The 144,179-nt window shown below is 47.3% G+C and overlaps 2 protein-coding genes across 6 annotated transcripts; one reads left to right on the top strand and one right to left on the bottom strand.

Moving 5' to 3' along the window:
* Positions 1-58,793: 58,793 nt before the first annotated feature.
* On the bottom strand, positions 58,794-75,510 carry DCTPP1 (dCTP pyrophosphatase 1). Of its 4 annotated transcripts, none has more exons than XM_085618465.1 (4): positions 75,367-75,510; positions 74,207-74,385; positions 72,835-72,945; positions 58,794-60,715 (listed from the first exon to the last, which is right to left on the bottom strand). In XM_085618465.1, the coding sequence occupies exons 2-4, from the start codon at positions 74,341-74,343 to the stop codon at positions 60,487-60,489; spliced, it is 477 nt and encodes a 158-aa protein (XP_085474591.1). In that variant the 5' UTR covers positions 74,344-74,385; positions 75,367-75,510; the 3' UTR covers positions 58,794-60,486. The 4 variants fall into 4 exon arrangements, with proteins under 4 accessions (XP_085474591.1, XP_085474592.1, XP_085474590.1 ...); XM_085618466.1 differs by having other exon boundaries at positions 75,364-75,477; XM_085618464.1 differs by having other exon boundaries at positions 75,300-75,457.
* Positions 75,511-75,690: 180 nt separating this feature from the next.
* On the top strand, positions 75,691-105,419 carry QPRT (quinolinate phosphoribosyltransferase). Of its 2 annotated transcripts, XR_014966716.1 has the most exons (6): positions 75,691-75,926; positions 76,167-76,239; positions 99,921-100,477; positions 102,522-102,653; positions 102,893-103,698; positions 103,793-105,419. XR_014966716.1 is itself a non-coding variant. In XM_085618468.1 (5 exons), the coding sequence occupies exons 3-5, from the start codon at positions 99,926-99,928 to the stop codon at positions 103,214-103,216; spliced, it is 1,008 nt and encodes a 335-aa protein (XP_085474594.1). In that variant the 5' UTR covers positions 75,787-75,926; positions 76,167-76,239; positions 99,921-99,925; the 3' UTR covers positions 103,217-105,419. The 2 variants fall into 2 exon arrangements, 1 of the variants encoding a protein (XP_085474594.1); XM_085618468.1 differs by having other exon boundaries at positions 75,787-75,926; positions 102,893-105,419.
* The last annotated feature ends 38,760 nt before the right edge of the window (positions 105,420-144,179 follow it).

Below are 144,179 nucleotides of genomic sequence, written 5' to 3' on the forward strand. Positions count from 1 at the left end.
ACTAGTAACTTTTCACACATATGCAGCCGGCTCTCTTTGGGGGAGTATAAGGAAAAATTATAAAATGTAATAATTATTTTAAAAATGCTAAAATTATTTTAATGTAAAATAAAAAAGTAAATTAACCTAATATATTTTTATAAAATACCTTTTAAAGTTTGTGTTTAAATATTGAAAGAAGGGGGGAGCGGAGCTTGCCGGCAGCAATGGCGGACGCGTGAGCGCAGCGCTCTCCACCGTAGCCCTCTAATAATCCTGTTGCAGATCCTGCCCTGCGGAGCTACAAGATGTGTTAGGCGGGGGAGAGCTCCCTGCAGCGGACGGAGCGGTGTGCGGACCCCGGGGGCTTGCTGTTAAATCTGTGCGGTGCGAGGAAGGCGTGGGGCGGAGCTCAGGGCGGACTGGGCCGTCATCCCCGGACTGCCCTGGGAAGATATCCACATTGCGTGGCGCGACGTGCAGCCTGGCTATCGGCTGTTGGCTCGCCCTGCCGCGACTGCACAAAGCCTTTGTGTGGTTTGGAGCGCCCCCCCCCTGGAGAGCAGTGCGGTCCCGGATGCCCCTACGGAGCAAGGTGGGGGCCCCGGCGAGGAGAACTGGGCGATAGGTGGAGTTGGCCGGCCCGCCGCTGTGGACGACGCCCTGAGCCCGAGACGCTTCGTGGGCCCTGGTCGGTGGTAGCCTACTCATGCAGGGGGTCCACCTGAGGTGGGTGTTTCCGCATTGGACCTTTCCTAGGGTGCCTGAACAGGAGTAGCGGCCCCCTACAGCCTCGGACCCACAGCGGAGTAGTGTCTGACGTGCCCCCCCCCCTCCCTACCACGGCCTGCGGTGTGATCCTTGATAACTGGCGGAGACGGCGCTGTGTCCGGGCCGGTGGTGACGTTTGGTGTGGTGGCCCTGGACAGGCGCGGAGCCGCGGCCTGCTGACGTCCCCCGGTGGTGGAGCCCCCTTCCCTGACACCCGGGGGCAGTCATTCGGAGGCGCGGAGCCCGCGCTGGAACCCGCCGGACGCGCGGTTGGGCCCTTGGGACCGGCCCCGGGGTGAATGCTGAGGCTGAGGCGGGGGTCGGTCCTGCCACGGGCTGGTGCTGCTCTTGCTTCTCGGAGCTGCGCGGCATATTGCACATTCTCCTACGAAGTCGGGGCCGGGGGACGCGGCAGACGCGCAGAGACCGTGGGCCGGTGGAGGTGTTGGCCAACCGCGTCGCCATGGGCAAGGGCGACAAAACCCAGCCTAAGTTATCCTTTGACCCACGGAAGCCGAAGGGGTCTGCGGTTGCGGGGCCGCGGAGAACTCAATGTGTGCGGACATTAAAGAAATGCTGGCGGCGATGGAAAAGGGCCTGTAGGGCAGTTTGACTGCCATAGACGCCAAGCTGGATGCTCTCACATACCGCATGGACCGCATGTCGGAGCGGGTGGACAAGAACTCGGAGCGCCTGGACATGGCGGAGAGGCGGGTTACGCATGTGGAGGAGGCGCAGACGGAGTGGGATGCAGACCGTAAACACCTCAGCAGACTGCATCCAGGACAAGTCGGAGGATTTGGAGGCCCGCTCGAGGAGATCCAACATTCGTATAACTGGGGTGGCGGAGTCGACTCACACTGGTCGGATGGAACCTTTTGTGGAAAAGCTCTTGCATTCCCTGCTTGGGGCGGAAGTGTTCTCTCCCATGTTCGTTGTAGAGCGTGCCCACCGAACGCTAGGGCCTCGACCAAGGCCGGGAGCGCCACCGAGGCCGATAATAGCTAAGCTACTTAATTACAGGGACAGGGATGCAGCCCTGCGGGTGGCTAGAGAAAAAGGGAAGCTGCAATTCGAGGGAATGGACATCTCCCTCTACCCTGACTTCACGGCGAAAGTGCAGGAGGAACGGAAGCACTTTGCCCCGTACAAACAACAACTTCGTGACCTCGGACTGGACTATGCAATGTTGTACCCGGCGAGGCTTAGGATCAACAGACAGGGCCGCTCGCATTTCTTCACGGACCCGAAGGAGCTGCAGAAATCCCTGAAGGAATGGTCTAGGGAACAGCGGAACAGTCCTCGGGGACAAAACGACACTTTGGCTGAGCCCTCAGGCATGGAGGGGCAGGATTAGTCCGCTGCCGGTGGGTCGGCTTGGCGTGTGGCCCGGCAGTCTGGGTCTGTGGTCTGGGTGGGGGGGGTCTGCGGCTTCGGCAGGTGGCCGGAACGCCTAGTATTACACGGATAACTGCGGACGATGGTGCTGTACACAAGGTCTTCGCTACTGAATGTTGGTGAGATCTTTCTGATTCTTTGAGCATGAACAGTTTGGTGGGCCTCCTCGCATGGAACTCCTGGGGGCGGCTTTGTAGTCTTTCACCTGCAGATAACTTGATTGCTTCTAGTCCGCCGGGGCCTGAGGGCCCAACATGGGTCTGCTATTGCCATTCGCGTTGCTGCCTTGTGCCCGGGACTAGGAGAAGTGGGGGGGGGTTGGTAGCTCCGGCCTCTCGGGGTCACCGGGAGGGTTCCCCCGGGTGTAGGACTCGGCCCCGTAGGGGGATACTGGGGGACGTCCCAGGCCCTAACGGGCGTGTCAAGTGAGCAGCTCCCGCAGTATGACTATTTGGGGGCAAGGGAACGGGGGTGCTGCGTAACTAAGGGTTGTAAACAGGGAGTGTTTGTACCCAGCCAGGTAACCTCTGCCCCAGCGCTGTTTGCTCACATGGTCCCTGTGGGGGCCGGTTTGGGGAAAGTTCCAGATGTTTGTTGTTGGGCGAAGCGGGGGGAGGGGTCGTGGTCCTTTCTGGCCAGGTTGGGGGTGGTCGGCTGTGGGTGGGGGGTAGCGAACATTTGGGGATGTTTTTGGGCGGGGGGTTGGGGGTACGCATGGTACGCTGAATGGTATGTCTTCAGTTTTGTCTCTGCAAGTCTTGACTATGTTGCCAGGTGTCTTCTATGGGGTGGCACCTCGCGGGGGGTACATCTTTGCTGTTTTCATGGTGCGACATGGCGGCGATGGTAGCCTCTGGTGATACGAATGCTGACGGCGGCGGCCTGTCTCTGAGAGCGTTGACCTGGAATTTTAGAGGGCTGAATGATTTTCGCAAGCTGAGGAAGGTGCTAAATTATCTCCGCAGGCACCGCATAGATCTGGCGCTTCTGCAAGAAACGCATCTCCCTCTCATGAGTAAAATGCTGTCTGCGAGGGGATTGGCGGGCACTAGCGCTGCGGCGGGCTTTACTACGCATTCCAGAGGGGTGGTCACATGGGTGAATCCGCGAGCGCGTCTGACTCTGACGGTACTGGAAGTGGACCCCGAGGGGCGCTATTTAATTGTCAGATGCGTCGGGAACAGTTATGACTTAGTGGTCGTTAACGTGTATGGACCCAATTATGATAACCCAGAGTTCTACGTCACTCTAGCCGCGCATTGCAGACGATACCCCCACGCCAGTATGGTGTGGGGGGCGCTTTCAATTTCACATTTGACCCGACCGTGGATCGTTCCTCGGGGCCGCGGCGGGGTCCGGCGGCTGCTGCATTGCACATGCAAGCGGAACTGACCAGGCTTAATATGGTGGATGTCTGGCGGCATAGACACCCCGGGACAGGGGGATTTACACACTACTCTGCGTTCCATGACGTGCATACCAGAATTGACTACTGGCTGGCATCGCAGTCGCTGCTAGCGGCGATCAAGGGGTGCGTGGTCTTACCGCGTACGCTGTCTGACCACTCCCCGCTTCTCTTGATACTCGACACACCGGCTAAACGCATCCCGCCGTTCACGCGGCGGTTCCCGCCCTACTCCCTGTTAGACGAGGTATTCAGGGGCGATTTGGCGGAGGACATTGACACCTTCTTCGAAAAAAACTTGGGTTCTGTCCAGAGCTTTCAGACGCTGTGGGATTCGTTCAGAGCGTACGTTCGAGGCATGGCTATGGCCAAGCACTCGGGCGTTCTCAAGTCCATACGGCAGAGACTGAAGACTTTGGAGTCGCAACAAGAGCAGTTAGAAGTGCAACATCAGGTGGCTGCAGACTCTGACACCGCAGCTCGGATTCAAGCGTTGGTCTCTGAATACAATGTGGAGGCGGATAGGGAAGTGCAGCACATGGCCAAGTATGCTACGGCCCGTACGTATGGGGAGAGTGAACGTCTGGGTTCCTTGCTGGCGAGGGTACTTCGGAATTCCAGGAGGCCCCTGGTCGTGGGCGAGCTTGTCACCTCTACAGGCACAGTGGTTACTGGAGACGAAGAGATACTAGAAGAATTCAGGGAGTACTATGCTGGTCTTTACGCATCTAAGTCCTCTCAGATGGAAGAGGAAATTGAGGACTACCTCAGCTATATCAAGTTGCCCTTTTTGCCCAACTCGCAGAGGGAATTCCTGATGTTGCCTGTGCAGGGGGATGAGATACTTGAGGCCTTGGAGGGGATGAGGTCGGGTAGCGCCACAGGGGCTGACGGACTGACGGTGGCCTTTTATAAGGCCTTTAAGGACAACCTCCTCCCGCATCTAATTGCGCTCTTCGACGACATTTGTCAGGAGGGGAGCATGCCTGCTTCTATGAGAGAGGCCCTGATTGTCACTATATTGAAACCCGGGAAACCTCCTACTGCGGATCCTATAGACCCCTCTCCCTGATCAACGTTGACGCCAAGCTGTACGCCAAGGTTTTGGCTACGCGTCTTGCGCTGCTGGCCCCGGAGCTCGTAGCTCAGGAACAGGCGGGATTCATACCGGCCAGAAACCTAACCTATAATATCCGTACAGTCTTGGGCACCATGCAGCATGTGCGCCCGGAGTGCAAGGCCTTGGCCTTTTTTCTAGACATGGAAAAGGCGTTCGACTCTGTGGAGTGGCCCTTCATGGTGCGGGTACTGAGGAAGTTTGGTCTGGGTGAACCCTTCTTGCAGATGCTTGGGGCACTGTATTACCGACCTACTGCCAGACTAAGGATAGGAGACCGGGTTACAGAGGCCTTCGAAGTCAGCAGGGGTACCAGACAGGGCTGTCCCCTTTCACCTCTCCTATATGCGTTGGTGGCGGAGCCCCTGGCGTGCTCGATACGGGAATACCATAGTCACGAAGGCATTAATTTCCCCACCTATAAGATCGGTATATCAACATACGCGGATGACACCCTCCTGTACGTCCGGGACCCGGAGGCGAACCTTTTGTTGGTGCTGCGGGAGGTGGTCAGGTACGGTGCCCTGTCCGGCCTTAAGGTGAACTGGAGTAAGTCGTTGGCGTTCCCACTGACCCCGGTTACGCTACCATTCCCGATGGAATATCCCCTACAATGGACGACGGATTTGGTTCGGTACTTGGGGATACGGATTCACAAGGACCCGGAGATCCTCCTTCGGGAAAACTACGGAGTAGCATATGCCAAGCTGGTAGAGGACGTGGAATAGGCTCCCCCTGTCACTGCTGGGCAGGATAGCCATCATGAAAATGGTGGTCTTGCCGAGATTTCTATTCCTCTTCAGTAACCTTCCTATAGTGCTGTCCAAGGTCTTTTTCAAGCAGCTGACCCAGACCCTAATCAGGCTGGCTTGGGGTGGTAAACAGCCTAGAATTCGGTGGGAGGTGTTGACGCTGCCATACGAAATGGGGGGGTTGGGGGCTCCGGATCTGGAACGATATTACCGGGTAGCACAGGCGGCTCACCTGCACTCGTGGATCCACGCGGACCCTGCAGTTCCCCATGTACTGCTGGAGCGACTGTTTGCAGACCCGCTTCCCTTGCCAGCGACGGTCTTCTAGCCGGTTGATCGCCGCGTGGGCAGTTTGGACTCGCTCAAAGCTACGAATCATGCCTGGCAGGCGTTAATGAAAGCCCAAGACTGTGCACTACTGTATTCCCCGCTGATGCTGGTGGAGTGGGCGGTTTGGTTCCCCCCTCTGCGCGAGAAAGGGGTGCTGCAGGCGTTAGGTCATCTAGGCATCGTCAGGATGGCAGATCTGTTTCAGGATGGGGTGGTAAAAACATGGGAACAGACCGGCGGGGCTCAGTCTACTCCCACGCTCCTACAGCGTTTTCAATTCCATAGGGTCCGAAGCGCTCTGTCGGGCCTGTTGGGACCGGGCTTGGTGGAACCCCCGGAAGTCCCGGAGCTCACCTATGTTATTAAAACGGTGACGCCGTCCAAATTGGTTTCGGCCCTTACCAAGATGGGGGACCAGCCGCGGTGCGTCCATTGGGGCGTAGGGGCGTAGCCCCACCAGCCGCGGCGGCCGTAAAATAAATGTACGTGCTATTCAAATAAATGTACGTGCTTAGTACATGCTTAGCACGATATTTATCCGGCGCCGCCGGGCGGCACCCGACTGAATCGGGAGTGCGCAGGGGGGGGGCGGTAGTTGGTTTCCCGCATGTATGCTTCGGGCAGCAACTTGCCCGAGCATGCGCATTAAAGTCAGCCCCATTAGCTATTAGGGGGGGGGTGCAGGTTATGCTGGCGGCAGCCCCTGGCAGCAAAAGGGCGACAGGGCGAGCAGTTAGTGTGCCCTCCAAGCCAATCCTGGCGCTGCATGCAGCGCTAGGATTGGCCGGTCACCGCGCAGCACAGCAGGGGCAATCCATATTGGATGCCGAGCGTGGGTGGTTCAGCCGCCCTGCACAATGGCCAATCACTGTCTCTGACTTAGCGCGGCGCTGTTGGGATCCGGTTCAGCCTGGTTACAGGTAACGGTTCACTCCTCGCCTGAGTCGCCTCGTGGGATGATTGAAGTCCTTCGATTCTGCCGGCAAGCGAAGCCTGAGGTAAGTAAGTCACTGCATACTCCATTACTGCATGCATGCCTCGTAGAGCCGCTATAGGCTCGACCTACAGGGCTTCAGTTCAAACAGCAAAGATACAGGAAAATCACTCCAGTCACAGGCGCGTGTGAACAATCGAGCAAGGGGCCCTGTCGATGTTTGTGTACTGTCGAGACAGGGCTCTGTCGGTGTTTGTGTTCTGTCGAGGCAGCCGCATAGAGTGAAGAAGCAGCCGTGGTGGGCGGCAAAGACAGAGCGGAACAGACAGAGCAAGGGGCCCTGTCGATGTTTGTGTACTGTCGAGACCGGGCTCTGTCGGTGTTTGTGTACTGTCGAGACCGAGCTCTGTCGGTGTTTGTGTACCGTCAAGACAGCCGCATAGAGTGAAGAAGTAGCCGTGGTGGGCGGCAAAGACAGAGCAGAACAGACAGAGCAAGGGGCCCTGTCGATGTTTGTGTACTGTCGAGACCGGGCTCTGTCGGTGTTTGTGTACTGTCGAGACCGGGCTCTGTCGGTGTTTGTGTACCGTCGAGACAGCCGCATAGAGTGAAGAAGTAGCCGTGGTGGGCGGCAAAGACAGAGCAGAACAGACAGAGCAAGGGGCCCTGTCGATGTTTGTGTACTGTCGAGACCGGGCTCTGTCGGTGTTTGTGTACTGTCGAGACAGGGCTCTCGAGACAGCCGCACAGAGTGAAGAAGCAGCCAAGGTGGGCGGCAAAGACAGAGCAGAATAGATAGAGCGAGGGGGCTCTGTCGGTGTTTGTGTACTCTCGAGACAGCGGCATGCAGTGAAAAAGCAAACAGTAGGGTCACGTTATACTATTAGCATTGCCATTATTGTCATTAAGACAGCTATGTGGCTTTGAACGGCACACACATCACTCTCTGCTAAAAGCGCCTAGCATAGCAGAAGCTAAGCAGACAGAAAGTCTAAGAAACCCCCCAAGGAGGGAACAAAAAAAACAAGCCCGGCGGGAAGAAGCTGCCTTCGCTCTCAGCCGCCAGACCAGATTTGTGGTAACGTACCAAGCCCCCCCCCCGCGCTTTTTATGTTGTGGTTTGCTTCTAATGTGCAGGGTAGATGATGTTTATACTTTGCTTGGAGTCCATCCACAAGAGAGATGCAATGGCTTTTTTCAATTTCTGCAAGCAGATATGGCGCCCTGGCAGGCTACCAAGGGCCAGATACCACCCATTCTCTATTGATTAAGGTACCTCAGCATGCATAAGGCAGAATTATTTTTTTTACTTAGAATTGGATTCGATACTACTTCCCCAGTCTATTCTAGTTTCAACAGAAGCGGTGATTGGGAACAAATACATTTAACTGGGAAGCCCTTGATCACAGACTCGAAGTCGTGCTCTCAGTTCAGATGCTACGTTTGGACTTCGGCCCCCAAAGGGTCCTGTTAACCTACAGTGACCTTGAGTGAAAGCACACCACCTGGACATAGCTGCTCGGTCTGGGCTCCGAACCAAATGAATTGAAAATGTTTTGTCGTTCCTTTAAAAGAAAATTCGTTTTCCCCCTTTTTTTCCAATGCACAATTTTATAGAGAGAAATTTCCCAGCTGCGCCTTGTCAGCCAAAGGGCCTGCCAGCGTTGCAGACAGACCTTTGTGTTTTTTTTACCCGATGCTTGCAGCGAGTGCTGTGTCTGCTCGCGGTGTTGATAATGCATTAGTAACTCGGTTCAGCCCTGCACAGCGCTCTTCCTGCCCCCAGGGGACAGATCAGTTTCCAGCCTTAAGTTCTCCAAGGACTGCGATAACGTGCTGGGACATCCCAGGCTCCCCGCTGCCGTTGTCGTAATATATATCACTTTGATTCTGTTTCATTTTGCAACTGGCGGCTAAATGACCATCAAGCAGAACACGCCACACTTAGGTTAGAGTCCCAGGTAAAACAAAATGCTTTATATTTTTAGCTTCTGCTTCAGCATGGGTCTTTGAGCTTCAATGACTTGCAAGTTGGGTTGCATGCGTGTGTGGCGCGGGCTTAGCGTCTGGTTTGGTTTCTTCTGCACTGTTTGTGAAGTGAAAAATGACTGCTCTGTGTTGAATTGCGGGGTTGAACTGAGCTCTTGAACACTTGCCACGAGTTAGAAGCTTCGGTCATGTGGAAAAACCCGGACCTGCCTCAAAAACAAAAACTTATCGCACAAAGCTATGATGGTGCGTCCGTAATGAGTGGAAGCCTTAGTGGAGTACAAAAAAGAATTCGAGATGTGTACCCTAATGCCCATTTTGTGCACTGTTACGCCCACCAACTCAATCTTATTATGCAACAGGCGGTATCAAAGATCAGAGAGACACGAGTTTTCTTACAGGATATCGGAGGCATAGCAGCATTCTTCACACGTTCCCCCAAAAGAACAGAAGCCCTTCATGAGATTGTGGACAAAAGCGTACCAAGGGGATCCTCAACTCGTTGGAACTTTCACATTCGTACAGTCAACTTAATCTTTGAACAGAGGGAGGGCCTTGAGAAATGTTTTGTCGCCATAGCATCCAGAGCAGACTTTGATCACACAAGTCAGAGTGAAGCCCATGGCTTTATTAGAACACTACAAGACAAAGAGTTTCAGTTCTTACTGTTTTTATTTCATGACATATTGATTCCTGTTGATGTGTTATACGATCAGTTGCAAAGAAAAGACCTAGATACTGTCTCTGTGAAAGCCAATACATCTGCATTTGTACAACAGATTATGAAAGTGAGAGATGGGGTTGAAGATTTAGAGAGCAAACTGCCGAAGCATTCTATTTTTGCAAACCGCAGACAAAACATCACCTCTCTGGTTCGAATTGGAAAGGAGATATGTGACATTGTAATTGTGCAGGCGAAAGAACGTTTTTCATTCACAAAACATTTGGTGAGTGCAACTTTATTGCAAAGTAAAGAGTTTGCACAATATGATGAATCCTTCCCTGAGCGTGCTCTGAATCAGGCTGTGGAAGCATATCCTATGCTCAAAAAAGAGCAGCTGAGAACTGAGTTAACTGTACTCTACGGAATGCCTGTGTACCGGAAGGCCACAAGCGCCTTGACTTTGCTGAGTTTAATTCATAAACTGCATATGGAAAACTCACTTACAGAGACAGTGACTTTACTAAAAATTGTGATTACGACTCCAATGACAACAGTAGAAGCTGAACAATGTTTTTCAGCCTTAAAGCGCATAAAGACATTCCTCAGGAACACCATGCTAGAGGAAAGACTAAATGCTTTGGCGATGCTATCTGTAGAGAGCAAGCTAGTCCAAAAGATACCGGACTTCAACATGAAAGTAATTGACAAGTTTGCTACACTGAAAGACAGACGTGCGGATTTCATTTACAAAAAGTGAATGCTGCTACTTGTTTGTTGAATACAAGTACTTGCATGGACCTATGTGAAGTGTGTGTACAAAGCTCAGCTCAACCAGAATCACGGTAACAGCGCATTGCGCTGCCTCTTTTATATTCAGTATATTGTAAGACTGTTTTTCTTCCCCCGCCTTTCCTTGTTTTGTTTCCCTGTTTTCCCCTTGCTTGCCATTCGTTACTCTAGAGTCTAATATTCAGTATGTTGTAAGACTGTTTTTCTTCCCCCGCCTTTCCTTGTTTTGTTTCCCTGTTTTCCCCTTGCGTGCCATTCGTTACTCTAGAGTCTAATAGAGTCGGAAGGCCGTAGGGGGAAGACTGTGGACTTTTCTTCAAGTTCCTGACGCTCCTGCGGAACGAGCCTGGCAACCATTACACTGCTGTGCAACTTCTTCTACTCTTAGAGCTGAGATTTCCATGAGTCTTATAGTCTGAATTCAGCACCTGAGCATAATAGGACAGAATGTATGAAGCTCTGTGGTAATACTGAATAAGCAGCTACCTATGTTATGCCATCTATTAATGTAATAACTGCACTTTCACAATTGCTTTATTAACCTTGCTGCTTTCTCAAATTTGCTTGAAAATGCACGATTTTTCTTCTTTTTTTTCAACATTTTCTTGGGGGTTCGGGCACGCTCGCTACGGTGCTGTATGCTAATTCGTTTGCACCCCACCACTTTAAAATCTCACCCACCGCCTCTGTGGGGGAACAGCGCACGGAGCACGGAGAGCCAGTGCACCAAGGCGAGGCAAGACTGGCAGACTGATCTGCATATGGACATTTCTGATGAGATGTGGAAATACTGCTGCGCCAGCACCGGAAAGGTGTCGCTGAATGGTCGGCATAGGCTAGTGCACTTCAAGTACTTGCAACGGGTCTACTACACCCCGGAGAGATTGCATAGGTACGGGCTCCGCCAAACAGCGGAGTGTGAGCGTTGCCATTTTCTCGTGGCGGACTTCATACATATGGCCTGGTACTGTCCGGGAATCGCTAAGTTCTGGGCGGAGGTATTCCAGGAACTGAGCCGGATTTTGGAAACAGAGATACTACCGGACCCAGCGTTGGCGTTGCTGGGGTACTCCAGGCCGCTCCCACCTGCATTGCGGCGCCTGACGGATATAGCGCTAATACTGGCTAGGAGAGTAGTGGCGATATGCTGGATGAAGGGGCCACTCCCCACCAGGAAGCGGTGGGCCAGCGAAATGCTGTACTGCAGCACACAGGAGGAGACGTACAGCGAATTGTTACCGCCGAAAAGTCGTCCCAAGAACTTCTGGGGGCTGTACAGTACGTATTTGACTTCCAGGGGCACCGAGACGGCTGGCCAGGGGGAGACACAAAGCAAGGGACCCACTGAGCGTGAATTGGATGAGAGTGGCACGGGACATGGTCAGGACTCCGGGGGCGTGTGATCGTGAAGGTTTTTGGAGTGATTGTTGGGATGGCTACTTATACTAAGTGAGTGTGGACGGGTATGTGGCAGACTGGCTCAGGACACTAAAGCGGGGGGATTCGGGGGGAGACGGTCTACTGTAGGGTCGGATGTGGACTGCTTGCGGGAGGGTGCTGCGGATGGTTGTGCGTTATCGGGCTGTGGCTCAATGTGCATAGGGATGGGAGACGTGGGGAGATAGCCAGCGTACGGTGGGTGGGGTGGGCAGTTGGGGTTAGGGTTTAGTTTAGAATTTCCTGGGTTCAGCCTGGAGTGCAGGCATCGGAGGCTATTTTTAAGCCTCAAATACATAATCATAGCCGGAGTCAGAGACTGGGGACTGGTGCAATTATTATTGATGCTCTGTGCAGGATTGTGTTTCTGAATACGCTGTATTATTGAAACGCCGCCGGTCCTCCCGGATGTCGGCTGAATGGCTGTGTATGAGTCCACCTGACTGCCCAATCGTCAGGTAGAGCCCTTTCACGGCTAGGTTGATTGTAGATGATTGGTCCTGTACTACTTCTTACAAGGCAATAAAGGTTTTTGAAAATGTAAAAAAAAAAAAAAAATTGAAAGAAGGAGGATGACCGATATACCGCACAGGGCTTGCTGTATGTTTAACAACTACTACACTCAGCTATTATACAGAAGAGAGTTGTTAGCGGATAGTCCTGCCTCTTGAAATTCATTGCTCTAATTGCTAATCAGCAAAATCGCAAATCAAACCATACAGGTCAGTCTATTGCATACTAGAACACCACCATTCCTCAAAATGGAAAGAGGTTTTAGTGGGTATGTCAGTATTACACATAGCACAAGAACACACCCAGTACAGAGGTCTTAGTGGACAAGGCGCTCTGTCACAAAGCACTAGTAGAATCATTCTTGATCCTAGAGAAACGTGTGAGCAGAGAGGCAGGTCTGTTGCAAAAGTATACTACACTGAGCTACCACCCTACAGAAACTTCTTAGTAAAGAAATGATTTTTCAATAAACTACTAGTACAATCATTCATCACAAAGGCAACCGGTCTGAGGAAACTAGTAGTATGTCACAAAACAGAACTATACTGAGTCACCACTACAGAGTGAAGTCTTAATGAACAGATGAGACTGTCGCAACGTGTCTACCATACACATAGATCACCAGGGGACACATGTCAGTGTACAGACCAGTCCACTGATAAATACTACATCCACTTTATAGCAGAAATATCCTTAGTATACATGTCATGAATACTAAAACTCATTACTACTACACAAAATATTAATTTAATTATGCAGTACATCAGTATGTATTATTCAGTGTGAAAAGGTTTCACAAAACACACTTACTGGATGTTTTGATCAGTGATGTCACTGACAATGTCATAAAGGATGTAATATATGAGGTCATAAGCAGTGCGATGGGAGAGTGTAAGTTATAGCTCGCTCAAGTAACTATAACTGCTGAATTTCTATGGTTTCGTGCATGTGAAATCTATACCTAACTATAACATCCATGTAACCTCTGTTTGTTTCAGTATATTGCAAAGGTTTTTTTAAATTGCATTTCCTAACTATAATGTAATATTTAAGTGCTCTGGGGTTCCCGCACGTGGACGGGACTAGTCAATGCTTATAATTTTGATGGGGATTCTCTTGGACGAGAACTAGGATTACAGATAAGCAATTTATCTTTCCTGCAATATCCTTTCATCACAGAACTGTACGCATGCAGCTGTAGGCACTAACAATGGCTGGTACAGAATGTACCAGGATTTGTCAATAAAGCTCAACTGCATTACCATCGGGCTGTGAATGTCATTTCCACCGTGCATACAGGCTAACATTTCCCTGTTTGCTGTACATTAGGTATAGTTCACCTTACTTTCGTTAAGTGATTATAATGGTCAACTAATGACACATCCAATTTTGCAGAGATTAATAGAAAATGCACTTACACATCAACAATTGAGGGTTTAGGGATGGCGTGGGAGGAAAATCTCCGAAGGCAACATTCTTCACCTGGGCTATCAGGATTACGACTACTAATGTTTATCTTGTTTACAAGATTAGCGAAATTGGGTTAGATCGACATTATCCACTAACCTTTACATATCCCCCGTTTTAAGAGTTTGACCTAATCAGATCCTGCTGCTCATATAGAAGTTGGTTGTCCAGCGCCTTTGGTATTACCCCATTCTCATTCACCCATCTAACCTGCCGATATTCCAAATTCTGGAATGTATATGGTATTTCTATAGTGCAAACCTTGCTTAAGGTGGTGAAGAGCTTTGTAGGGTCAAATACGAGCATAAGAACTTATTTAGAGAAGCCCTACATTTGATAATGTGTACATTTCCACAGTCAGTAGGGCTATCAACCATCCACCGTCTTGTTGCATATTACATTCTTTGAGCCTTTCCAGCACAATAAAAGGTTGTACTTAGAGTAGTGATGAAGAATAGGACTTGGGGTAGTGATGATTAGTAACAAGTGAAATTGAAGGACGGCCATCTTTCAAAGTGATACATGATAGAGGGTAAATAATCATGTATCCCAGTATCTCAGATTTTTTTTACCTCTTCTGCTCCTTTCTCTGTTTTGCCTTTTCTACTTGGTTTTCTGCCCTTCGTTTAGCCTTTTTAGCTCACTTTTCTGCCCTCAAAAGAGAGGGGAGCCACACGGCCTCCCTCCCTCCCTGGGCCGATTTCAGTCACGGGGAACCCATCTCCAACAATAATTCAAGGAGGGGTGCAATTATTGGAAATGGGAGGGAAGCCAACCGCTCCCCTCTCCTGGGCCTTTTTAACCTCATCCCCCAGTCTCCTGTACCTGGGTACTCTGGATCCCACCCAGTGAGCAATGTTAGGGAGAGCGGGGGAGCCTCAATGCCCCCCGAGGTCCCTGGCATTGCTCCAGCACACAGCTTCCTGTGTGCTGGAGCAATACGGTCATCGGCTTCCATGCCCACTTGTGAGTGGGCAGTGAAACAGATGAAAACTCTGTGTTCGCCTGCTGGGAGCACAGTTAGTGTCTACTCTTGTTTGGCGAGAGCGATCTGCTCCCGCCAAGCGAAAGCAAACTGCTATGTTCAAGGCGTGGGCACCCTGGAACATAGGAAGCCGGCCTTCGGGGGGAGGGGGTTGGTCCCCAGGGCCATTAATGGCTCCAGGAGGGGGGCCGCATGGCCCCTCTTCAGACTGCACAGGCCAGCCCAGGGGAGGTGGAGGTCCCTGGGGTCGTATATGGCTCAGGAGGGGGGCCGTGCAGCCACCCTCCCAGTGTTTAAAGTTATTTGCCCCCAGGGACCAGGTGGGACCCTTCGGGGGAGAGTCTAAATGCCCCCTTTTACTTTTTATTTAGCCCAGGGGACGTGGAGGGTTCCCGCACCCCCCCCCCCCCTTTTTACGGGGGTTTTTTTTTTTTTAAACCATGCGCAGAAGTCAACACTTCGTGGCAAATCTTTTTTTTTAAATACCTTTTTTGCCCTGAAGATGTCACAGGGGGACCACAAGACCACAGCTAGGGGGTCATGGTATTCCGACCCTAACCCCTTTTCTTTTTTTTCTAACGTTCTGTTCTGGGACTCGACTGAAGCAGAGTCCCAAGGCGGCTGCCAGCACTTCCTGGTTGAAGTGCTTGCAGCCAATCAGATATCAGCATGCGCATTGTCGGAGGATCCGTGTCCTTATATATACAAATTTGGATTTCTTTTAATAACTCTAAAACTACTAAATGGATTTACACCAAATAACAATAAGCATTTGCAATGCAATAGGTCTCGCATTATAAAAGTGTGAGCAGTTGGCATTGCTAATAATAATGCAACACTAGCTATTGGCATTGTAAATGATAATGGCATTTATATATGTGTTTGTTTTATAAAATAGATTAAAAAAGGCATTGTCATGAACAATGCCAATAGCTTAAACTTTTGCAAATGCGAGACCTATTGCATTGCAAATGCTTGTTTCAGTACTGCAGGCTTTTTAAAAGTTTTAGTCACTACTCAAAATGAAATACATTTTATCAGTGTTGCCAGTGCTCCGTAATGTTTAATGCCATAAATGAAACAGTGTTCTAAGCAGATTGCTAAATAGCAACTCCAGCCCCGATCACAGTGTCTCACTTCATGCTGGACAGTGGGCACCCTGTTTTCATGCAGCGCCAAGACGGGGTGAACTAATGCACAGACTGAGGTCTGTCAGCCTCCGAGGCTCAAAGCATTCCGTGCAACAGTCGGCTGTGTCAAGGTATAGCCATGTGTACAGTACACACTCTGCAACAGCAAGTGGTTTCAAAGTTGGGGGTGATTTCCCAAACTTTCCCGAGGTGTTCATCGTGTTTTGTGACAGCGTATTTATGCTGACAGCCCAAAAAACTGTTTGTGATTGTGTGTGTGTGTGTGTGTTGTGTGTTTGTGGTTGTTTGTTTGTGGTTGTTTGTGTGTGGTTGTGTGTATGGTTGTGTGTGTGTGGTTGTGTGTGTGTTTGGGGTTGTTTGTGTGGTTGTGTGTGTGTGTGGTTGTGTGTGTGGTTGTGTGCGTGTGTGTCTGTGGTTATTTGTGTGGTTGTGTGTGTGGTTGAGTGTGTGGTTGTGGTTGTGTGAGGTTGTATGTTGTGGTTGTGTGTGTAGTTGTGGTTGTGTGTGTGGTTGTGTGTTTGGGTTATTGTGTGTGATTGTGGTTGTGTGTGCTTGTGGTTGTGTGGGTGTGGTTGTGTGTGTGTGTAGTTGTGGTGTGTGTGGTTGTGTGTTTGTGTTATTGTGTGTGGTCGTGTATGGGTGGGTGTGGTTGTGTGTGTGTGGTTGTATGTGTGTGAGTGTGTGTGTGGGGGTGTGTGGTTGTGTGTGATTGTGGTTGTGTGTGTGATTGTGTGTGTGATTGTGTGTGTGGCTGTGGGGGTGTGTGTGTGGCTGTGGGTGTGTGTGTGGCTGTGGGTGTGTGTGAGTGGCTGTGGGTGTGTGTGTGTGTCTGTGGGTATATGTGTGTGGTTGTGTTATGTGTGTGGTCGTGTTATGTGTGTGGTCATGTGTGTGGTTGGTTTGTGTGTGGTTGTGTGTGTGTGGTTGTGTGTGTGTGGTTGTGTGTGATTGTGTGTGTGGTTGTGGGTTGTAGAGGTTGTGTGTGGTTGTGTGTGCTTGTGGTTGTGTGTGGTTTTGTGTGTGTGGCTGTGGGTGTGTGGTTGTGTGTGGTTGTGTGTGTGTGTGTGGTTGTGTGTGTGTGTGTGGTTGTGTGTGAGTGATTATGTGTGTGTGGTTGTGTGTGTGTGGTTGTGGGTGTGAGTGTGGTTGTGTGTGTGAGTGTGGTTGTGAGTGTGGTTGTGTGTGTGGGTGCGGTTGTGTGTGTGTGTGGCTGTGGGTGTGTGGTTTTGTGTGTGTGGCTGTGTGTGTGTGTGTGTGGTTGTGTGTGTGTGTGTGTGGGGGTGGTTGTGTGTGGTTGTGTGTGTGTCTGTGTGGGGTTGCATATACACTTATAGCCTCACAATTGAACAAACAATGCCATATATTTGCACAAGATAATCATTTTTTTTTTTAAATATCTTTATTGACATTTTTTTTTTCCATTTTTCAATAAACAGCATATTCAATAACCGGCAAATGAATAAGTACATGGTATGGTACAACAGCATGGTTAGCCAGTATGGCAGACCGTACAGGGCTTACATCAAATATTGCCAGAAGTAAGTTCAACAGGTATACCCAACGATTGACCAAGTGTCCATTTCCAAATATGCCCGCAATTTACCATGCAATGGTGATGTGAAGGAATTGATGACAGATCACCTCTTATGACATAGTCCACCATGCTCAGCATGGCCACATGGGATGCCAACGCCGACGCAGTACCCACCACCTCGCACATCAAGGGAGTTTAAACATCAATGATTAGCATAGTGAACTGAACCCCAGTGGTGGGTAACATTGGTGGATGCTGGTAGTGAGTTGTACTAACTCGCCGTGAAACTATATGCACATACCATATAGGGTGTCAATAAAGAAGCCAAAACACAAACGAAATAAAATAAAATAGAAACAGCAACCACAACAGAAAGAAAAAGAAATAATGAATAATACAACTGCAACGCAAAATTAGCCTTCATATCCTCAGCCCCCGGGTAACCCGGTAAGATATCGCTGACTCCCAAGAAACCGCCTCTTCCCCTCCCCAACAAGAACCATAGGGTAAGATGAACCCAAAATGCACCAGACAGTACCCTCAGTCACACGGCATGTTCTACAGGCCAACAAAGGAAGAACAGGGAATGATCGCCAAGGACAACCGCCTTGCATTACGCACAATTGTTATCTATGTGGCAAGCCGCTAGTGCACAAAGCTTAAGGGTTCGCATTGGTGGAGGACGTGTGCGGGGGCTGACCATCAGTGCTGCAGTGTTGTGTGAAGCTATGCAGCAACGTATCCCAAGGCTGGGCTGCTGGGAATTTGCGGAGACCAGCAGTCTCCTCTCTGTGTAATGCCACACTCTCTGCTCGTGCCCAATTAAGAAATGACTTCTCCCAGCTAATTGCGACAGGGGCTTCTCCTCTTTTCCAGTTCTTAGTGATCAGGCGCTTCGCGGTAATATAGCCTAGGTCCCGAAAGCGGGAGGATATCCTATTCTGCCTATTTCGCTTATATAAGCCTAATATGCACATCTCCCAAGTATGCTGACACAGCACGCCGGTGCACCGCTCTAGGAGAGCCGTGACCCTCCGCCAATACAATTCCAGTGCTGTGCAGGACCAGAGCATATGTAACAGATCCGCACCTCGGAGCTTACATCGCGGACAGGCAGCTGTATTATCTCCAAAGTATTTGGCTATGTTGTCTGGGGAGAGGTAGGCGCGGTGCAGAACAAACGTCTGAATCAATTTGAAGCGAGAGTTTCGTGGTATGTTGACAGGCCCCGCTAAAACCACATCCCATTCTCCATCTGACCATGGGCGCCCCCTGTCGGCCTCCCACTTCGCGCGGAGCCTCGCCAGGGTAGTGTGTATTAAAAGTGCGGATGCCAGCCAATGAACAATATGAGATCCCGCCCCCATCACATGCAGGTATTGAATAAGGTGATGCATTGGGAGTTCTGTAGCGATGTCCCCCCACGAGGACGTCAATGTATGGAGGAATGAACCATATAATAGAAACTGCCCGGGAGCCAGACCAGTGTCTGTGGAGAGCACCTCAAACTGGAGGAGCTCACCATCGGTATATAGATCGCCCAGTGTGTCAATATCTACCTCATGCCATGCACGCAGCTCCGGTTCCGTAGTGCCCCTGCTGCCTCTGGGCGTACCTAACAGCGGCAGCGCCGGGGCGTATGGTTTAGTGGATCTTGTTAAATAAAGGCATCGCCGGTAGCAGTGAAGAGCAAGAGATAGTGACCATGGTGTGGGTCTACGACCTCGAGCAAGTGGGTGAAACAAGTGCAGTACTTGCGAGCGTGTCCATGGCGGCAAAGTAGTAGCCGTGTCCTCCAGGTTCTTTCCCGCTAGCCATCTAGTTACCCACTGGAGCTGAGCTTGCACAACATAATCATGTTATAGGGTTTCCAATTGAAAAGACTTGGAGCATTGGGCAGACAGTTTTAAGAATGGTTAAAATAAATGTCTTCTGAAACAGTAAACTGACCATTAGGAATTGTGGACGAAGACTGTTAGTAAACAGTAAATGCATTGATGTTATTGGTGGAACATCCATACAGATGCTTCCGCTTTCCAAGATTTCCCAAAGGATGAGAAATTCTCCAATGAACTATATAATACCCTGACCTGTGGCCCACCGCCTCATAACTATGGCGGGGCAGTAACTTCTGCTCTGTTCTATGTAACAGTAAAACAAACAGGCAAAGGTTTCATAAAAATGTATAACAATGTCAAACTGGGAAGAGAGACCAAACACAGAAAGAAAATCAAAGTCAATGTTTTTGTTCAGTTCTTAATCATAACTTCAAAGAAATTGAGGCAATGTCCATGCTTTTTCTTGCCTCATGCCCGTTCCATTCAGAACTAACTTGAGGATAACACGAACAGCGATGGATGCAGTTCAGATGCAGAAATATTTCTATGTTTGGGCCTAATCTCCAAGTCACTTTTCAAGCATGTAAAGTACGTATTCGTGTGCCCTTGAGAACTGGGCCCCAAACATTTAAAACTGGAGTAAAATGGGAGCATTCAAATAAAACTAGTGCAAACAGGAAGGAGTGTGCCACTTTGCTATTTTACTAATAGGACATTGGGTGTTTGGGCTCATTCACAAAGACATGCAAGAGTACATAAAAGACTACTCCTGGACTACTACTTCAAGTACTCAAATGCTTTTGTGACTCAGCACCACTGTCTTTTATTACTCAGTGCCTAGAAAGAGGAATGGATTGGCAAAAAGACTGAAAAATGCAGATGGTGTTAAAATCACATGGCTAATATTGGAAGATGGTGGGCACATCACTTTTCCAACATACTCCATGAGTTGGTTTCCTTCAAACGAACAGTTGCATAGCAACGAAAAAGAAAGCCTATGACTGGAAAACAATAGTGTCTGCTGTACCTGAAACCATCTCACACAAGCCACTCAAACTGGGTACGAAGGGCCAAAAGACGGCTGAGGTAGCAGCATTCAGCAGCCTCCGCTAGTTCCAATGGTGACACCAGATTCAACTAAACACCGGAAGTGAATACAAGTCAGGGGGAGGTGCTGTCACTGCTGCACTACGGTTTTATTGGACAGTATCATAACGTGTTCATCTCACACCATGCTGAAACTTCTTTCTGATCTAAAACACCGGGAGCGGCATCGCAGCAATTAACCATCTTTGGCGTTGCACGTAACATATTTACAAATGTCTATTAAGTCACTCGGGAGACCCCACGAACACTGCTAGCTGCTTCTCGAGCGCCTCTCCACCAACAACCTGAAAGTTGCCTGGCCATGTTTACAACCTAGGCACGTGCTTCCCGCCGCCACAGCTGAGCAACTCTCATTCAAAGCAACAGAAAAAGAAGGGAAGTTCAGCGGATCCGAGTTTATTATTTAACTTCAGCTCCCATTTACGGGCTTTTAATGCTTCGAAACAACAATAGTGTCCCGTCATACACAAACCTCTTCTTCCCCCTTATCAGGAGCTGCCAACCCGGCGCTCCAGTGCTATCAGGAACGCACGAATTCTATGTCAGTCCACGGAGGCTCCGATTATGCTTCTCTATTCTTTACTGACATACACAGCAGCCAATAAACAACTTTAAACTGGCATGAACCCGGAAGGACTACCCCCTTCCTGTATATGTACCAATCACAACACAGTCCACGACATAAGAATGTCCGACAATATCTGAACTTCCTCTTTCTTTGCTGCTGCAGCAGCAGATAAGTGCTTTTCCATTACCTTTTATCGTTGTGGTAAAAAATTGTGGGGAAGTTGTTGTATCGATGGTATTACCGCTGATTTTTAAATGTATTCAGGGTTGTTTTACTGTTGTTGTAGTTTATGGCGCGGCCATTGTGAGGATTTCGGAGGTGTTTTTTTTTTTTCTTGGCTCCGGTCCCTCAGGGGATGTCGTGTAGTGACAGCGCGCGCTTAGTTTGATTGCTACGAGCGCTAGGGGGCGGTGGAGAAGGAGGAGGCAGACACGACACGCTCGTGCTCAGAGAGCAGTCGCGTCGTTGCCCCGGACGCTGTGTGTGTGCGCGAAGAGCCGTTTTTCTCTCATTACGAGTTAACGGCCCTTCGCGCATAACGTGCAGAGACTGCATACATCTCTGGCCTCATTAATCTAACGCTGACCGGAGCGTTTTACCGGCATAGAGCTTTGCTCTAGGGGAGCTTATAAGGGGTTACTCCTTCCACCTTGAACAGTGTTTTTTCAGAACTTTTAGCTTGGGTTTCGTTTTTCTGTGCAGTTTTTAGTGATAAGTTCTGACAGACCCCTGGGCTGCTTCCCCCCTTGAATCTCCTCCAGACCTCTCTGCTTGAAGCAATGGCGTACTACGCCGAAGAGGATAATCAGTGGGTAGAGTGTGACGAATATGAGGAATATGAGGAGCCTGAACAATTGGAGGAGAATTTGGTTGAAGCCCTGGATATCCACGTCCAGGGTTCAGTTAACAAAGCCTTGATAACAGCTCTGAAGCCTTTTACTAAACCTCTCCACAAGTATGGCAAGAGGAAGATGAAAACTCATCATAGTGGCGCGGAGACTTCGCAGTCTTCTGCCCAAGTTTTGGCGCGCATGGCCAGAAACGTCATGAAAGACCATGGCTCCATGGCTTCCTATACCACTGATGAATCTTTTCCGTCTACTGTAAACACCTCTGACTCGGAGGTGGAGTCGGTGAGGCCCAAGAAGAAAACAAAAAAGGCGAAACATACTGCTTATAAGGCAGATGACAGCCAGGCTCCCAAAAATCTATTATTTGATCCTCAGAGTCTTATACACCCTCGGTCCTCGGAGTGGGTACCTTTTCCGGAGGTGGCCCATTATGTGGGGGTAAACCTACGACAGGGTTTTGAGAAAGAGGTGCGCGCCACCTTAAGGTCGGAATGCCTGAGACCCTCGCTGACTGGCAAAGTGGCTGACACGCCAGAGTTGGATCCGAACATGGCTACGTTTATGCGAAAATTCGCGAAGGACCCTAAAAAGGGTTTGGATAGAGCCTGGCGGGGGTGCCAGGATAAATTGTTGGATGTTTCGGGCCCCCTTACCAAAATATTGGATGCGGCGGTCAACGCCAAGAACCAAAACGTTCCGTTGAACACATCGGATGTTATGGAGTGGGCTCAGCGGGCCCTGTGTTTTTTGGGCAATGCCAATGTGGCGCTTTCAACGGAAAGGAGGCGATCCATCTTAATGCGCATCGACTCTCAACTGGCGGAGATGGCCACGACTGAACCGGGTTCCCTGGCCAATGGCATGCTGTTTGGCGACAAATTTGGCAAAGAAATGGGCAAATAAGTGGCCACGTTTTCGGCACTAGATAAGGCGCAGGCTAACATCAAGAAGGTCTTCCACACTGGTGTTTTTGATAGGGCCGGACGCTCCAGGGGTCGAGGGTTCGGCCGAGGTTATAACCAGACCTCCCGAGGTGCTGAGCAAAGAGGCAGAGGTGATCAGAAACCGCAGTTTTACCCCTCCCGCAATCGGGAAGGACGAGGTCGAGGCCACAGAGGAGTCTACAGAGGGCAACAAAATTCTGGAGATAGCTCCTATTCAGGTAAAGATTTTGAATTCCACAGAGTGCATGGTGGGAGGTCGTATTGCGTTGTTCCTTCACAGGTGGCAAGAGATTACGGTCGATCCCTGGGTTTTACAAACAGTGCAGGGCTTCCACATAGAGTTCTACGCCACTCCGAAACAGAGTCAGATGCCCGGCTCCCTACATTTTTCCCTACTAGAACAGAGTTTCATCGACAGGGAAGTGGAAGCGTTACTCCAAAAAGACGCGATTGTGAGGTCTACTCCCCACTCTCGGGGTTTTGTAAGCACTATTTTCTTGGTTCCGAAGAAGGACAAAGGGTTTCGCTTGGTGTTGAATCTCAGGGAATTCAACGCATGGGTGGTGTATCGCCACTTCAAAATGGAGGGCATCCATTTACTGCGGGACATCCTTCTAGAACACGATTGGCTAGTTCGCTTAGACCTGAAGGACGCCTATCTGGCTGTTCCTATATTCCCGCCCCACAGACGGTTTCTCCAGTTTCTCTGGCGCGGCCAGTGGTTCGAGTTTTCCGCGATGCCCTTTGGTCTGTCTTCCGCCCCTTGGTGTTTCACCAAACTCATGAGACCGGTGGTGCAATGGTTGAGAGAACGGGGGGTGCGTCTGATAATTTATCTAGACGACATTCTAATTATGGCACAGTCGAAAGAACTCTTGGTAAGGCACCTGTCTTGGATGCTCTGACTGTTGCAGGAACTAGGTTTCCTACTGAATCTAGAGAAGTCGGTTCTGATCCCATCGCAATCGATGGATTTCTTGGGATTTCAAATCAACTCTCTCACGAGTCAGTTACTGCTTCCTCTGAAGAAGAGAGTGGAAATCAGGAAGGAATTGAGGAGAGCGCTTGCCTCTCCGACAATATCATTACGGACGCTAGCTCGCCTGGTAGGCCTTTTGGCTGCATCCATTCAGGCGATCTTTCCGGGACCATTGCATTACAGGGCCCTTCAGAGATTGAAAATGTTGCATTTACGCAAGGGTCTCCCGTATGCGCAGCAGATATCCCTTTCAGCAGAGGCTCGTACGGAGATCAATTGGTGGTTAGACCATATGGATGCCTGGAATGGCAGGGCCATTTTCTCCACCAGCCCGGATATAGTGATAGAATCAGATGCGAGTCGATGGGGCTGGGGAGCGCGTTGCGGGACCCTGGAGACGGGGGGTCGGTGGTCTCAGGAGGAACTGAAATTGGACATAAATTGCTTAGAACTTCTTGCGGGAGCATTTGCGATTCGTACTCTGGCCCCTCAGAAGGTTTCTTGTTGCATTCTCCTCCGCATGGACAATGTGTCCGCTGTGCGATACATAAATCGGCTCGGAGGGACCAGATCTCGCCTCTTGGCGGAGATAGCCAAGGACTTCTGGCACTATTGCCTGGTCCATCGTCTGGTGGTGACGGCGGAGTATATTCCCGGGTCATCCAACGTGATTGCCGATTGGAATTCACGACATTTGCGGGACAGCAGCGATTGGAGGCTGCATCCCAGCAGATTCAAGGCGTTGAACCTCAAGTGGGGCCCTTGTGTGTTGGACCTGTTTGCGTCCAGACTCAACAGTCAGCTTCCACGGTTCTACAGTTGGCGGCCGGACCCTCTAGCGGTCGGCTCGGACGCCTTTCTTCACTCGTGGACGACGGGCATTCTATATGCATTTCCACCATTTGCCATGATCCCAAGGGTGTTGGCGCAGCTTCGCAAACAGAAAGCAGAACTTGTTCTGGTTACTCCTTGTTGGAAAGCACAAGCAAGGTTCCCAACCGCCATGACCTTGGCTTGTGCGCCTCCGGTTCGACTTCGATCATTTCCGGACATTCTCACGGACCCGCAGGGGCTTCGACACCCGTTAGTGTTGCAGGACCAGTTGGTTCTCATGGCCTGGAGACTTTCAGGCGTCGCTGGCAGATGCCGGGAGTTTCGCAAGACACTCTCTTTTTCTTATCTCAGGCTTGGGCACCCTCCACACACAAACGATACAAATCTGCTTGGAAGCGATGGGTTGGTTGGTGTGGTGAGCGACAGAGTGATCCCGTGGGATCCGACATTCATCTGATTGTGAATTTTTTGTCGGAACTAGCCAAATCCGGCTTGGCATACCTGACGGTGAATAACTTTAGATCGGCAATTTCGGCGGGCCATCCGCATGTGGAAGGCAGACCGGTGGGGGAACACCCTTTGGTTTGCAAGGTGGTGCGAGGTATTCGTTTAGTGAATCCTCCTCAAACTAAGTACACCGTACTTTGGGACGTTTCGGTGGTACTGCGTTTTTTGAGGAACTGGCCGAATAATGAAGCGTTGGCTAGGAAACAATTATCAGCAAAATTGACAGTCTTGCTGTGTCTAATCTCATGTAGACGAGTGTCGGATGTGCGGGCCTTGGATTTTGCAGGTAGAGTATTTACTCCTTCGGGAGTTTCCTTTACGATTTCAAGACGTACTAAAACGCATTCTCTGTGTATTACATACCCTGCTTTTCCTCATCACAGCACATTTTGTGTTGTCAAGTGTTTAAAGGTTTATGAGGATTGTACTAGGGAATTTAGATCTGATGTGTCAGGACAATTATTGATTGCTCTTCAGAGACCTTTTCGCCCAGTCACATCTGCAACCCTGGCAAGGTGGGTCACTTGGTTACTGGGTCTTGCTGGGGTGGATATTTCCATATTTGGAGCTCATTCTGTCAGAGGAGCTATGGCCTCAAAGTCTTTTGGGGCGGGTTCTTGGTTGCAAGATATAATGACTGTGGCGGACTGGTCGGCTGATTCCACATTCAAAACGTTTTACCATAAACCTATTGTGGATGTAGCTTCGGTGGTGGTGAATCAACTTTAAACTAGCATAATCGGAGCCTCCATGGACTGACAGAATGAAAAATTGTCTAGCAAGCGCGACAAAGAATTTTCAATTCTATTAAGGACATGGAGGCAAGGATTATCCCACCCAAGCTTTAATATGAACAACAATATTGTGTTACTGCTAAGATCTTGTACCCACCCTGTAATGCTGAAGGTTTAATACAGTGTCATTGTTTTGAATGGAAATTACGATATCAGTTTCCATTTAAGGTGAACAGAACAAACAGACCTGAGTCTGAGGTTTCGGTATCGACAGAGTGCGGTTCGTTGACATGACGGAGGAGGTCACTTCGGACAAGGCTCCACAGCATGCGAAGTTTTCCAGTTTGGTTGAAGGGTTGAAGACAAAGGCAAAGAAAGAGGAAGTTCAGATATTGTCGGACATTCTTATGTCGTGGACTGTGTTGTGATTGGTACATATACAGGAAGGGGGTAGTACTTACGGGTTCATGCCAGTTTAAAGTTGTTTATTGGCTGCTGTGTATGTCAGTAAAGAATAGAGAAGCATAATCCTCGCCTCCGTGTCCTTAATAGAATTGAAAATTCTTTGTCGGGCTTGCTAGACAATTTTTCACTCACTCCCCCAACAAGCGGCACGGAAAGAGTTTGCTTTCACTTCCGAGTGAAAAAAAGAAAAAGCCCGCGAGTGGCATTGCGAGCCATGGCCTATTGGTGTCTATTACGCGCACCAAGCGAGTAATAGACACCAATAGGCCATGGGTGGAGCAATGCGCCCGCCTGTGGCCTATTGCGTGCAGTCTTTCATTAAAAGACGCACGCAAAGGCCAATAGCTGCCCACAAAAGGAAAAGCACACGCACGAGGGTGTGTGATTCCCAGGGCAGCTTCCAAACCCCGTTTTTCACCTACAAAAGGGCTTGCGCCGTGCAACGCAGGGCACGAGCCCAAAAAATCACTCTTTCTGGACCAAAAGATAGCTTTCTGCCGAATGTGGTATAATTTCATTTAGCAGTGCGAGCTGTAGTAATGTTCAAAATGCCTATGGGAAACACACTTTTTTGACACCCCCCACCTTTTATTCCCTCAGCCCCCACTTGGCGGATTGCCTCAAAACTTTCCATACACAACTAGGATTTATGGCACACTTTTTGTGGAAAATGTTGTGAAGATTCATTAACCAGCACCAAAGATATAGGCAAGTCAAAACTCTATTTTCCTATGGAAACATGGTCCTAACTATAATTACCTGCTGGCGACCGCGAGCAGAATGGAGATATATATATAAAAATATATATAAAGGCACATATTTATACGCTTACATTTACATAACATTATCTACATAACATTATCTATGGCAGAACCTCCACCCTGAGGGCCCCCAAGCCCCGGTTTATTTAGTGACTTTAAGGGTTCACTCCGACATGGGTTGTGTTTATTCCTTGAGGCGAGTAGTCACCCCCTGCCCCAAACCCATAACAATCCAATTTCTTACAATGGGTCAGCCCACTTCAACCATTGGTCTAATAAACTGTTATGCATATTTCGTTTCCACCCACCATTGCAGACAATATGGGGCAATGTGTCAGTACAATTTAGCTATTGGCTTTCTTGCACTGGTGTAGTGGAATTCTGCGTTGTCGATTGGTGTGTTGTGGAACTGCGTGGCACTTAATTGTGAGGCATTGTGTTGAATTATGTGGAGTTGAATACATATTCTCTCCAAGGCCCAGGTGAGTGTGGGGCACAGTCTGCATAGGTTGGCTATATTGTCTAGTGATCTCAGTGGGGAGGGGGAGGAGCCGGGTTAGATTTCTGCAGGCCGCAGATCTACTACACTGCTGAGAGAATCATCTTCATGGGAGATGAAATTAGGTTTCTTTTTTCTGTCCTATGAAATTGCCTACAACAGTGTGAATGCCATCCATCATCTATTAATGCCTCCTCTGCCAGTACACCAGTCTTGCGAGGGCTATTGCTTCGGACAGTCGGATTTATCTCCACTTTGAAGTTTCAACACAGGCTCTGCTGGGAGAGGGGAATGATGATTAAATGCAGACGACTCGGCGACACTAAGGTGTTTCTGCAGCATGTTTATTTTAAACGTTCATTAGCATGAGGAGCAAAAAAAGTTATTCGATCCCTCCTGCTTGCCTATGGCAGCAGCTTGTCTGCAGTGATGTCCTTTAAATTACAAGCATCTGCAGCCAGTAAGAGCAAGAAACTAACTTTGTCTTCAGTCTCCTGTCCAGAAACGGGAGTAGGGCGGGGGGGGGTGTAAATAAAGAAACAAAGGCGGCAGGTGAGGAGGGGGCTAAAAAAAGACATTACAGCACGATCTGTGGAGGGAAGGAAGCAACTGGGATGGGGCAGGTGGGAGGAGACGTTGGGAATGAAATCAAGAGATCTCGTGTGGAGTGCTCAAAGACAAAGAAAAAAGTAGCTCATAAAATAGGAGCAGGGGATGGACACAAGTACTTGGGTGCCTACTCTGTGGGGGGCCAAACACAAAAAGAGGCAGGACGCATGCATGCCATGGACAAAAGGGAACTAAGGATATGAGAGCAACATTGGAGCGAACAAATGGTAAGCATATGGGGTGGCTAAAGCCCACCGATTGTAAACGTGTTGAAGAGACTGCATCTACTGTCTAGCCGAGACCTAAAAAAAAAAAAATAGCAATGGGGGGTGACAAAAAGAGAGGGGAGAAGCAGGAGGGGATGCACAAAGCAACTCAGGGAGCAACTTGGGGGAGGGAGGGGGGACAACAGAGGGTACGGGAAAGAACGGAGGATAGGGGAAGCAAACAAAGGAAATTGGAGAAGCAAATGGACGAGAGAGCACAAAGTGGGGAAGTGAAGCACGTTATGATGGAACTTTACGTGTCTGTATTCCTTTTTAGGTCTCGCCTGAGCCAGCGCTTTAGCGCTGCTCTGGCGAGACTTATAGTAAGCGAGTTTTGGAAGTGCAAATAGTGGCTTTTCAGGCCTCCAAATACAGTGCATGTGCGCCGTCCGGGCGCGCGCACCATTTGGAGGCCTGAAAGCACTCGTTTGCTTTCACTTTTGCGGCCGCACGGCCGCTTTGATGTGATCGCAATTGCGATCACTTTCCCACAGTGCATGTGCGCCAGGCGCGCGCACCATTTGGCAGCCTGCGTGTACATTTCGCGGGCGCTTTGATGTTCTCAGTGAGCCTCGCGGCCACTGCGAACATCAAAGCACCCGCAAAATGTACACGCCATTTGCCACCCCCTCCCTTATCCCACTTCCTGCTTGTTGTTTTTATACACCACTGTGCCCGCCCCCACTCCCCCCTCCCACTCCCTCTTCGTCAGCTTCAGTGCGCGCTTGTTTTAAAAAGGATGGTTATTTAAAAAGACATTTTATATCGTCTGATGATTTCGTTATGTGTATCCAGTGTTAATCACATGCATCCATGTTGTATTCTGTCGCTGGTTCTACAGTTCACAACTGTGTTTGTTTTGTAGTCTTGGTTGATTTAAAGTCAACCGCTTGAATTAACCAAAGCAACTAATGTGCACAGAGGAATCACCTGGCTGAAATATGTGACACCAAGTAACACTGGCCAAACCGTAGCCCTTCGAGGGAAACTTTTTTTGTTTTTCCTTTCCGTGAACACACACTGAAGCAGTGAGTGCTTCGTGTGGCACATCCATTAGGAGTCTGTATTTGTTTCTGTCAAACGTGGCAAGGCAGTCACAGTGAGTGAAACAGCGTGCGAAATAAACGCACACGGTTCCGCATCGTGGTTGTTTTATGGTGTAAAATGCTGCACCAGATACATGGAAACCAGACTTTGCACTAAAGCAGAGTAAATTAAAGAAAAGAAAAAACTAAATGTGTAATTCGAAAAATGTTGCATGAACTATTTCGGCAAGATTTTTCAGCTGTTGCTATTTTTCGTGCCACTTACCCTCTGCTTTTTGTGATTGACGAAAACCACATAAACTATCTCAGCTTCAGCAGTAGTACCCGCCACCCCGATTTTCTTTCCCAATTTTCAGTGTTGGCCTGTTGTCATTCGACCTTGTGTGTTATATTTCCTGAGTATATTTATACTTATTGTCAGGTTTCCCGGTCCCGCCTGTCTATCTATGTATAGATGTATACGTTCAGAGAAGCACAATGCTGCCTGTACCTTTTCATCCGGGATACAGTTTTTTTTTTTAATGGAAACCAGAACATTATAAATATCTAAAGAATTTCTGCTTTTTTCCCCATTCCAATTATTTTTGTGTATTCCTTATCAAAAGTTATATCCGCAGAAAAGTAGCCTAGACAGTTCATTTTTGCCCACGTAAGAGATTTCTAGAACCTTCCGTAGCTCCCCTAGGATTTTTTCCGGTCGTCTGGTTTGGCAATGAGATGCACGCGCCACGGATGGCGGCGTGTCGTTTGGACATGTGCCTCTAGTAATGCGTTTTGGTGACTGTTCCACCTCTATGACTGATGCCTGGTGCACATTTAACAAGCATTTGCAATGCAATAGGTCTTGCGTTTGCGAGAGTTTATGCTATTAGTAATGACAATGCCTTTATTTATGTTTTAAAACCCAAAACATAAAAAAAGGCATTGTCATTTACAATGCCAATAGCTCAAACTACCGTAAATGCGAGACCTATTGCATTGCAAATGCTTGTTAGAGTGTAAGGCTGATGACACTTGATTTGAGTCAGTTGCTGCTGACTCCTCGAAGTGATCTGATGCCAGGTTGTGCAAATCTTATCTTTATTCTGAATCGTTGTCCTGTGGGCATTGGACAATTCATTACAACATTTTTGTCGACGATCTTCTTTCAATGCGGATATTGGGAGCACAACCTGGTGTTATTTGGCAAGTCTCTGATCTTTCTGAGTCTCCACGAAGGAGACATAGGCATTCAACGAGTGGTCCCGAACCCGGAGTTTTGCCGCTGACCGCGGCCCCCACAGGGGGCCACTAGAGCGGTCGGCGCCCTAGTGTTGCCTGGGCACAGGTCATCCCTCCCCGCCCCCCCCCCCGGGGGCAGGGACTCGGGTCGGTGTCCCCCTCCTCTTCCTGCCCGGAAGTAATGCGAGGGGCGTCACTTCTGGGGCTTCTTTGTGTGGGGAGGGAGGCTATATAGCCCTCCCCCACCATGCTGCTGCCCATTTCTCTGCAGTACCGCAACGGTGAGTCCCGCTCCGACCCCCCCCACCCGACCCTGTCCCTGGGCAGGACCAGGTTGAACGGGGCCCTGTGGCATCGACTGCCATGGGGGGGCGAGCACCGTTGCGCCCGGCCCGCGTTAGCCCAGTAGAGCCCCACTAGGGTGGGGATCACGCACCCCACCTCGGGCATACGATAGCGGGTTGGGGGTGGTGCACGCACATGGGGGATGGGGCCTACAGATCCCACTGTCCCCTGGGGTGCGCTACTAGGCTCGGGACCCCGGACAGGCCGCCACCACCATTGCCGCGGCATCCCCCCCTTTTTGCTGCGAGGTTGGGATCCGTGGGTTGCGTAATAAAGGGTGTCCGCGCGCCGGATTTGGCTGCTGCGGGCATGGATGGCAGGACACAATGGCGAGGGGGTGGGGGCTTACTCAGGCCAACACGGCCCCCCCTGGGCCTACACGCGACGGGGCTGATGACACCCGGTGGGTGCTTTTATCGCTGGCGGTCAACCAGGCCTCGCGATGCGGGTGTAACGTAGCCTGAGTGCTACAAAGGGAGCAAGAATCCGGTGTCGCTAGTTTGTCGGGGCTGAATGTGGGAGGAGACGCGCGGCCCTGCAGCCGGTCGCTGAGCACAGTTGCCGCCGCGCTGAGAGGGGCCTGGCGGTCTAAGTCACGGCGAAAATGCCGGCAAGGCCGCTGCATGTGGGGCATGCGAGCGGCAGGTGGGGGGCTCCGTCCTTGCCTCAACTGGATGATGCTGTCATAACGAGGTCATATTGCAAGGAGCGAGCTGCTGATTAGGAGCGGGTAGGCCAGGGTGGCGTCCGTTCAACATCCTGTGAGCCTGGACAAATAACTCAGCTACCATTGGCTACATTGAGTATTTGGTCGCCAGGGGGTGCCGCGAGTTGCGTTTCGGGCTGAAGGAGGGGCACAGGGTGGGGACAAGTGCTCCCTCCGCTAGCATAAAAGCCCATTTGCGCGGTAAACCACGAGGTACGACGCACGGCGACTGCCGGTGTCCAACAGGCTGACTTTCCGCATCGTACGGAATTTTCAAAATTACAGATTAGTCACTGTTGTCTGCTGCGGAAACCCGGGGTGGCGAGGCTTTGCTTGGGAATTGCCGCATCACGTTTATCTTCCGGGTTTTTCTGTTTGGGCTTCGCGTGTGCACAATTAATCACTGAAGCCTTACAGTCTCTGCTTTGATACACGGCTATCTCATCCCTGCAGACAGGCTCTGCTATGACAGGTGGAAGTGGAGCGCGGTATCATTTCTGAAACAATATGACTCGTCCACAATTTTTTGCGTTATGTTTGTTTGCTTCCGCATTACATTATCATATTTATGCACAGCTAGTAATAGGTTAGTCACGAGTCAAGTATTCAGCTGACTAAGATTGCTTTACTGTTTGCCCTTGCGGTTACTCGTGTGCTGTTATCTTGCCCACAGAAGCGTGCAGGTGTGCGCATGTGCAGAGGATCGTGGGGAAGCACAAGCGGGTTTGCACAAGGGAGGGTTGTCACCTGCCGATCCCAGGGCCGCGGCCATGCTGCCAGAGGTGGGACCAGAGATTTCCCCCCTTACTGAAGTGAATACCATTGCCTGCATTTTGTACGGAGCGGACAGGGACTTGGAGGGTCCGGGGATGGCACATCTAGTCGTCAGAGTGGGAGTCTAGTACCCCAACCATGATGCCAGAGGGGAAATCCTTGGTGCAACAACATAAATTATGGGGTGGCTAAACACTTTGAAGGTCCCCAAGGTGAGACCTATTGACTATGCCAATGTTTGTTATGTCATTTATGTTGCATGCTCCGGTCGTGCTGCACCACGGTGCACCATGTTAATCGCCTGCAACCCAGGGTGGAGTCCAGTGGCGATTCGTGCAGCTAACATGCCTTTCATATCTTGTTTTAACAGCTACTGCAGCACTCCAGGTTCAAAGGAATAGTGACGGAGTGCACATCGGGATCCTAGGGCAAGGTAACCAATTGGGGGGGCCACATAACATTGGGCCCTTGGGGGCTCTGGTCTGCCTTGTAGGGAGTCGGTTGGCCCCCCTTCCGCCCTTGGCACAGGGTCGTTGCAATGGTGTCCCGGTGGTAATTTGGATCGCAGCTTTTCTAGAACTGGCCAAGACCAAGGGATTCGCTTGGGCCACTGAACTTTTGAAAGCGAACAATCCAGAGGACTCAGGAATTGCCATTGAGGCCACGGCCGCAGAACACAAGCCCAATGAGGAGCCCGGCCCCTCCAGGTCGAAGAGGATCCGCAGGCCCACGGTCAGAGACTTCCCGGCCGAGCAGTTGCCATCGAAGAACCGGGCCGTGGCCCCCACCCGGGGCACCACTCCCTTACCTGCGCCACCAGCGCCAGCTCCTGGACCAGTGCCCGCTCCAGCCACCTGCCTGCCCCCTGTGGCTTACGCCACATCGAATGACCTGGGTAAGCTCTCAGACACCCTGCGGAGCTTTATGTCCGAGGCTAGAGCTGGCCTAGCTTTGGCCAGCCCGGTCAGCACGGTTGGGACTGCGGCTACCCCTCCCCCTGCTGTGGCACCAGCGGTGCCGGCTTTCACACAAGTCTGGGGTGGGGCAGCCAGCCTCCCTGGCGGTACTGTCCATGTGGGGGGTCCAGTCCTGGCGAGTCCCTAGACTTTGGGAGGACAGCTTCCAGCGGGCGCGCCACCCATGCCGACTGGTACCCCCTCCCTCACCCTTACCACGCCCACAGCAGCAACCGTGCCTGCCACACCCACGGAGGTCTCCACTGTCACAAAACCAGCAGTATTACCCACGGTAGTGGTGCCAAAGCCCCTGGTTACCATGGCACCGTTGCTATCCGGTCGCTGCTCTTTGGTGTGGGAAGTGCCCCTGGCAGCTAAAGAAGGTATTTGGAGAAGGGAGTTCATTGATATTTTCACCCTCATGCATGGGGTCGACACTAGGAAAATGGGTGATAAAGATGACGACAAGAAAGTGCGTTTTCAGTCCTGGCCCGAAAAGAACATTGGCAGGTGGGGGAAAGCCTTCACCATCTTGGAGGCAGTGATCATGGAGAGATTCCCGGAACAAGGGCCGGGCCTTTTCCAGTACGCTAGCATTATCACTAATGAGGCAGAGACAAGTGGGGGATGGGCTGGTACCGCTACGATTGCTATTTTAGGAAGAAAATGACCATGTGCCCCGAACTAGAGTGGGACTAATTAGAGGTGAGGCTCTGGGTCATGCACATGGGGAAGCGCACAGTTGAGGGGACAGCAAAGCCTAGCACCTCAAATAGTGACAAGCCCAAAGACACAAAACAGGAAGTGAAGGGCCATCTAAAAAGTCTTTTCGGGGGGTCGTGGGGGGAGTTGGAAGCAGGGCAAGAGGTCAATGTTCAATGGAACCTGTAGGCTATTCAATGCGGGCTCCTGCTCCTGGGGGAAAGCATGCAGGTTCACACACAACCAGTGTTCCCACGAACACGTGACCCGGAGCGCGCACTGCTGTGTCTGTGGCACGCACATCCCCGAGAGCATTCGTGCCACCGCTGCATTTATCAAGTGCTCCATCTTGCTAAATGTCTTTTGTTTTCTAGAGTGCGGCTGTAAACAAAAGCACAAATCTGCCCGCAGCCAAACTCTAGAAAAGAAAAGAAATGCAGAAACACAGCGTGTGCTTTTAGAATCACTTAAAAGCACACGCTGCGTTTGTAAGCTTTCTGCATTTCTTCTCTAAATAGAGCTGGGCTGCGGGGTGATAGTGTGCCTTTTTTAAAGTTTTCATGTTAATTGCAGCCCATGAAGGGCGCTGCCATTAACATGAAAACGTTAACAGAGGCACACAATCACCCAGCAGCTGCGCTCTATTATGAGAAGAAATGCAGCAAGCTTACAAACGCGGCATTTGCTTCCAGGTCGCCAGTGCTTAATTTGTCACTAAAGAGGTGCCGAGGCTCTTAATAGGCGGCAGATTTTTATAAAATGTTTGTTGTTTGCCTTCCTAATAAACAGCATAGTATGTGACTTCCAACTCATATATACATCGGCTTCCAGACGTGCCTTTTACGCACATCCATGTGTACCCCCAATGGCCATATCTACTTTGTCATCACTCGCGTTTATTTTACTTTTAAAGGCAACTTCCCCCGCAATGCACATGTACCCAGCCCGTTGCAGTTCCTTATTGTTTGTGGGTTACCTACAGCCGCTTTGCTACTGCTTAATTTGTAAGAAAACAGGCGCCACAGCTTTTATCATATGGCAAGCTTTATTCAAAATGTTTTTCAGGAATAACTTGCACAAAATCGTACAAATACGTTTTTTATTTATTTACCACACCTGTCTTCTGCACAATACTGTAACATCAAACACAACCATTACGTTAGCATTTTAAAGCGCTACAACTTGGACTATAGCCTAAAGTCCCTGCAAATTGTAAGGCACCTTCCTGAATAGCTCGCTTTTTATTCGTTACTTGTCCGTAAGGCCACATTCTGCCTTTGTTCACTACTATATTTACCTTTTACACTTCACTCTCACATTATATGTGGAGTTTTATCTACCGCTAACTAGACCCGGAGGTATCAAACCGCTTTACATAAGCACCCAGCTGCATTAAATACACACGCAATCATGTTTGTTAGGCACAGGGAGATTGACTGATTTGTCCAAAACCAGACATTCTTGAGCGTCCCTGCGGAGACTCGAACACCGTTCCCCAGTTCCTACCTCTACCACCATAACCGTGAGGCCACATTCTGTCCACATTGTGCCTTTGTTCACTACGTTGACTACTCACGTTTCCGCCGTGTTTTTAACCTTTTTATGTATTTATAAATATGCTAAATAAATGCATCAAGTGATACACAACTTGAATGCGCATTTGCAATATTAAATGCTGAATGGCAATTAAAAGCCCAGCCACAGTCTGCACAGGGGAAGTGGCTTGAGGCAGCCTACGATGAATTGCACACCACAATCTGTTTTCTTCAGTTACGAGAGAGAAGGTATTTTTATGACCTCATATTCAAAATAACTGAGGACGCGTTGATTCCAGCAGTCAGTCACATGAAGCAAGCCAGAGAAATGAATCTGCACTGCAGGCAAGCATCTAGTCCAAACCCCCGTGTTCTTACAGGAGTTTGTTGAGGGTCTGTGTTTTCTCTGAACAGTCTGAAGGATTCCGAGGGTGGACTGTGGAGTCACGCACTCAAACAAAAATTTGCATTTGTTGGTTTGGCTTGGGCCACCACGCCAGGGCACCGTCACCCACGGGCGGCATATTCATGACCATGGTGATGGTGGCATGGCGGCTGTGGTTATGCTAATAGTAGTTACTTTCACTGATTTAACCTCTTCCGTACTGCTTAACTACTGTGTTACTGTGTTACGGTAACTGTCAAGTAAAACTTAAGTTACCACTTCGGTCCGGTCGGCTGGCCCGGGACACACACTGACTGCATACTGCCATAGGCTGCTGCACAGAGCAGCTTTTCAGTTAACTCATCTAGTGGATTATTTTCCATCTTCTCTACAACTGGATCTTAGGACTTCAGTGTTTCTCCTTCAGCTTTTTTCTTATGAGTTTTTTTTCTGGACACACTCTCATGTTGTTCCAAGACTTTTCCTCAAGGAGGATCCTACAAGGGAATAGCCAGCAAGTGAAAAGATTCCCACTTTGCACCATAATCTGAAACTTTTCTGCTAGCATATCACCCCACCTGAAGTCAGCGCCTGGTGCAATCGCACCACCCTAGAGCCACCCTGCTCAAGGGTCCTGTGACCTCAGTGACTGTCGCGCTAGGGTGTGCTGCTTCATAGGCCTGCCTGCAAGACTGGAGGTGAACTTCGGTATGGATTGTGGTTGACAGGCCTTTACGGTTAACCCACAGTTGCCACCGTTAGGGTGCGCATGATGGTGCAAAGACACCAGGTCTTCTAAGGTATAGCAAGGGAATGTGCTCCCTCAGGAGAGTGGTCCGGTAGACTGGTCATGAAGGCTGAACCTGGTTCCCAAGTTCCAAACTCGGCAGCTCTGACCATAGTGCCACATCCTCTCTTCCACTGAACACCATACTTCCCCACTGAGAGAAACTTGCACTGCCTTCGGCTACAACCCAATTGTGGCCCGCTATAAACTCCTGGATGCGACACAATTCAAATTACGCATTAGACGAGAGTAATATGCTGCCTAAAAAAAAGTTACAAAATCATGGAGAAAGCAAACACTCATAGGGAATGCAAGTTTAAGTAAAGCATGTGAAATGTAAGCAGGAACAACATGGTTACCTTGACGCTTTTACATTAATTATTCAGGTATCAGTGAGTGCTTTTGCCAGCGGCAGAGCAGAAGTGGACACTGTCCAGGTCTTCTCTGGGCAAGAAGGAAGAGACAAGAGTCCTTTTCCTTCTCTACCCGCCCTGCCCCGAACTTCGAGCCTTATCTGTGGGCCTTGGCTATTTCTGGTTAAAGCACGTTCTGGCTGAGAGCGCGTCACTCGTGTTGCACTCCGGGGTGGAATTTAATCCTCCAAGTGAATCAAAAAATACTGTTGATGTTTGTTCAACAAATTAAATTGTTTAATAATCGTTAAATTCCAAGACGTTGCATATTTGTGTACATATCACATTTCACGTTTCATTCTTTAACATCCGAAAGTAACTTAAAATGCCCAATGCATTTCGGGCTGACAGAGCCCTTCATCAGGGGCAGCACTGCAAAGAAGAGGAGACAAGGAATCAGCCTACATCCAGGCGATCATGTCAGAAAAGTTGACGTTACATCTGAGTGTCAAAAGGAAACCGGTGCCGTGAGTGAAAACGTACCAAAGAGTAGATGTGAGTTAAAATTTAAGAGCAATCCATGTTCAGATCAAAACAATTGTATGGAGACAGTGATGAAAGAAAAGAAAACAAGGGAAAAAAGGAGAAACATAAAAGATTAATGCGTGTATAGCTAATGAATCCCAGGTGTTTGGACGAAAGCGTCCGTAACGTGAACGCGATAGAAGGAAAGAGTATATGAAAATCACCAATAACCCATGAAGAAGGCGAGTCGAACTATCGTGACTAAACACTTACTGTGTTGTAAATTTCGGGTCGGCGAGTCTTCGAAAACCAGCGTGTCGGCGAAGGCAAACCGTCAAGCAGCAAATCCGGAAGTGTAAACCATAGAGATATGGTAATAGGTTTAAGTACAACAAGTGATCGCGGGAGCGAATCATACGTACTGTCAAACGGGAAAAAAACTCAAGCGTTTACGCGTTCAGGAACGGTAGGCAATTGGTTGGTTAAAGTTCCCCACGTGATCATGCGCACGAGTCGCGTAGAGTGTAGAGCGTAAACAAAAGTCACATAACGTGTGCTCATGAGTATCCCGTCACCAAACATTAAAAAGGGACGGAAAAACGTAGGCAAAAGTTTTTTGGTGAAGAACTACAATGAAGAAAGACTAGTAGTTTGGCAATCAGTATATGTCTGGTGTATGAAGAAAGAAAAAAAGAAAAGAAACAAGACATACCGAAAAGAGAATGTCACGTTCACTGATGGAAAAAATGAAGTGTCCTGGAGGTGTGTGAATGTAAATGACATGAAGCACGTGGTCTAGAAAGTACAATGTGAGAGGGAGGAAAAAATGTCAAAAAAAGGGAGGAGTAAAGAGAGAAGAAAAAGCAACATAGGGAAAAAATAAACTATAACATAGGGAACAATAAAGCCCGGAGTGCAAGACGAGTGACGCGCTCTCAGCCAGAACGTGCTTTAACCCGACTTCATCCCTACTCAGGGGGATTTACTCGCTTGCACCCACGAGTTCAATTAACTTAAGATTACCTTGTTACACAGCACGATTGCGCTATCTCTGTCTATTCTGTTCCTTGGCTATTTCTGCCATCCTGGGACACATGTTTTAAATAAAAAAGCTGGGGAATGGAAACTATCAAATTAAAGAAGTAGACTCACAGGAAGGCTGGTTGGGGCACGGCTAATTGATCTGGTAAATTCTGGCCTGCCTGCTCAGCGCTGTTCATGAATATTATATCTCTAACGCATAGCATTTTAAATTTAAAGGCGCAGTTGCATGCTCTCATATGTTAGGCAATTTTAGCATGCTGGTGCTGCCTCATTGGCAGTGTGCCTCAATTGCAGTATTGTCAGAGGGGCGCTAGAATACATGACTAATGCATTTGAATGCGGTGATACGGACACTAGCAGTCAAAAGCCTGATGCGGACCTACCCTAACCCAGCCCTGAAACTGCGAAAACTAAAATTATAATAACGTTATTATAATTGTATTTTTCCTGCTCAAAGAGAGCATTTGTTAAAGTTTGTTAATCGCAGCGCCCATCATGAGCTGAAATCAACATGAAAACTTGAACAAATGCACACAATCACCCCGCAGCCCAGCTCTATTAAGAAAAGAAATGCAGCAACATAGCTGCTGAGGTTTCAAATTGCTATCTGGGACGGTTTCAAACCTGCCTTAACACCATTCACGGGGATCTGTATGTGAGGAAATGCACCGTCTTTTCACTTTATCAAGCAAAAGTTTGGAGTGATATTTAGCGCTGCACCCACACGCACGCCTGGTTACTGGCGCACACAGCCTTGGTTGCAGCGCACATAGACCTTACACTGCTGCACACAGAGGAAAAAAATTAGAGGGAACATTGCACACAACTGCAGCAAGTGCGGTGTTGCCCACCCTGCCTCCTCCTGCTCCAAGCGAGACAGCCCGGCCCAGCCCCCGGCCAGGCACAAGTAATCCTTTCACTTTCCATGTCCCCGACCCGCTATCCCTTCCCCAGATTTCTACTGGACTACGATACAGACGGCTCTGGGGTCCCCGGGGGTGGATCAAAATTCCTCTCTCTGGCTAAGGGTCCTTCCCCCATCAGGATCGCTAACCTCCTGCCCCTGATCCATGGGTATCCCAACACCAAAGGTGGGTCGCTCCTTGTGGAGGGTTTTAGAATTCCGTACCTAGGCCCCCTAGTGACCAGGAGAACCTCAAATTGGCTAGAGACCATCCGGAGATAGTGTTGGCTAAAATAAAAAAGGAGGCGACCCTGGTGAGGGTGGCGGGCCCTACCACCCCCCCCCCACCCCCTCCTGCACTTTGTAATTTCGCCACTGGGGGTCGTGCCCAAGAAAGAGCCGGGGTCCTTTCGGCTGATCCAGCACCTGTCGTACCCAGAGTGGGACTCTGAACTCGTGGTTGGAGGAAGGGAGGTGTTCTGTGTCCTACTGCTCCCTCGAACTGGTGGTGGATATGGTCAGGAGGGCGGGGAAGGGAGCCTGGTTGGCTAAGTCAGACATTAAGTCGGCTTTCCGACTACTGCCTATTCACCCCGACAGCCAACACCTCCTGGGCTTCAAATGGCAGGGCAAAGTTTTCTATGACAGGTGCATGCCCATGGGCTGCTCAGTTTCTTGTGCATACTTCGAGGCGTTCAGCTTGTTCCTTCAATGGGTGTTAATGAGTAAGTTCAGGGTTGAGGGAGTGACAGACTACCTTGATGACTTCTTGTTTATCGGGAGGGCTGACAGGCAGGAGTGCATGATAGCTTTGCAGTGCTTTCAAGAGTTGGCTAAACACCTAGTGGTGCCGTTAGCACCTGGCAAGACTGAAGGCCCGGCGCAAGTTCTGACTTTCTTAGGCATCGAGTTGGACACGGTCAAGGGCGAGTCCAGACTCCCTGCTGATAAGGTACAGGCTCTGCACCAGGACATTCAGGCATTGCTGGGGAAAGACAAGGCCACCCTGGGTGACATCCAAAGCCTTCTGGGCAAACTAAACTTTGCAGCTAGGGTCATTCCGGTGGGGAGGGTCTTTGCTCGTAGACTGGCTAGGGCAACATCCAAGGTCAAGAAGAAGCACCATTGGGTCCGCCTGGGGTCAGGTTTGAAGCATGACCTAGCCATGTGGGGGGACTACCTCTCGCAGTTCAATGGGATGGTGATCTGGCGGGAACCCTGGGTGGATAGTCAGGAGTTGTGCCTATTCACAGATGCCTCGGGCAGGGAGGGCTTTGGGGCCATCCTAGGCGAGGACTGGTGTGCTCAGGGGTGGCCCAATGCTTGGCGCAACATCACTGCAAACATCACTGTACTGGAGCTTTTCCCCATCGTCATTGCACTACACCTGTGGCCGGAGACCCTGTCAGACATGAAGGTCCTATTCTGGTCTGACAACATGGCGGTAGTACAGGCCATCAATGGGCAAACAGCCAGGTGCCAGTTGGTCCTCTGCCTGCTTAGGGAGCTGGTCAGGGCTTGCATGCGATGTAATGTGGAATGCAGGGCTAGACACATTGAAGGGGTAAAAATGTGGCAGCTGATGCTCTCTCTCGTTTTCAGGGGTTCCGCTTCAGGGAGGCCTGGCCGCGGGTGAGAGCACAGATGACACCCTTCCCGGCGCACCCTTGGAGGATCCTGCAGTGGACCAACGACTAAGAACCATGGGGGAAAGAGCACTGGCTCCAGGTACCAGGAAGCGCTATGGGGCACACTTGGCCACTTTCAAATCCGTGTCCCACACCCTGGGTATCGCTTACGCACCAATCGAGGGTAGAGTACGGGCATTTGTGGTGTGGGCCAGGGAGCATGGGAGCATGGGAGGAGCCACTCATGGGTGTGCGGCCACCTGGCGGCCGTAAGCCACGATGCAAAGTTGGCAGGGGGGACGAACCCTACCAAATCTTTCGCCATAAGGGCAGCTCTCAAGGGGTGGGACGAGCCTAGGGCCCCGGACAATAGAGCCCCCATCGATTTCAACATCCTCATGGGCATGCTGGGGGTACTGGACGGGGTCACCTCCTCCAAGTATGAGGCTACCCTCTTCGTGGCTGCCTTTTGTTTGGCTTTCTTTGGCGCATTCTGCATTAGTGAGCTGGTGGCTAGGTCCAAGACAGACAGTTCGGGGGACGCCTTGGGCATCCTAGATGTGTCCCTCTCCGATTCCCTGTCCATCTGCCTCCGGAGATCCAAGACTGACCGGGCGGAGGGTGGATGTGGTCCTCAAGCCCCTCGGGGACCCGCGATTTTGCCCGGTCCACGGGGTCAGGGAATACTTGAGGTGCCGCCCCCTTGCCCCCGGCTACTTACTGATGCACGTGAACCAGGGGCCCCTGACCAGGTATCAGATGGAAAGGATCATCAGGGCTAGTTTGTCCAGAGCAGGCTTGGCCCAGCCCGATAAGAGATACTCCAGCCACTCATTCAGGATCAGGGCAGCAACGGCTGCGTTCACGGCAGGTCTAGAGCCAGGGAGAGTGAAGAAGTTTGGGCGGTGGGAGTCGAACTGCTACAAACGATACATTCGCCCGTGATGTACCTTATCATTTATTGTTTGCAGTGTATTTGCAGTGTTGATTTTCTTATTTGTGTGTTGGACAAGATTAAACGTCTAGAGAGTGAAACCTTGTCTCTTGTTTTACTAGGGCGACCGGTATGGGCGATCGGGCATTCATATATTGCCAGGGTGGCTCAGTGGGCGGCGCACCGGAATTGGATGCGGCACTTCCCACAGACACATTTTGAGCGGATGGGTTTCCCGGGCATGAGATGGAGCTGGCTCAGTAACAAACTGGAACAGAGACTGGCGGCGCAAGGGGCAGCACCCCAAATTTTAGTGATTCACCTGGGTGGAAATTACCTCATCGCCATGAGTAGAAGGCTTCTCCTGCAGACCATGAAAAGCGACTTAGGCGAGATTTGCAAGCACGTAGGGCAGTGCGACGTCATCTGGTCAGAGATAATCCCACGCAGAAACTGGCGAGGGGCTAAATCGGGTGAGGTGGTTGAGCATTCCTGGAAGCGACTCAATGGGGCAATGCGCAAGTTCACTGACCAGAGGGGCCTGGGCTTCATCAGACACGAGATGATCAAAGAGAACGTGAAGGGTTATTTTGAGGATGATGGGAGTTCACCTATCGCCAGTAAACATGGACCTTTTCCTGTTAGACCTAAGCGAGGTACTAGAGATGAGAGGTTGCAGGTAGACTATAGCTGTGGTGGGGGCCCTGGCGGTGACGGGGGCCACCTCCAGAGCTGTGGCAGAGTTACAGGGCGATCTGGAAGCAGGCCGGTACCAAGGGTACCTCTGCGTGGTACCAGAGGGGGTGCCAGAGCCAAATCCGAGGAGCCTCATGGGAGGGTTTGCTATGCGAGCTCCGCCCCGGGAAGGGGCGTGAGTAGAAGTTATCAACGGTCACGTGATCCTGTAAGAGAATCACTTGGACAGCAGCAAAGGCAGGGTTCGCCCCAGTGCTGCCCGGCTCATCAGGCGGCCCAGTTGGTTGCCTGCCCTTGGATCGCCCGTAATATAACCCACCTATTACATAACGGTGTATGTAATAAATCTGCAGCATTTGTACCCAATCAGTCTGTGTTGTGTGATTATTATTGGGTAATGTATTTTGGTTGGAGGGGGGACTGAGGGGTGCCGATGGCGATACAATGCCTCGTCTGGAAGTGTTCATAACCGACATTTGACTAAGGTACTGTCTTTTAATATCTGTTTTGTGCTGGAGGTGTAGCTGGAGTCGCGTGCCGTGGCTCGCGACGGCAAGGTCCTGCTCATTTCCAGTCATCTGTTGACTGACGTACCACCACTATCGACGTCACTGAAACGCGGAGCGTTCAGTCCACATCGCATAGTTTGCACTCCTAGCTGCGTTAATCCTGCCACGCTTAAAGTGCTGTGTGCTCGCTTTTGCCGGTTCGAGTAAACTGGCATTTTACTTGGTGATCCGCACACCTTTTTTGCATTACCTCTTTTTGGCCACGTATGGTGCAGGCATATCTTCGGTGATCTGCACATCTTACGGTAATGCCCGGTTTTGGGCAACTCCTATTGTCAATGTTTTTTGGGGAATTTCTCTGGTGAATTAAGTACCCTTGCGTAACTTGGGGGTATTATGGCTATGCAGTCCAATATCATCATGCTGCCTATGTTTTTAGCTGATCCTGGCACACCGACAATAGTGTGGGAGGATTTGGTAGAAATTTTGGAAAAATATATTACTGCTTTGGATGGTCATAACCTTTCACCAGCAAGGAAGGTGGTTTTGTTGCCTAGTGCTTTAGGTAGTGAAGGCCAACATATTTTTAAATATCTACCTGTAGCTCTGGGCCCCAATGGTCAGCCTATGTATGATGTCTATAAAGAAGCTATAAAAAGATTGGAAACTAGGTTAGCTAAGGAAGTTAATCTAGTAATGGCAAGATACAAATTTTATACACAACCCTTAGGCGGATAATGAATCGATAGATGAGTTTGTCGCCAGCTTGCTTGAACCATCTGTGAAATGTTGTTTCGGAGTAATCCCTGAAGAACTAATTCAGGACCAATTAATTGTGCAATGTCGGGAGAGGAACATTCAGGAGAAACTTTGGGGTGACTTGGATCCTTCATGACAGGAAGCTGTGGACATGGCTAAAGTTGTCAAGGAATATCAAAAGTGTATCAAAGAGCTAGGGAGGAGAGACAAAAATGTTGTGGAAGTTGCCAATTGAGAATGCGCTTTCAAGGAAGATGTGGAAGTCAGCGTAGTGTCAAAGAAAAGCATAAAGGTAGTGTTTGGCATAGTTCCAAGAGGCAACGGGAGAGAATGCATGTGGTGTGGGAGTTAGTACCAAACAGCTGACTCAAAGCGATTTTTTGCCTTAGATCAAGTTTGCAGGAAGTGTGGCTGTAAGGGTCACTATGCTCGCATGTGTAAGCAAGGTTATATGGTGGAAAAGAATAAACCAAAATTAATGTGGTGCAACAGAGTGTTGATGAATAAATGAGCAGAGATAGAGTGTTAGTGGTGGATGAGTCTGTGAATAGAATAGTTTCAGAGGTTGGCGAAGATGAAAAGAGATTAACTAGACCAGCAGCCGTATTTAATGTGTGTGGGTAGGAGGTAGAACTTCTGGTCAATTCAGGTTCCATGTTTACCATCATTCCAGAATCCTTGTTCAAGGCACTGTGGGTAAATGTCTCTTTGGAAGCTAAAGACATCAATCCCGTTGGTTACAAAGGTCAATCCATAGACATTGTGGGATATATGTCCGGTTCCATATGTTTTGGGACAAGGAGTACCGAGGGCAAAGTTTATATTGCTAAAGAAGGCTCACCCATACTTGTTGGATACACCAGTATGACCTTAATATTGTAATTAATCCAAGGTCACCTTGTCAGGTCATGGTGGTGGATGATGATCTTCAGCTGAAGGACATACTGCAGGAAGATCACAAGGTGCTCGAAGACAGACTGGTGTGTGTGAAGGGATATACCCACATAATCGTTCTTAAGTGTGATGCTTGCCCTGTGCAACATAAACTTAGTAGAGTGTCGTTGTCAGTGAGACCTGGTCTCAAAGATTTGTTGCAAGACATGTTGAAGAGAGGTGTTATAGAACCAGTAGAGGCCTTGTCGTGGATTTCTCCAGTGGTCATAACGCAAAAGTCTGATGGCCGCCTGAGATTTTGCATTGACTTGAGATCACTTAATTGAGACCGTGACAGGCATTTCCCTTCCGAACATCAATGAGCTTTTGCTATCGGTGGGTAGTGGAAAGTACTTCTCAAAGATAGCTCGGAGGAGTGCTTATAACCAGATCAAATTGCAGCCCCATTTCCAAATCATTGACCGCCTTCCTCACTTTAGAGGGTACGTACCAATTTACCCGCATGCCGTTCGGCTTAGCCTCAGCGGAGAGTGTGCTTCAAAGAATGATGGCAAGCATTTTTGAAGGTCTCAGGGAAAACAGTGGAACAGCATAACGCTATTTTAAGACAAATGTTGTGCAAGCTTGAGGAGGTGGGTTTGACAGTGAACAGAAACAAATGCAAATTTTTAACTGAACATGTGGAATATTTGGGTTATTCTATTTCTAGGGGAGGAATAGCACCCAAACGCAACTTATTAGAGGCGATAAAATCCGTGATCCTTTTTAGGTCTCAAATATTATTCTACATTTGTAAAACGGCTTTGCAGATAAAACTTAAAGTTTAAGGAAACTTTTACACAAAGGCAACAAATATACATAGGAAGAGGAACAACCAATGTCTTTTGAAAATATGAAATATGTAATGCAGGTATCCTAGCATCAAAATACAAGTCATTTTTAGGTCTCGCCTGAGCCAGCGCATGCGCTGCACTGGCGAGACATTTAGTGAGTGGGCTTTAAAAAGCCGACCACAGCTTATTGTGTGGCCTAGAGCATGCGGTTACGCGCAGTTACGAGCAGAGGCGCCCTCTGGCTTTCCTCTCTCGTCATCGCTCATTAAGTGCATCGCTCGCGGGCACCCTTACAGCCCGCGATCACTCTCACGGCCGCATGACTTGTTTTACTTTGCGTCTTATTTTTTACAGCTGTCTAAATAGTGTTTCTGTTCAAGTGGACGAGCTGAATATACCACATTCTTCCGCACAAAAGCGGGCGATTATCCGCTGCTACATCAGACGAAAGTTTATTTTTCAAAAGTCATTGGCCTTGCTGTGTTCAGCCCTGATTGTTTTTAGTCATGTTCACAATGTGGCTTTTTGATCGCCGCAATAAAAAAGCTTTCAGCCTTGTTTTTGTTTATGCAGAACAATTTTACAGCTAAAGACACGAATAGTTCACAGGGGCTTTCTCGCTGCGGCGTGGTCTCTTTGCACACCCGCTGACTACTGCGCTCTCCCACCCCCTCTGCCACTTTTTCACCGTCTCTTGTCGCGACTCCCACTGTTTAATAGTCTCTCTCTCTCTTTTCCAACCTTCTGCGGCCTCTTACAACCCCCTGGAGTGCCTTACAGTCTCTCGTCGCCTCTTACATTGTCCCACAGTCTCTTCCATTTTCCTGCAGTCTCTTTTAATCTCCCATAGTACCTTTAACTCTCTCCTAGGCTCTTTCACTCTCTCACACTTTCATTTTCTGACTGTCTCTTACACTTTCCCACCACCTTTTTATTCTCCCACCACCTTTCACTCTCATTTCTACTATTCTCCTGCCACCTCTTTCACTCTCATTTCTTCTATTCTCTCGCCATCTCTTCCACTTCTCATTGTCCTTTCTCCTCACACATGGACTCTTCGATCATATCTTTCACTGTCCTTACCTTGTCCACACCCCTCCATCTCTTCCACGCTCGCATCCACTGTACACTCCCTCACAGCATACTACACTTTCATTCCATCTGTTGAGTCACTCTCTGTTCTACTCGTACTCTTGCTTTGACTTTTCCTGTTAAATGAGTCTATGTTGTACTTGTACCATCTCTTCCACTCTTCCCATTGAGTTAGTCTCTCTACTAAGTCTACCACCCCTTCCCCTCCTCCCTTTGATGAGTCTCTCTTCTATCTCTACCATCTCTTCAACCACCTCATCCATTTTTCCTGCGACCGCCCCCTCAAAGTTTCGTTCCCTTTGTTGCTGCTGCTTCTTGCTGCCTCTTCTGACATCCTGTTGTTTCTTCCCCGCTTCTTCCAATCTCATGCCACCATCATCTCCAACAGCGCCTCCAGTTTCTTATTGCCTCTTCCTCCCGTTTCTCTCTTAGCATGCATTCTATTCTTCTGTTTTCTCTTCCTTTTTTCATTCTCTTCTACTGTCATTTTGCGCCTTTCCCTATCAGACTGTGTCTTCTACTGTCTCACTGCCTCCTCAACTCTCCCACCTCCTCCTCCACTTTCAGATTGTGCTTTTCTCACAGACCACTTTTTTCATTCTGCCACTATTTCTTCAATTCTACCATTGTCTCTTTCACTCTCCTACCATTTTTCCTCGTGTGCTGTTTTTCATTCTCCTAAAACAACTTCCACGCTCCAACGAAGTCTTATTTCACTATTTCTTCTTTTACTCTCCCATTTCAGATCCTCCATCCTGTTGCATCATCCAGATCCCACCAAATCCTCCACCACGTATTCCATTATCATAGTCTTCCTCTGTGCATTGCCTTCATTTTCCTCCCACCATCGCTTCCGCTCTCCTGTGGTTTCTCTCTTCTCCTGTCCTCTTTCACTGTTCACTATTTTACTACACCCGTGTGTCCTCCATTCTGTTGCTGCTTCTTCCACTGTTTCTTTAACTACTATGTTGTCTCTTACACTTTCCTTCTACATCTTCCACTCTCATATTGACTTTTCTTTTCTTCCACTACCTATTTCACTCGGATTATCTTTTCTATTCTCACAGTCTCTTCCACTCCCTATTAGTCTCTACCACTCTTCACATCTCACCCATCCTGCCAGTAACTGTCCTCTTTCCCAGTTTTTCTCCATCTTTGCTGTTCACATTCCAACCAGTTTATGAAGCTAGTTTGCATTTATGATGAGTAACCTGACAAGTGCCACTCATACAACTCAAATATTCTTAATCTAAATGCTAGAAAAAAGAAACAAAAAGGGGCAACTAAATAAGTATGAAGACAGACTAGGATGCACTGCTCATTCTTCAACCCTCCATGTAACAAGACATTGTAGCTTGATGAACCCTGTTTATCATACCAACGCTAAACAGTTTAGCTTGGGTTAGTAAGCTTGCGAAATGCTCCACATACTGTAGGCTAAAGACTATACAATATGACAAACACTCACAACAAGCATTGGCATAGCCAATAGGTCTCGGCTTTGGGACCTTATAAGTGTTTAGCCATGCAACAGTTGATGTTGTTGCACCAAGGATATTGAGCTGGATAACCAAACACTTATACGGTCCCAAAGGCGAGACCTATTGGCTATGCCAATGCTTGTTAACTGTTGATGCTAGTGCTACTGGGATTGGAGTAGTTTTGTCACAAAATCAAAATGGACTGTAGCTTTTGCTTTGCGGACTCTCACATGCAGAGAGGAACTATTCCATGATTGAGCTGGAAGCTCTAGCTGCGGCCTGTGGTGCAGAATATTTTGTGTACTTGTGGGGCATGAGATTTGTTTGGAGGACAGATCATAATCCCTTTATCAAATTCTTATCTGCGAGGGGTGTAGTAATAGGTCTGCATGTTTGGCCAGATTCGCAGCCAGACTACAAGAATACCTGTATGAAGTGGAGTTTAAACATGGGTGGAAGAATTTACAAGCAGACTGTCTGTTGTCCATGTTTTTGAACTGGGAAACTGTGGACAAGAATGCAGTGAGGAGTCTGGAGTCGGAAGAAGCTGTTGCGTTGGTGTGTTGGAGTGCGAACATGGTACATTTTCTAGGTGGCAATGGGAGGAGGAAATGCATTCGGACACCATCTTGAAGGCAGTAATTGCAATGATCAAAAAGGGAGCTCTTAAAGAAAGTACGGTGTCTGTGGTTGCTAGGCCTTATTGGAAAGTATTGGATGAGTTGTCTGTGAGTGGGTTGGATGAGATCATGAGAAGCAATCGTTTTGTGCCTCCTGTTGATTTAAGATTTCACATTATTGGAATAGCTCAAGGGGCATGTGACGAGGGGGACTCGAGGAAGGACCCCAGGGGCACCACTACCGGTACTGACTCTAATCACACCGGAGAGGAGGGGCTTGAGGGAGAGCGAGGAGCAGAGCAAGGACGAGGAGCAGAGCAAGGACGAGGAGCAGAGCAAGGACGAGGAGCAGAGCAAGGACGAGGAGCAGAGCAAGGACGAGGAGCAGAGCAAGGACGAGGAGCAGAGCAAGGACGAGGAGCAGAGCAAGGACGAGGAGCAGAGCAAGGACGAGGAGCAGAGCAAGGACGAGGAGCAGAGCAAGGACGAGGAGCAGAGCAAGGACGAGGAGCAGAGCAAGGACGAGGAGCAGAGCAAGGACGAGGAGCAGAGCAAGGACGAGGAGCAGAGCAAGGACGAGGAGCAGAGCAAGGACGAGGAGCAGAGCAAGGACAAGGAGCAGAGCAAGGACAAGGAGCAGAGCAAGGACAAGGAGCAGAGCAAGGACAAGGAGCAGAGCAAGGACAAGGAGCAGAGCAAGGACAAGGAGCAGAGCAAGGACAAGGAGCAGAGCAAGGACAAGGAGCAGAGCAAGGACAAGGAAACCAGCGAACAGAGGGGCGAAGGAGGAACAAAAGCAGAAACCAGAGGCTACGCCGGGACGTGCCCCCAGGAAGGACACAAGGACGAGGCAGCCGGGGCCCGTGAGCTGGGTCCCGGCTTCAGGCAAGTGCTAGAGGAAACCGGGAGGTCCCTTGTGGGTTGGTGGCACGTACAGCTGGCTTACTCAGGCTTATAGACACCCACTGATAGGGGTAGCGGGTGGGTAGCCCGTATTCTATTCTTTCTCCAACGGGACAAACCTGACAAAAAGGCCCCGGGGACGAGGAAAACCAGAAAGCCCCACCCTAGAGTAAACCAGGGGAGCCGATAGGAGGGAGAGGATAGATACTAATCGCCTGGTGTTTTTTTGCCGAGGGGGACACCTGGCAGGACCACGCCCGAGGAAACCACAAAGAAAACGGGAGGAGACGACAGAAGCCGGAAGAACTTCAGGAACCCCTCTGTACAAAGACAACCCCTCTTGGTTCCCCCCTTTTTTTTCAGCCCCTGAACAAGTGTCCGTAGTAAACCAATAAATCTGAAACCAATTAGAAGCAGCAGTCTCCTCGGGTCTGTGGGGCGGGGCGTGACAGTGGTGTCAGAAGTGGGATCCAGGACCGAACCACCACGCCCGCGCACGACCACAAGTGTACCCCGGTAACACACGAAGAAACCACACGGTTACTAGCATGTCACAGCCCATTGGTATAAACGAAATGCTGGCCCAACTGGCTGAAGGACAACGCCACTTACAGCTAGTCGTCGAAGCCCAGTCCACGGAAGCAAAAAAGGGCAGGGAGGTGTTACAAGAGGCCCTGCAAGCCCAAGCAGGTCTCTTGGTACAAAATCAGGCCGTCCACGATACCGCCATCCAAAAACTAACAGACACTATTGCCAGTGCCAAGGCCCAGCCAAACGTCCCCAGCTCCGTACTACAAAAGTACAGAGCCGGCGAAGACCCGGACTACTTTTTCACTAACTTAAAGCGGTTGGCGAGTACGGCCCAATGGCCTATGGAACGCTGGGGCCAATACATCGCGCCTCTCCTGTCAACTACAAACAGCCTATCAAGCCGCCAACCCCTCTGGTATCACACCCTACGATACCATCAAAAAAACCATCCTAGAACGCCTCGGGTGTGACCAAGAACAGTACCGAAGCAAATTCCGTAAAAAGAAATGGCAACCCCAGGGCGTTCTTTTATCGAATACAGGATCTCGGTAATAGATGGCTGCAGTCCCATACAAGTAGTAAAGAAGAAAAGGTGGATAAGATCCTTTTGGAACAGTACGGCCTCCCGACAATGACCCGGGCCTGGGTAAAACAACACCCGAACCTCACTGTGCCCCACGCTATAGAACTAGCCTGCGCCCACCAACGGTCACCAGAAGCTAGACCCTTCACACCCAGGATACCTACCTCCATCATACACCGGTGGAGGGCGACTGTCCCTAGCCATGTTCCCTCAACCCCATGCCCTCTTCTGGATCCCCGTCTCATACATCGGCCAACGGGAGACAGAGCAGTCAGGGACCCCAATGCTTTCACTGCGCAGAATGGGGCCACATTTCCCGCAACTGCCCACAGAAACCCACTTCCATCGAACCTATGGAGGTCGGGTACACCAAAGGCAGGGTACTATGGGCGGGAAAGGGTGATGAAGCCTACCACCTGACCCTTAAGGTGAACCATACCGATGCCAGGGTCTTGATTGACTCTGGGTGTCGTCATTCGGTGATCTCACAAGAGCGGGTACAGGCCCATCAATGGCAAGAGGGGGAAGGAGTCGTTCTTACATGCGTGCATGGGGACCAGAAACGCTACCCGGTGGCGGCAGTGACCTTGGGGTTCGGAGAACAGAGCGACATCATCCGAGTAGGGGTCATTCCACACCTAGTCGAAGATATGATCATCGGTACTGATTATAAGGGGTACTCTGCTCTCCTATCTAGGGCGATAGAGGAGAGAGAGACCCAACAATGGCCCACGGAATCTCCTCTGTCAACCGTGGACATAGAACCAGGTGTGTGCAAAACAAAGAAATCGCGTCAGGAAAAGAGAGCAAAACAGAATCACTGTCTTAACCGGCCGAGTTAACACACCTTCTACCCCCTCAGGCGCAGACGAAGATCCAGGACCTCTTGGCAGCTTTAGGGCCGAGCAGAGGGAGGATCCAGCATTGGGACACGCCTGGGCACGGGCCATAGAAGACAAAGACGATCAGGTAGGCCCCTGTTTTGTAACATCAAAGGGGTTGCTATATAGGAAGGTAACGAAACCCGATGGTACTCTTCGACAGCTCCTAGTTCCCATACCGTGTCGCACTCAGGTTCTCTATCTAGCCCACAACCAGGCGGGAGGGGGTCACTACAGTAGGGAAAAAACGGAGGAATACCTTTTGCGACTATTCTATTAGCCCGGGGTCTTCTCCGATATAAGGAGATACTGCACGGCCTGTGTGAGATGTCAGATGTCCAACCCTCCCCATATACCCAAAGCACCTTTATGTCCTCTTCCGGTTATTGAAGTCCCCTTTTCCCGGGTGGGAATGGATTTGGTCGGCCCTCTTATCACCTTGACCCGGGGATATCAATACCTCCTAGTGCTAGTTGATTATGCAACGCGATATCCGGAGGCCATTCCCCTTACCAGCATGTCCACAAACAGCGTCGCGCAGGCCATGTTAACCTTCTTTAGCAGGGTCTGGTTCCCCAAAGAGCTCCTCACCGATCAGGGGACCCAGTTTATGTCACAGTTGATGGCCCAGATCTGCTCCCTGTTATCGGTACGCCAAATACACACCTCGGTCTACCACCCTCAAACAGACAGCTTGGTGGAACGGTACAACCAGACCATAAAGAACATTCTTACAAAGACAGTTTCAGAGACCGGGCGGGACTGGGATCGACACTTGGCCATGACATTGTTTGCCAATCGAACCCATACCCAGTCCTCTACGGGGTTCAGCCCCTTTGAGTTGGTTTTTGGGAGGAAACCCCGGACGTTAGAGGACATGGCAGCAGAAAGGTGGGAGGAAGAGGAAGACGAAAGCAAGGCTCTATTGGATTATGCGACACAACTCAAAGACAGGTTGTCTACACTCTGGGACAGGGTGAGGTGTAACTTAGATGCGGCACAACAGAAACAGAAAAGACAATACGACAGACAAGCGGTTCTTTGACACTTTATGGTAGGCGATAAGGTGTTACTCCTCCTTCCCTCTTCTGACAACAAACTACTAGCCCGCTGGCAGGGCCCTTATGTTGTGCTCGCACAGGTCACTCCAGTCACTTACCGCGTAGCTGTACCCCACCCCACTCAGGTACAAAAGGACAAATATACCATGTCAACCTGTTGAAACAGTGGACCGCTGGCCCCGAAGACAAGACCCAAACCCCTACAAATTTGTTTATCACCGACAGTAAACCCCTAGACATACCCTTTCCCCAGGCGAATGACGCCAAGGGCATCAAAGAGATCCCCAAAGGGTCCTGTTTGACACCAGACCAGAAAACAGACCTTCAGTCCCTCCTAGAGTCCTATTCAAATGTCTTTTCAGCCAAACCCGGAAGCACTCCCCTTGTGCAGCACGACATCCTTACAGACGGGGCAAGCCCGATCCGACAAAGACCCTACAGGATCCCCGAGGCTAGGCGACAAATAGTGGAAAAGGAGGTAGCGGATATGTTGAAGAATGGGATCATCGAACCTTCCCACAGTCCATGGTGTTACCCTATAGTCCTGGTCCCAAAACCCAATGGCACCGTTCGTTTCTGTGTGGACTTTAGGCGCCTCAACAGCATCTCCCACTTCGACGCATACCCCATGCCCCGTGTAGACGAACACATTGAGAAGATAGGGACAGCCCGCTACATCAGTACACTGGATTTAACTAAGGGATACTGGCAAATAGCGCTCACCCCTCAGGCCCAAGAGAAAACTGCTTTTGCCACTCCCTCAGGCTTATATCATTTCAGAGTCCTCCCTTTCGGCTTCCATGGAGCCCCTGCCACCGCCTTATGGACATAGTACTTAGACCCCAACAAGACTACCCTGCCGCGTATTTAGATGACATAGTGATTTACAGCACCACCGGGGGGGGGGGGGGGGGGGGGGGGGGGGAGGACCACATTATGCATCTACAGGCCATCGTCTCCAGTCTTCGGGAAGCAGGTCTGACTGCCAATCCCGACAAATGCATGATCGCTACAGACAACGTTCGTTACCTGGGCTACGACATACAAAACGGACAGATCCGACCCCAGATAGACAAGGTCAAAGCCATCTCAACACTGGAAAAACCAACCACAAAAAGGGGTATCCGAGCGTTCCTGGGTTTAGTGGGCTACTATAGGAGATTTATACCCCACTTTGCTAAAGAAGCAGCCCCCCCTCACGGACATGCTACGAAAAACAGGCCCCAACACCTTTACTTCATGGACCCCCAAGCAAACACATAGTTTTGAATGCCTCAAAACGAGACTTTGTAACAATCCGGTGCTTACATGTCCTGACTTTACATGCCCCTTCACATTGCAGACAGATGCCTCGGACCGAGGGCTTGGGGCGGTCCCATCACAAACAACCCCCTCAGGTGAGCTCCACCCTGTGGTCTTTCTCAGCCGCAAACTGGTACCCCGGGAGCTCAAATATTCCACAATAGAAAAAGAATGCTTGGCTATCCGTTGGGCGGTCCAAGCCTTACAATACTATCTCTTGGGTCGACCCTTTACCCTGCTGACAGACCATGCCCCCCTTGTCTGGTTGGCAAGACATAAAGATACGAACCCTCGCATCCTCCGATGGTTCTTAGCCTTACAGCCTTTCTCTTTCCAGGTCTCACATCGACCCGGTGCCTTGCAGGCAAACGTCGACTTTCTCTCTCGCAGCCCGATGGCTGCATGGCCCGAACGGCCATGCCTGGAAGGAAGGCAGTGTGACGAGGGGGACTCTAGGAAGGACCCCGGGGGCACCACTACCGGTACTGACTCTACTCACACCGGAGAGGAGGGGCTTGAGGGACTCCAAGAGCGAGGAGCCGCGCAAGAGCAAGGAGGAGGAGAGCCAGGAGCAGAGCGAGGAGGAGTGCGAGGACGAGGAGCAGAGCAAGGACGAGGAAACCAGCGAACAGAGGGGCGAAGGAGGAACAAAGGCAGAAACCAGAGGCTATGCCGGGACGTGCCCCCAGGAAGGACCCAAGGACGAGGCAGCCAGGGCCCGTGAGCCGGGTCCCGGCTTCAGGCAAGTGCTAGAGGAAACCGGAGGTCCCTTGTGGGTTGGTGGCACGTACAGCTGGCTTACTCAGGCTTATAGACACCCACTGATAGGGGTAGCAGGTGGGTAGCCCGTATTCTTTCTCCAATGGGACAAACCTGACAAAAAGGCCCCGGGGACGAGGAAAACCAGAAAGCCCCACCCTAGAGTAAACAAGGGGAGCCGATAGGAGGGAGAGGATAGATACTAATCGCCCGGTGTTTCTTTTTTTCGAGGGGACGCCTGGCAGGACCACGCCCGAGGAAACCACCGAGAAAACGGGAGGAGACGACAGAAGCCGGAAGAACTTCAGGAACCCCTCTGTACAAAGACAACCCCTCTTGGTTCCCTGCTTTTTTTTCCGCCCCATAACAAGTGTCCGTAGCAAACCAATTAATCTGAAACCAATTAGAAGCAGCAGTCTCCTCTGGTCTGTGGGGCGGGGTGTGACAGGGCATTTAGGCCATGCCATGACCAGCAGGAGAATAAAGGAAGAGTTTTGGTGGCCTGGGATGGATGACCAGGTCAAAAGGTGGGTGAAAGGTTGTAATCTCTATAAGGAGAGTGAAAAAAGATTGAGGGTGGGCAGCCAGAGTGCCACTGCTCAGATAATTGATCCTGGGAAGGCTTGGAGCACTAGTCTAGATTTTATAGTCCCTTTGGCTGAATGTTCAGGTGAAATTCAATTTGCTGTTGTTATTGTGGACGTTCATTCCAGATGGTGGATAGTAAAATTCATGAGAGATGTAACAAACAAGTCTACTATTGTTGTTTTGGTGAAAATCTTTGAAGAGGATGGCGTTCCCCACACTTTGCTGACTGATATTGGGACACAGTTAACTTCGGGTGAAAAGCGTATTTTTCCTCAAGAAGTGAGAGATTAAACATTATTGCACCTCTCTACTATCCCATGGGCAATGGAATGGTGGAGAGGGCCAACAGATTAGTAAAAGGCAAAATTCAACTGGCGGTGTCGAATGGTCAATCTACCAAAATACTTGTGGATGAGATGTTGTGGTCATACCATTCATAGTGTCAATCGCAAATGCCCTTTTCAACTCATGAGAAGATGCCTGCCGGGTTCTAGGCTGGTTACTGCCTGGTTGAAAGATTGGATACTATTGAGTGGTGAGAACGGCTCTACCAAATTCAAGGTAGGCTATTGGGTCAAATTAAGATCTGGCAGTGTGTGGGTGGATTGAGCAAATTTAAGGGACCTTTCATGTAGAGAGGGTAGGAAAGTATTTTGTGGTCATTAAAGGTGGAATTTGCGTAGAGTAGCACTGTATAAGAGAGGTGGGGAGTGTGTTAACAGTGAAAATGATGGAAGGATGTTCTGGAGCCATGTTCATGCTGGAGAATGAAGTTGCCTCCGATCGCGGCTCTGGGAAAATAAATTTAGTGCAGGATCATCTGTCTGAGAGACGGGGGACTTACAGGGAAATGAGTGTGGATCCACAGTAAAGGGTGATGTTAGAATCCGGAAGCCACCCTCTTATTCGCAGGATTATGTGAAAGGTCTCCAGCCTGTGGTGCATTACTGTTAAAGATTTGTTGCATGACATGCGTTTTGTTTAATTGGATTTGAATATTTTATTATTTGTTTTTATGTTCTTTGTAAGTGAAGGGAGAGGATGTGTTCTGGTGGAACTTTACCTGTTTATGTTTCTTTCTAGGGCGTGAGGCTGATGACATTCGATTTGAGTCAGTTGCTGCTGGCTCCTCAAATTAATCGGATGACAGGTTGCGTTTTGACAGTAAATCTTATCTTTATTCAGAATCGTTGCCCTGTGGTCATTGGACAATTCATCACAACAAAGCACATAGGTGGAAGGAAATGCAGGCTGGCAATAAACCCAAAAGAGTATTATGGAAGAGGGCAGAGAGGAAACAAGGGCATCAGAAGCGAACACAAGCGACAGCGGCAGCAAAGAGATGTAGACAAGGTAGGCAGCTGGAATATGCACTCTTGTAGAGTGCTTAAAAGAAATATAACAGTAGCACCTCAGAGGAGAGGAAGGACATTAAGTAGTGGATGGACACAATTAGTGGGTCCATGCTCCAGTTGAGGGACAAACCAAAAAGAGGAAGTAAGGTTTACACAGCTATCCAAATTTCACCCAATTAACAGTCCCTTGGGGTGAGGGGGTCCAACAGGGAGGGGGAGTAAACAGCTCAATCTGCCCTCATTGTCCAGTGGAAGAGAAATGTTGTGGCCAGTTTAGTGCTTTATAGATGACAAAGAGGGGGCACCCAATTGCGCTCTTCACACTACTGTTAGTAGGGAGTTTTTTTTTTCTTAACCTGGACTGTGGAGGGAAGGAGCTAAACCCAATACCTAAGCGAAAGTCAAAAAACGTGGGTGAAGTCACTCGTTCTGGGGTGAGAGCGCATTCCTCCCAACAAATCATTTTCGGGCTTCGAGTACTTGTGGTGCTCGATTCACAGAGGTAACTGCCCCTTCACTTTCAGGCAAACCCCAATTTTGCCAAGGAATAAAAAATAAAAATCAGGCATGTGCCCCCTTTCCAAACAGTCTTAACCAACATTGCAATACTGACACAATCAATGATAAAGAACTCTTTCAAGAGAAGCACTGCTGGAAAAGGGCGTCCCTCTGCCATTTTAACAGCACCTGCTCATTGCAAAATGGAGCCCAGAGAGAGCCCTCAAATCCGTCAATGTGGTGACCATGATATTGTGGACAGCAACATTTCCTAATTGGCCATCGACCTGCCAGAGAAGGCCATGGGACAGCAATGGAATTATTTCCTCCAATACGAAGCAGGGAGAACACGCTGGGAACATCCTGGTGAGAACTGCAGGTTTCCAGGTTCTGCGCTAAAATGTGACGCTTACGTTGGATTGTACAAAAAGAGCAGTGGACGAGACACAAGTCTTTGTCACTACAGACGTTGAATTATTACTGGGCAAATTGGTTTTTAAAAACAGCCTTTCTACTTTTTTTAAATAAATAACCTCAAAAGCACCCAAAATTGCCTTTTAACTTCGTACATCTGCCCTGTACCAATCAGACAGTGGAATAACAGAGATATAGGGCTTTCTAGAGTAGGATGTCTGAACACACGCTCAGGTCTGCCTTTATAAATGAAACAGACAGCTGGCAAGTTCTCTCAAGCGGCAGAAGGGTGACCCACCTCCAAACGTGTCAGACCTCCATTAACAATAAGTGTAGCAAAATGGTAAGCTTCCTTCATGAAGCTGCTGAAGCAACAGCGCTATATTCTATCACACATGCAGGAGACAACACAAAGAACCACCAGAGTAAGAGCCCAAATAATAGGGAGTCAACATCTAGCGTTGGCTGCATTAGGTCTTGTAAGTTATTGAGAGATTAGAGTAAAATGTGCACCCACAACGGAGACTGCACTAAACCTTCAAAGGCAATACATAAATAAGCATGCCCCTCTACGTGGAAGCATTTGGAGCCCGAAAGTTAAGGTACTCTGATAACACTTCCTACTCTTAAGGACTCCCTTTACAGTTAGAGCCAAAGGTATTAGATGGTGGTGGATGGAGTGGTTGAATTGAACATGGACCGCCACCTTTTCTACAGTTACTTAAGGGAGTTTACAAAAACACTGCCTAAAAGTGTACAAGTTAATTTCAAGTTACATTGGTGCGTTTTATTTTGTTTTAAATGGGTAACAAGCACACTTTTGACTGAGGTCACCCTCTAGACCTAATGCATACTTCATGCACTCAGGAGGCTCTGCCACTGATAATGCCACAAGTGACTAGTAACCACATTGACCTATTTTCCTTCATGAAATATGCTATTCATGCTCATCGAAAGTCACACTGTTTAGTTTGCAGTATGTGCTTCCCATAGAGTAAGAAACAATGCATACTTTTTGATTAAATGGCAGTTTTTATTACTGGAATTGTTACACGCTTACTTTATTTTCGACATGCAGTACCTAAGAAGAAGCTGGTTAGAATGCTTTGAAATCTTGTGTGTTAAACCTGATACAATAAGAATTAAACAAACTCTTTGTGGTTCTGTTCAGATTTAAATGGCTTAGCCACTTATGATAGTTGTGCTCCATCCAACCAGTAAGTTGAAACTTACCACACCAGAAAGACCATATATGAAAGGATGATTTCGTTTGAAAACATAGGCTGCCCCCCACCACATTTTATTTTTTGGAATCTTGGAAAAAGCACTGGTCAACCACCAACAGGAAATTGCCTTATTTTTCCACTTAGTGCATTTCCATGCTTTCTTTTTTAAAAGGTTGGAACTCATCCACTTGATTCCAAAAATCATGACTTTAAACCATCAATTTGGATAAATTGGCCCAGGACAGACAAGCAGGCTACTGCCCAGAAGGGCCTGTTGCATTCCTTGATCCAACATTAGTGGTCTGAAGGTCACCATTAAGAGTGTTTCGACCTAGCAACAGCATTCTTGCTCAGCAGGTACATGGCAAAGTTAACAATAATTCTCCAGAAGATTGTCAACCATACAAACTAACCTTTAAATTTTAGGTCATAACCATTCTTAACACAAGAGAAATAGCTGGAATGAAGTTCTACAATGCTCTGGGCCAGTCTTGTAAGATCCAAACATCTAGAAAACCCTCCATTGTATGTTCTCTGTTTACTGTGTTACAGATCAGGCTGGCCAGAGACCCGAAAAGCCTTTTTTGCACACAGAATTGGTTAACTGCACTTAACAAGGTGTGGGTTTTTGTTTTGTTTAACTGTAGCTGAACCCTCAATACCCCCTTGTACGGTACTGCATAAAGCCTACTGTCCAATATACCACCTCAAGTAAGAGTTGGACATGTGAACTCTGGTTCTCCATCCAACTTCTCAAAGTGTGGGCTAGAGACAGTCAACAAATTAAACTCCTATGCAATCACCTACAGCAAAGACGCAGTCTCCTACTCAACCACCACCCAGTAGCAGTTCTAGGGATATGTAAAACAAGTAAGTCTACCTGCTAACTCCATTTCACCACCTATAACTATGCAGGTCGAGTGATCACATTTTCCAGATTCTATAGCAATGTCAACGTTTTTTCCCCCCCTTAAAAACTGACCACAATGCTTATTCCAGTAACCAATACCATTGCACCAGTAACTGGAGTGAATAAAAACATTTTACCTATAAAAACAGTTATTAAAATAACAGATCATCAACAGCTGAACAGTTGCCCAAAAAACTGAGATCATGTAGTTGGAGTCAGTATTGGAGGGCTTAGGTGGAGTTTCACAGGTCACAGATGTAGAAGTGCTTTGGCGTCCATTTCCTCAGTCTACAGCTATTAAAGATAAATCGATCTCAGGAGGGCAGAATCCAAAAGTGACAGAAAATGGAAAACAGGGCCCGCATGGCAACCGGGCAACTGTACGGATTCAAAAATCAGTCCAAACGCCCTTGCTAAAACGAAACCGCAGCAGCAGGAATGAGAGCTTGGTACCACTGCAAGATCAGTGGTTAGTAACAGACTGGCAACCTTCCGTCTCTGCTGACCACCTCTTTCACTCCCTCAAATGAAGGCAATCCTTGCCTCTTCACCCACAGATGTATGAGAACTCAGTCTTTGTACTCTGTGTACTTCTTGGCAGAGCCATTTACTTTGTCAGCTGGGTACTTTTGGGCATTAAGCGCCATCTTGATCAGAACAGCCCTAGGCAAGTCCACATGACACTTCTCGGCAAGCTCCACAAGGTAGATGAGAACATCACTTAACTCGTGGGAGAGATCTTCCCTCTCCTTTTCTGTCCAGTCAGGGAGGCCTTCAGCAACCTCCCCTCTCCACTGGCTGCAAGAGAGGAAAAAACGAGTTACAGGGCTGTGAAACATTAGCAAAGCTGGTTACTCCCAGGTACCGAGATGGCCATTGCAGATTTATGCACGACACTGCAACAGCAAATGTCCCTCTGCCCAAATAGTGGATAAAGGAAATAAGTGGAAAATATGTGAAGGGAGAAAGAATAGAAAACAAAAAGTTTTGTAAAAACAACTTTTATTTGTTTCAAAAATTAGAAACTATACGCAACCAGACAATAAATTGAGGGATTTTCTAAGCACATCAGTTCAACATGAAGAACAACTCCTCTTTATCTGCAGTTAAGTGTCAGTGAGGAGACCAGTTGTACCTCCAGTTTCACGATGCTCATCCTTGGCCCACTGCAGATCACTCACACGTTTTTATTCAATTGTAGGTTTTCATGGCAAGAATCTACGATGTTATCCAACCCATAAGTATTGCTCTGAGGCCCCATGTTTTCAGGCTCACCACACTACCTTAGGAATCTCTTTCCTCTATGCACTAGTCTATTCCCTATGACCACTTCGATTTAGTTGGGCACACAATAAACCCTTATACACCATCAACATTTACCATAGGGCACAAGGCCAGTCGTTAAAAAAAAAAAATAATAATAATAATATCACAACGGTCAAGACCATGATTAGTTTAAACAGGCATGCACCTCAAAGGTTATGCCAAGGGATTAGACACTCACTGTCCAACTAGGATCCCAGTAACGGACAGTAAAACGTATGGTCAGTTTAAAGTGCGATTGCCTCGAGCATGGTTTCCGGAAATTCAAGTTTTACAAACCAGCAGTTTCAGGCTTGCTCTTTACTCAGTACAATGTGAAACCACGACTGAAATATTTACGCAAATGTAAGTAAAATCATTATGGACAAAAAATAAAACACCTTTCTATAAATACTAGTAATATTACAAATAATGTGGGCAACTGCCCCTCAAAGCCACATTCAATAAACAGTTGCAGTGGAAATTTTTTCTAAAAGCAGCCCATTAAACCCAAATTAAATTGTGGAATATTTAGCACAGTTGGAAATCCAGATTACACTGGTTCAAGCCTTTGCCACGTTGAGCGATTTGTCAAAGGCGGATAAAACCAAGATCATGTATTTACTAAAACTTTTACTAACAAAAATGCCATTTGTGTTATTAAAAACAGGCAGCTATTGCTGCTCTTCAGCAATTTATGTTCGATGATAATAACATGGGCTAGAGTTGGTCATGTGACTGCAGACCCAGCAGCTTGCCATGGAGTCTCCTATACTTCCATTTTTGCAGAAGTTCTCCTAAGTCAAACAGTTTGAAATGCAAGTGAAGATAGTTCATCTTCAGGTCTCACAAGTTTAGAGCTTGGCACAGCTGGGGCTTGTTTTCTTCCTAGCTTTCAGAGACCAGCTTTTAGCTCAGTCTCTGAAAGTATAAGATCTTTTTCGCTATATTTTAGATGAGCATACTCCTACAATTTCTCCTTTTTTAAAAAATTTTTTTTTAACTTTGATGGTTTAGGTTGTAATTCCACAGTGGCTCGATTCCAAGATCCTTGAGCATTATTAGGTCAATAACTAACTCCCTGCCATGACATTTTAATAAAGTGGTGTAACAGTTCAATTACTTGTTGAGCCCTTTGAAAGCAAGTTTCATCATCGTTTTTCCGGTTTGAACTAACATCTTACTTAGTACAGTTGCATTCTGTGCCAGAGACCATTTGATGAGTTACAAGTCCAAACAAACGTGTCTAGTGTGGGTAATCGAGAATTTAGCTGAATAGTTTGGTTTGTACCTGTTTAAGCATGCGGTCAAGGACTCCTGGAAATGCCTCTAAACCTAGATTAATGTAGGAAGAAATGCTGTTCTTATTACATTAAGGAGTGAACTTCATGATGGACCATAAAGATGTCTGGATAGTTCTAAGACATACTTTAGCAGTTCGTCTTTTTTTCCCCAAAGAATCTTGGGTTAGGTTTATTATTCCTTTAACTTCTACTCCCAAGTGTTTACATGATTGAGAGATCTCAATTGGTTTCCTATTAAAAACCAGTTGCATTTTGGCTTTTTATCACCAGTAAAGACCAATACTTGACTTTGCACAGTTAACCTCTAGGTTGTTCAACCTTCAGTAAGAGTTCAACTTATTTAGTGGGTGGTGTTAAACCAATGCCGATAAAGTCTAAGTATATGGGGTTACCAGCTTTCATTACAGATAAGGCACACCTACCTAATTTTGGTGGTGGTGGTGGCGGGACAAGAGACAAGCTCTCCTATTACTTAGTGCACTCTGAGGCCCTTGCAGATAAATCTCACCCCCACCGGGTAAGAAATAATCTGAGATGGAGAAAGGAAATCGGACACATCTTTAAATAGACTTGCAAGCTTTAAGTATCCCCCCCCCCTTCAATCACCACAGAGACCCTCATTCCAGACGGCATACATTTTAAATTATTTAACTGTGGCACTAAACAAAATTAAGCTAACTAAAACTCATTGGTATAGGTATAAAAAGCCCAAAATAATTGTGTCATGGTACTTCACAAAAAACAAGAAACTTTTTGTTGTAACTTGCCCTTTAACAGTAATGTTCTCTTGGTGGTGTGGGTTTTCAGACTCAAGTCAGACAACCTCATAATGGGGATGGCGTGGGTTTGAAAACCCAAGTCAGACAACCTCATTGTGGTCCTAGACATTGCCAGGGTATTTGTTCTGATCTCTCTGGACGCTCTGCTGGATCCATAAGACCCCCTACACACCTGCAAGATTATGTTCTTTAATAGAAATGTTGCCTGATGATTTGATCTTTCTCTTGTGTTCCTTTTTATATGCGCTTTCCCTTGTTCTCAATCTGCTCTCACATCTTGTCTTCTGTTCTTTTTCTTCTTTTTATAAAGGAAGATGTGTTGTAACTTGCCCTTTAACAGTAATGTTCTCTTGTAGGAATGCTAACCATGTCAGCATCGGAACGAGTTGACCTCAGAGTTGAGTCAGCTGTAGCGTCCGTTTGCTGGCATGGATTATCTGGTGGGTGTACATTAAACCTATCTCGAAGTTTCACAAACTGTCTTCGTTTTATTACTTGTTTTATTCTCCAACTCATTTCACCCCACAAGGATGCGAACCCCTTCAATGCCTTAAACACGAGCCAGGTGGTATTACAATACTATTTCTTGAGTGCCATATGACCCAAATAAGGTATCCAATCAAAGTTCCAAGAAAGCTAAAGAATGGAGGGGAAGAACAAGGGGCCTAAAAAAATTTGGCACTCCTCAACCTAAACGCAAGGGAAATATTGATCTTCATCCTTAATGAAGATGTAGGGAATGTATAGTTTAATTAGGTAACACAAACCACACATCTCATCAATAAAAAGACAATAGTCAATAAAACTACTAATGTTCACATACAAAATCAATACTTTTAATGAAGGAGCTGCGAACCAGTGGTCCAGAATAAAAAAAATGAGTGCACTCAAAACTTGAACAGGTAGTTACTATACCAACCCCATCCCCGGTATGGGTCACATGGCTATATAAGCCACCCAGCCCAAAAATCGAGCAATACCGCATATTATATAGATAAATTTGGCAATGGTAAATATTGGACTTATAAAAACAAATTGTGCAAAAGAGGCAAAGTGTGCAAATCGACATAAAAATTCATGCTTGTGGATTTAAATTTTAGCAACAGAATAAAATGCTTAAATACCAACAGTCGGCAAAGAGCAAATAACATTTTTTAAATGAGGACATAGTAGCTAGCTTTTTTGACACAAAGGACAAAAATGTTGCCAGAGTACAGCATACCAATATAATATTACATTGAGGAATTGGCCTCACCAGACCTCCAACATGAAGTAACTGCAGGTTTCTAAAAACCGGTAATAGCAGGCTAAGTCTTATTGTAGCAAAGGAACGGCAAAAGACAATGTGAGAACGTGGCAGTGCATAAAACTTACAAAAAGGGCAGAGATCTCTGTCCAACGGCGCCCGACTAATCCTCATCCACCCAATAAAAGAGGGGACCTGACACAGCCTGACCATCAGGGCCCACCACCTAACAGATCTGCTCATAACACTCAGTATGGCTGGATTAGAACCCTGTAATCTGCCTGCTACAGATGGTGCAAGTTGATTCTCTTATGACCAACAGCAAAGTAGCTATTTAGAAAACATTTAAGCATTTTAGTGCTCGTTTCTGTTGGAGCGCTGACATGTTGAAGGGTGTCATACTCAAAATATATGTACGAGACAAAGGGGCTGTTATCTTTTGAGGGCATAATCTTCAGCCAACAACTTTATTATTGCACATCTGTCCATAGTGGAGTACCCTTTCCTAAAGCCCATTTGGTTCAAAGGAACAATTCTAGCTAAGCACACCAAATTTTCTAATGGGCCCAGCAGAGGCTATGCACAGATTTTACTCGGGATATCCAACAATATAATCATGCAATAATTAGAAGGCAAGGCTCCCATCACCCGTCTTAAACGTCTTAAAGGTATCCTAATGCTGCCTTTTCATGTTTCTGGCAAATTATGCCCCTTAATTATTCCTCCAAATAGCGATACCAGGGTCTGTGCACACAGGTGGGGGTTAAGTTTAATATCTCAGGAAATACCATTTGGTCCTTGAACTTTTCTGGCCTTTTGATCACTGCTTCGATGCCACTAACTGTAGGGAGCCGAATGCCCCCCCCCCCTCAACATTCAAACTGTGTCAACACGCCCCCAAATCATCTTTGACGTTATACAAGCCTCAAATGTAACTGACCCAGGTTTCTTCGGGGACTGAACCTGCTGTGATGTGTGGCTAGCCCAAGTATGTCGTTTGAAATACTCCAGAAGCCCTTTAGGTTGCCAGTGCACAAGGAAAAGACTCCCTTTGCCCATAGGTTCACTCTTTCCCTCCCCTTGACTTGCTGCATGTCTTTCCTAAAGGCTTTCCTATGCTGTCTTATCAGATGGTCTCTTTGTTACCCACCTAGTATAAACGCCTCTCATTTTCTTTTTTTTTTTTTTGAAAACCTTTATTTCAAAATTCAGGACACAGCTATTCAGCCGACAGCCCGAAGGTTCGGCAGCATTACAAGTTAGATACAGTGATGTGTCCCCAATGCAGTTCAAAGAATAATGCAAAAGGTTCAATTTTAAATAAACACAGAAAAAACTAACAACAAACCCCAGCAAGGCAAGGACATTGTGAGCCCATGGCGGAGGCCCCCAGGGGAGACCGGACCCCACTCGTCTACTAAGTACAAGACTGTATACGGAGGAAGAAGGGGAACAGCAGAGGCCCAGAACAGTTACTAAAACCAAGCTGAGCTGGAAAGTAGGTCAGGGGGAAAGCTGTTCCTCGGGAGGTTCCAGGTCCGGGGCAAGACATATTCCCCCCCTGTATTGGTTCCACCGCCCCCAGATGGCATGCCACTTCCGGGGGCGACCTCTAGAGCAGTAGACAGTCTTCTCCCTAAACATGCTCCAATCCATGTTTTCCTTCCACGCGGTCAGTGTAGGGGGTCCCGAGGAGCCCCATAGCCGCGCGATATCCCTTTTTGCTACCATGTTACCCAGAGTCACCCATTGGGTCTGCGCCTCATCGAGGTCAGTGGGCCCCCAGACGTTCAGGAGGCAGCACCGCGCCTCCGGCTGTACCACAATGCCCGTCACCTCCCCCATAACTGCATGGACTCTCCTCCAGAACTCCACAATGACACCACATTCCCAAATGATGTGCAGGAAAGTGCCCACCATACCACATCCCCTTCTGCACAGGCCGTCCTCCGAGAATCCCATGCGGACCAGCCTTGGCCCCGTCACATACACCCGGTGCAGTATTTTAAGCTGCACCAGCCTCAGACGCGACGGGATCGCAACCTCCTTAGGCGAAGAAACCGCTGACTGCCAGTCCTCATTATCCAACTCAAGACCATCCCTGGTCCACTGTTCTCTCAGCCCCAATAGCAAGTCTGCCCGGACGTTTATCAACTTCTTATATATGAGCGAGATCGTGCTCTCGGGCATATGACCATCAAGGACTCGGTCCTCAAGGGGAGAGGACTCCGGCACCTTCTCACCCTCAACAAGGACTGATTGGAGGGCGTGACGCAGCTGGATATACCTGAAATACTCTTGAGGGCCCTAGCTCAAACTCAGTCTGCAACTCCTCGAAAGACTTCACCCTCCCCTTATGCAGTACATCTCCCACCTTGGATATACCTATCAGATCCCACTTATCAAAGCCCTTCGTGTGCCAGAGTCTTCCCAATCTCTCCGATTCAAACAATGGGGTAGCGAGGGTTAGCCAATCCTTCCAGCCCAACGAGTCAGTCGCCATCTTCCATACGCGCACCGCCACACCTGTGGGCCCCGTGAGGGACGAGTCTAAGGACCGCGAATACAACGCCCTGTAGTAGTTGCCGCCGCGCAGCAGCCACCTATCCATGGCATACCCAGGGCTGAGGGCAGGGCCATAAAACCCATGGTTGATCGCGCTCAGCTGCGTGGCCCAATAGTACCGTCGGATGTCTGGGAGCGCGATGCCCCCATCGTACCATGGGAGCGTCAACTTTGAAATAGCTATTCGCGGCCGCCCATCCCACAGCAACGTCCTTTGGAGGCCTTCGACCTCCCGAAAGTATTTGGCCGGTACCCAGTCCAGGGTGTTCTGGAGAGCGTAGAGGAAGCGGGGAAGAGACATCATTTTAAACAGGGCCGCACGCCCAACAAGGGAGAGCGGCAGCCTCCGCCAACCTTCCACATCTCGCCTCAAGCGTGCCAAGGGGGGGAGCAGATTCCTCTCATAGCGCACAGCAGGATCCAAGGATATAAAAATCCCCAAATACACAAAACCCTGCTGGGCAACCTGTATCGAACATGTTCTAGGGATCGGTGGGACCTCGCCACTAAGAACGTACAAGTACGATTTGCCCCAATTAATCACAAGCCCCGAGTTCCTACCGAACGATGCGAGTACGTCACAGACCACTATAAGTGACTTCTTAGGTGAGGCAAGATACAGCAGGATATCATCGGCATAGAGCGAAATACGGTCCTCATGATCAGACGACCACCGAAGGCCCCGTATATCCGGGTGCCAACGTATCCACGCAGCCAACGGTTCAAGGGCGAGGGCGAACAACAGAGGCGACAGGGGGCAGCCCTGCCGGGTACCCCTACCAAGCTGAAACGGAGTAGATGCCCGTCCATTCACCACCACATTCGCTAGTGGCCCCTCGTACAGCAACCGAACCCAACTCACAAAACCGCGACCGAAACCAAACTTGGCCAGCACGGCCCATAAATATGCCCACTCCACCGTGTCAAAGGCCATCGTGGCATCAAGAGATGCCACAACAGCCGGTTCACGCAACGTGCCCGCCCTGGCGATGACGCCATGAAGACGCCTAAGGTTCAATGCTGTATTTCGGTGCGGGATAAAGCCAGATTGATCCGGGTGGACCAAATCGCCAAGTACCCTAATCAAACGGGTAGCCAGGAGTTTGGCCAGAATTTTCGGCTCAGCGTTGAGGAGTGAAATGGGCCGATAGGAGGAGCATCTATCTCGGGGTTTACCCTCTTTATGTATGACCACGATCGACGCCAGCCGCTGGTCCAACGGAAGGATCCCATCCCCCCGCGCCTCCAAAAACATGGCGCGCAGATGAGGGGCGACCCTATCCGGGAACAGTTTGTACAGGTCGATCGGCAGTCCATTCGGTCCAGAGGCCTTACCCGAGTTCAACGCGCGAATCGCCCCCGCCACCTCGTCAACCGTGATGTCACCATCCAAATCGTCCCTATCTATGTCAGAGAGGCAGGGCAACTCGATATCCCGGAGGAGATCAGACGAGTCCTCGGGCGGCCTGTCCGACACAGAGGAATAAACCCTATGAAAATATTCCGCGAAACACTTCACAATCCCCTCAGGTTCCACGATCGCCTCTCCCCCCTCTCCAATCAACTCTGGCACCACTCTATTGACCCGTTCTTTCCTGTCCAACCACGCCAGGAGTTTCCCTGCCTTATCCCCAACGTCATACAGGCGGCCCTGTTGTTCCCTGCTGAGGGTCTTAGCGGCGTTAGTCACCAGGTCCCTATACTCCGCCTGCTTCAGGCAAAGCTCATGCAATGAGGACTCTGTAACCTCCTCCTCCATATCCCCCTCAAGGGCCACAATCTCCACCTCCACCTGCCGCACCTCGCCATCCCTCCGATTCTTGGCAGCCACCACAAGGGAAAGGGCTTCCCCCCGAAGCACGGTCTTAAAAGCTTCCCACAGCGACACCGCCGAGTCCACGGTTCCCAGATTGTCCTTAAAGTAATTATCTACCTTCTTTACCAGGGCGCTGCGCATCTTGGGGTCTCGGAAATACCATGGGTTGATGGGGGCCACCCTCCCTCCTCCCTCCCGACCTAGATCCAGCCGGATCAACACTGGCGAGTGATCAGAGATACCGCGTGCCATGTGCCTCGCCTCGGATATCAACGAGGCATGTGCGGCCAGAGTGAGCAGGTAGTCAATCCTGGAGAGGCTACCATGCGCCCCGGAGTGAAACGTGTATTGACTCCGTGTGGGGTGCCGGAGCCTCCAGCAATCTATCAGACCAAATGTATCCAGGAAGTCTGGAAGCCATTTCTGAGCCCCCCCTGTGTCCCTGGGCGGGTATCTATCCAACAGTCCGGAACCCACAGCGTTGAAATCCCCTCCCACTACCAGCATTACCCCCGGGAGAGTCAGCAAAGCCCTGCCCAGTTCAGCAAATGTGGAGGCCTGCAGGGCCGGCGGGACATAAACTGAAACCAAAACCAAAGTCCTTCCCTCCCACCGCCCCGCCACCGCCACAAACCTCCCCCTATCGTCAACAATGGTTGAGTCCACCTCAAAAGGCAGCGACGCTCTAATGAGGATGCCCACACCCCTGGACCCAGAAGAGAATCCCGAGTGTGCAATGAATTTATACCCCTTCCTATTCAGGGCATAGCACGTATTGCCTATGAGATGCGTCTCCTGCAGCAGGACAACGTCTGGCATTGAGCGTTTCAAAAATTGCAACACAATCCCCCTCTTGATGCGATCCCCCAAACCATTAACATTCCAGCTTATAACACTTAATCCTCTACCCCCCATCCTCAAACGGAAAGAGGCCCACCCCACACCCGAGGCGCCACCATGGAACAGCCCTGAGGATAATCATCATGCCTTGCAGAAATAAACCCCCCAACAACAAACTCAAAATCCCAAAAACTCCCCCCACCCTGCACCCCTGCTGCAGCTTAAAAAGACCCCCCAACTTGCAGTGTGCCTGTCGCCCTACAAAAACAAAAATCTACAAAAAGTACCCTAAGGGAGGAAAAGAGCACCCCTCGTCCTCCCGCAACCCTCCACAGTTACTGCACTCTGTTCAAATCTTCAAGTATGGTTAAATCAAGTCAGGTCGGCTTTGAGATATCAGCCCTGTCCATTCCGGCCACTGTCTCCATGCTCGGCTGTGTCGTCCCCGGTCCGTCGCCGGGGCAAAGCGTCCAGCCATTCGTCGGCCATAACAGGAGAGTCAAAAAAGAATGTCCGATCTTCATGCACCACCCGTAGTCTGGCGGGGAAAAGCATGGCATACTTCAGGTCCAGTTCCCGAAGTCTCCGCTTCACCCCCAGGAAGCTCTGTCTCTGTCTCTGCACATGCTGGGTGAAGTCCGGATAAAAATTCACCGACGCATTCTGGAAGGGGACTGAGCCCGTCACCCTCGAAGCTTGCAGGATAGCGTCCCGATCTCGAAAGTGAAAGAGCCGGGCGACAATCGGCCGCGGCGGGGCTCCCGCCTTGGGCCGCCCGCCCGGCACCCTATGGGCCCTTTCCACCGCAAAAAACTTTCCAAGGCCCTTAGGCTTAAGATGATTGAGGACCAAATCTTCCACAAGCAGGTCCGTCGAAGCCTCATCCGAGGACTCCGGGACCCCGATGACGCGCACGTTATTGCGCCTGGACCGGCTCTCGAAGTCCTCCAGCCGACGGGCGGCGAGGTCACTCTCGGCCCTCAGCTTCCGGACCTCGTTCTGCAAATCCGCGACATCATCAGCGAGGCGCGTGGTCTTGTGGTCCAGGTTCTTAACTCGTTCGTTTGTCTTGCCCAGGTCCGAGCGGATCAAATTGACATCCACCAGGATGGCATCCACCTTATGCGCCAGGGCCTCGAATTGCCTCCCCATCGAGGTCTGCATCCCGTCAAGCGCGCCCATGACATCCTGCAGGGATAGCTCCGGTGTCCCAGGAGAGTCCTCCTTCTGGGCATCCGGCGCCTGGCTCGGTCCACTCGGCGATGTTTTCAGGAGGGCGTAGCGGTCCATACTGTTGACTTGGGAATACGTTCCCCGCCTGGTGGACTTAGTCTTCAACCGATCCCCTTCTGCTTTGCCCGACATAATGGACTCCAGGCAGTCCAATGTAGTGAAAACCGCTCCCTCTCAGAGAGAGGAATAAGGAGTGAGCAGGTCCGCCTTGTGCTGCCAGAGTAGCCCGCCGAGCGTCCTTGGGGTTATAAAGCCACCCAGAGCTCTACAGTGTCCGGGCAGACAAAGGGAACGAAACCGAAAGTGAAAGAGCGAGGGCCTCCGTCCGACAGTTCACACCTCACCAGGCCGTTGTTGATCAACTAGGAGTCGGGCATCCTGCCAACTCTAGCCCCTGGCATCTCCGGGAGTTAGGCCGCAACCTTTCGCCCGTCGTAAGTCCGGTTCCCGATGGGCGATCCGACCGCGGATAGTATCAACCGCCTCCCTGACAACTCAGCAACACGGTGCCATGCATACCGTCAGGATTAGAGACCGGATAGTCGACGGAGGGCGCGAGGGTCTCGGGAGCTCTAAGCTCACACGGCCATCTTGGTCAAGCGCTAGGCTCCTCCCCCTCTCATATTTTCTTAATGAGCTCTGCTATAGCCTTTGATTTTTCAAACCTCAGAGGGTCCTGTCTGACCCTACCCCTTTCCAGCCTGTGTAGGGAAGAACCAATTGGAATACCAATTGTTTAAAAGCCTATGCAAATCCTACTTAACCTATAGATGAAAAATTTGGATTTCAGGCACCATTGTGGGATAAGCAGCCCAAGATATGCAGAAAAGTATTTGGGACAAAGCAACATATGATTAAGACCACATTAAAAGTCATATGCCTAAATATGGCACAGAACACTTTGCACTGCTTTCATTCTAGTCCTTGAGATACTCCACATACATCAATTAGCTTGACCTCTGAAACTTTTGCTGTGGTGGACCACAAGTATTCTTTTAGTAGAGGAGAGCCAAGCCACCTCGCCTCACAAGCTCCGGGGCAGCCACTACAGAGCAGACGCATTGTCCCAGACGCACTTTCTCAAAAGGTGCATATGGTGCAGATCGGGACAGTGTGCATCATTTTAATGAATGTGCCGCCCACTCTGCTATCCTAGGGGCAGCGCATTTAGTGAAAGAGCAACTGCTCACAAGCTGTTCTGTGTTTCTCTGCGCAGGGACCAGCCGCCTGACTTTAAAGGGAAGACATGTGATTCCTACCCCGCACTATGGTGCAGTAACTAACTGCACTCATCTGAAGGGCGTCCCTGGGACCCGCTTTATACCCTCCAGAGGGCTGCCCTTAGCACACTAACAATGCTCCATCTTTTTGTGGTGCACTGTCAATGTGCCTCACAAGGGCCAGTTTGCTTCTGCGCTGTAGTTGTAATAGAGTGCGGGTGCTGAGGCAAGGTAATAACCTCATTTGCATGTGGTCCACACCCCCATGCAAATGAGGGAACGTACTTTGAAGACAGTGCTGGCATAACATATATGCCTCAGCACTATCAGTATTACAGAAGGTGCTGAACAAGCATCTATGACTCCCTCTATAGTACCATAGGGCCTCAGGTGCAGTAAAAACTGGCGCACACACCCGCTGCACCGCAATGTATAGCACGGACCCAGTTTTGTTTTCCACTTCTTCAAAACACTGTTTACTAAAAGGGTCTGCATCATAGAGGACATGTTCAGAGGACAAAGTATGCAAGACGATTCAGGTTAACTTTGACCATAAAAACTACACAAGTAAAATAAATACACATTTAAGAAATTCAGCAGAAATGTACTCACAAGTGCTCGGCAACCTCTCCCACTTCACCCACCATGGCGAGCAGCAAGTTTCGGGGCTTGTGAAACTGGTTCCAATCCCTTTCATCTGTGAAGGCGGCTTGTCGCTGTCGGCTGCAATAAGATACAAGGATTTAAAAATATACTTTAATAAAATAGATAATATTCCTGCCTCTTCCTCATGCAAGCTCTCATTCCAACCCCACATTTACTCTAGATTTGTCATGCTCCTTTGCCTCTTAAGGGGCTGGTCACTTTTCCCCCCCTCTAATGCTGCCCTCCCAAAAGCCTTCAACGTATTCCATGACATACCTAGAGACATAGCTACCAGACCTGCAAAACCTGCCCCAACAGACATCTACTTTGTTAGGAACGATACCGCACATTTGCTTCAATAAATAAAATAAATGTATTTGACGACACTACAATTTTTAAAATGAAAGCTTCACTGTATCAAAACAATTAGAAACAGTTTTGACTAGGCACATCAATGAGGAGGAAATACATGGACATCATTTAGGGGTCGCAGCTGCTACCCCTGGCTTGCCTCCAACGACCCTTGGTACTGTCCTTGCGACCCATGGCCACAGAGGTGGAAAATGCAGTGTCAGCAATATAAGTTAAACAATGCTCTACTGAGTCTTGTTTACTTTTTGTGCCCCTCAGCTACATTGTGCACCTCGGTGTCTCCTGCAGCCCCAGAGCATGTGATTTGAGCACGAAATACGGGATTATGAAAGAGGGAAGAGAAAGACTTGCAGGGGGGGGGGGGGTGTTAATGAAAGGAAGTACAGGAAGACAAACGTGAATGCGTGTGTGAGAGGGATTAAAGAGGCGTTGGAGAGAGGTGACAAGTGTAGGAGATAGACAGGTGTAATAGAAAGCGAGACAGGCAAGAGTGATAGGCCCGTCGACAGGTGACGGGCAGCTGAGAGGCAGAGATTGGAGAGAGGGCGAGGCAGAGATTGGAGAGAGGGCGAGAGAGAGAGAGCTAAGAATTAAAATATTAACAACAAAATGCGTGAAGATATGGCGGCGATATTGACACAGGACAGTGAGATCGAGATAAGACAAGCAAGCAAAGAGGGTGGGAGACAGGTGAAAGGGCTGAAAAATAGGCAGCAGGTGCGAAAGTCAGCGGAAGACCCGATATATTATAAGGAGATCGGTGAGAAAAAGCGACAACAGGAGAGAGCGAAAATAAATACCAAACACGAGAATTAGACAGCTATGTCAAAGGTGAATTCCACAACTTCCTATGACCTCATTGGGGCAAAATGGTATATGATGTCACATCTGCTACCCCTGGAATTTTGGTGAATTGACGAGCAGGGGGAAATATGGTGGTGTGATAATCATTCGCAAGAATGCTCACATTTCCTCCAAAGACGGCGAGGCACTGAAGGTGAATCTGTCTCGCCTAGGCTCCGTGGTTTCATTTAGATTTTCCGCTCCCTTTTCAAGAACATCTCCATTCTGCATCATTCCGTTCAAGGCTGTTTCTTTGTCCATTATGCTGCACGCCTCCACGGTAATAAATACTCCAATGCGAACCTGAGAATAAAAGGTTGAAGAGCAGTCAATGCATGGTCGAGGTACAACGCTGAAACGTGGCTGCGTGAGCGGGGCGTTTTCCACATACTATTCAAGGAAAAGTCGCTTGAAAACTCCTTTTCCAATCTGTGAAGGGATTCCGAAAAATCAACCAGGCCAGCTCAGGTACTACCATCAATGCAGACCAGGTATATGGGTTAAAACCAAAAGTATGAAATGCAAACCTCTGTGGGATACACAAAATAAAGCCTACAACACGGGCCTTCTGTGTTGCGAAGTTACAGAACTTTGAACTTTATGTCGTATTAAACTTCTACCATAGTCTGTTTAAACAGTTTTCCAGAAGACTTCTCAAACAGAACAATTCTATTTGGTGTGGGGTTTACATCCTATGTCCTACTCTGGACAATCGTTTGGGAACATTAGTCCTAGCAGGGCTTGGAAAATATGTGCCGCCAAACCTCCCTCACCCTCTACAGAAGCCCTGTCCGTTTACTAAAACGGGATCCAAAGACACTAGAAGTCACCCACCCACCGTTTACACTCAAAAAGTTGAGATGCTTGACCTCCTAGACTTACTCCCCAATTTCTCACGGTAGGGACGCACAGTTACGAGTACGGAAGGATGCGCGAACACTCCACCAAAACGGTCATCAGCGAATATTACTACTGCCCCAGAAAGCTGCAACGTCAACCGGACGTGCTCATTGATTTGTATTAGTCCGTTTAACACGTTATTCAGCCCCTAATTTGTCTGAGACGGCTGTCAGCAATTCGTATACAGCTACCTCGACCACCTATGGAAACCCAACGTGCGACAAGCCCCTCATCTCAGGGCGGCGAAGAGATTGAACCGTACGCGTAAACAGTCACTGAGATCTACCGTCAATAAATCATTTCGTTCGCCAGGCTACCTCAATATTCCGCGACGTCGACCTCAAAATAATCGCACTTTCCCGGTCACAGGGAGGTACTCACTACCTCAATCACGTTAGCGCTTCACTTATACTGCTTCGACCAGAAACGCTAGGGCGCGCCACATTCTAAATCGCAGGATGTGACAACTTTTTGGGCCAATCATTGCCAAAGCCGGGTACCCTGATGGCCAATCAGTAACTAGGAGTGGGAGTGACACGTTGGCTACGTTTCCGCTGCCTCGAAACTAGCCAATACATTTAAGGCACTGTGATACCGGTTGTAAACCAACCAGAAATTAGAAGAGAAAGCAGTCATCCCATTCGAAGGCAATAGAAAGTTCTGGTTGGGTACCATTTTTTGGGACGTCCTTAAAATACAGTGGGAGTCATACGGACGTAGCGAGATCAACCTGCCTCCTGTTTTCCAAACTTGCCTGTGTACAAAGTCCTTGGCGGACAAACTTTGAGTTCATGGCAGCCAACCAGAGCACGATGCCAGTAAAATGGAAGGGAGGGGGAAAGGAAATACCTGTGCCTAGTCCATCCCCCAAATTCCGTCTAGCTGTCTGGGTACAGGCTAATTTAGAGCCTACCTGGGTAGAGGCAGACGCAGTGGAATAGTGGGTAAGAGTACCGTGTCTTAATGGGTTCCAAGGTTTGGTAGTGGAGCATCCTTGCGAGGTTTAGTGATATTTTAAAACTATATCTCACTGCACGTTAAGGCCCGGATTACAACGAGCAAGGAGAAAGCGAGCATAAACTAATAGTTGTGCAGTGAGAACGCATATCTTTGTAGAGGTCTCACTTTTTATAGTTCTATGATCGAGTAGTTCCTCTACTCCATTACTTTTCTTTTAATTCTAGGACTTGTCCTGGTTTTATAGCTGGTGAGCGACAACTACAAATCCCAGTGTGCAACGGAAAAAACCTGGACAGGGTGAGTTGCTTGCGCACGGAACTGTTTAACAGGGCACCCCTGCCTGTCTGCTCGTTATAAAGGTCATATACGAGGATAGTATAGGATTGCCGCGTATGCCGTTTTAGAGGTGGATGAATGAGATGAAGGTGTTGCCAGGAAGGCTTTAATATAGGAGTTCCGACTATGAATGGTTTGGGGTGGCTAGCTGGGGAATGGCTAGGAGTGCTAGGGATGGTGCAGTAGCAGGGGATGATAACATACGTCTCCGGGCCCTGTAGTCATGTGCTTCACTTTCAGGCAAAAACACTCGTTGATTTCTTAATAAGTGTAAAAGCGTAAAGGTAACCATGTTGTTCTGCTTGAATTCCACATGCATTACTTAATCTTTTGCATTTCCTTGGAGTGTTTGCTTTTTCCAGGATGTCTTGTCTTCCCCTCCCTCATAACCTATTTCCCATTATCTGGTTCTTCAGCATCGTGAGGTCATGCGAATGGCAATAGTATCATACACATATGATCACTCCACTGCAAATAAAAAACACAAAAGTAAAAAACATTGTCATTTTCAACGCCCAGAGCTCTAACTTTCACAAATGAGACCGATTGCTTTGCAAATGCTTGCTATGATGCTTGCTGTGGCGTTTGTGACCTGATGCTTTCTGTCCTGTGCTGAGGAAATGGGGATGTTTTCTTAAGTAATTGTTGTTCATATAGGATGCAGCTAATATGTGTATAAGTGACCTCTTTGTAGTGGTGGGCTGTTCAGGTGTTGGTCTGTCTGGTTGTGCCTTGCTTCATGGTCTTGGGAGGTTTGCCTGATCTCTGAGGGGAGGTGGCGTAGCTATTTTTGCAAAGGTATGCCAGAGAAAATGCTGCTTACCATGTTGGTTTGGAGGGAGGCAGTACAAGATAAGCAGAATAAAGGTCTACGGGGTGTTGAGAGTAACACTTTGCTGATTGAATGGTGTCATTTGCACTGTGTTGGTTGTACGCATAGAAGGGATGCAATGGTGGTAGTCGAACCAGTTGCTTTATGCAGGTTTGATGGTAATAGGCAGGGCCACTGGAATTATGTGGGAGAGGAGGTACAAGTAATGCTTCAGCGTTGACTAAATTATGCGGTAAGACATGCAAATTATACGACCTAACGCAGCACTTTTTGTGATAGTGTTACTGTACAATTTTTTGTTTTTTACATGTTAAAACTGGGCAAAGGTTACCCTAATTTCTACCAGTTTAACATTTAAATACAGTAATAACCAACTGAAAGATGGTTTTAGACACAGCACAACAGTTCCTTGAGGAATATTTACTTTTGATCAGAAGTGTTCACAGGTTGGTAATAGCTTACGCCAGGACCTTGGGCAATTCCTTATTTTTTTTGATAATCAAGTTTATTGGATTTTTTAGGGAACAAAAATACATTGGTAGCAAAGTAGACACATTATTCAGATACAATACAAACAAAAGAAGGCAACAGAGACTCATAAGGCACTTGTGAAAAGAGTACATCACTTGCTTGTAAATATTCATGTACCCGATACACTCGAGCCCCTAAGACGGCCAGTAAGTTGAACCATTTGCCCCATATTTTGCCAAAAAGTTCGGGACATCCTGGGCCTCGAAAAGGGGCTCCTCCTGAGTTCCACACCAATCCACTCCCCTTTTCCATTTTCGCATAGTAGGTGGCTTGGCTTGGGACCAGAGCGCTGCAATATCGCGCTTCTCCACCGCTACTGCCAATCCCAGGAAGCATCTATCGGCCCGGGATCCATCAAGGCCGTCAAACACCCCAAGGATCAGGCAAAGCGGGTCGTGGGGGACCTCCCACCCTAGGGTTTGTGTAAGCTCGAGTCTTCCCCCCCCACCCCCCCGCCCCCCCCCCCCGAACAGTGCAAGGACAGGACGAACAGTGCAAGGACAGGACACTGCCTCACCATGTGGTAAAAATCAGCCGGAGCGTGGCTGCAGCGTGTGCAGGATGGGGAGGGCCACATGCAGGTGCTGTACAAGCGTGCTGGGGTGAGGTATGCCATGTGGAGATAATAGAGTTGGACTAGACGCAACTTGGAGGAGGTTGTCAAGGTCTTGGGTGCCATAAGGGCGTCTCTCCAATCCGCGTCCTCCAGGGGACCCAGCCAGCCCTCCCAGCGGGCACGAAGCAGGTCTAGGGATGCGGAGAGCCATTGTTCACCAAGGAGCGATAAATCCGTGACACCCCCCCCCCCCCCCCCCCTCTCAGCCCAGGTTCCCCATCATCACTTGGGCCTCCAAGGGGCTAAATTCCGGGAAGGAGGTGGGAGACGGAATGTGGGCTTGGAGGGCATGCCTTAGCTGTAAGTATTTATAAAATTGGGAGGAGTGGAGAGAGTGACAGTGTTGTAAGTCTGCAAACGATCTGGCATGGTCCCCCACCCACACGTCTCCCAATAGCGAGATCCAGATGTGGTCCCATTGACGGAAGCCTGGGAAAGCCGAGACCTCCTCCAACCAAGCCCCACTCCACAGAGGCGTCTGTCTGGTGAGTTTCCGGTCCCACTTTACGTGGCGCAAGGCAGCTCTCCATGCCATAAGCACAGCTCTGGTGACTGGGGGAAGAGCCTGTGGCATGGGGCTCCCATACAGGTAGGCTTGGATCTGTGTAAAGTCCATTGACCTGAGTTCCACCAGGTACGCCGGGTCGGACCAGCCGCCTGCGAACCAGTCGTGGATCACGATGAGCCTCGTGGCCAGGTAGAGATGAAGATTGGTCACCCCCATGCCCCTGTCATAGGGGGGTATGCGGCAATGTGCTAGGGACATTCGCGGCCTCCCTCTTCCCCACAAAAAACGGGTGAGGACACCATCCAGTTCCCAAAACCAACTGCCTGGGAGATGAGTGGTAATATTTTGTAAGATGTAGAGGAAGCTGGGGAGGACCATCATTTTAAAAAGGGCACTCCTGCGAAGGGGGTTGGAAGGGAGAGATTGCCATTTCCTGAGGTCCACCTTGGCCCTGGTGACCAGGGGCATGATGTTCAGGGCCCACTCGAGTTCCGGGAGGAGGGCAACCCACACCCCCAAGAACTTGAATGACTGCCTATGCAGGGGAATGGTTGTTTGCCAGTTGAAGCATGCCCGGGATGGGTGTAGGGGAACCAGTGTGGATTTCGCGGGTTGAGTCTGAGGCCGGAGACCCGTTCAAAGGCAGAGAGGGTGTCCAAACATCGTGGGCCGTAGCTCTCTGGATCTGCCAGGAAAAGTAGGACATCGTCAGCGTATAGGACAATCTTGTCGATCTGGTTCGGATCCCAGGCCCAACCGCGGATGAGGGGGTCTTGGCGGATGAGGGAGGCCAGGGGTTCCATTGCTAATGCAAATAGAAGCGGCTAGAGCGGGCAGCCCTTGTGAGTGCCCCTCTGAATAGGGAATGTCTCTGACAACATGCTGTTAATGAGGACCCTAGCCTTGGGAGTAGAGTAGAGGACCCGGATGAGGCGTCGGAACGGGGGGCCGAAACCCATCCTCTCCAACACATCCTCAATGTAGCCCCAGTCTACCGTGTCAAATGCCTTTTCAAAATCTATGAAAAGCAAGGCCAGATACAGGGTGAGATGATGGTGATGTGCAAGGGTGAGATGGAGGCGGCGTATGCAGTGCCGGGTCCCCCGGGCAGGCATGAAGCCGCATTGATCTGGGTGAACCAGCTCTTGCAAATGGGGGCAGAGTCGTTGGGCCACCACAGTGGCAAAGATTTTGATCTCTGTATTGATAAGGGAGATGGGGCGGTAGTCCACGCAAACAGGGGAGGGCGACTGCGTCTTCGGGATGACTACAATAGTGGCCACATCAGTTTCTGGCGGGAAGGACCCTTTGTCCACTATATGTTTGAACGAATCCTGATGGTGTGCGTGAACTCAGTCTCGTGCAGTTTTGACGTTTATGTTGTCCAACAAACACACCGTTTAACTGAGAAAGTTTGAACCGTCCGACAGTTTAATCTCCTCTTGTATACTGTTTTGGAGATCTTTGTGATGTTATTGTCTGAGTGGCCTGAAGAAGGTTTTATTATTCCTCCTAAATAGGCCTGATTCCATCACAGAATAGGACCAGCTTACTAGGTACTTGCCATGTGGAGTGTTGTGCAAAGGTTGTTATTGAGGACTGTGTGTTAGCCTGTTTTAACGATTTCCCTGTGGTATCTGACAGTGGATTTGTATCTTTTGTTTATAAAGTTGCTTAACTTGAGTATCTCTCAATCACTTTTATCTTTCAAAAGGCTCTTCCTATGTCCATCTGGGCAAAGGTTCTGGTAGACAAATAATGGTTTGACAGTGAACGTCCTCATTAGGACTGCGTCCTTGCACCTCTTCTCTCTGCTTTTTTTCTAGCTGATCTTAAGACCTTAATGGGTTGTAAGGGATTTCTAGCTAAGGTTTTGTACTTAAGATTTTGTTGTACAGACTATCTGCTGCTATTAAACCAAACAGCTGTCCGTCTACAGCAACAGCATAATTTACTTGGTAATCGTTGACGTTAATTGTTTAAGAAATAGTACCCCAAAAGTCATATTTTGGTATTTGGAGGTACCAGTTCTTGGGTAATGCTAAGATGTCTGTACTGGAACGGTACAACTACCTGAACGTGGTGCTCACAAATAAACTGAGCTCAAAGTCTTTTTAGGGATTTGACGGCACACAGTGCTATTAGTTCCATGAAAGGTTTATGGCGATTTAGTTGGATATATGGGGTGTTCCCCTTTATGCCATTACTTAGATTACAGCAACATAATTAACTGGGGCATTACATTGTGCCCCAGAAACCGATCGCACAGCTAAGAAGCGCCTCTTCGGCTAGCATTATAATTATAATTTATACCATATTTCCTCCATGTTTAGTCGTGTATACCAATTTTTTATATCTCTCTTGATCATCCACATTATTCTTGAATCCACACACGGGTAATTATGCTATTTTCCAATTTTCTATTGTTAAAGCTGTGCCCATCCGGACCTCTAGCTGAAACATGACCGGTGCAAAAGTTCGGTTGAAGCAGCATTTATTTAAAGAGAACCCAATTCATTTCGGGCTACAAGCGCCCTGCGTCAGGGGAAACTGAAAAATGAACAATGAAACAAATTATCAATACCATATTCACCTTTTCTGCATGTCTTGCAACTTAAGTAAACATTATTGCTCGTTTATCAAAATGCCTAATCTTTATGAATCCCGTCCTCATTTCTTGTGGTGAGCCCCTTCATGAACACTAAAAACTACCCCTTCATTGTGATAATAGTGATGGTAATAAACCCCTATCGCTTTGCAGTCATTTATATGATAATCCCCTTACTACCACTAGTGTTCAAACCAACTGACTACATCCCTCTCTTCAACATGCTTACAACCGCACTTTAGATTCATCACTCAACCCAGTCAACTCCTCACTTCACTTCCCTTTCACTCCCAAAATTGTTTTAAGTGTACATCTGCTGAATCATTCTCGCTCCGTGCATATATGCACTCTACCGCAAAACTCACTTACAAACTATCAACCTGCACGCATCCCTTATCCAAAACCTTACATTTTGACTCCATACCTGTTTCAAACGTGTAGTCTACTCCTTCATCCTCTTTCTGACGAATAGTGTGTAAACAGTCCCTGGGTTCCACCCTTATTTAACTCTATGTTCCCTCCCTAAACTAACCTAATTGGCCCACTTTTTCACATTTTCCCGCCATGAAAGTCAGTTGCGAGATTGTAATTAAAGGAGAACAAACTACCCTGCCCACAATGCAATGCACTTATGTATTCAAAACGTGCTAGACTTTGTCCAGGTGTCTCCTTCATAATTTACAAGCAATTAATGCCACTCTACAAGTCATTCACTAAAACTGATATTCAAAAATATAAAATCAATTGTTTCCAGTTCATTCTAATAATATTAAAAACTGCTTCTGTTTTGAACAAAGTTCTTTCTCCGTCTGTGTCATGGGTACTCACAAACTTTCTCTCGTGGGCCAAATTTACAGTGTGGTTTGTGGCCGAGGGCCGCACCGATGGGGGCGGGGTCAGAGGGGGAGGGGAGGGGCGGGGCTAAAGCAAAAAAAAATTGACCATGAGGTTGAACACAGGTCCCTGCAGCAGACGCCTTCGTCCACTGAGCCACCAGACCCGGCATACACACATCTCTCTCTCCCTCTCTCTCCCGCTCTCCCCCTCTCTCCCCCCTGTCTCTCTCTCCCCCCTGTCTCTCTCTCCCCCCTGTCACTCTCTCCCCGTCTCTCTCTCTCTCCCTGTCTCTCTCCCTCCGTCGCCCTCCCTCTCTCTCCCTCCTCCCTCTCTGTCTCCCTCCTCCCTCTCTGTCTCCCTCCTCCCTCTCTGTCTCCCTCCTCCCTCTCTGTCTCCCTCCTCCCTCTCTGTCTCCCTCCTCCCTCTCTGTCTCCCTCCTCCCTCTCTGTCTCTCTCCCTCCCTCTCTGTCTCTCTCCCTCCCTCTGTCTCCCTCCCTCTCCCTCGCTGTCTCCCTCCCTCCGTCTCCCTCCTCCCTCTCTGTCTCCCTCCTCCCTCTGTCTCCCTCCCAGTCTCCCTCCCTCTGTCTCTCTCTCTCTCTCTTCCTCCCTGTCTCCCTCTGTCTCTCTCCCTCTGTCTCTCTCCCCTCCCACCCCCCCTCTGCCTCCCACCCCCCCTCTGCCTCCCACCCCCCCTCTGCCTCCCACCCCCCTCTGCCTCCCACCCCCCCTCTGCCTCCCACCCCCCCTCTGCCTCCCACCCTCCCTCTGCCTCCCACCCTCCCTCTGCCTCCCACCCTCCCTCTGCCTCCCACCCTCCCTCTGTCTCCCACCCTCCCTCTGTCTCCCACCCTCCCTCTGTCTCCCACCCTCCCTCTGTCTCCCACCCTCCCTCTGTCTCCCACCCTCCCTCTGTCTCCCACCCTCCCTCTGTCTCCCACCCTCCCTCTGTCTCCCACCCTCCCTCTGTCTCCCACCCTCCCTCTGTCTCCCACCCTCCCTCTGTCTCCCACCCTCCCTCTGTCTCCCACCCTCCCTCTGTCTCCCACCCTCCCTCTGTCTCCCACCCTCCCTCTGTCTCCCACCCTCCCTCTGTCTCCCACCCTCCCTCTGTCTCCCACCCTCCCTCTGCCTCCCACCCTCCCTCTGCCTCCCACCCTCCCTCTGCCTGTCTCTCCCACCCTCCCTCTGCCTGTCTCTCCCTCCCTCCCTCTGCCTGTCTCTCTCTCCCTCCCTCTGCCTGTCTCTCTCTCCCTCCCTCTGCCTGTCTCTCTCTCCCTCCCTCTGCCTGTCTCTCTCTCCCTCCCTCTGCCTGTCTCTCTCTCCCTCCCTCTGCCTGTCTCTCTCTCCCTCCCTCTGCCTGTCTCTCTCTCCCTCCCTCTGCCTGTCTCTCTCTCCCTCCCTCTGCCTGTCTCTCTCTCCCTCCCTCTGCCTGTCTCTCTCTCCCTCCCTCTGCCTGTCTCTCTCTCCCTCCCTCTGCCTGTCTCTCTCTCCCTCCCTCTGCCTGTCTCTCTCTCCCTCCCTCTGCCTGTCTCTCTCTCCCTCCCTCTGTCTGTCTCTCTCTCCCTCCCTCTGCCTGTCTCTCTCTCCCTCCCTCTGTCTGTCTCTCTCTCCCTCCCTCTGTCTGTCTCTCTCTCCCTCCCTCTGTCTCTCTCCCTCCCTCTCCCTCCCTCTCCGTCTCCCTCGCTCTCTCCCTCCCTCGCTCTCTCCCTCCCTCGCTCTCTCCCTCCCTCTCTCCCTCCGCCTCCCTCCCTCCGTCTCTCTGTCTCTCCCTCTCTCCGTCTCTCTGTCTCTCCCTCTCTCCGTCTCTCTGTCTCTCCCTCTCTCCGTCTCTCTGTCTCTCCCTCTCTCCGTCTCTCTGTCTCTCCCTCTCTCCGTCTCTCTGTCTCTCCCTCTCTCCGTCTCTCTGTCTCTCCCTCTCTCCGTCTCTCTCCCTCTCCCTCTCTCCGGCTCTCTCCATCTCCGCCTCCCTGTCTCTCTCTGTCTCCCTTCCTCTGCCTCCCTCTCCCTCTGTCTCCCTCTCTCTTTCTCCCCCAGACTGCGCCTCTCTGTCTCCCTCTCTCTGTCACCCTCTGTCTCCCTCTGTCTTCCTCTCCCTCCCTCCATCACCCTCTGTCATCTCACCCCCTGTGTGTGTGTCAGCCCTCAGCCCGGACTGAGACAGCTTCCCAGCGCGCGCACACAGCCCCACTGAGACCGCCTCCCAGCGCGCACACACAGCTGCACTCGAGTACTTCACAGGTCTTTAAAAGACCATTTACATGTTAATAAAGCTTTGTTGTATTTCACCTCTTAGGCCCCTGCATCTCCACTTTGACAATCACTGGAATCCCCCGGCCCCACAGAGCAGAGTCTCAGAGTCCGGGCTGCTGCACCCGGCAGTGTTTGCAAATTCTTTTTCTTTTTTTTACCACACCGCCAGGTAGGATGTCTGCAAGGTCCGCGGGCCGCCAAGGAAGGCTTACCGGGCTGCTGGCGGCCCGCGGGCCGTACTATGAGTAACTGTGGTCTGTGTGAATACTTGCAATGATGCTCGTTTCTCAATTTTCTCCATTGTCAGTTAACGGGTGCTACCCCAGTACGGGCGTCGTTATGTAGAAACAATTGTAGTCGTGGGATGCACACCAAAATTTCAAAAAAACTCCATGCTTGTCCGTGCTGATTTATCAAGAATGTGTGCGTGTCGGTTAAGTGCCACGCCCAAAGGCACCAAGGATTAACAGCAACATAATTAACTGGGGCATTACATTGTGCCCCAGAAACCGATCGCACAGCTAAGAAGCGCCTCTTCGGCTAGCATTATAATTATAATTTACTATTATTATCACAATGAAGGGGTAGTTTTTAGTGTTCATGAAGGGGCTCACCACAAGAAATGAGGACGGGATTCATAAAGATGAGGCATTTTGATAAACGAGCAATAATGTTTACTTAAGTTGCAAGACATGCAGAAAAGGTGAATATGGTATTGATAATTTGTTTCATTGTTCATTTTTCAGTTTCCCCTGACGAAGGGCGCTTGTAGCCCGAAATGCATTGGGTTCTCTTTAAATAAATGCTGCTTCAAACGAACTTTTGCACCTGTCATGTTTCAGCAAGAGGTCCGAATGGGCACAGCTTTAACAATAGAAAATTGGAAAATGGCATAATTACCCGTGTGTGGATTCAAGAATAATGTGGATGATCAAGAGAGATATAAAAAATTGGAATACACGACTAAACATGGAGGAAATATGGTATAAATTATAATGCTAGCCGAAGAGGCGCTTCTTAGCTGTGCGATCGGTTTCTGGGGCACAATGTAATGCCCCAGTTCATTATGTTGCTGTTAATCCTTGGTGCCTTTGGGCGTGGCACTTAACCGACACGCACGCATTCTTGATAAATCAGCACGGACAAGCATGGAGTATTTTTGAAATTTTGGTGTGCATCCCACGACTACAATTGTTATTACTTGGATTACAGGCAGAAAAATATTGTATTCCTTTGTATGGCTCCTTTTCTTGGGTTTTAGAGCAGTTACCAAAATTCAAGCAACTTGAGTGGAAATATTTCTCAAACGTTGTACTCCCTTCCTCGTTTAGTATCGAGGGCATTCAAGTGGAACTCCTTTTACAAGGTCTTAAATTTGAGAAGGATTTAATTTGACTGAAATTCATCAATCGTTTTCTGAAAGAAGTTAAACCTTCAATTGCGGGCTTTTGTTTAACGGCTGTGTTGAAAAGTAGATCACAATGGACAGTAGCCAAGAAAGGCTTATTTCATGTGCTGTTTGGGATCTATGACTTTTGTCTTATTGTCGGTTGCGGATATGCAACCTCTTTTCAGTCTCGCTGCTGTGAAAATGAAGGAATATTTGAAAATTAGCCTATTCTGTAAACTGCTGATAAAGAACGATCTTGCTTTTCTACTGGGTAAAAAATTGTGTTGATTATTGCAAAATTTGGCCTAAACAGAATAAAATACTAAAATTACACTCTGATTTTTAAATCTATGTCCAAAAGTAGTTATATATTCTTCTTTTTTGCGCATATATAATAAACACACACACACACCAATGAGAATGGAGTTTTCATCGTATTAATGAGCGCCATAACTGTGTGTTTGATACATGCATTTTGAAGCACTGAGGAAGGCAAACTGCTGAAGCGCGTCTGCATTGAATACATTTATGAACTTCCAAACCCCGTGAGTGCTACATAATTTGTTGGAGCTAGTATTTGAAATGTGAGTACCCACCCTCACGATCACAAAAGCATCCGTCTTCTGAGTTCGGCAGCCAAAGGTTGGACTGGAGCATATATAATAAATATATATATATATATATATTTCCACCAAAACACCCCAAAGCATTCCTGGACGCACTCACAGCTGTTGCAAAACCATCCGGTTTATTTTAACTCGGCAAACCAAAGGATCATTCCGAATATTCAAAGTCTTGTGCCCGACGCGTTTCGAGGTATTAACCTCTTCTTCATGGGCGGCTTCACAAATGTCTTTGCAGAGATCTCTCAATTAAGCATGCTTATGTTGTAACCGTCCCCAGTGGGCGTTGCTTAGTTCTTTCTCCTTTGTGCATGCTGGGATGTGTAGTCCGTTTTTGTGTGTGTGTGTGTATGTATGTATATATATATATATATATATATATATATATATATATATATTTCACTAAAAAAACCATAGGTTTCACACGTGTTATAGTTAGCTGGACATTTCACTCGTAAAAAACCAATGAAATTTCCCCGTTATAGTTAGTTCAGCTAACTATAACTCGCGCGCCCGCAATCCACTGCTGATGACGTCACATATTACATCACTCATGACATGGTCAGTGACATCACTCATGACATCACTGATGACATCTCAAATGACATCACTCATGACATCACTCATGACATCATCCATTGAGTATGTGTTTCTGAACAATTTTAATATGTTTAATATATATAGGGAAAGGCCTGTTGAAGAATGAGTGGGTGTACAAGTGTGTAAATGGATGATTTTCTGTGGTGCGTAACTAACTCTATAAGTGAGTCATTAAATGTATGTTCCTGCAGACTAGTGACTAAACTGTGTAAATTTCTGTATGTTTCTGTATGTTGGTGTATAAGTGGCTGCATGGTTTTGTGAATACCTATATGAGTTATTGATTGCTTGTCTCAGTATCTGTATGGGTTCCTGAGTATTTGTGTGGGTAGGGTGTGTGTGACTCTATGCATAGATGTGTGAGTGGGTGATTCTATGGGTGCATGTTTTAAGAGTGCATCTGTGATGGACTGTATGGTTGAGTGAGTGTATGTATGGGTGTGTTAGGGATTGAATGTATATCTCAGTGGTACATTTGTGACTAACTACATATGTGAAAGGCAGTATATGTGCGTGTAAGAGTATATAAGTGGGTAGATCTGAGTGTGTGATTGTGAGAGTGACTGTATGGATGAGTGTGTGCTTGTATCAATGATTCTATAAGAGCGTAAGAATGTGATACTATTTTTATGAGTAAGTGAACTTGAGTGTGTATAACCACATAGGTGAGTAAATGGGAGTGTGATTATTTACATGACTGAGTAGGTGTGAGAGTACCTCTATGGATGATTGGTAGTGTGTGAGTGTCTATATAGGTGTATAAATGCATATGATAGTTTTGTATGTTGTGACTGTAAGTATGAGTGACTGTACAGGTGAATGAGTGGAGGTGTATGTAGACCTAAGAGTTAATAAGTGGGTATGTAGTTATTGGTATTGCAGTATGTATGGTTTTGAGAATGGAACTCTTAAATTTTGAGTCGGTGTATCAAAGGTTATATTAGGGTGTGAGAAGATGTGGTAATTTATCACATGGATGACGTAATCAGTGATGTCATGAGTGATGTCACTGACCATGTCATGAGTGATGTAATATGTGACATCAGCAGTGGATTGCGGGCGCGCGAGTTATAGTTAGCTGAACTAACTATAACAGGGGAATTTCATTGGTTTTTTACGAGTGAAATGTCCAGCTAACTATAACATGTGTGAAACCTATGGTTTTTTCAGTGAATTTGCAAGGTTTTTTAAATGCTAATTCCTAACTATAACGTGTGTGAAACCTATGGTTTTTTTAGTGAATTTGCAAGGTTTTTTAAATGCTAATTCCTAGCTATAACGTGTGTGAAACCTATGGTTTTTTCAGTGAATTTGCAAGGTTTTTTAAATGCTAATTCCTAACTATAACGTGTGTGAAACCTATGTTTTTTTTAGTGAATTTGTAAGGTTTTTTTAAATGCTAATTCCTATCTATAATGTGTGTGAAACCTGTATTATATTTTTTAAATATTTATTTTACAATAAGCTACCTATATATAGTTATAGATTAACTTTATCCTGTAATATGGAATGGCTCACTTTTTTTTTTTTTTAATTTGTATAGAGTTGAACAGCATAGTTAATATCTTTTATAAACACTTTTAAATTCTTTTTTTTTTTAATGACCGTGCGCGCACGGTGCACACATGCGTACGTGCTCCACGTGCACATGCGCTCCACGTGCGCATGCGCACATCGTGCGCGCTCCGTGCGCGTGGACGCGCATGCGCGTGTGCTCCGTACGCGCGTGCCCCGTACGCGCATGCGTGCGTGCTCCGTGCGCGCACGGTAAATCATGTGATTTAGAAACAACACTTTTCATTGGTTTATAGTAGTTTTAGGTCATGTGATTAAGAAACAACACTTTTCATTAGTTTATAGTAGTTTCAGTCCCAAAACGTGTTTTCCCCATGCAATTTTCCATAGGAAACTTTAGCCGCGGCTACAGCCCGAACTGCTGAACGGAATTACCCCCAAATTTGGCAAAGAGGTAGCCCTTGGTTCAGAAAGGTGCCTTTTTGTTAAATGGTGTAAATCCGTTCAGAAGTTCAAGAGAAATTAAAAAAAGAAAAAGTATAGATATCTGGGCAGAGCCTAACGACACATCTCATCGGGAGATCTGATTGGCTGTCAGCACTTTATCCTGGAATTGCTGGCAGCCATCTTGGGACCAATATACACGATAGCACCCCATTGAAATGCATTGTAGTGAATAGAAGGTTTTGAGGCTCACCAAAAGGAGAACTATGAAAGGTAATAACAGACTTTAGTTGCATTAGAATACATTTGTTGATGGTACCATACTAATTTTAGGAATTGTGGTGTGTTCTAAGGTGATTTTACCTTGTGAAAAACCTTCTGCTGGGATATCATGAATCCTGTTTGAGAGAACTATTTTCTCATGCTTGTCCCATTGAGGTTTGGAAGGTACTCCAGAAGCTAAAATGAGAGCATATTTTCTGTAAATTCACATTATCTTTCTCAGTCATGTGAGAATGAAGTCTGACATTCTCAGTAAAACATGTACATCTAACAAGGGCAGAGACTGTCTGTTGATTCCTTTGTGTTCTACTGCAGCTTCCCAGAGTGTTCTAAAGAACAACTAGAGTGCGAACAGTCTTTCTTATGACAAAATTATGGCACACCTGAAGCCATCTTGATTGGAATAAACTGGTAACACTTAAAACATTTAATTTAAAAAGGAATAAAATGGGGGGATTCATTTTGTCATAGGAATTATGGTTAGGGCTGTAGAAAGAAAAATGAGCACATGTTTTAAGAGATCTCAAATCCTCTTCTATTTAATAAGAAAATTCTGACATGCAGACTGAACAATCCCTTTCAATACAAGCAGTAGACTTCCAGTTAACTCCCTGGTGAGCATTACCCAAACACCACTGCACTACCCTAAAACACTATCCCCTACAGTACACCAACACCACTGCGCTTCCCTTAACCCTAAAACACTATCCCCAGCATGACCCCCTATACTACCCAAACACCACTGTGCTACCCTAAACACTAAAACACTACCCCAGCACGACCCCCTACATTACCCAAACACCTCTGCACTACCCTAAAACACTACCCCAGCACAACCCAAACACCACTGCACTACCCTAAATCTACCTCCAGCATGACCCCCTACACTACCCAAACACCGCTGCACTAAACCCTAAAACACTATCCCCTACACAACACAAACACCACTGCACTACCCTTAACCCTAAAACACTACCCCAGCATGACCCCCTACAATACGCAAACACCACTGTACTACCCTAAATCCACCCCAGCACGAACTCACAAACACCACTGCACAACCCTAAATCTACCACCAGCACGACCCCCTATACTACCCAAACACCACTGCACTACCTAAACCCTAAATCTGCCCCAGCACGACCTCCTACACTACCCAAACACCACTGCACAACCCTAAATCTACCACCAGCACGACCACCTATACTACCCAAACACCACTGCACTACCTAAACCCTAAATCTGCCCCAGCACGACCTCCTACACTACCCAAACACCACTGCACAAACCTAAATCTACCACCAGCACGACCCCCTATACTACACAAACCCCACTGCACGAACCCACAAACACTACTGCACTACCCTAAATCTACCCCAGCACGACCCCCTACACTACAAAAACACCATTGCACTACCCTAAACCTTATATCTTCCCTCAGCACGACCCCTTACACTACCCAAACACCACTGCACTACCCTAAACCCTAAAACACTACCCCCAGCATGAGCCCCCTTACATTACCCAAACGCCACTGCGCTACCCTAAAACACTACCCCCGGTCCGACCCCCCTACACTACCCAAACACCACTGCGCTACCCTAAAACACTACCCCTGGCATGACCCCCCTACACTACCCGACCACTGCGCTACCCTAAAACACTACCCCCGGCATGACCCCCTACACTACCCAAACACCACTGCGCTACCCTAAAACACTACCCCCAGCATGAGCCCCCTACACTACCCAAACACCACTGCGCTACCCTAAAACACTACCCCCGGTCCGACCCCCTACACTACCCAAACACCACTGCGCTACCCTAAAACACTACCCCCGGCACGACCCCGCTACACTACACATACTCCACTGTGCTACCGTAAACCCTAAAACACTACCCCTGGCATGACCCCCTACACTACCCAACCACAGTGCTACCCTAAAACACTACCCCCGGCATGACCCCCTACACTACCCAAACACCACTGCGCTACCCGAAAACACTATGCCCGACACAAACCCCCTACACTATCCAAACACCACTGCGCTACCCTAAGCCTCTACCCTAGCACGACCCCCTACACTACCGGAACACCACTGTACTACCCTAAACCACTACCCCCTACACTACACTAACAGCACTGCACTACCCTAAACCCTAAAACACTATACCCAGCACGACCCCCTACACTACCAAAACACCACTGCGCTACCCAAAACCACAACCCCCTACACTACACAAACAGCACTGCACTAAACCCTAAAACACTATACCCAGCACGACCCCCTACACTACCAAAACACCACTGCGCTACCCAAAACCACAACCCCTACACTACACAAACACCACTGCACTACCCTTTACCCTAAAACACTACACAAACACCACTGCACTACCCTAAAACCCTACCCCCAGCACGACCCCCTACACTACCCAAACATCACTGTACTACCCTAAAACACTACCCCCAGCACGACCCCCTAGACTTCATAAACACCACTGCACTAAACCCTAAAACACTACCCCATACACTACACAAACACCACTGTACTACCCTAAAACAGTACCCTAGCATGACCCCCCCTACACTACACAAACACCTCTGTACTACCCTAAAACACGACCCCCTACACTACACAAACCCCATTGCACTACCCTAAACTTTAAATCTACCCCCAGCCCGACCCCCTACACTACCCAAACACCACTGCACTACCCTAAAACACTACCCCAGCACGACCCCCCTACATGATGAGGAATTTATGCAGTGCCTCGTTTCGTATCCTCCTTTACAAAGATGTCTGTTTGCAGTTTCACGGGTTCGCTTGTAGCATAGTTTGTTTCCGTGCCTCTAGACTGAGGAAAGGCATTTCACTAGAGCCATGTCACATAATTGAGCCCTCCATTCAGACCTATGAAAGTGCCTCAGTCCTTTTTCAAAGGTTTGTCACGGATATTTCTGCAGGCAGTTTGTGCAAATGTAGACATTATTCAGAACATGCTAAGCAGTAGCACAGTTGAACTTTGATAGATCGCTCGCCACTTAAATGGTAAGGCAGGTGTAAAAAGGGGCGTGGCCTCATACCACCTCTGCAACCCAGCTCTGTGGCGCTTACTGGAGGTACCTGGTGGGCTAGTTGGCCGCCAGGGACTCTCAGGATTCAAGGGGACTTAATCCTCAAACTTACAATGCACCAGGGGGCGCGTTTGTACAGTGGTGCAGTGCGGGGCCTGATACAACAAGTGTACAAACGCGCCCCCTGGCTCGTTGTAAATTGGGGGATTAAGTCCCCTTGAATCCTGAGGGTCCCTGGGGGCCAACTAACCCACCAGGTACATCCAGTAAGCGCCACAGAACTGCGTTGCAGAGAGGTGTAAAAAGGGGCGTGGCCTCGGTACGCTTACTGGAGGTACCTGGTGGGCTAGTTGGCCCGCAGGGACCCTCAGGACTCAAAGGGACTTAATCCCCCAATTTACAACACGCCAGGGGGCGCGTTTACACACGTTATCATTTTGAAATGAGCATTTAAAAAACCTTTGAAATTCACTGAAAAAACCTTAGGTTTCAGGGACATTATAGTTAGAAATTAGCATTTAAAAAACCTTTGAAATTCACTGAAAAAACCATAGGTTTCAGGGACGTTATAGTTAGCTGGACATTTCACTCGTACAAAACCATAGAAATGCCTCCATTACAGTTAGTTCTGCTAACTATAACTCACGCGCCCGCAATGCATGCTGATGATGTCACATATTACATCATTCATGACATGGTCAGTGAAAATATATATTCCTCAATCCACATAGAAGGCTGAGATTTGCTTCATTCACATACTAATTCATTGGGAATCTGTGATTTCATTGGTGGGAACGCATTCACTCGGTATGGAGTTCTTCCTGGTGGAGAACTTTCCTCGGAGAGAATGGATTTGCGAATGCAATTTTTTTTGTTTTGTTGTGGGTGAGGGGCATTTCACTAGGAAACATATTTTCCCAGTGGAGAAACCCCCTTCATGTACACTGCCACCAAGTATAGGGGGGATTTATGTCCCTTCCCACCCTGGAAACAGTACTGGCTCCATCACTAGACTATAGAACATATACAACTCTATCTGTAAAGAGTAGCGATAGCAGCTTGGGTGCCCACAAACATACTTGTTTGTTGGCATTCAGAAACTGGCAAAGCTAGCCATGCCCTGGAGCGCCCTCAGTCCCACCCCTTGAATGGGATGTACAGGTACGGAGATCTCTGCCCCTCTGAAATGGCTCACGCCAGCCAGGAATCCCTGTGTCCGTTGCTGGAAGGCATAAGAGAGGTACATGCAGATATGAACTTTAGTTTACAGCCAAATATACCTTTGACAATAGGCCTCTAGTTCGGGCCTTATGCTACAGAGAATTGCAAGTTCTCGAAAGTTACTAAGGTATATAGGGAGGTTTGTAATTGTTCATAATTCCCAATCATCTAGGTCATTTGCACGTGTAGTGGGCACAATGATGGTGTTATGTCTGACTTGAATGCTTTTCATTAATGATGGGCTTGCAACCTCCTGATGTAGCATCTCTTGGCTGTCTTTTGGATTTTTTTAGTCTGATGCAGTAGGCATGAGATGATCTACTGCTGCAGTTATGTGCGTTCTAATCTTTTTAATTGATATGAATGTTTTGAAGTCATTTGCCGAATGTTTAAATGGACAGTAATCTAGCTACTAAACTTTCCTTTAAACATAAACATAGAAAGCTACACCAATAAGGGAGCTGGCTTTTGTGGAAGGCTTCGGTATTGTGTGCTCGTTTGAAGGTAAAGCTCTTTGTTCTGCTAAACTTGAAGGCGTCTCAGTCACTGCCTGTTTGTCAGCCAGGCGTTTCTTCTGATAGCCGACCAGAGATTCAGTGATAAGGTACTTGCTCAGTGAACTGACATACTTCAACCTTTAGAGGCAGCCCAGGTTTTTTTTTTAATTCCTGACCAGCATTACAGGCGGATTGTATATCTATTTCTGTTATGACATACACTTCTGATGGCATCTTTTACCTCTTCTGTGTAGTATTTACAAAACTGTATTCACTGTGGTAGGTGTTGCCGGAGGTCTACCAAGTTATAGTTCACTGACAAGACCTCGCTCGCCTGGCAGTTCAGACTGAACCATTCCATGAGGGGGCGGGGGGGGGGGGGGGGGGGCTCTGTCGAGAGTGGCATAGTGGGTGAAAAATGTTGGGTTGGAATGCTACCTAGAGCGAGTGCCAGTGGTTTAGACTATTTTTAGGCATTCCAGGCATCGCCCTTTGTGTGTTTTCGGGAATTTCGAGCCTGCGTTCCTAAAGTCTCTCCACCACGTTTTTCTGTGATGGATTTGCTAGTGTCTGGACCCACGCAGTTGTTTAGAACCGCTTCTAGTTTATGAATACGCCGAGTTTGCAGTTGTTGAAATAATGCAATACTCCGGAAGCTGCGCTGGTTCGGACGCTCTTCTGCAGTAGATCTCCAAGTCCAGAGTGGGGCAGATTGACAAGGGATACTCCAGGACAGATTTTAGGGTGCAGCCGTAGTGCTGTTGCAATGGAGATTCATCCCCTGTGGGCGCTTGCTGTGGTAGCTTCGGATGAGGCAGTTGAGAGGGTGATGTTAGCCAGGAACAGCTCCAAACTGACCGGTTTTAGTGTGGCCCTTCTTGCCCAGGACCTGGCATAGCTTAGCTGAGCTCCATGTTGATTATGACAGCTGGGCAGGGGTTTACCTAAGCTCAGGCAGCAGTTCTTCTTTGGCTGGGGGCAGGGAAGCAGTAGCGGGCATGCGAGCTATCCTCAGCTGGGCAAGAAAGAGGCCTTTTCCGAGTAGGTGGCCTTTTCCAAGGATGTAACGGATAAGAGGCCCTGTAATTATAGGAAATTCTAAGCTGCAAAGCAGTCAAACCACAGGTGATTATAATGTATGTTTTAAAATGGAAGTGGCTTGACATCCAAAGACAAATGGATCTGAATGACGTTTTCCCAAGCTAACTTGTTGTTTTTTAGCACAAAGGGTTTCTGCATTCACTTGTTTCCTACGATATTCCATACATAGACTTTTCTTTACTTCTATGGTTGGGCCAGGCTCCGCATTGCCTCCTGGGATAGAAGGCTGAAAAGAGGCTGCTATGCTATACTCTGGCGAGCAGGGGTTTCTACTCTCAAACGGATCTCTCTCGTCAGTCATAGATGTAGTAACGTGCAGAAGTCATTGTGTGGGACCTAGTCAGTCAAAGATGTAATGTGTGGGGACATGACCTGGGTCCTCGGAGAATCCTTGGAATTGAGTTCGGTGGATGGTTGGCATCATCCCAGATACTCAGTGTTGCCCTCTTAAAATGAATCATCTGCCAACAAGGTAATCTGTTTGCAACTTTGTGGAGAAAGAGCTGCCTTGTGGTACAAATCATGATATTGGCATCTTGGAGCGTGTTGTGCAAGGTTAAAAAATAAATAACTCAAATGGTGGGGGGTGGGGGGGGGGGTCGGGCATATTGTAAGCGTCACTCCATTAAAGACTTTCAGTAGCACACCCATGCATTAAAGCGTGTCCAAAGCTGCAAACCACAACAGTGGAATCCTCAAGGCGCAAGCCAACACTCCTACAGCTCTTACACCCCATTCCCCAGGACATTACACCCCATTCCCCAGGACAAAGCTTTAGGCCAAGGTGTGCGGACAGTACTATTAAGAAGACGGATGTCTGGCCTTACCTCTGAGAGGTTAGATGGCTTAGTCATTCAACGGCCAATGTGGATGATATATCGAAGTATAACTGAGTCCATGTGAGATATTTCCAGTAGTTTGTTCAGACACGTCACTGAGTGGACTCTGGCTACATACATTCACTTCGAACTTACCGGTGCTCGCCTCCAAGCAACACTTCACCATGATCAAACAAACACCCACACCATGGAGGGGGACCAGTGTTCATATTCATTGACTTGTTTCAACACCACTCTTTTGTGGTAGACCTGAATCACTGATACATCAGGCTAGGACATGCGTCATTTATCTCTGGTCCATGGGCTCATGAAAGCAGGATTAGTTAAATGCGGTACTAGCATAATTGAGTGACCACTGTTTCCTTCTCAGGTGGTGTGCAGGTGGGAGGCAAAGTTCTGGATCTGCCATCCTTTTCGTCCACATTTGTATAGCTTTCCTGCTGTCCTTTGCCTCCTAACTGGCAGGAACGTCTGCTGTTATCCTCACTATAAACTAGTGACATTGGAGTTGACCTGGCTCATTGCAATACCGGGACTACCTACAGGCAAACGTTATATACCAGTGCCAAGCAGATACCAATATCCCACTCAAGGCACTGGGGAAACACTGTTTCTGTGGAGAATGACACTAATTTTAGTAGGGATTCCATTAAGTATTCAACAACCCCTGTATATGGAAAGAATGAGTAAGGATTGCTTTAACTCCTGGTATGGCCCTACAGCTTCAACTCTATACATTTCTGAGTGGAGGGATAACCAAAGCACCTCTTGGCTTCACCTGGGCATCGCTCACTTTAGACAAACCATGATTGTCTCCGTCGCCTAAATACTCCTTCACACGTCAGTTAGCCCTTCTTGATGTATAGGAAGCATCTCATCCGCTCTCACTTTTAGAGAGGGGCGTGGCACTATGTGGGGATTGGAATGTCCCCTCCATGATTGTAGTTGTGTTACTCTGGTTTTTGATTGTTGGCTGTAGGCCTATAACAGTTTTCTATGTGCATTGAGGCCTAGACTTGTCTCTTGATGTGTAAGATCCTTATCAGTCCTGGAGGTGTGCACCAAGCGTCCCTTATTGCACTCACAAAGGACTACCAACCCTTTCTTTAATTTAGTGCATAGAGTGGGGTTTGTAGCGTACATATTTTGTGAATCCATGGTTGCGGCAAGACCTTTTATTGATGTCACTGAAGTGGAGGTTCCAGTGACTTCAGCTTCTGTGCTACCGCAGATGCGAATGCTACTATCCCAAGTGTATGTTGTGCCTATGCGTGCATGTGGCCTGCATGGTACCTGAATTTTATGTCTGAGGGAGCAAGAGTAATGGAGATCTGTGGGATCCATTTTAGGATGCCCGCCAACATAGTTTTGTGTACAAGATGGAGATGAAGGTTTTTTTCACAGACGATGGAAGTTTATAATTGACTTTTTTGACAGTGGCTGCTGGTGGCAAGCAAAAGTGGTGGGGCAAACAAATTAGTCATTGTGACCCACTGACCGGCACTGACAAGTTGAGAATGCCTTTAGGGTAAATGCCAGAGCTCTTAGTCATTGCTTGCTATAAACAGTGTTTATAACAGACCATGACTGAGAGCTCTGGAGTTGAGGCTGAAGGCAGTGTGAGTTCCTCACGGTGCCTGTACGTGGGTAACGGAAACAAATGATGGACGAAATGCTGAAGGAATCGAGCCTTCACCCCCAGTCAAGAGATCTGGGTTAAATCCATTGTTCTTTTGCTCACCATGGCACCCCAGTTTAGACCCAGCAATATGCTAATTAGTCTTGACCCTGCTCCTCTTGGGAACAGTTCAGCCTGAACTGCCAGGCCTCCCTGGACCAGAAACAAGCATTCTAGGACTGGTTTCGGGGTATCACCCTCATCAGCCAGGCTAGCTTGAATCCAGTGGCACAGTGAGAAATGGACCTAAGTCTGGGCATACCCAGCCCACTTAGGGCAAAAAGTGGTACGCAAAGAAATGATGGATGGAATGCTGAATGAAGAGGGTCACAACACTATAAATGAAATATATACTTACCACTGGTTCACCTCCTCCTGTCCTTCTTTCCTCTGTGCTCTTCAGTCTGTCAGGGAGCACGTGGTGTGAGAGCCAGGACCCTCAACCACTCCAGATGCTGCTCACATGCTGCTAAGCAGCATGGGAGAAGCTCCAGAATTGGTTTTGAGCGTGCTTGCTCCACGCTCCCTCATGCACTGGAGGCCTGTGACTACTCTCCACCCAGCTGCCTAAGACAGCTCAGGTTGGAGAGGTTTAAAATGTGCATGAAGGACTGGCTGTCGTAAGACAGCCAACTAAAGTGACATGCGCACTTTAAAGCAATTTAAAGCAGCCACCACTCCTCCTTGCTGCTGCCACTCTGCAGTAATGCATTACCGTGCTCTTTTTCCATATGAAGCCTTTTAATTAGTGGGGCGATGCTCCTCCCCTCTAATGGAAGAGCTGCAGCTGTTTGTAGAACTGGTGGGAGGAGACCTGAACACTGAAGGGGGAGAGAGAGGAGCCTAGGCAAGAAATTGAATCAGGCCTTTTGCGTAGAGGAGATGATGCTTAACCTTCCTATAGCAGTGCCATTTGATAGATGGTGGGGATGAATAGTTGCACTGTGGGCTCTGGTTCAGGTTTAAAGGGACCCTTTCGACGAGACCACCCTTTTACTTTGATGGATTCTCCTCAGTGTGGATGATCACCGCCCAGTGCAGAAAGTCCAGAGCGGGGTGCAGCGAGACCCCTTTGCTGGTTGAGGCTACCTGAGGAAGAGGACGGAAGAGTACCCAGGTGTCTGCAGGTAGCGGACACTCCAAATAGAGGTTCCAGGCAGGAAATACGTCATGACCAGCGACACTGTGGCCAAGAAGAGGGTCGCAGCATGCCCTGTTCTGCTGTGACCCCAAAGGAACATTGAGTCTTGTCCTTGCGCTGCGGCAATGCACAACAGCCAAGCAAAGAAGGAAACTTCAAAGGTGGGCCATCATATGCAGCTTTCTCATGTACATTCAAGCAACCAAAATGATGGTAGTGGCTGCTTAAAGTGTAGCCTAGTTTACAAGCAACCTATCACAAGCAGGAACTACCAGATCTCAAATGCACCATTTCAAGTCTACTGCAGTGCAAGTCAAAACGACTTTAGACCATCTTTTTTCCTGAGAGCAAATGAGTATGAGAAGATACCCTTGTCCCTCTAACTTTTGCTTTCTTTTTTCTTGATCGCACACTAGTAGCTATCCCACTAATCTGTTTCTGTTTTTATTTCAGAACAGAACGTTGTACAATTTTCGCATCCTATGAAGTTCATCCTTTTGAACTGGGTTGTTCCTTGTATGAATAAGTGGCATTTGGGAGGATAACCCTATTCTCACTGTTTCCTCTAACTGCCACTCAGTTGTGTCATTGATAAAAGTCGTGACAAGAAGCCCAGGAGAAGTTGAATCCTGTAAAGCTTGTTTGTATGTCTGTGATTAAGAAGTTGGAAGGTTCTTGTTCTCTCATGATCTAGCAAGGTTTGCCTTCAGCCTGTACCAGTGAGCTCTGAGTTTTCTAAAATAAATTTAGCAGCAAACTGTCTCCGGGAGCACAGACTTAATCAGAATCTGTTGGGATGCATGCTCTGCGGGATGCTATGTGAGTGCTGGCAGGGGGAGAGATGTTGCAGCACAGAGACTGATTTAAGAGCACAAGGGAATGCTTTACGACTACCGAAGGGTCACTGGACGATGCTTTAGAAGCAATGGGGATTGTGGTAGGGCGCTGGTGGGTGATCTAGGAGCACTCGTTATCTTGTATGGATGTTTGGAGATGATGTGCATTCTCTTTGGTTACTTGTACATGTAATCTCCTTTGGTCCAACTGCAGGTGCCATGACAACTCGACCCGACTTCGGCCATCTGCTTCATCCGGTGACTCTCAAGAAGCTTGCATGTGACTGGTTACGGGAGGACACTCCTGGCTTCGACTACGGTGGCTTTGTGGTGGGCGAGCGAGAGGAGCTTGCTGTCCTGCTGTGCAAGTCACCAGGGGTGCTTGCCGGGGCACCTTTCTTTGATGCCATCTTCAATGAATTGGGCTGCACAGTGGAATGGTCCCACCCAGACGGCACCTGGCTTGAACCCATAACCCGGGTGGCTTCAGTCCGGGGAAAGGTGCGCCACTTGCTACTGGGCGAGCGGGTGGCACTCAACTGCCTGGCCCGTTGCAGTGGAATTGCCACCTCTGCACAAAAGGTGACAGGTTTGGCCAAGGTTGCCAAGTGGCATGGACAGGTAGCCGGCACCCGAAAGACAACACCTGGATTCAGACTGGTGGAGAAGTATGCCATGCTGGTGGGGGGCTGTTCCACTCACCGCTACGACCTCAGCAGCCTTGTCATGTTAAAGGACAACCACATCTGGTCTGCTGGTAACATCACTCAGGTATGTGGAGTGGGGGTGTAGATCACCTCAATGGATGATGGAGGCACACATTCAGTGTTAGGAAACTTGCCCTGTTCTGACAGCAGATGTGCTCATAGGATAACAACAGAACTAACCCTCCGAGGTACAGCAGACCAGTCCTTTGGGGTGACCACCTGTCTAGCCCAGGGTAACAACAAAGTTATTCTTGCAATGCCAGCAGACCAGTTCATGGTAGCCCAGCACCCTCCCACAGCAGAGTGATCTGTCCTGTATCGGCGGGGGTTATCTTGGGGTGACCACAGAGTGGTCACTGGTGGGATCTCTGGGGGTAAAGGAAAGTGGTCCCTGGGACGATGACGCAGCTTTCCGTGCAGTCATTGCAGATCTAGCTCATGGGCATACAGTAGGGCAATTTCTGGTGTTGGGGCAGAATTTTATTACTCTGGTTACAGCAGAGCTGTCCTTGGAGGTATGGAAAAATGCCTTTGTGTTTAGAGCATATTTGTCCATGGGGTTAAGGGACTTCCTTTCCTGTTACAGAAAAGCTATTTTAAGGTTATGACCGGGTTATCCTATTGGAAAAAGAAGAGAGCCATCCTGGGGGGTGAAAGTAGGACCTCCTCATGGTGACAGCGAGCTGCCCCTGGATTGCCAGCAGAGATAGCGGAGCCATCCCTCATGTTGTGCACATCTTGCAGACCTCTATATCAGCCCAGCTGGTTTTTACAGGTCAGACCGACCGTGAATTCCTTGCATGAAATTTGCAGCTGGTTACCACACTTCCAGCAGGAAACTGCGGGTTCGCTGAAATGTGCCCTGGTGTAAGCCATCAGAAGCCTATTCCAAGACCCTTCCTTGGCAGAGTTGTGCACCAAAAATGGCGAAGGACACCCTAGTGCAAATCTGTGCAGGGCACCTCCACGGTAGAAGAGAGGTCAGGAATTCAGGAAGATCACACAGAACATGCTAACTAATACAAATGCTTGATCACTGAGCGGTGCAGTGTCCGCAAAAAGATCTCACCTGTGGCTTTCTCCCTGTTCTTTCCATGTGCATATCTCACCGATTTTCTGTTTCGAACAGCAGAACTAACTTTCAGTGGAGCATACATTGTAAACCTTCTTGTCTGTTTGCATGCTATGTGGCACACATCTAGTAGACCTCTGTTTCAAGCAGCAGGGCACCCCTCACGTTTCACACATATTACTGAGCTCTCTTTCCTATGTGTATCCTTCATTACGCTTGCGCTCTTCCTCTATCCCATTCTCAACTTTGTGTTCCCTACTAGATAGTAGTCTGAAAAACAGACTGTATCTGAAGCTGTCCATTCCAAGAGTTTTCTCAATGGAACCATGCATGTCTACATCATTCATCTTCTTTGCCACATCCCCCCTCCCCCGCAGCTCTCATTTTTCTGCCAAATAGAGAAAATCATAACTATTCTCCTGTTATCAGAAGCTTCCTAATATGAGCTTAGTACCCAAAACATTTGATCTTTTTGGCTATTTTTCCCTCTGTCTTCCTCCAGCTCGGGTATCTTCTACTGCAGCACTCTGGCATTAAGCCACACGCACCTTGCCTCTGACAGTTTGCAGCAGATGAGCCACATAACCCCAGACACTCTTGTTTGGGAAACAGTTGTATGGTGCATGGATGGGCTGTGTTACCTTCCTTTGACACAGCGTACCTCTAGAATACGCTTGCTTCCTTGCATAGTAAGGGTGCATGGGTAAGGGAAGTCCTGTGTATAGCAAGAAAAGGGCAATGGCACCACTTTGAGGATACCCGCTCCCGACTCCCTGTCACTGTTTCAGGACTGTCACCCAGCTTTGCTCTGGACCCCTTCCGACCCCCTCTCTCATGCGAGGCCAGTTCATGACTTGTTTCCTCTAGTCAGTCTCTGAAACCTCAGTCTCCTCTTCATGCTAAGTATCTCCATGACCTGCCCCCAGGAGTAGCTCCCTCAGTCTGACCAGTCAATGGTCCTTACACCCCCCCCCCCCCCCCCAACTCCCCCCTGTACAGGCCCTGGCTCTCCCTAACCACTGTGTTTCTGCCTCAGGCTGTTGAAGATGCCCGAATGGTTGCAGGCTTCTCCCTGAAAATTGAGGTGGAGTGTCGCTCGGAGGAGGAAGCTAGAGAAGCAGCACGGGCTGGGGCGGACATCGTGATGTTGGACAACTTTAAAGCACAGGTGAGTAAGGCTCAAAGGGTGTGTGACAAAGTGTAAGATCTGACATGACAGTATCACATTCTTGATGTTTGAGTGGGGAAGGTGCAGCTGGGATGTCTGGGTTTCAGGATAAGCTGACACATTTAGGGAGGTGTAATAGCTGAGCTGGGGAAAATACAAGATATGTGCTGGCTGACATCTATGAAATCACCTTGTATGGGAGTGCCTAATTTCTGTACTTTTTGTTATGAATCATGCAGGAGGTACATACAGCTGCCCAAGCCCTAAAATCAGAGTTCCCCCAGATCACTGTGGAGGCAAGTGGTGGCATCACGGAGGAGAATGTGACTCGGTTCTTTGGTCCCCATGTGGATGTAGTGTCCCTCGGCTCCCTCACTCAGGCCTTCAAAGCTGTGGACTTCTCCCTGAAAATTACCAGAAACCACAGAGAGGAGGCAGTGACCAACATGAATAACAACAACAGTGGTCATGTCAGTGGAGGGACCGAGACAGCACCTGCGGCTTCACCAACAGCAACCTCCAGTCTTTCAGAGACACCAGAAAGACGCAACTTTGCTTTTTAGCCTGGGGTAGCCAGACACCTGCAATAGATAATCTAGAAAAAGAAGCATTTGAAGTTTTTTGGCCGATGCGAAATACCGACTGGAATGTTGACTTTAAAAGATTCTCTGTCAATCATAGTTCGTTCGGAGTTCTGTACATAAATTCTAAGGATTTTTCTGTTTATTGAAGTCTAATTTTCATCTGTAGTTAAGCATCCTTTTCCACTGTTTTGAATGTGGCTGCCCTGAATCGGTATGGGCTGAAAATTTGAGGGGGGCTTTGTTGGACTCCACTTTTAAATTCAGTATGCTACAAGGGTATTTTTACAGTGTGGAAGATGTACATTGTAGTCACTGGTTATGTCCTACAAACTGGGCTGGTAGTGTATGAGGACTGCTGTGGGGAAATAAACATACTCCTGATTTCTGTGGCTTGCATGATGTCCGGATTTCCTTGGTGTCAAATACTAGTATGCCAATACAAGCATGTTGTCACTTCCAGGGCCGGACTGGGAACCAAAAACCGGCCCTGGCAAAGTGCTCGGACGCCCCCCCTCCTCCCCTGGGGCTTGGGGGTGCCGCCGAGCTCTTTGCCAGGGCCGGTTTTCGGTCGATTTTGTTACAGGGCCGATTACCCTGTAATTAAAACGGCCCCTAGGGGCCCAAAACCGGCCCCCACCCGTGCAGCGCACGGGTGGAGCCCTGGAGCATGCTAACTAAAGTCCGGCCTTGGTCACTTCCTGTGTGTCAGACAAAAAAATTGCCAAAGATAGTTCACAAAACACAGCTTTCATGCCATATAACAAGAGGGGACCACTGGTCTTCATTTTTGGACAAATACGGGAAAATCCTATTTTGTTCAGGTATGAGAGATCAAACCTGTTGCATGTAGGAGACTTGTTGATGTAGTAAGTATGAGCGATTAATATAAAAGGCTTGTATATTTGTGAAACCCAGGTCAAGGTGAATCTTTAGAGAATTAGATATTGCTGCAAATAGGAAGACTGATTGACTCTGCTTGAATTTAAGTGTTTTCAATTAAAGTTGTGTGGCTGGCAAGTTGAACATTGGTTACAATAATTCTAAGTAAGAAATTGATTATGTATTTTACTTTAAGCACAGATAAGACTACATTTTAGGAATCTTTCAGGACAATAGTATTTTGCAATATAGTAATTTACTAATAGTGTGGCAACAGAATTGATATCTGACAGTGAAACATTAGCTGTGTGGAGATGTTGCATCTGTGAAAGAGTTGTAAGTTGGTTTATAATTTCTCTTTACTGTATTTCAAATATATGAAAAGGCAGCTGATTAATAAAACTAGTCCAGTGTTTATACCTTTAAGATGGGGATTTCTTACAAAGGAGTGTGAAAAGGAAGCTATATTTGCTGTAGGATACATGGAAAGATTTTCTACACAGATTATTAGAAGGCTATGATTTTAAGTCAGTTGATGCTGGTTGCAGCATACAACTAATATGATTTTTAGAATCCCTGTAGAACCAATGGTGCATTTACCAGAATTGACGATCTGTCAATCCTCCTCTTGACGCTATGTAATAGCGAGGCTGAAGATCAAAAAAGATGAAAAATCTTGTATTTCGTGTCAGTGGAGTTATCAAGAATATCATAAACTTAACCTTAGAAAAAACAGTAGCATACAGATAAAACTTGTAGATACGAAATGCAGTCACAGTTTAAAAAATAGATGGAGTTTAAATACAGTAGAACTAAAGTACAGTGGCAAGTACAAAGTATGTGCAACTAGGTTGTAGGATGAGGAGGAGAAGCGGTTAGTATTGGTATATTAATACTGTTGCTGTATTTATCCTCGGACAATTCTGTCAATCGACACTCAGATTTTTAAATTCATCCGTGCCAAATATGCTTATGCAAGGGGTTTAAAATGTATAGAATTAAAATAACTGATGTTCTATTACTCGTGCAAAAAGTGAATAGAACAGTCTTGTAATATTTTAGATGCTTTGAATATTTATCAAAAAATGTCTAATAGAGAAAATGCAGAGTAAATATTGTAGACGTCTAAGGATATTTTATGTAATAGAATGTTCTCTATGTTGCGGTTTTCTTCACAGCTCTAAGAAAGCGCTTCTCGACCACAAAATCAGTGTTTGATGTGTGAGAATTAGAAACTTTATATAAAGAATATTTATCTGGATGGCCAAAGAATGTCATAATAAATGCTTAAATTGGTTACCTACATAATTGTATAATGGATTAAGATTGTAATGTTGTAACTGTTCAGCTCTAGGAGTTTGAGATTTGTTTTGCAATTGATGTACAAAGATATTTTATGAACTTTTAATTTTGTTATAAAAGAATTGAAGAAAGAGTGCTAAGAAAAGTAGCAGAGGAGGTCCTTATACTTTTGGTAAAACAGTTTCATTTACTTTGCGGTGAACAGTTCCCCCTCAAAAATACATTGTATCGCTTTAAAATATAAGCCAGATGGTTTATTGACTAATGTGTGGAAGCAGTGTAGGGCCATTAGTGTCAGTTAACCCTTAAGTATAAAACCCAGTCAAAGGGTCAGGGGGTTCAAAAAAGGTGTTAATTTACTAATAACTGATAGCGTTTCAGGGATTACATGTAATCTGGAAGTCCTCTAGCATGTTTAGTTTTCTGTTGGTCTGTCAAGGTTTATGGAGCTCATTCAAGTGTGGGGGGGGGGGGGGGGAGTTTTTAATTTGCTAGTAACTTTGGTGCTTTATGATAGATCTGTACAGAATTTAGCAAACCTTTATCATGTTCAACTTAGTCTTGGTTTGTTAAGATTTATGCAGATCCATCAAAGAGGGGGCACAGTTAAATTTTGCTACATTACTTCGATGTTGGTAAACAAAGCAGCGTCCTATTTGGCACTATGTTGGCAAAGATAAGCAATCTCTGGAATCTGCAGATGTGACGGGGAGCAAAGTTAGAGGGGGTTAAATATCTTTGGTTGGCTAATATATTTGGTGGCATATCACAGACCTCTATGAACCTTGGCATATTCTTAGCATGTTTAACCCCTTGCATGCCCGCCCCTTTCCCCGCCCAGTGCCGCGCCTTTCATTAGCGGGTGGAGTTCATGACGAGCTGGACTCGTCATGGGCACAGCGCCACCGCAGCCCATGACGAGTCCAGCTCGTCATGGGCATTGAAGGGGTTAACTTACTCTTCATATCTTGAGTTTCATGCTAATCTGGCAAAACGTGGCACAGTTACCAAGGAGCGTAGGGTGGAGGGAAGAAGTGATTATTTGCTGATAACTTTGACACTGGTTAATGAATCTGCATTGCATTTGTCAGGCTTTTAGCCAGTTAAGCCTAGTGCAGAATTTTTGTGTTTCACCAAGATCTGACATGGGGCTGACCAGGCCCTGTGGGGCCAAAGTCCATCCATGTGCTGTGGATGCTGGCAAGTCCTTTGTAGGGTTCCGATGGGGCAACAGGCTGTGAGCAGTAGCTTTTGGACACTGGGCATGGCCTATGGCCTGGCCAAGTTTTTTTTTTTTAAGGTTCACAGACACTTCTGAGGTTTGCAGATGCAACATTGGTAATACAAATCCGAAATTGACAGCAGGAGTACAAAGTTTCTTCATCCAGTGTGGGCCTTTAAACGTTACATCTGTGAGCAGTCTTCAAACCTGCGGTTTGAGGACTGTCCACGGACTAAGGGTTTAGATATCTAACTTTTGATCCTTTCAAGTCCATTAACACATTATCGTAACGCTAATATCTCAAACTACCGGATTTAAACCAGACCACAAAAAAGCATGCCCTGAGTAAATGTTTAGGTCATGCCAAGTTTGTTGTAATTCTGTTTTTTTCTGTAACAAAGTGAAAAGATTCCTATGAGGGCTAAAATAGGAGATGCCTTCTTTTGACGGCACCATTACGTGTTTCACCCCTCTGAATTTGCAAGTACTCCAAATATCAAGATTAAGCTAAACATGGTAAGAGTCAGCCAGGGGTTGTTCAATCCGTAACACTGAACCAGTGTTATTAGAATATAAATTATTTGTTGACCCTCATTTAACTTTGTAATTCTTGTTGGATTTCCATTAGGTCTCAAACTCCTGCACTGGACTTAACATGCTAACAGCCTGCCAAATTTTATGCAGGTTTATTAAAGATCACAAAAGGTGTTAACACATGAAATACAGTTTTTAACCTCGCACCGCCCTTTCATCTATGCTCCACCTTGTTGGGTTTGCTAGAAAATGTCAAGCACAAAGGACACTATATATGCCAAATGCCTGCAGTTCCATGTAGATTTATCAAATGGTGCCATAATTATGAGCAAATGCACACTTTTTGACCCCACCCCCACTTTCAATCTGTGCCCCCTTTGACAAATCTGCACACCTTACAAAATACCAAGAGTAAGATAAATGTGACCAATTTGATACAAATTCATCGAACAACACTAAAGTTATTCGCAAATCAAAAATACACCTTTCTAATTGTCAATTTATTAAAAAAAAATTAACCGCTTTATGCCCATTTTAATGCTAATTTATCAAATATCTGAAAGATTTACACCAAACCAAGCAAAGGTTCTACCTTGAGTAAAGCTCTACTTTTATGCCAAGGTAGGTGTAATTCTATTGAGCTGTATTTACAGTATCAAGGAGTAAACAATGCTATGGGAGTTAAAATAAGAAATGTCACTTTTGGGAATTCACCCTCTTCTCCCCCACCCTCCTTTTCGTTTTAGGTCTCACCTGAGCCAGCGCATGTGCTGCTCTGTGAGACATTTAGTATACGGGTTTTCAGAGTGGGCTGGCCGAACGCTTGCGTTCACACGAGCGTGCACCCGCCATCTGCCTCCCTTCCAGCACGATCACTGCTGCGCGTGCACCACTCGCGTGCTTACCACAGAGCTCATCATCGCGATCTCTTTCGCTTTGATCGCGATCACTTTTGCTTTCACGGCCAATGCTTGTTTCCCATGATTTACATGCAGATGGTTAACATTATATCAAATATTGAGTGTTTTCGTCTTATATTCCAATGGGAACTTAGCCATGATTTGGTTTATTGGGGCTGACAAAGGATAAAGCTCATGCCCCACAGATGGTCCTCTTAACTGGACCTTCTGCATCTGAGTGAACTTTCATGTCTACTGTCCTGCTTTGGGTCCTATTTGTTTGTACTATGTAGTGATGCACTTCTTGGGGCTGTCTGAGATCCACTGTTATGCCCTTCAGGTGTTCCTCTTAAGTCGATCTGATGTATGTTGTGCGCATCCGGTCTTATTTTCAAAAGAGGTGACTATTTTCTTAAAATCGTAAAAGGTATTATGATCACCTTGTTAGAAATTGGTAACTGCCTAATTGGTTGTGGGAGAGGCAAAGGGTCTGGTCATTGTAGTAAACAATATCGTTCTATGTGGCTGATCTTGCATGTCTCATATAGTACCTCACTTACTTGGTAGCTTGAGATCCTAAGGCATGTGTGCCTACAATGTCCTCCCCGCCTGTGATGTCTCAGTTTAAGTAGGCAGGTCTTTATTGGTTAGTAAGCATTTGTTACAGTTGAGCCACGCTGTGTAGAAGTATGTTCCTTATTGAAAAGAGGCCTCATGGTTAAACATAATGACATGGACAGTGTCCATAAGTGAACACGAATGTTTGATAGCATTAAAGGATGTACTCTAAAGCATACATGTTAACTTACCTGCTAGCTAATTTAATGAGCAAGGTTTTTATGATTGTGATGAACAGCTGGTCACTGTTGACAACGGAAACTCAATCCTTGTGTAAGAGTTTATTTTCACCGCGTTAGACAAGACAGTGTCTGTAAAGTATAGCTTAGTGATTGACTAAATGTTATGTCAAAAAAATGTTATGTTAAAAAAGGGGAAAGCTTAAATCTCATTTGCTTGATAGGTGCTCACTCCTGTAGGGAGCTTGAGCTAAGGGTATCAATTGGGACAATATCTAAGAATGGTAGGGGGCAGGGGTACAGTGTTAGGGGACAGGGTATGTCATCTGTATTCAGACGTTGTTCTGTTTACAATGTTGTCTTTATATGTCGGGTTTCGCATCTGTGATGAAGAATCAAATGACCCACATATTTATACTGCTTGGACCGCTCTTCGGGTGGATGGAGTTGAAATATAGAATGTTATCAGCCCATGATAGGCTCTTTATGTGTAGTATATGCTCTCAGTCCAATGCCATGTAAGTAGCATATGAAAAAACTATGCAAAGAGAACTAAGACTTGAATTTTGAGTGAAGTTTTGTGAGATATCCGGACTGACCAAGTTAAGGGGATCAATAAAGTACTCGCTGGTTGTGTGCTACAGTTGTTGTTATGTGGTTTTGCATTAAAGGGTCTTAGGGTGGAGTATTGTGCATTTCATTTAGGTTTGAATATGTTAGTGTTGGATTTGTCTAAAATACCTATTGATTCAATGCCAGCCACAGAATATTGTCGTTCAGGCCAGTGTGGAAAGTTTTCAGACTATAGGTCCACCGTTCTTTTTGGAAGAGAATTATGTCTGTGTCGGTGTGTTCTAGGGTCTTTAGGACAACCCATTCCAGTTCATCTGCTGTATGTTTTGTGAGGAAGTGGTTACTCATGTGCGGTGTTACTTTTCTGCACCTGATGTTGCAGCGGGGTTCCTCAATTCTTGTTTTCCTCTTCCTACACGTCATTCCTATGTACTTTAAGTGGCAAGGACATATGATCATATATATGACGTGTGTTGTGATGCAATTAGTGTGCTTTCTCAAGGTCCACTTTAGGTGGGTGTTGAGATCTAAGATTTTGATTGCCTTTCTTAAATGGCACACCGAGCATGTGTCACATGGGTAATGACCAAGAACGGGTTGTGGGTCCCAAGATGTGGGTACTGTATTGTTGGTTTTTGGATTTCTTTATGGTCTAGTATGATTAAATAGTACCAAATGCTCTTCCCTCGTTTGTGAGCAAATCTAGGTTTTGGCAAGTTCAGGGTGCCTGAAGTGATAATGTTCCAGTGTTTGTTGATAGCCTTTTTCACATGTTTGGAAGCCATGCAATATGTAGTTACACATGTGAGGATGTCATTCTCAGGACTTCTGACTGTTTTCTACAAGAGACACTCTCTGTTCTGATACTTGGTGTATATGCGGCACTTGTGTATAATGTGTTCAAAATATTCTCTGTCTCTTAATTTATTCACAAGATCTCATGCTTGGTTGTTGAGTCCTCCTATGTGTAGCTGCAATTGCGACAAATTAGTAGAAACTGGCTGTAGGGAAGATTTTCCCTCAAGGGGCGTGTGTGCAAGCTGTTGAGTATTAGTAAGCTGTTTCTATCCGTTTGTTTATAATCGGTCTTGAGTCTGAGTCCTGTGCCCGCTGAGAATATGGTGACATCTAGGAATGCCAGTGTAGTATGATGTGTTGAGCAGGTAAATTTGAGGAAGTTGTCGCTTGTGTTCAGCCAGCTCAGGAATTTTTGCACTGAGTCTTCCTTACCAATTACAAACAAGCATTGGCATAGCCAATAGGTCTTGCCTTTGGGACCTTTAAAGTATTTAATTCTGCAGCACAATATCCTTGGTGCAACATCAATTGTTTCATGGCTAAACACTTATAATGTCCCAAAAGCAAGACCTATTGGCTATGCCAGTGCTTGTTTTTTTTGTGGTCCCTACTTAACGGAACTGCATGAAACGTTCCACAAAGAATGGAAAGTCTGACCAAACTGTAACTACATAGGTGCTATCTCAGCCTATATAGTGTTTGTGTGTATATTACAGAGTGGCAGTAGCCACTTAGTGGTTATAGGTAGGGTGACCAGAGATTGGGATTTTTGTCTCTTTATAGCCTTGCACCCGTTTTACGAATGTGCGTGAAACTTTGCAGACCTGCTGCCCCCGTTTCATTTTGGGAGGACTGAACGTTTTGTTGCTCTAATATGATTTTACCTTGAAAGACGAGGAGTTTGGCAAAGCGGAAAAGTTGGTTTAATTAAACACTTTGGCTGGGAGCACAGTTTCAGAAGTGGGTCTGAGGACTGTCTCAAAGTGCAAACAATCTGAACGGGGTGTTATACATTTCTTTGGGTATCATAAAGTACTTCTGTCAATCCTTTTTTTTTGGTAAAAGAATGCAGGCCTCGTCTGTGGAGTCATAAATAAGGCTCCTGACAACAAATGCAGGTGGGCCTCAAACATGTGTGGATACAATGGGGGCCAGTGGTAACGTGCCCAAGTGTCCGGCATGAGGGGCGGATGATCACCTCATGCACTGTGTGTGCTGTGGCCTGATTTGATGTGTGTTCCTAACTTCATGTGGCATCTGACTTTATGGTGTTTTGGGAATGCGTGCACCCCTCTGGCCGTATGTTCTTTATTGGGGCAAATCACCCTGGACCATTGTGGTGTTGCTGCCCTTATCTGGGGGATTGACCTGAATCTCCTGTTCGTGCGTCTGTCTGCTGTGTGCTACCCCAATTGTGCCCTGTCAATCAGTAACCTCAGGCCTACGTCGCAGAGCCTGCCTGACCACGTATTTCTGAGTCTGGGTTGATGGAGAGGTCATGACGGGCGAATGTAATAATAGTGGTGCAATTTTGTTCTCATATGCAAATGTTCATTATAAACACTGGCATCAATGTTATCAATATTAACAGTTTTGCTGTGTTTTGGTCAAAGGGGTGCAAAGAAAAAATGGGGGTCACAAAACAGGCTTTCAGTCCAATGCATTTGCCGTAGACTTTTGTATTTCACATAGCGCAAAAAACGTCAGCTGGATTTTTATGAATGGATTTTTATTAGAGGGGCGCAGATGATTCTGTGAGGTACTGCAGGTAAGTAGAGTAAGTAAATGTTAAGTTATAAGGTTTTTTTCAATTTAGTGATGTCTAGTAGCACAATACTACTAAAAGTAGCAAGGAAGCCCAAAAAATAGACTAAACTGCATATGTAAAGTTTCAAATTTACTACATGAACAACCAAAAGACCTATTTATGGTCACAAGCTATCTACATAAGTTTTCTTTATTTGTTCTTTGGCTCAGAAAATAAAACTGGCCCAGCCAGCCAAATAAAAAACATCTTTCTTATGCACCCCAGTGCAACAAAATGAAAAATTAACCAGCCAGTGAAAGCCACACAAACTACTATTTGACGGCCATGATCATTGGCCTTTAGGATATAATATAATAATCTACATTTTTATAACCATGATTGCTTTTCATTCACTTTGGACCTTCATATATGTCACAATCCTACTAAACGCAAGGAAACCCAATGAAAAAATTTGACTGTATATATAAAGTTTCAGATTTACTACATGAACAACTGAAAGACTCATTTGTGGTCACATGCAGATGAAAACCTATAAACAAATGCATAACAAGTAAAATACATCTTAACCTACATAGGTTTTATTTGCATGCTCCTTGGCTCACAAAATAAAACTGTGCCAAACAAAAAACCTATTCCGTATGTACTCCTGTGCAACAAAAGGGAAGAACGACCTGGCAGTGAGCTACACTAACTACTATATGGAGGACATGATAACTGACCATTATGAGAACAAGAAAAAAAATCTTCATTTTTATTACAATGATTGGCTTTCATTCACTTTGGGCTTCATATGTAGCACAATCGTACTAAAAGGATCAAGGAAGCCTTTAAAACTAGACTGCATATGTAAAGTTTCAGAATTACTACATGAACAACTAAAAGATACATTTATGGTCACATGATTATGTACACCAATAAACAAATACAATAGATAGAAAGAAATCACAATAAATCTGATTGCCATTCTGTATTTATAGTTGGTATTTCCAAAGGTAGGAATTCCTCGGATATTACCTACCTAATAACTTTCCACCTGTTTGATGAATCACCACTAAACGTTCATGCCCTATGACATTTAGTACAATTTTTGAAACTTTTTTGGTGAACTGTTAAGGGGGTGCAAAGATAAAAGGGGGTCCCAAAACACGTTTTTCCACCAGTGCATTTTCCATGGGCTATTGTATTTGGCGTAGTGCGAAAACAGCTGAATGGATCTACAGGACATTTGGCAGGATTGTACATTATGGTGCAAAGATGTTGCTTTTTGGGTACTGCAATTAAGTAGGGAAAGTGTGTGTATGTGTATATATATAATTTTGATTTTTTTTTACTTATAAGGCATTTAAACTTCATGATCTGTCACTGTGGCACTTTTGCAGAATTTCACAATAGTTTTGTGAAACGACCGCCGTACATTGCTGTAAACTTATTACAAAATATATTTTAAAAAATAATAAATGTTCCCTACCTATTACCACTTTAATAAAGTGGTAATAGGTAGGGACCTACTACTTGCCTATATATAAGGCCCTAACACTGAACACAGCCAAAGTGTAGTAAAAAACAATATGGCTGCCTTTTCATTCACAAACAGCCATTACCCAATGATATACTGGCTTGTCATCGCCATGTACCACAGTATACTGCAAAGTTACCACGGTATATCGTGGCCCAAAATATAATCAAGGCCTAACTGTTTTATTGGATTGTGGTACCCTTGCGTCACGCATGATATCACATGGGCAATACAATACGGAAGTCAAATTTACAAAGGAAAGCAAGACCACCATGCGTGGCCCTGCGTCAATTGGTAAATCTGGAGAAACTCAAGGCAGCGCAATTCATTTTTTGTGTTACTCTGCACACCATAATCTACATTGCTGCTAAATTTCATTTACATCCGTATGCCATGCCACTGTAGCCACTCCACAATACATTATTCCAGGTCTCTCCCGTGTTTGAGACGCCACTGCACGTTATTACAGTGTGTGCAACACCACTCTACGACACCACTGTATGCTATTCCACTCTACGCCATTTTACTACATACCATTCCACTGTATGTCGCTCCACTGTATGCAGTTCCACTCTACGCCACTTCAGTGTATGGCACTCCACTCTAGTCGATGGGACCCCACTCCAATGTACGGCACTCCACTGCATACTATTTGACTCTACTGTACGCCACTACAGTCTACACCACTCAAACGCCACTCCACTATACACTATTACACTCCACTGTACAACACCCTGCTTTACGCCACCCCACTCTATGGTATTATGCTGTACACCACTCCATTCAACGCCAGCCCACTCTACGCTATCACTCTGTATGCACGCTGTCTCTTCAGTGTACATCACTTTACTGTATTTCACTCCACTCCACGCTACTCCAGTATATGCTATTCCACTCTATGCCACTCAATTTCATGCTATTCCACCGTATGCTACTCCACTCTATGGTATTCCACTTCACTCTATGCAACTCTAGTGTATGCCACACCACTCTACCCCACTCCATTCTACACTATTCTATTGGATGCCACTCCACTGTACGATGTTACCCACATTACCCCATTTCAGTTTACGCCACTTGTCTACACCACTTCTTTGTATGCCACTGCACTGTATGCTACTCCGCTATGTGATATTCCAGTCTACAAACGTGTGATAATCATTCAGTGGTTGCGTACCCTGTATAGGGTGCGACCCCCTGGGCACTATCTGTCCCCTGGTAGGGGTTATTGTATTGAACAGTGTTTGTTGAACAAATATTTAATCCACAATTTGTGTTGATTGGTTGAATTTAATGTGTTTTTCACAATACATGAATTTAATATATTCAATCCATGATTTTCAGTGTGTATTCACACATTTATAAGTATGAAGTATAAAAAAGGCTTGTAGAGCGCTCGAATACCAGAAGGTGTCTTGGTGCTATGGTGTGTGTGATTTGCAGGAGGGTGAATTATAGTTCGACCTGAAAAAGGCGATGTTTAAGCATTTTTCTAAAGAGGGGATAGCTGGCTTGGAGTCGCATCTCCACAGGAAGTTGGTTCCATAGTCTGGCTGCACAAATGGCAAAGGAGCGGCCGCCCCATCTAGTTAGTTTGAATCTGGAGATGCAGATAAGGCCAAGAGCAGACCGCAGGGCACGAGGCGGGATGTAAGGTAGTAACCTGTCAGTCCCATCATTCGCACCCCTGCCGAAGCAGGCCCGATGCACCAGACAGAGTGCTTTGAACTCGATTCTTTGTTGAACCGGTAGCCAGTGAAGAATTACCCGCACCGCGGCATTCTGCAAGGAATGGAGTTTTCTGACCTGGAACTTGTCGATGCCCAGAAACATGGCGTTACAATAGTCCAGTCTGGACATGAAAAGTGCAGCCATCACCGTCTTTTGTAACGCCAAAGGTATATATGGAAAGATCTTCCGCAGAGTTTTAAGCAGAAAGAAACAGGAAGACGTTAGGCTGTTGACCTGAGCTGACATGTTCAGCTTTTGGTCAAAGATCACCTCCAAATTCCTCACCTTAGTGACCGGGAAGGGACATTGCCCAGCCGCCGGTGGCCACCAGAGGGAGTTCCAGACTGAGGGATCTTTCCCAAACTCCATCACTTCTGTCTTTTCGGTGTTGATTTTTAAGAAGCTCAAATGCATCCACTTCATCACATCGGAAAGACAGGCGTGGAATTTGGCCGCTATTTGATCAGGGTGTTCAGCGGCGGCGGATATCACAAGTTGTGAGTCGTCCGCATAGGAAACCAGCATGAAGCCATGTTTCCTGACCAAGCTAGCTAGAGGTCGGACATAAATGTTAAAGAGGTTCGGGGAAAGAGCCGAACCTTGAGGGACGCCACAAGGCAAAGCAAAATTTGCCGAATGTAGCCCGGCCCAATTTAGGCATTGCCTTCTCTTGTCCAGAAAGGAAGAAAGTAAGGCCAAGGCTTGGCCCGCAATCCCAACCTCCCTGAGACGTTGAATCAGTACCGCATGATTCACGGTATCGAACGCAGCAGACAGATCCAGGAGGACGAGAATAGCTCGCCCCCCTTCATCTACTGTCGCCCGAATCCCCTCAGCTGCCGTTATAAGGGCAGATTCTGTGGAGTGCCTGGGCCGGAAGCCGTGCTGGGACCTATCCAGCAGGTTGTTCTTATCCAGATACCCCATCAGGCTTTGGTTAATGGCCTTCTCCATGACTTTGGCCATCAGAGGGAGGCCAGAAATAGGACGATAGTTTTTGGGTTCAGAAGGGTCCAGAGAGGACTTTTTGAGAAGGGGTTTGACACATGCGGACTTCCAGGTGACTGGATAGGTGCCTGTTGCTAGAACCTGATTAATTAGGACCGTGAGACTTGGCACTATCCTGTCCGCCACCAGATGGATGATATGAGGGGGACATGGGTCGGAGGCAGCACCAGATTTTATAGAGCCTAGCAGTGTCGAAACCTCCCTGCTGGTTAAGGGATCAATGGTAGTCAGCCGACAAATGGGCGGTTCCTGCTGAGAAACCAAAGTAGGGGATCCCGGTGTATTTAGTAAATCATAGTAAATAGTGGCCACCGTAGTGTGAAAAAAGGTAGCTAGCTGGTCGCAGAAGGCCTGATCTGGGCTGAACTGGTTGGTCTGCTGCGGATTTGCCAGAAAGGCCACCGTTTAAAAAAATTCTTTAGAGGAATTCCCAGCCTCGGAGATCTTACGGGAGAAGTAGTCCTGCTTAGCTTTCCAAATGGCCTGCTTGTATATGTGCAAGGCCTGATTGTAGGCTAGCTTATGGCCCATATTGAACTCAGTTCTCCAAAGCCGTTCCTGCCGTCTACACTCTACCTTCAGGGATTTCAGCTCCGGGCCATACCAAGGGGCATCCGAGGGGCGCCTATTCCTGGTGGCTGACTGGAGGGGGGCAACCTGGTTAATAGCATCCCCAATCCAATTTGCGAGCTGGGAGACAGCTGTATCATTGTTATCCTCCAAGGTAGGAGGGGAGTTGCCCAGTGCCTCCGTCAGGGATACTTGGGTGACCTTATTCCATCTCCTAAACAGGATCTTAGTAGGTTTGTGGGGTTCACTTCTGGCCTTTGATTTTAGCCCAACCTTAAAAAATACCGCCCTATGATCGGTCCATGGGAGGGGTTCAGCCCTAAGATATAGTAGGTCTGGATGGCTAGAGAAGAGACCATCCAAGGTGTGGCCCCCATCGTGAGTAGGGGCTGCCACCAATTGATGTAGTCCATAGGCCTCTAAGCGGTCCAGAAGTCTCGTAGTGTCTGAGTTATTCTCGGCCTCCAGATGCAGGTTAAAATCCCCAAGGATCATGTAGGCCTCAAACTCTGTGCAGGACTCTAGATGGACTTGGAGAGCCTCCAAAAACGCGGCTCTAGGCCCGGGAGGTCTATACACCAGTAACCCATGGGAAACGTTGGTGTCTTTAAGGAATATACTAAAATGCAATGCTTCTGCATGCAGGTTTTCAATGGCCCTAACCTGGACTTTTAAGTGGTTCTTATAAATGATCGCTAAGCCCCCCCCCATCCCCCTCTGCCCACCTTTCTATCAAGACAGTGAAATGAATAGCCAGGAGGCAGGGCGATGTTCCAGTCAGGGCAGGAGGCCGCGTTGGTCCATGTTTCCGTGATAAAGGCCATATCCGGAGAATGGGAGGTCAAGAGCAATTCAAGTTCGTATTTCTCTTTGACCACAGAGCGGGAGTTCAGGAGGATACAGACCAAGTGATTATTAAGTCTCACCCTAGATTCCTGGTCAGTGGTTTGCCTCTGGGTTTCATCAGGGTCAACGAGGTGTCCAGCCCTTGACACAGTGCGTGGAGGGTGGCTAGGGCCTACTTCATGACTCCTGATCTCTCTAGCCATGGAGAACCGGCATCCAGGGCAGAGGTAGCTGTACAAGTCATCTGTGTCTGAAACGGGGATGCAGTCTATAGATTTTAGCACCTGCAAATCTAGCAGTCTCGCTCGAGAGTATCGTATGGGGCAGGGCAGGGGTGTAGGGGGGGGGTCCTGTCCCTGGCACGCTCCTGGCGCGGACGGGCGCGGACGGGCTTGCCTTTGGCGCGCCACCGGTGCGCTCGCGCCAGCGTGGGTTTCAAGGCTGCCGGTAGGTTAGCGCTAGACCGCTAAGCTCTACCAGAAGAGTTGGAGCGGGCCCGCTCGCACAGACGGGCCGCACAACCAGGAAGAAAGGCCGGGAGAAGTGCACCGGCTTACATGAAGGAGGTAAAATGCATTAAAAATGCTTTAAAACCAACGATTTAAAGTTGGTCTAAGCTAAAAATATGAGGAAGTACACAGGACAACACACAATTAAAACGCTACTGTCAATGTAAAATCTTCAAAACAGATATCATGCCCGGAAAGCACAATCGCAGCCCGTACCTAATTCAGCTGTACCGCTGCTAGTGTAACACACAATTACCCATATTACATTCCAAAATGAAGTATTTAGGTTCAGTGTAAGTTCCGATGCATTTCGGGCAGATTGCCCTTCATCAGGGAACTACTCTGTAACATAAACATATTATTCTTTTTAACATTTACCTCCATGAGCATGAGTGTATAAGTTCTCTTTTTAGTCGCTAAAAGAAGCCATTGGTTATTGTTTAGTGTTTAAGATGTGTCATTGTCCAAAAAAATCTTTTTAACATTGACATCCGCGAGCATGAACGTAACTCACGCATCCTCACGTATGGAATCACCAACATGGCATTATTCACTTAGCACTATTTTCCTTTCGAGCGCTTCTATAAATGACATGGTACTCTGGCACTAAACTGTTGATTGTCACAGAAAAATGTTAATACTCACGTTGGCGAGCATGAATGTAGTTCACGTGTTTAAACAGATGGATTCACCATTATCACACATTAATGCGACTTGGGTTCCACTGCACCTACCGCGTAATCGCTACTAAATCCTATCACCACATTCGTAAGTATGACTGAAGATACTGCACTTCCAGCTTGAAATCACCTGATTATAGAGAGTTACTAACATTAGAGATCAGCATGGCTAATATTATCCTCAATCCAGTGATATGTTAATAATGGTCACAAACGAACAATTTTTTCTGGCTATGAGAACACTAAAATAACAGCACTGCAACTTTTTGCCTTTCCTTTAAAACAATACGAACTACATCAAACAGATTAAACTCTGGAAAGGTTTCCTCGTTGCATTTTACGCTTTGTTTAGGTTACAGAGTAGTTCCCTGATGAAGGGCAATCTGCCCGAAATGAATTGGAACTTATACTGAACCTAAATACTTCGTTTTGGAATGCATTATGGATAAATGTGTGTGAATACACACTGCAAATAATGGATTGAAGATATTACATTCATGTATTGTGGAAAACACATTAAATTTAACCAATCGACACATTGTGGATTAAAAGTGTGTTCAACAAACATTGTTCAATACAATAACCCCTACCAGGGGGACGCATCCTATACAGAGTACGCAATCATTGAATGATTATCACACATTCCTAGACCAGAGAACGCTACCCCAGGAGCACACCTAAAGTGTATAAAATAACTCTAAACTCTATTCAAAACAAGGTTGTGCGTGAGCATTATAATTCTTTGATATTCCAGTCTACGTCACTCTACTGTACACCACTCCACGCTAGTTCATTGGACGCCTCTCCACAATATGCTATTTTACTTTACACCACTCCACTGTACACTACTCTGGTCTACACCACTCCTCCCTATTCTACTCTGTTATTTCACTCTGCTATTCTGTGCGACTTCACTCCATGCTATTCCAAAGTAGTCCACTCCATTTAACACTATTGCACTGTAAGCAACTTCAATCTTCGCTCCTCTACTTTATGGTATCTCACTGTACGCCACTTCACTGTATGCTATTACACTCTAACCCACCCCACATTACATTACTCCTGTCTAAACCACTTCACCGTATGCTATTACACTTTACACTACTCCACTCTATTCCACTCCACTCCAGTGTACTCTCTTCCACTCTACAAAATGGTACTATACTCAATGCCTCTCTACTAGACTCTGCTCCGTCCCTGTATACTCCACTGTCTAAATTTGTTCTCAAGTGTATGCCTGTACTCTGTTGTACAACACTGTACGACACAGCACTCCATTCTACTGTATGAGACGCCACTCCAATTTATAACAGTTTTTTTTTACTCTATGCTATACCTCTACTTTGTATGTTTCCTCACTATAAGCATATCCACTGTACCCTTCACCACTGTATGACACTCCACTGTACAGTATTCCACTGTATGCTGCTACACTTAATGGTAATACACCCTACACTATTACAGTGTATGCCTCGCCAGTATATAACACCCCTCCACTCTATATACCTACACTCTTTAGAAGTCTACCACACTTCATGGCACTCTACGCCATTCTACTCCACTCTATCCCTGTACACTTCACTGTCCATCTCTATACTTCACTCGATACCTGTACCCTCCAATGTACAACACTCTGTTCTTCTATAGGACACTTTTCTAAACGACACAGTACTCCTCTGTATGTGACCCCATTACTACATACGCACATAACTCCACACCACTCTACGACACAACAATACACTCTATTGTACTTTACTCTGCACTTTGTTACTCCACTTGACTTTACTCCTCTGTATGAGACTGTAGCTCAGCCTACGCTACTATACAACAATCTGCTCTTCATAACTCCTGTTTCACACACTACTGTATAACTCCACTCTACTACACTGTATACCACTCTGCAACACTTTACTCCTCTCTATACCCTTCACTCCACAATACTGTATGTCACTGTACAACACTACTCCACAATACTCCAGTCCACTATATGACACTAAGCAGCTCTTTGTATGCACCTGCACCCCCACTCTGACACAGTACGCCACTCCAAGGCACTGTACTCTATAACACTGTATGCTAATACGCTCTACAACAATGTAATGTACACCACTCCACAAAAATCAACAAGACTGTATGCCACTCTATTGTTGTCTAAATCACTTTCCAATACTGTACAACACTCCTCTACAGTCTACAATACGGTACTCCAAATAATGACACTTTGCTTGACTGTGTGCCCCGCAAACAGCTTACCTGGTACTTACTTCTGATAACGTTCCCATCTCAATCTTAAGAAGCGCCCGCAACAAATCTCTACCAACCCTGGCCCGCAAGGCGCCTTACATCCATGACTGGAGCTGGCTTCCAGGAACTTTGAATCAACCTCCCAGCCATTTATGAACTAGCCTCTCCGCGCCAGCATCCTCCCCCATCCCCCCCCCCCACACACACACACACAATCTTCATTGGGAAGCTTCACATCTGTTTCTGGAACATCAACAGCCTGCTTGACAAATTGGCAGATCATGTGACACTGAATTACTTACATTTCTTTAACCCCTTCGGCGCTCATGACGGAACGGTTCCGTCATGAGCGTCAGTTGAGCTGTGCTCATGACGGAACCGTTCCGTCATGACCACGCCCGCGCAAGAAACGGTCAGCGCTGAGCGGGAATCGGCGCCGCATCGAAGGGGTTAAAATAAGCATGCTGCAGGAAACATGGGCCGAAATCACTCCAATGATCCTATGATTCATTAACTATTCTGACCCGACAACAAAAAAGGCTCACTATTCTGCCCAAGCAGAGGACTAGCTATCTACATTTAGGCCGCCACCCAAGGCAGTCACGTGGCGCGACCTACTGTGTGGACCGGCTTACAAACAGTCCTACCCACCCAGAATAGGGGTTCTCAGAGTCTCAAGCTGACCCTTATGAACATACATTCTGCCAAAAAACAAACAAAAACAGGCAGTAGTAGAACACCTGACCAAGGAAATTACAGAGCTGCAGGGAGGCTCCTCTACCGTCAAAATAATACTTTCTGGGGATTTTAATATGAACCTGTTGGGTACAGGACAAGGGGAAGAAGCCCAGGGTGCTCAGAACGGTTTCTGGCAAATCCCTGACCATATTCTAAATCAACCTTTCAGACAGGATAAACAGGGTACAACATTGATCTATGAACTAGAGTCATTGAACCTGCGAGTTGTTAACGGCTCCTTCCACACTGATCAGCTGCCCTTATTCTCCTTTCACAACCATAAGGCGCGCACGCTAATAGACTTTACTGTGCTTTCGACCCCTCTATTTCACCTGGTTTGCAGCTTCCTAATCTTCTCAAGAAGTGAAAGCGACTATCAAGAGCTACCTTTTGCCTTGATCAAGGACTGCCACCAACCGATGGCCGCATTTCAAGGCTGTACCCACGCAATAAATGGCAAGAAACTTAAATGATCAGGTACAATCACCAGCCTATCAGAGGAGGCAAAAGGCAAGAGGACCACAAAGGTAAGTAAGCACACCCCATATAGCATGGGAGCAATGTGTTTGAAGACTTTGTATCCAACCACACACGTCAAGGTGGTAAGCCTAAAAACAAACACAACATCCTTCAGCCACCAGTAAACAATAAAACCAAGACATTAAAAAGGAACCAGAATCATGTCCTATGGCTGTACCAAAAAGGACTCAGGAATGACATATCGGGAGAATGCCTGACTAGTCCATATCAGCATACAGGCAGCACCTTTGGGATCTGAAAAGAGAAGCTTCCACCAATTTATCAGCCAAGCTCCTGCATGACTTTAAGGAAAACAGACACACAAGATTTTAGAAACAGGTGAACAACTTAAACAACTTACCGCAAACAAGAGCCTCAGTCATCATCTCCGAAGAGCCGTGGTATCAATTCCTCATCCAGCACTTAGGCCACCCCAGCAGCTTAAGCAGCCAGGGGACGAGACTTACTAACTTGACGGCCATAGCTAGTCCACAGGAGCAGTAACATTGTGCCCGTTATTAACTTGAGCAGCAACAATTGAGCAGTGAATAACCAAAAGCCGGAGAGATGGGGCTCCAGGGCCAAATGGGATACCAGCAGCCTTCTTTAAAGAAAACAGGTCATTCTGGCAGCTCACTTGGAAATGGTATATGAAAGCATAACATTATTCAACTTCGTCCCCCACTCATGGTAAGGATCAGTTAGTACGCCGATCTATAATGGGGGTACGGCAAGTGATCCAGCTAACTATCGGCTCTTAGCTCTCCTGGACGTCGAATCAAAGTATTTTGCTGGCTGCCTCCTGGAGGAATTAGAGGCCTGGGCACCAGATATCAACCTAATCCTGTTTAATCAAACAGGGTTTTCCAAAGGAGCAGGAACATTAGCCAACCTCCTGGGCATATCTCTTTTGTTTGACCACAGCAGGGCCAATAAGCAACCTTAACACTTTTCATTTATAGACTACAACGCTGCTTTGGACCGCGTAGATGGAAGGACACTATGACGCAAACTAGCCAGCTGGCACATACCGAACCATCTGCTGAGAGCAATAATCCTTCTTCATACTAACTCCTTGGTGAGGATCAAGTTCGGGGACGGTGCCTACCCCTCAAGAGAGATTCCAACCTATCTAGGGCTGCGCCAATGGTGTGTGCTATCCTCAACTCTTTTTTTAATCTCTTTTTAGCTAACATTCCAGCCAGTCTAGCACTAGTGATCTCCCAAGGCCCGAAAATGGGAAACACCATACTACCGTGCCTGATCTATGTCGATGATCTGATCCTTCTTAGCAGAACAAAAATCAGAATTCGAAGGCTGTTAGACACTACACCTCAATATTCCGCTGCTTATACCCTGACCATCAACTTAAAAAAGTCAAAAACAATGTCGCTCAGAAAGTCTTTGTGACACTCAAATCAGTGGCACTAGGGCATAAAAAAAACTGAGTATGTGTGGGAATACAGGTTCAAAGCCGCCACCGGATCCTCTACCTATCTACACTTGCTGAGAATAATTCAGGCAAAACCGATTCCCACCATTGTATATGGAAGTGAATCTTCAGGGGCAGGGATGGCACCTACCTGAATCAGACGCCTCAAATCATTGTTCTCCCTACCGGCATATACGTCTCCAGCCCATCTATGCCTCGAGTTTGGCCTAGTCAAACATTAACAAGTGATGGCGCTTTCATCAATCTTTGTTACAAACTACAGAGGGCTCTTTTAGGCACACTTTGCTAACTCCACTGGACAGAAATTAATAGAGGGACCCATTCCCAAGCTTGGTCATACCTCAACAACTCCCTGGCATTGTTAGCCCCAATTGACCAATGGGAATCCTTCAGCACTTACCATCAATTCAAAGTAATGATGAACAGACGAATGAAGATTTGCTTGCTGTTTGCAGACAAGGAGCTCTTTTCTAAAAGAAGTGACGCTTGACTTTCACTGTTGTCTTATACTGAATTAACCCCTCTTTTATACTTCGGCACAGCCATTAAAGCGTAACTTTAAACAGCTTTCATGAAATACCAAATGGATTGCCTGCCAACACATCTGCATCTCCCCCCATGGAAGGGGCAAACATGACTGGGTTGTGCTGGCTCAGTGGGTCAGCCCCTGAGGCATTGATCCACAAGGTATGTATCTGCAAAGGCAATATGGTTCTGACAAAGCATGCTGTGACCCATCTGGAGTCAGGAAGGCCTTTGCAGCTGCAGGCCTGCAATTTTAGCTTGCTTTAACAGGGAGGACATCCAGCTCAGCATCAGGCTCGCAAAATATATGGTTAAACTTGACCAGAAATCGCAAGCGCTGCAGTGGCCTTGACCATCACAGATTGCGATATCTCAGCACGATCGCCCAGCGCCACAGACACAAAAGCGACCAGCCGTTCCAGAAAACACAAGAGACTGTAGCTGACCTCCGCAGAAAAGACATACAGCCCTTTAGACTTTAGTATCTATGCAATCTTTTTTTTTTCTTCTTCTCAAAACTCTTTTATTGAGAATAAGCACCATGAGAGGAGGCATTACATCATATAAACATTCCCCACATTCCAATTGCAATCTAATGAGGATCCAGATTCTTCATGTGTGGGTACCTCTACCACAAGCACATTATCAGATACATGCCCTCCCTTCCAATCATGTTTGAACTTTTTTTTATTTTTTGTCGCTTTATAACCCCTACCCAACTAACCCTTCCTGATCCCTTCCCCTTAACAACTGTGGTGGTGAAGAAGGGGTGTGCAGACTGGACTTTACATATGCTGCGTGGCTCGGAGAGTACCTTTTTTGCCCCCAAAGGTCAGTTCAGTGGTGTGTAGGACTGCCCCCCAAGCTCAGCTTGGGAAACCTGAGGGTGGGCCCTGTCATAGACTAAAACTGGAACAAGTGCATAGCTCGCAGCGTGGGTGGGCATACTGCCAAGTGGAGACGCTGTGTGAGATAGGAGACTAGCAGACCCCATTTGTATTCAAAGTTATTGTACTCCTCTGGAAAGATGTCTGCTAGTCTTTCCATGGTGAGTATTTTCAATAGGCGGGAGTGCCATTGTGCCAGCTCCGGAGCTGCTATCTTCTTCCATGAAATCGTGATTAACATTTTAGCGGCCCCCAAACACACCCAGATGATAGCCCTATCAGCTTTCGTTTTGTATTCCAACTCTGGGTTTGTATGGACCCAGAAGACTGCCTCTGCGGTGGTCGGGATGGGGTAGCCTAACATGTCTTTCATGTGCACCAGAATCTCTTCCCAGAAAGCTTTGATCGTGGTGCAGTCCCACCAGTTGTGGCGGAAGTCCCCGAGCAGGCCGCATCCCTTCCAGCACAAATCAGAAGACTCCGGAAATATCTTTTTAAGTTTAGTGGAATAAAGATACCAGTCAAAGAAAAGTCTTCTAGTGTGCTTCTCATAGATCTAATGAATGATTCTTCTTAGCGATGTCTGATCATAAGTGTTTCCATTTGTTTTCAGAAATTTCCCTTCCAACTATATTTTCTCAGAAGTTAGTGTAACGGGTCTCGGTGCATGCAGAGTAGATAACAATAGTGCATACAGGAAGGAGATCACCCACTTCATGGAGCCCACCCTCTGCACAAAGGTTTCTATCGGTATTCGTTCTTGTGTGGCAGCCTCTCTGACCTGTGGGTGAAGAGCCCAGTGTTTGAGGTGAAGATAATGGAAGTGTTCGTTAGGTGCTAAGTGGAAGTCCCTTTGACAATTCTCAAATGTAAATATGTTGTGATTGTGGAATGCATCCGAGAGCATCAGGCAACCTCCCTCCCTCCAGATGTCAAACAGCCCCTCTCGTATTGCTGGCGGGAGCTCCGGGTTAAAATGAATCGGGGTGTAAGAAGGGAATGACGTTCAACCTGGCCCTTTTCTTTGCATTTGTTTAATGTGCTATCCGGTTCACAATTTCCTATGTATCACTTTCATAAAATTCTTTGAATATCACATGATTGTAAACTGAAATTTTTACTTGAGGTCTAGCAAGCATTCGGCATCTCAGCACTTTATTGTTTGCCTCTCAACATCTTTTGATCTAATTCTTATGAGAACCTCCTTTCTAACTATTCGCACTTAGTGCAAAGGTATGAATTCACTGTGCACTTAATTTTTTTAAAAGTGTGACGTCATTCTACTGCACTCCACACCACTATAGTCTAAGAGACGCCACTCTGACACTTTACTTCACTTTACACTACACCACTCCAGTGTACTCCACTCCACTATAATCCACTCTACTACACTTTATTCCACTCTACGCCACTGTGTTATACTCCGCTCTATGCCACTCCACTGTCCGACACTCTACTCCACTGTATGCAACTTCACTCTACAACACTGTACTACGTTTCTATGCCACTCTCTGACACTCTACACTATGCCCATTCACTCTACACCACTGTACTACACTGTAGGATTCTCGACGACATGCCATTCAACTTCCCTCTACCATATGCCAGTCCAATATTTGACACGCCACTCCACTCTATCACATTCTCCTCCACTGTACTCCACAACACTCCACTTGATAATATTCCACTCTGACACTCTACTTCACCCTACTCTACTCTAAAATACTCCACTCTATGACAGTCTATGACACCCTACTCTACGGTTCGACACGCCATTCCACTGTACAACTCGCTACTCCAGTCTACAATACTTGACTCCACTATATAACACTTTACTACACTGTACAATACGCTACTACAATCTTCCTGAATCCAATCTACAATACTCCAGTCTGACAATAGACGTTACAAAACTCTCCTCCACTGTACGATTCTCCATATAACAACTCTCCACTTGCGACACTAGACTGTATGATTTGAAGAGGCTGGCTGAAGAGGAGTGAAACCCCGAAACCGGTCCTAGGATGCTTGTTTCCAGTCCAGGGAGGACCTGGCTTGGCAGTTCGGGCTGGACTGTTCCCATGAGGCACAGGGTCAAGACTGATTTGCATATGGCTGGGTTCAAACTGGAACGGCATGGTGAGCAAAACAACGATGGATTTAGGCCCAGATCTCTGTACTGGGGTGAATGAATGACCCTGTTCTGCATTCTGTCCATCAACTGTTGTTTTTGCACCTGTATGATTTGAAGCACATTTTTATTACAAATTGTAAAAACCATTGAAATTCAATGAAAAAAAGGTTAAAGCTTAGTTATATTTAGGAAAATGTATTTTCCCTTAACAAATCAAGTTTAAACTACACAACTTTTCAAAACTCGAAAGTTATAGTTATAACTTTAATATACAATTTACCCACCACCTTCAAATTATTATAAGTAGTGGACCTCATAGCAGACTTTTTTCAGCTCGCTAAACAGACTACACTAACTATAACTCACCACTCTGCCATGCACGGTGTTCTCACAAATAATGATATTCCATTGTACTACACTACACTGTAGGAGATTCTCCGCCACACTAGTGCACGACACTACATTCGACAAAACTGAACTATACAACACTCTACTGCTCTACAGTCTACAACACTCTGCATCACTCTACAAACACTCTACTCGATGACACTCCACCACTCCCCATTTCATGACACTCCAGTCAACGACACTCCACTGTACAACACTCATCTATATTGTTCGACACGCCACTACACTGTGCAGCACACCGTTCCTCTCTACAATACTCAACAATATGACGCGCCATGCCACTGTGTAACACTTTACTGTATGCTACGTCACTCTTCTCCACTCTACAATACTCACCTCTACAACAGTAGAATCTACGACACTCCTTCACTGGCTATACTATACTCCACTTTACGACACTGCAATCAATGATTCGCCACACTGCAATTTGAAACACATTTTTATTAAAAAATAAAAACCATTAACATACATTGAAAAAAACAAAGTTTAAGGATAATTTATAGTTAGAAATTCCTTATGCATTCTTTCTATACAAATACAAATATTAAAAATTGTAAAGTTATAACTTCAATTTATAATTTAGGCACCACCTTCACATTACTACAAGTCATGCACCTCCGACCACAGTCTTGTCACCTCACACGCCACACTACATTAACTATCTCTTTTCCATGCACTGTTTATACCCTTGCATACAACATCACTTAGAGCATGTGAACTCATAGCATTTATAACAACACTTATAATGTCTCAAATTACATTATTTGTGACAACACAGTGCATGGTAGAGTGGTGCATTATAGTTAGTGCTGTCTGATTAGCAAGCTGAAAAGTGTGTACCAAGGCCCGCTACCTATAATAATTTGAAAGTGGTGGATAAATTGTAAATGAAAGTTATAACTATAACTTCATGATGTTTTAAGTTTGTGCAGTTTAAACTTGGTTTGGATAGGGAAAATAGGTTTTTCTAACGACAACTAAGCTTTAACCTTTGGTTTTTTCATTGAATATATATGTATATAATAAAAGTAATCAATATATTATGTTAATCCCCCACAAACTATTATGCAGAGGGCCCATCGAGGGCTGGAATTATAAAATATCTTGTGCTTGATCCCACAAATCAGGGATAAATAGCTGGCATGAGAGAGATGGCCGAGACGTGAGCTAGAATATGATTGCCAAACTATGCACAAGGGCACAGAGGGCAGATATGGCCAACACCATCATCCGTGGAGGGGCAGAGGGTCTTTGTGTCAAAAAGATCAGCAGTACTTCAGAAATTTAGGGACTCCAGAGCCACTCTACGAAGCAAGAGTAGAGAGAGGCACTTTTATTCGTCTCACACAGGGTTCGGCAAATATCCTGTTCTGTGGCGTGTTTACTTTTCAGCTTCTTCATTGTAGCATATTCACCTTTAGGCTAAAGCTCACTATAGGCTGTGTGCCCACTCACACATAAATACTTCAGGTGACGAAGCTGCAGTGTCTTAGAGGAGCACAGAGCTATTAGCTGGAAACTCAAAGAATCCAGGAAACAACTTTATAGAAGTGTGTGTTTTTACAGTTTTCCAGATTAACATTTTGCATAGCTATGTTGTTAATGGAGAAAACATTTATCTGAATATAAAATGTGTTGCTAGTGCTTTTTACAGTTTATATTCTACTAAAAGTCTAAGGGAGGAAACATAAACTTGTGTGTTCACATTGTTCCACCTATTGTGACATTTTTTGTGTTTTCTTTGTATTTATAGTGATTAATTCTTGCATTGCCTGGATTTCAGTAGCCGTTCGCTCACTTATAGAAAAGCTGTTTATATGCAATACTCTAGCTGATACTTTTTTCATATTTTGCTCAAAATTAGTTTTAAATTAGACTGGCTGTTGCATGGCTCGTTCAAATTAGTATTTCAGATATTGTTTTGGAAAGGCTTAGTGAGAATTCATGGACAATGAACACCTCACAAAACATTGTAGTTGTAATGTAAATATGATTTCCTGGCTATTCTGTGGACACACACTTTGTGTAGTGATGCCCCTCACAGCAGGCTAGTCCCCTGCCTAGAGAATGTACGAAGAGGTGTGAGGTATTTGCATTTGTCAGTGATCAAGAAAGACCGACGCCCATGGGAGAGCAAGTTCCTGCCTATATAGTTTTCATGCCTGGTTCTAGTTTTGTTTTGTGTTTTTCGTTTTGAAAAATGTTACTTCAAAGCCTTCTTGTCGTATGGAGTCTTGTTGTGGGCAGATTAGCCACCCTCTGTGCAGGTTGCTCATTTGCTTGCTGTATTGATTCTCCTTCTTGCACACTAGCGGCCGGCCCCGGAGGTTGTAGGCCCGTGACTGTACATAACTGCTGTGTCAAATAAAGGTTTTGGAAAAAAAAAAAAAAGAAAGACCGACGCTGGGTCTCACCTAAAGAGTCCCCTTCACCTTGACAAACCGAGTCTGCAGTCCCATCCTGCCCCTACCATTCACCAAGGGGCAGTGTTTCAGGAAGTTCAATCAACAGACCCTTGCTAACAAAGTCTTTAAATCCAAAAGGGAGCCTAGCCAGCATCCTCCCCACCTCAATGTCGGTCTCTTCACCCTCCAGCCACAGAAATGAAGGCAGCACACTTCCGCTGTCTGGGGAAGTTGTCCTCCCTCCATGCTACAACCAGGGGCATCAAAATGGATCCCACTTTGCTATTTATATTTAATACTATGAGCCAAACTCCAGCGTTTGCAGAATCTCCATCTCAATGTTAGCATTATTCACCGATATATCTTCTCGCATTACTCTGATCATGAGGTCACTGCTTTCTTCAAGCACAGCCTAAAGCTCTTGGTATTTCCCTGTATATGTGTCCAGCCATTACTTTATGCTTCCAACCCCATAGCTGGTAGCCTTGCAGTTGACAGACTGTTCATCTGATTCTAGTGCCTATCAGAAGTACCTAACATATTGCTTCCGTCTCATACAAATTATGCTGTTTCTTTCAACAGTCTTGCAGCCTCGGACTGCATGCTATCTCGAGATTCAGCCTCTGTATTCCTAAATACTGCATGAGAAACTGATCTACTTAACACTTCTGATTGTGAGTTTTCCCATTTTTTCATCCAAATGGCTCGCTCTTTCCTTCCATCCTCTGCATACCTCATCTCGCTCTCTGAGCACAAGAAACTTGCTTGTTTGCCTTACTCTCTATGATTGTATTTATGAAACATGTCCATAACTCGTATCAAAGATCATGACCTCTCCTTCTTTGAAAGTCATACCCATGAGCGGTTAAATGGGATTTTTCTAAATATGGGATTTCCAGTGGACCTAATTGTACATGGTAATAAGACAGCTGCAGAGAGCTCCCTCTTCTGGCCTCTTACTGCATCAATAAATGTTGGGTGTGATTAAAAGAGAATGGAAAGATCCAGGTAGGATTAATCTCTCCAGATTTATGTCTAAACTATATCCCTTGAAATAAACATGTACCAGAGTCATTCTCGTTGGCGACCATTCTGGGCATTTCAGAAGAGAGCATTCTTAAGGATCAGACAAGAAATTAGATATAGCCCAATTTTTTTTGATTTAGGAGCATATTCAACTATGTGATCAGGGTTCCATGGAGCCTATGCAAGCCAGACCTTAATTTCAGATTTCAAAGATCTGTTTAAGGCTGTTTAAGAGGGTACAGATTATCCAGCGGTTGTATCGAAGGAGAGCCAAGGCAAACTGTTTTCTGACATTTCCCTCTTTGTAGTCTGTGGTGGAAAAGCGCTACTGCATCTACTAGAAGACATTTATGTCTGAGAGACATAGATTAAGATTCTGAACAAAAGTACAGCATTACCTCTGCCTTTAATGGAAACATATTGTGTGGGTCAAAGTTAGAGGAAAATCTACATTGTCTCTTTAATAAGAAGAAACGTTCCTCTTTATTTCGAGAACTTGCCTGTTTCTTCTGTTCTTCCATCCAAACATTCTCTCAAGCTCCATTTTGGCACCCATCCAGAAGATCATCAGCTCCCCGACAGTCATCTTTTTCTGGTGGAAAAGGAGTAACATTTATAAATCCAAGGTGATCAAAAGGAGAAACCTCAAAGCTGAAACACCCACCAGGGCCCCACACCCACGGCTCTGTAGCTCCACCTCAGTGCGGCCATAGAGCAAGGGAGCTTATCATGTCCTTCAGTTCCATTGTCATTATGTGTTTTGCTCCCAGCACCAGGTCCACCAAGGACAAACTGCCTCTCGGCCCGTTGTGTGCTGCACTCACACCACAGTGTCTGGAGGGGATCTTCTACAATACCTGATGCTCCCGCTGCCTCTCTTACCTCTGTGCACTCTCCCCCACTCAAGATGTGGGAGGTCCCATTGCCAGCCCCAGCCAGGCTCCAGAGACGATGTGCCCAGCACTGGGAGCCGCTCCTCCTCCCACGTGTTGCGGCCAGCTCATAACAGCTGGTACCATCTTGGGTCTCCCCTCCTCCCTTCGAGTAGATAGGGACAGAGCTGTTTTCACCAGCGTCTCACAGAAAATGACAGTCTTCCTTTATATCCCCCATAGATAATGGGGTTTCAGGAGGATGTTTCCTCCCATCTGAGTGCAGGATACAGAGGGATTTGCTTTAGGGGCCAAGGAGCTCTAGCGCAAAGTGTACGCCCTGCTATTTGCGAGGCAATACCCACCAACTGAAAGGTTCATTCAAATTGCCATGGTTGCATAGCTGTCATGTTTCCAAAATCTATGCACGATTAGTTAGGCCAGTCCCATTTTTTGTTAGAATTCTGGGACTTGTATTCTTATTTAACCTAGTATAAAATGAGTACTAGAAGTCCCAGAAGTCTAAGGAAAAACCAAGATTGGACTAAATAGCTACACAAGGATGTGAGAAACTTGGCAACTATGTGGTTGTGCAGTTATACATATTCTGGAGGCCTAATGTTTTAATTGTAAATCTCTCAGTGTGAAGATTCTCATAGTCATTGCTGACCTGGCGAAGCTCCTCATCGATCGAAGTTAATTGGTTTTAAGAGAAAAAACACATTTATATGAACTGTGAAATGGTATCCGTGGATGATCTCTGCAGAGCAGAGTAGTTCCAGTTGCATTGCGGGTGTGCTCAATCACACTGCACCTGGACCCAATTACCTAGCTGGATTGTCACACTGATCGCTGTATAAAAGGACGGACGAAAAGGCGTTCTTAAATAAATGCATCCTAAGCTGGCAGGGTTTTGCCCTAAGATAACTATAAATCGCGCTCCCACCATGCACAGTTTTTCCATAAATAATTTTACTGCAAGTGTTGCAGTGATATTATCAATGATGTGATAGAAGATGTCATGAGTGATGTAATATGTGCGGTAATGAGCAGTGCATGGCAAGGGCGCGAGTTAAAGTTCCTTGAGATAACTCTAACCGCTGTATTTCTATGGTTTTGTGTGTGTAAAATCTGAACCTAACTATAACGTCCCTGTAGCCTTTGGGTTTTTTTGGTGAATTTCTAAGGGTTGTTTAAATTTAATTTCCTAACTATAACATCCTTGTAACATTTCTTTTTTTCTGTTAATTTCTAGGTTTTAAAAAAGATGTAAAGTAATACTTGATTACCATATGTTAATCCAATCACTGCTGCTCATGGCCTTCGGCTGTGCATGGTGAGGGGTAGGTCACAGCGCCTACTCACAGCATTTAGCCAGCCTTGCGCGGTGGGGGGTTGACCTCACCACTCATGCAGCCAACCCATGCAGCCCCCTTCCCTGGACTGATTTCAGCCCTGGGGACCCCATCCCCGTGGCCTGGGAAATCATTAAAGGGGAAGGGCATGCCGCCTCCCTCCCTGGGCTGATATCAATTCCCCGAAGCCCATGCAATTAAGGGTGGATGCCCTGGTGGCCACCCAGGGCACCCACCATCTCCTTGTTCGGGCCAAGGGGGGAGTCCCAAGACCCCCACAGCCCCAGCCAGCTCCCCACATCCAATTGGAGCCAGCATTGCTCCTGCCCACAGGGAACAGCTAAAAGTGGTGTTCCCTGCGGGCGGTAGTAACATTTTTATGCTTCCCTGCCCGCTTCAGTGCGGGCAGGGAAACAGATGAAAAGTCCCCTCCCAGCGGGCAGGAGCATTTTTATGCTCCTGCCCACTAGGAGCAGACTAGTTTGCTCTTGCTTGGCGGGAGCTTTGAAATTGCTCTCGCCATGTGAGAGCAAACACAGGTTTCCCCGCCCGTGGCAGTGCACGCAGGGAAACCGCTATGTCCCAGGGGTAAACACCCCGGGACATAGTTGGAGCTGACCCTGGGGGATAGGGTCCCCAGGCCATTAATAGCATTGGGAGAGGGCCCACATGGCCCCACTCCTTTTGAAAATGTGTGTGGGGGATGGGGTCACCAGAGCTGAAATCGGCATGTGGAGGGGGGCCCAATTCCCATTACTAATCTGTCTGGGCCCCTGGGGATTGGGTCACTGGGGCCAATATCAGGCCAGGGAGGGGGGTTACGTTCTCTTGTGGCTTTGACCCGGGGCAGAAATCTTCCGAGGAGGGAGGCCGCGTGCCCAGCCCCAGTTTTTTTTTTTTTTTTTTTATAGAAACGCCGGGCCCCAGAGTATGGGGTCCTTGGAGCCTTAATCGACCCAGGAGGGGGGCCGTGTGCCCTCCTCCCAATTAAAAATAAGGCCAGGCCCCGGGCATGGGGTCATCATGGCCAAAATCGGCCTGGGGATGAGGCCCACGTGCACCCCCTCCCCAAATCGTACTGGCAATTATCCCCTCGGGACATAGTCCACCTGGGTGGCATTGTATTTTTTATTATTTTACTGCGGATTTATGGAAAAAATAAAACGTTTTTGGACTCAGGCAGGGTCCCTGTGGGACCCCACCATCAGGCCTAGGGCATCACGATATTCCTGCCCTTTGTCTTTTTTTAAATGTTTTTCTTGGGACTCGACGGAGTCTGAGTCCCAAGATGGCTGCCACAACATCCTGGTTCAACTGTTGGCAGCCAATCAAATCTCATTTTGAGATCTGTCAGATCTGCAGAGGATTTGCGTCCCTAGATATACGTAAATCTTTTTTCTTTAATGACTCCAAAACTACTGAACAGATTTACACCAAATTACAACAAGCATTTGAAATGCAATAGGTCTCGCATTTGCGAAAGATTGAGCTATTGGCATTGTAAATCACAATGCCTTTTATTTATGTGTTGGTTTTTAAAAAAGATTAATAAAAGGCATTGTCATTTACAATGCCAATAGCTTAAACGATCGCACATGCAAGACCAATTGCATTGCAAATGCTTATTTATTGTGCTGTGTGCCAACCAAAAGACCATCAGTCGCTACTCCCTATCAGCGACAGCCATTGCGGAGCAAGGAACCTTTGGGAGGCAGAGGGGGCAAGCTGTCTGGTGCCTCTTCCTGTAAGCCAGGCAGCGCTGCAGCCCACACTGCATAAAGGGAGGGGTGGTGTCAAACTCTCTACTCAAGACACAGAAGCAGCCACATTGGGAATGCTGCTCAACAACAGATAGGAGGTGTTTTTGAAAGGATGAACAATGTCTGAGGATTATAAACCTGCGTTCAGGGCCTGCGAACCCCCTGCTGCAGAATGCTACAGGTCCTGTGAACCCCCTGCTACGTAATGGTATAGCCCACTGAAAACTGTTTAGGCAAAAGCAACTTTTTACAAACAGTTTCAAACAATTTTACTAAGAAATGTATCCAGTAGCGAAGAAACAGAAGGGGGCAGAGGGGTCAAAGTGAAAATCAGTGCTACGGATAAGGGAGATGGCCTGAAAGACAATGCGTTTTAGCTGCCACAAGGAATCCAAAACAAGAGCAACACACTTTCGGAGAGAGGTTCGGATGAAAGGATCAGCTAAAGTGAGCAAACTTTTTGCCGCTGTCCGTTATGTCTGCAGGGGCACCAGCGATCTCGGAGCTACCTAATTCCAGGCAACACAACAGCGCCAAGGTCAGGTAGAGAAAGTGGGCGACGCTGAACTGCTGACAATAGGCGCATGGGCGCCATTGTTCAAATTAAAGGGAGGCCTTTTGCCGCTTAGGAGAGAGTGTGTCCTGCATGCAACAGCGGGCAGGGCAACGTTATTTGAGAAAATAGTGCTCAGAGGCTGTAATTAAAGCCTAACGAGCAACCACACAAGGAAAAGGGGGTGAATTTCAACAGTTTTTTAAATGCTAATTTCTAACTATAACGTGCCTGAAACCTATGGTTTTTTAAGTGAATTTCAAAGGTTTTTTAAATGCTAGTTTCTAACTATAACTTGCCTGAAACCTATGGTTTTTTAAGTGAATTTCAAAGGTTTTTTAAATGCTAGTTTCTAACTATGCCTACAGAGGTAGGACATGTGAAGAAAGAAGAAAAAACGCACAGGAAGAAGCAAAAGAAATGCAGAAAAAAGCAACAGAAGTCCACAAAGATGAAGAAATGTGCAGGAAGAAGCAAGACGTGCAGAAAGAACCAACAGAGGAGCATAGAGAGGCCTTGTTGCAAAATCATCCTGTGCCCACAACTTTTTCAGATGGGTACTGGTGGTAACTAACTCTGACCAACCAGGCCTAGAGCCAGTGCTATGCTAAAAGACACTTAGAATACAGTGAAAACACGTACATACACTAGGGAACACTATGCGTTGGGGTACCCCTGTGATTAGCATGACCTCCTCTGTAAGGCCCTAGTACATAATAGGGCAGGGGGATTAAAACTACCTCTTAAAACGCGCTACGGGCGCGTTTGCACAGTGGTGAAGGGAGGTGGGGGCCTGAGGTGACGTTTGCAAACACGCCCTGTGGCCGTTTTAAGTTGGGAGATTAAGTCCCCTTGAATCCTGATGGTCCCTGTGGTCCAACTAGCCAATCAGGTATCTCCAGTAAGCGCCACAGAGCTGCGTTGCAGAGAGGTGTAAAAAGGGGCGTGGCCTGGCCCACCTCTCTGCATGGCAGTGGTGCTTACTGGAGGTTCCTGGTGGGGTTGTTGGCCCCCAGGGACCCTCAGGATTGAAGAGGAATTAATTCCCCAACTTAAAACGCACCACAGGGTGTGTTTGCACCTATGTCACATCAGGCCACGCCCCCTCCCTTCACCACTGTGCAAACGCAACCTGTGGCGCATTTTAAGTTGGGGTTTAAGTCCCCTTGAATCCTGAGGGTCTCTGGGGTCCAACTACCCACCAGGTACCACAGAGCTGCGTTGCAGAGAGGTGTAAAAAGGGGCATGACCTGGACCACTTCTCTGCAAAGCAGTGCAGTAGCGCTTACTGGAAGCACCTGGTGGGCTAGTTGGCCCACAGGGGCCCTCAGGATTGAAAGGGAATTAATTCCCCAACTTTAAACGCGCCAAAGGGAGTGTTTGCACACTTGGCATTTCAGGCCCCGCCCACTCCCTTCACCACTGTGCAAACGCGCCCCGTGGCGCGTTTTAAGTTGGGGATAAAGTCCCCTTAAATCCTGAGGGTCCCTGGGGTCCAACTAGCCCACTAGGTACCTCCAGTAAGCGGCACAGAGCTGCGTTGCAGAGACGTGTAAAAAGGGGCGTGGCCTCTGAACACCTCTCTGCAACGCAGCTCCCTGGCGCATACTGGAGAGTCCTGGTGGGCTAGTTGGCCCCCAGGGACCCCAGTATTTAAGGGGAATTAATTTCCCATCTTACAATGAGGCAGAGTGCTGCAGGGAGGGGGTGGGGCCTCTGGCGCGATGCCGGTGTTTTTTTATTTTTTTAATAAAATTAAGAAGGGGAGCTGTGTGGCTCCCCTTCCTTTTCTATTTTATTGGCCCTGGGGACCCCATCCCCCAGGGCCTGACCCCTATTTATTTTTTTTATTTTTTTTTAATGGAAGGGGCTGCGTTGCCCCCCTCCAGAGGGCATATTTGGCTCCGGGGCATGGCCAGTGTTTTAAAAAAAAAATAATAATAATTGGAGAGGGGCTGCGTGGCCCCCCTCCATAGGTCATTTATGGCCCCGGGGACCCCATCCCCCGGGGCCAGCCTTGGTGTGTTTTTATTTGTTTTTTATTATTGGGGAGAGGGGCCGCGTGGCCCCCCTCCTGGGCCACTCAAGGCCCCGGGGACCCCATCCTCCATCCCCCAGGGCCTGGCCTCTTGTTGGGGACTTGGGGGGGGGGTCCCCAATCCCCCCACGGTCCCGCCGGCTCCCCCGTCCTGCGGGAGCCGGCATTGCTTTTCCACATGGGGAGCTGCTGACATGCAGCTACCCTTATGGAAAAGCAATTCTGCTTTGCTTCATTGAAGCGAGAGCAGCTTTCCCTGCTCTCGCTTCAATGAAGCAAAGCAGAGTTTGCAATGACAGGGCGGCCCTGTCATTGCAAACAGCAGTGTCCCTTGGGTGGGCACCCCGGGACACTGCAGGAGCCGGGCCTGGGGGATGGCGGTCCCCAAGGCCATGAAGGACTCCAGGAGGGGGGCCACGCGGGCCGATCCCACCTATGGCACAGGTGGTGGTCCCCGGGGCTCGGCGGTCCGTAGCGGACCCCCAAATTTGTATATTAGTGCCCCGGGGAGGTGGCGGCCCCCCCCCCCACACAGGTAAAAAAAAAAGCCCCGGGGGTGGTGGTCCCTGGGGCTGCGGGGGGCACTGTGCCCCCCCCACCAATATAATTAATAAGAGCCCCGGGGTGTGGCGGTCCTCGGGGCTTGGGGGGGGCCTAAGAGACCCCCCAAACTTTAAAAAAACAAGCCCCAGGGGGTGGCGGTCGCCGGGGCTGCGGGGGGGCCGTGTGCCCCCCGCAAATATTTTGGGGGGGATTGGGGCCCCCCACACATGCTTTTTACTACCCCCAGGACCTGGCCCACCAGGGGGCTTCAATTAACCGAAGCGTGGGAGCCAGCGCTTCGTTTTTTTTTTTTTTCTCGGCCGGATTCGCGCATCCAGCGCGAATTCAGACGATTTTTTTTTAATGCTTTTTTGGGCCCTGGGGATCCTTGTGGGACCCCCTGAGCAGGCCTAGGGGGTCAGGGTGTTTCTACCCTGCCCCGTTTTCTTTTGTTTTGCATTTGTTTCCCTGCTTTCTTGTGCCTCGGTTCTACATTGGCTGCCAACACTTCCTGGTGTGAAGTGTTGACAGCCAATTAGAATGCAGCTCGTGATCGGCAGGGTGCGCGGATCTACCGCGGCCATAGATATCGAAACTTTTATTTTCTTATTTTCTCCGCAACTACCATAACGGATTTACACCATTTAAAAAAAAGGGTGCTTTCTGAACCAAGCACTGCCTTTTTGCCAAATTTGATGTAATTCCGTTCAGCAGTTCGGGCTGTAGCACCTAGAGAGAAACATCCCTGAAGCTACTTGGCCTAAACTAGTGGAAAGGGCATGGAAGATTACGCGGAACGCTAGGTTTCAGCTCATACAATTCTATGTGCTCCACAGGGCATATGTGACCCCGAAGCACATCCAACAGATTTTTAAGGTGGAGAACGCTAGCTGCCCTAGATGTGGGACTGTAGAAGCGGACTTTCAGTATATGTTGTGGTCCTGCCCGAATCTGATAGTATATTGGAGAGAAGTGATAACAGAGCTGGAGGTGGTTACAGAGCGAACACTTAACAAGGATATGGGGGTGAGCTTGCTGCATTGGTACCCGCACACAAAACACAACAAGGTGACCAGCAAATTTATTGATCTGGGACTGATAATAGCTAAAAGGGAGATAACCAGCCATTGGAAACACAGTCGGGGACCTAGAGTCCGGAGATGGAAACACGAATTTCTTAAGTGGGCAGCGAGCAAAAGTGTGACTAAACTGCGGCTGGCGCATAGATCGCAGAAAGAGGTAATGCTGGAAGGAGCACGGGCCTGGGAGGCATTAGTAGAGGCGCTGCAAAGGCCTGTCAGAGACTTGCAAGATGAGTCAGAACCTCTTTTGGATGGCGGGCCACAGAGAGCTGTAGGGGGAGCGCGAGACCAGGAAGAGCATTAGACAGGGAAAGCACCAGGCAACATGGGGAGGGAGGCCGTACCTTAGAGAAGGCACATTTCCGGTAAACCATAAGGATCATTCAGCAAGAAACATGGTATACGGAACGGAGCACACTGGAGGGGGAGGAGGGGGAGCAGGGGTGGGAAGGAGTTGATAGATAGGCGGTTGGGGGGGATTGAATGATTCGGAAACTATTTGTGACTCGATATAAGGATGTTAAGATGTTACTTGCACACTAAAACAATAAAAAACTTTAAAAAAAAAAAAAGCAGTTCGGGCTGTAGCGGTGTCTAAAGTTTCCTATGGGAATTAACATGGAGAAAACACGTTTTGGGAGCCCCCTTTTTTCTCGGGCCATGCTTGCCAAATCACCCCGAAACTTTCACGACAGGAGCTGACCGGAGTGCCCCTCTAGTTTTGAAAAATTCGCGATGATTCGTCATCCGGCGCCAAAGTTATTGGGAAAACAAAAAACGCTTTTCCTATGGAAACTAGGTCCTAACTATATAACTACCTACTGGCAACCGCAAGTAGGTAATATATATATATATATATATATATATGCAAAAAAGAACCTGAGTTGCTGGATATTGATCCAGAGATTAACAGGTACGGTCCACCATAGTCTTTAGAGATTTAATTAATTAGCATCCACGGAAACAAGTTGCAGCTTCTTTTATAAATTGATTCGCATATCTCCAAAATAAGCAGACAAGTGTCCGCCCGGACGCGTTTCGATCGTAAAAACGATCTTGTTCACCTGATATATATATGTATATATATATATATATTTATAAGGACCCCGAAGGGTGAGAAAAAATCGGAAAGGTGTGCGCACAGTGCAACTATAACTCACGCGACCGCAATCCACTGCTGATGACGTCGGATATTACATCACTGTATTTAGACACTTATTTACCCATTTATTCTTCCATTAATCTTTAGCTATACATATATTACAAATATTTATCTTACAGAAAGACACATATGTCATCAGTGATGTAATATCGACGTCATCAGCAGTGGATTGCGGTCGCGTGAGTTATAGTTGCCTGAACTAACTGTAACGGGGGAATTTCATTGGTTTTTTGAGAGTGAAATGTCCAGCTAACTATAACATTTGTGAAACCTATGTTTTTTTGAGTGAATTTGCAAGGTTTTTTAAATGCTAATTCCTAACTATAACGTGTGTGAAACCTATGGTTTTTTCAGTGAATTTCAAAGATTTTTTAAATGCTAATTTTTTTTTCTTTTTTTTTTATGGCATTTACAGCTTACGCGCAGCATGCGCGCACTGTGCGCACACCTTTCCGGTTTTTTCTCACCCTTCGGGGTCCTTCGGGGACCCCCTGACAAAGGCTAGGGGGTCCGAAACTCTCTACCCTGCCCCCTTTTCACGTTCTTATATGTTTGTTTCTTTTACCCCCGCGATTTTTCGGAAAAAAAATAAAATGTTTTTTTCACCCTTGGGGGTCCTTCTGTGCCCCCTGACAAAAGCTAGGGGGTCAGGAACTGTCCACCCTGCCCCCTTTTCACGTTCTCCACCTTTGTTTTTCACTGCCTCAGACTGCGAGAGACAAAATGGCGGCCGACACTTCCTGATTTCGACCGACTGGAATGTTTACTGTCATGTAACCACCAATCAGAATTACGCTCGCGCACGGCAGCGTGCGCGTACGGTATGCGTACCGTGCGCGCACGGTGCGCGGCTATAGATATGTATGTACTTTTAACTGCAATTTTCTCAGGAACTAATGAACAGATTGACTCCAGATATGCAAAAGGCACATCCCTGACCTGAGGACTACCTCTTTGCCAAATTTAAAGTAATTCTGTTCAGCCGTTTGGGCTGTACCTTGGACTAAAGGTCCCTATGGAAAATTGCATGGGAAAAACACGTTTTGGGCCCCCCCTTTTTTCTCAGCCCCCGCTTGACGAATCCCCCCAAGACTTTCAGGGTACGAGCGGAGAGGAGCGCCCCACCTATTTTTAAATTTCGCGAGGATTCGTCAATCAGCGCCAAAGTTTTTCCAAATAGAATGTTGCGGATTTCCTATGGAAACACGGTCCTAACTATAACTATCTACCGGCGACCGCCAGTAGATAATATATATACAAACATTATTAAAATGTAGCATACAATAAAGAAAAAACCTTTGCCCATAAAATTAATTATTTATATACCTCAACAGTTTAAAAATATTAAACCTAAATCAGTTACATTAAAAAGCAAATCACCAAAAGGCCTTTTGTACACAGCTAACGTTATAAGACAACACTATTCATGTATCGCTTAGTGCTCTGAAAGGAAACCAGCGACAGAATGACAAATCTTCACATCTGGTAGGAGCTGCAAATAAAAAACGTCAGTCTGACCTGTTTAAAAGTTAACATTTTCAGAATGCGATGAATAAAAATCTTTCTTAAGGCACTGTACATAAGGCAAAGCATAATAAAGTGCAAGGTGTCCTGTCAAGAGACATTGTCACAACATGGGCCAATATCAACATCTTCAGTCCACCCCTTCAGTATTTTTTGTAAAAAGTGAAACAAATTCAACCTGAACCTAGTCCAGAGGTATCTATGGAAGAATGAACCAAAGATAAGGTTTGATTATCCTTGTGGTCTGGATCATAATTGAATGTTTAACTGTCGGTTTCAGCATAGCCCCATATTCTCTCTTGAAGTACCGGGAATTTTAAGCCCAGCAGTGCAGGGGAACACACCCTAAGACTTCGGGTTCTTCCTGTTTCAGACCAACAGAAACACAGAGTGTTCTAGGTGAAGTCAAAGATCGATTTATTGGCTGCAGACCAATTACAGGTATCCGAGAAGTACAACACAATATATGTTCTCAGGAGACTGCTTAAAGTTACAGAAACGGGCTTCTCCTTAAATACAAAATATCATGCTTCAGGCATACATTCCTTGTTTTACGATATGGTCATCTACGTGTATCCATTACAAACGAAAAGGCAGAGTAATGATGACCATCCCACATTCCAGTTAAGCCAGCCCACAATTATTTACCCAGCGAGGCTCAGATCCCACATCAGATATCAATAGGCCCCAATAAACACGGGCATCTCCTGTTTGGAAAAGAAGCCATAAAGCAGGAAGAGTCAGGTGTGAAAGAGATTAGCCGGAGGCTCGTGTGGGATGAAAAGGCTTTATGGTGTGTCAAACCCTGATGCTAATCACAGGTGGCCGTAGGACGGGGAGCTCGTTAGACCGGACTGACCTGGGGCAGCGGAGCCAAGCTGCACAGGTCACAGAGAAGTCAAACAGAAAGTACATGTGTTCTAAAGGCCCGTACTTGTTTGTAATGTGTAGCCTATGTGAGGGCAACCATAAGATGGCCACTAACCATAAGATGGAACCCACGTAGTCAATGTAAAATATCGTATACACAGTGCATTTATAGCTAAAACGTTATACAAAGCACTTGTACATACCGCATTGACCATTCGCGGTTTGTTAATACCGGAATAGACAGGGGTAGGGCCCTGTCTCCCACGCGGTCCCAAATTTCAAAGTACCACAGACCCTCCTTTTGCCCTTACATAGGCAATAACTATACTCATTTCAATCCGAGTCCAGGTCAATATTCACGAAGTCATGGAGATGTTGCTGTAGCATCATCCTATTACTTAGCTCGTCCCTCGATACAGGTTTCCTTACACATAATGTAGCACAGAGGCCGCATATGGCAGGGGCACACTGTATGCACAGACAGAACAGGAAAAGAATGGCTAAGATCATTCCAATGACCATCAGAATCTTCCAACCCCAGGCAGATATCAGTTCCCAGAACCACCCCACCAGTGACCAATCTCCCTTATCCACGTGTATGGATTCAGATATTTTATGCAGTTTGGAGATGGCCTGGTAAACTGTTGGAGCGTTATCTGGTATGAAAATGCAACAACTAGATTGGATAACCTTACATACCCCACCGCGGTCTGCAAGTATAACGTCTAGAACCATGCGGTTCTGCAAAGTCATGAGGCGATCCGCTTGGAGCTCAGCTGTCAAATTACCAAGGGCACCAGCCGTAACATTGACAGTGGATTCAACCACACGAGTCAGTTGTCTCAGGTTCCTACTATTGACCATCGGTCCCCAAAACGGCAGGAAACCCAAAAAGAAGTCTCCCGCTTCCTGACCGGCAGTATCCTCCTTACTAATCACGCCTCTTACAACTCTGGTCTTGTGATAGTCAGAGGCAGCAGTAAATGTTGGCGGTAGCACATTTGCAATATAACATGTGCCTGAGAAGTCAGGGGGCAACCATGTATATGCTCGGTCATTGCAGACAAAATATGTACCCTTGGCAGCCAAAAACGCAGGGGAAAACTGTGATGGAAAAGTGTACATTTCAGTACAGTCAGTTTTCCCCAGTTGAGCTCTTGGATTCTGACCATTACCTTGTAAACAGAACCGACCTATGTGGGGTACGACCCA

This window comes from Triturus cristatus, chromosome 7 (assembly GCF_964204655.1).
Source record: "Triturus cristatus chromosome 7, aTriCri1.1, whole genome shotgun sequence".
Classification (NCBI taxonomy): Eukaryota; Metazoa; Chordata; class Amphibia; order Caudata; family Salamandridae; genus Triturus; species Triturus cristatus.

Bases quoted from the DNA above. Each gene is read 5' to 3' on its own strand.
- DCTPP1 (XM_085618465.1), bottom strand. From the start codon at position 74,343: ATGGACAAAGAAACAGCCTTGAACGGAATGATGCAGAATGGAGATGTT. The intron at 72,946-74,206 runs GTGAGCATTCTT...ATCTTATTGCAG, and splicing joins TCGCCGTCTTTGGAGGAAAT to CCGACAGCGACAAGCCGCCT. The intron at 60,716-72,834 runs GTGAGTACATTT...CCTCTCTTGCAG, and splicing joins GGAGAGGTTGCCGAGCACTT to CCAGTGGAGAGGGGAGGTTG.
- QPRT (XM_085618468.1), top strand. From the start codon at position 99,926: ATGACAACTCGACCCGACTTCGGCCATCTGCTTCATCCGGTGACTCTC. The intron at 100,478-102,521 runs GTATGTGGAGTG...TTTCTGCCTCAG, and splicing joins CTGCTGGTAACATCACTCAG to GCTGTTGAAGATGCCCGAAT. The intron at 102,654-102,892 runs GTGAGTAAGGCT...TGAATCATGCAG, and splicing joins TGGACAACTTTAAAGCACAG to GAGGTACATACAGCTGCCCA.